We start from the raw sequence: 134,283 nt of genomic DNA, 5'->3' as shown, positions 1-134,283 counted from the left end.
AATAAATGCTTGGATTTAGGTGAATGGAATCTGAATTTTACTTGCACTGTTTGGAAACTGTCAGTCCGAAGCAATTAAAGATGCAAAAGTGGAATCCGCAAAAGACATGGTTTTAGTAAATTCATATGCATGATTGGGACCACTGGTATTAACTCTAATGAGGATTTGTCACTTCCAACCGGTTGCCCGCTTGGAATGTCATTTTAAGGCAGCATTTTGAATGTTGAAAGGTCATCGAGAATGGAACTTGAGCAGTTGGAAGCTCCATGGAAGTGGGAAGTCAGCCGATAGTTGGCAACTACCACCTCATTCTACCAACGGGAGCTCCAATTGTCTGGTAGGAGTAGCTAGTGCACGTCACCTTGTCTTGGGACGTTGCAGGTTCAAAACCCAATGGTATAGCTGTATAACTGGTAGGGGTCTGCCTAACCCCAGCCTGCCTTTCGAAAACAAAAAAAAAAAACTACCACCTCATTCAGGTGGTAGTTGAAATGAGGAACTGAAGTTGACAAATGCCACCCCAGTTCCCTTTTTCCCCATTTTTCTTTCCTTCCCAAACAGAAATGGTTCTGGGTATTCCGCAACTTCACTCCTGCTTCCTTCGATGGGCAGTTTCCAAACAGAGGATAAAGTGAAAAAGTGGATATCATCGGTTCTTGTAACTGGTCCAGATCTGCATAACCTCGACTTGCTAATCCGAAAACATAAAAGTGAAATTCTCGAATCCTAAAACCAGGATTCCAATTCCCACGAACCAAACATTCTATGAGATTTAGTGGCTCGGATGGATCAGAACATGGTGGCAGATACATCTCACAGATTGAAAATAATGTGATATTATCATTTAATTTTGACTTAAAGTTTTTCAAAATCTCACATTTTTAATGAATAATAATATTATCACGACTTTATCACAATAGATCGTCATCACAAAATTATCACAATATGTACATTTTAAGATTTTTTTGCAAGAAAAACAATTCATTTGATTTTAAAGGTGCAAGCAACTTTTCTTTATAGTCCTTTTTAATTTTCTAAATGTACTTGTTGTCCGAGGTGAATACATTTTGCAAAAAATGACCTGTAATGTATGGCTAATTTAATGTGTTTTCTTAAAAATCTTACAATCTTTTATATTCTCTATATGTCCAAAATCACAAATATCAAGATTTAAAAAAACCATTTTATCCTTTGCACATGCGAACTTCTTTTCAAATATGCGTTTGTTTTTTGCAGAGCAACCTTTATTTTTAGATTTGTATCTCTCCGATTTGACGTCGAAAACTTGTGTTTTTATAGTTATTGAAAGGGTGAAACACAATCCTATAACTTTTATGTAAGTCAGAACCCAAAAAGCCTTCTAAGGTTCCCATTTCTAAGTTCCAAACCCAAAATAGAAATATAGTTTGCATACTGGAATAACTAAGTAATGGGTGGTTTCATATGATTCTTCGACCTAGAAAATGAAAGATTTCATAAAAATTCAAAAAAATAAAGAAACTAGATAAAAATATGTTTTCAACAACACTTGATTTGCTGAAAAACAATGAAGGGACACTGAGATACAACCCTGACAACATTTTAAAAACTTGAAAAAGTCTACATAAAATATATGCGGACTTGAGAAAGTTTGCATAAAATATGTGCAAACTTCCTCATGTTTGCTTAAAATATATGCGGACTTGAGGAAGTTTGCATAAACTACATGCAAACTTTCTAGTTTGCATAAAATATATGTAGAGTTAAGGAAGTTTGCATAAAAATATATGCAGACTTAAGGAAGCCCGTATAAAATATGTGCAGACTTCTTTAAGTTTGCTTAAAATATTTGCAGATTTGAGGAAGTTTGCATATATTTTATGTAGGCTTGAGGAAGTTTACTTAAAATGTGTGAACTTCCTGGTATATATTCACATAAAATATATTCTAACATAAGGAAGTATGTATAAAATTATATACAGACTTGAAGAATTTCACATAAAATATGTGCAGTCAAGTGAGCATAAAATATGTATTGACTTCCTCAAGTCAACATAAAATATTTTTATACGGAGTTTCTTAAGTTCACATATATTTTATGTGAATTTTCTCAAGTTTTAAGAATACTATTGGGGTTGTATTTCAACGCCTCTTCATCATTTTTAAGCTAATCAAATGTCATTAAAAAGGTTTTTTTATCTAGTTTCTTTGGTTTTCTATGTTTTTTTGAAACTCTTTATTTTCTAGATTGAAACGCCCTCTGATACTACTTATCATTCGGTTATTCTAGTTTGGAGAGAATGCTTTTATTTCAGTTTTGGAATTCAAAAATAGGGACCTTAGAGAGGTTTTTGATTTTGACTCAAAACATGAAAGTTATAGAGATGAGTCTCAACTTTTCAATTATTATAAGAACACAAGTTTTTGACATCAAATCAAAGATATACAAATATCAGAAAAGAGATTGTTCTGCAAAAAAATATTCACACATTTAGGAAGAAGTCTATTGTGCGAAAGTGTAAAAAGGTCATTTTAGATCCAAATATTGGAGATTTTGGACATGGATTTTTTTTTTTAAATTATAGGATTTTTAAGAAAATGCATTAAATTAACCACATAGTACAACCATTTTCATACATTTTGGACCATAGAGAAAAAAGACGTTCACGGATCATAATGTTTGAACTTCCATTAGATTAGGAACTTTGAAGTTCATGAACTTATTCAAAAATCACGCCTAGGTCTCTACATTACTGCCCCATACCATGGACAAAATCTTCAAAAGAACCAAAGGTCCATCTAGGGTTGGGATTCTGAATGGTTTGGATTTGGTCCAAAACTAGGTATTCATGAAAATTTGGATTTGGGATCAGATTCTGTATCAGTTAGGAAGAACTATCACCATATCCAGACTTTAATTAGCAACTTTTTATGCTAATCACTTTTTATTTGTTAATTGGATCCAGTTTAATTGATTTTTCATTCAATCTGAGTAACCTATAACTGGTAGGTTAATACCGGACTGAGATCCAGGCAATTGACATTGCGTAGCATACCCAATTCAATAAGCATTAACATTCCTATACCAATTTGTCTCAAATTAAATCGGGTCGATTGTGTCCTTAAATACTGGATGGTGTAACAAATACATGTTGGATCTGCTTTGGCCAGTATAGACTCTGAATCTGATGCACCTAGATCCAACCCATATCCACCATATAATTGGTGGGTCTATCAAGTGGAGTTGGACCTCCTTTGGATCATCAACAATGCCAAGAGATAGTATATATGGATTCTGTCCTCATATGTAGGGTCTCTAACGGGCGGATTCAGGATGGGGCATTCGCAAATTTTGGCAGTTCCAGATCCGATCTGATCTGACTCTCTAATGTATTTTGTGATCTGAAATTCCAACAGTTTGCATTCCTATTCATATGTCTTGGGTGAGCCCATCCTGTTGAGCTTCAATTTGGAAATCCCCGAGGCCTATGGCGGGATCCATGTTCGAATGAAACAAGCGCCAGAAAAGATCCAAAGAAAGTCTCTTTTGGTTTCCTTCATAAAAAAAAGGCGGTATTTGCCAAATCCATTTAGGTAGCCTAAATTCTTAAAAGAATTTAATGAACCGCTTTTCAAAAAGCCTAAATTGATTCAAAATTGATTAATTTTGAATCAATCTATTTAAAAAATGTTTTTTAATTAAAAAAAGAATATATATATATATATATATATATATATATATATATATATATATATATATATATATATATATATATATATATATATATATATATATATATAGAGAGAGAGAGAGAGAGAGAGAGAGAGAGAGAGAGAGAGAGAGGTGGGGCAAATTCAGCCCCAATTTAGGCTGTATCGGGGTGATTTGGCTCAACACAGCCGAGAGGCTGAATAGGAGGCCCCTGCGGAACTGAAATAAGGCCGAATCAATTCAAATTTGCTGATTCAGACCGAACCCATTTGATGTTGATAACACTCATTGAAGGTGTTGTCAAGTGTCTAATTAGCAATATGGATTTCTTCAAGTCTTTCCAAATCCATTTCCACCATTTTCTTCTAAACTCATTTCCATCAAATCCGTTCAATTACCATATCTCAAACTGAGTAACTTTGAAAAAAAAATAACATTTAGATGACACCAAAACTAAATTTTAAATTGGGTTTTAGGCCCAAAACTCAGGTTTTGGTGTGTTCGGGTGACACACCAAAACCTGATTTGCAACCAACACCTCCATCATGTCAACACCTCCATCAAGTGGAGTTGGACCTCTCTCTCTCTCTCTCTCTCTCTCTATATATATATATATATATATATATATATATATACACACACACACAAATGTGAGAATCCAGCCATTTTTTAGCCTGCCACAAGCTGGAAAGTGGTCGGGGGTAGTACCAGTCCAGCCATTTTCCGGCCAGAAAATGGTTGGATTTCAACCCTTTTTCTTTTGTTTTTTATGAACATCGGCCATTTTCTAGCCACCCACCGGCTAAAAATGGATGGGATGGGCAGCACCATCATGGCCATTTTTGGATGGTGGGTGGCTGAAAAATGACCCAACATCATTTTTTTCTTTTTCTGTTTTTTTTTCTTTTAGCCATGTTCGACCATTTTCCACCAAGTGGGTGGCCAGAAAATAGTTGGATCTTTTTTTTAGTTTTTTTTGTTTCTAGTAATATTCGAGCCGTTTTCTAGCCTATGAGTAGCTAGAAAATGGTCATGCTTTATTTTTCTATATTTTTTGTTTTGTTTTTGGTGACCAAAATACCTTTATTCAAATAAATTTCAAAATCACAGCATAAATCATTAATTTAAAATCGATTAAACATTCTGGATGTACTTAAACACATCACATTCAACCATAAAGTAATTTAAATGGTTCACAATAAAAAATCAAAGGTTTAAACATCTAGTCTTAAATTTAAATAATTGAAATAATCAAAAGTATGTCCCCGGGATCCAAATGATTGGTTCACACAACACCTCCCACAACAACCCGCAACTACTCCATAATTACTCACTCATTACCTAGATTTATATTAAAGTAAGGGGTAAGACTTCATAAGTCTCACTAGGCAACACATTATCAAAGCATGTATACCCAATACCAAATATGAATACAACAATATTAATTCAAACAAGACCATGATAATCATAACAATTAAAAACTTAGGTAATACTTTATTAGGCACATCACCAATTGAACAATAACCACATTCAATGCGCGCTTTTAATAACTAATATAATATGAATGTAATTGCATAATTAAAAAGTGTTATTACTTAACTAATGCATTGTTTCTCTTGTTTACCAATTCTATCACGAAGGGTGTCACACAAAACAGACAAGACCACTCATGTATTTATTATACTGTGTTTTAATTTGTTTTGAGTGATTGATTGAATCGAACCCATTAGGAGTGGTCTCTGATCAAGAGAAGCTCTCCTAGTGGCTATAGCCAAATATGATCGATCCTAACTTATGCAAAAAATATGAACATGCCGCTTAGGACTAATATTGGTAGTTTGCCCCCCTAACTCCCCTGGACCTTGGGACCAATCGACTCATTGTCACTCAAAGCATTTTTAACAATTCATGAGTCTAGAGAGTTTATACTACCTACCCTCTTCAAGGTAGACTTGAGTCTTTCGATTTAGCATATTCTTACGAGGCATACTCAGAATCTCGAAATAGGGTTATCTTTATTAGACTATGGGTCACTGCAACTATCACAAAAATAACCCATTGTATCAAGTACATCCTTATTCTTATTTAGAACCCCAACTCAATATGTAATTATGAGCAACTATGTGCACACTTGTGGTTTTCACAGTCTAATGCACAAACACATATAAGCCATATTGTATTGGCATTGAAGTGCAAGTATTATAATATGATTATATTATGGCCACATGCTACACAATACAACACTATGTGCATTTATAACTCTGTATGCATATACGACCTCATACATATCTCATAAACACATGTTTAAATAACATTATCACACTGCATATCATAAACATTATTGAAAACACACTATACTCCCATAAGAAGTGTGTCCATCTAGTTTAGATATGGAACTAAGACATGTGTAATTGGTCTGCTTTTAGAACCAGGATACAAAAATCATAAGAGTTTCAATTCAGAACTGCATAGATAGAATTTATCAGCCAGTATAAATTCTACCATTGCCATAATGCAGTGATTAAAATTTTAAAACTTTTACAGTAGATGCACAAATTTGTTAGCTAACTAGATCCACAAACTTTGCCTCAATTAGGTTTTGAATCAGAGAGAAATAAATAATTTACCAAAACTAGTTTTCTATTCACTGAACATACTTATTCTGTTCAGTCCCTTTGAAGAAATATCAACCAACAAATTTACAGAAGGAGATTTTTTTTTTTAATTTTTACTCTCACTAGATAGATATATCTAAAAAAATCTCCCATAGAGATCAGGTTCAAACTCCATACTAACTATGAATTAAAATTCATGGACTACAACCTAGTCAAGTTCTTGGACAAGTTGTGTTCCAGAAATGTTCAGGCTTCAAAACTATTTTCCATGATTTTTAATTCAGAGATCGTAATGAATCTATGCATCAAAATTTTATTGAAAGTTTTTTAATATGCAATTTAACACATAAATTTTTTTGCCATAACTATGAAAATGGTTAGGAGAAATAAAATCCACAAGGCCATGCAGTCGTTTACAGAATTTCTGTCAAGACAAAAATTTTGTTCTGACTTATCAAGGTTGTATTTCTCAATCCAAACTTCAAAAAAAAAAATAGTTTTTTTGTAGACTTCTTTAATGTGTCTGAAACGTTCCTTTAAAATTTAGAAATTTATGGGCTCACCATTTTGGCATGTGATAAAGTTTTTAAAAGATGTTCTGGCCTATAATAACAGAACATCAAGCTTTTCACATAAATACCTCACTTAATTCATATTTTTTATAAAATAAATAATGTAAACATGCTTTTACATGGATTTATCCAACATACCTCAATCAATATCAATTTAAATGCAAAACATAATCAATTCATGTTGTATATAACATAATTCAATGTCATACACTGAATCATATTGGAATTGTTTCTCTAAAACAAGCACTCATACACCGAAGCCATATATCATAAAATTAGAGTTAATTTTCGAATATCATATCAATCATGCACATATATATATATATATCAAATCCAACATGAATATAAATAAATACAGACTAATCTTAAATTAATCTAATAGAAACCATAAATAAAACCATGTAAATTTTTTCTCCGAAAAAGGCTCCCACAAACCCTAATTAGCATGATCCACATAAATTTATTTATGAAAATAATTTCAACCATACATGACAAATCCTAGTTATGATAATAAATAATATTAAGATCATATTATACATGATTCACAACCCAAAATATAGCAATATAAACCCCTAAAAACCATTTTTCAAAAAGAGATCTTGAATCCCCAAAATTGATTTTCACAATTTAGTGTTTTATTTTATTTTATAATAATTTGATTATACACCATGAATATCAATTTCAATAGGGTTTATATATGCTGATCATGCTAAACAAACAACCTTCATGAATTTAGAAATATCAAACATGATTTTTTTCAAGCTACCAATATGAATCATAGAATTTACCAGAAATAATTTGTCATAAACCAATTCAGAGTCTCATAGACCTCCAAAACCATCGAATATCGGTCCAATCATGAAGATAGGGCTGATATCATATCAAAGTACACATATGAAATTTTATCCAGCATGCAAATGCACTATTGGTGCTACGCATACACACAAGCCAATGATTCCCTACATAAAAAATCGGCTAGGATGGAAAAATCACCAAAAAATCATTGAATGTTGGTGTATGGCTTCATCACCTCCTTCAAAGAGCACGTTATTGGTAACACCCTACACCTGAATTAAGCTTCTCCCTAGGGGAGTGAGTGAGGAGGAAGAAGAAAGCCAAACTCCAAAAAAATAAAGTAAGAAAAGAGAGAGATAAGAGAGAGATGAAAGGAACTTGTGATAGGGTCCTTATATAATCCCTCTCCCCCATCTCAAGTAGGAGACATCTCTCTCTATCCCTCTCCCAAAATTGTGTGATTAGAGGGAGGGGGTCCAAACTCCTTAAGGACTTTCATTTGAGTCCCAAATGAGACTCTCTTTCCAATAGGACTTCAAACTCTTTAGGAGAGTCCAAACTTTTATATTTTATTTGCCTTTCTTAATTTGATTAAATCACTTAATTATCAAGGAGGGAGGTGGGGGATATCCCACCCCCTTGGGGTCTTCTTATGGGTTGACTTCAGTCCATATGGACTCTTATAAGCTAAGAGGGGCCCATATAGGGGCGTCCCACTCTATGGTCCAATCTAATTGGATTAGATCCAATTAATCAATAACCCATGTTTACTCAAACTCTTAATTTCAAAGTCCAAATTCAATATATTAATTTAAACCCACAGTGGATCCAAACATTAAAATTTAAATCCATCTTTAGAGTATCCAAATTCATTTATTATATTATTCGGGATCCAGATAAAATTCTAATTTAAAAGTTCACACAAATATTGGACATAAAAAAATTTTCATATTTATTCGTTTAATATCAGGGAAAAATCTCAAGTGTTACATTCAAATTTTAAGGTATGATCGAGGTGGTGAATATACATCAAATAAATTTAAAGAATATTGTCAAGGACATGAAATTATTCAACATACTTCAATGCCTCTTACAACACAAAAAAAATGGTGTCTCTGAGAGATATAACATAACTCTCATGAACATGGTTCAATCTATGTTGTTTAATGCATCTTTGTCTAAAGTGTTTTGGGGAGAAGTTGCATGCACAACAATCTATATCGTAAATAGAATTCTCTACAAGGTTGTAATATGAAGTCCCTATGAACTTTGGTTTGGTAAAAAGCCAAACTTAAGCCATCTTTGAAGGTGGGGTTCTGCAATATTTGTGAAAATCCTTGATCAATCAAGACACAAGTTGAATACAAAGTCTATTAGATGTACATTCATTAGATATCCAACTAGATCAAAAGGCTACAAGTTTAATGATTTGAGTATCATTCTTATTGAAAGCAAATATGTTGACTTTGTTGACTTTCTAGAAAATCAAAATGCTAGTGGTAATGATCCCATGGATGTTGACAATGATCTTTATGATCTTATTGATATTGATGATCCTATTAAATAGTTAGATAATAAATCAACTAAGAAGGATCATTTTGACCATCCAAAAGGTGATGTACCTTCAGATACAACTCCTCCATCTTTGCATCAGACGTTAAGTAGTCATAAAAGATCAAGAGTTCCTCCATCTTCTTTAGATGAATACTATGTGTATTTAGCTTAGGAGCTATGCTACTAGGTAGATATAGATGAAATGATTGATAATTTAACATATAGTGGAGCAATTGTTTTACATGAATCATCGGGTTGGGTAAAACTTATGCATGAAGAAATTGAGTCCATTAAGAAAAACTATGAAGAAATAATCATATTTACCCAAGAGAAGAAAACCCATTGGATGTAATTGAGTTTTAAGAAAAAAATATAAGTGACAAAAACATTGATAAATTTAAAGCTCAACTAGAGGCAAAAGGTATTTTGCATAAAGGAGTAAATTATGGAGATACATATTCTTTAATTACAAAGTTTGCATCCAGCAGGATAATTTTGGCTATTGTAGCATATTATGATATAGATCTATATCAGATGGATGTCAAAATTGCATTCTTGAATGATGATATGAATGAAACTATTTTTATGATACAACCAGAAGGCTATGTTATTAATGGTCAATAAGATAAAGTATATAAGTTGAAAAAATCTTTATACAACCTTAAGCAGTCACCACGTCAATTATATTTAAAATTTTACAAAGCCATATATGATATTGGATATATGGCTAATGCTCTTGACTATTGTGTATATCTATGAAAAAGTGAGAGCAAATTTGCTATTTTATCTTTTTATGTAGATGATATACTCTTGATTGGAAATGAAAATGATATGATTGTCAGAACTAAGAGATGGTTAAATACTCAATTTGAAATTAAAGACATGGGTGAGGCATCCTATGTTCTTGGAATAAAAATCTCCCGAGACAGGAGTTTTAGACTTTTATGTTTAAGTCAGAAGAGATATATTGACCATATACTTAAAAAGTTTAAAATGCATGATCGTAAGTCAATTGGAACTCTTGTAGATAAATTTGTCAAGTTAAGCAAGAATGACTGTCCTAGCAAAGGACAAGAGAAATTGAATGTCATTTATGCTAAAGCTATTGGAAGCTTGATGCATGCTATGTTACGTACAAGACCATATATTAGCTTTGTTGTGTGTCTCGTAAGCCGATATCAAGGTAATCCTAGATGGTCTTATTGGCAAGCTATAAAAAGAACATTTAGATACTTGAAAGGGACTACAAACCTAAAATTGTATTATCAAGTAGATAATTTATAGCTAATCGGTTATTCTAATGCCGGTTTTATTGGAAGCATGTATGACAACAAATCTACTTCATGCTATATTTTTCTCTTTGAAGGTGGTGTTATTTTTTGGTCATGCAAGAAACAAGGTTGTGTAGCTCTGCATACCCAAGAAGCAGAGGCTGCTACTTTTGCCATCTAAATAAGCTACTTTATAAAAGATTTAAATTTGGAGATAGTCAACAAGCCAATACAGATATACTGTGACAATCTATTTGCTATTAGCCCAACAAGATTCTAGGACCGTGGTGTGCATAGTGTAAGGGAGAGAAAAACTGGAGTGAAGAGGGGAGTTTGGATTGGTGAACGAATTTCTTTAGGGGGGATGAAACACATATTTTTTTATGTTCTCACTACCTGCTAAACACATGGGTTGTGTATAATTAGCCTCTCTTGGGTAATCGTTTCCTAGCCATAACTGTTTCCTTGGATTCTGAAGCATGTTGAGAATCCAATGAGATGTGGGCCCAACATTATGTTTGTGACTCTTGGTGTTGGGTATCCTATGAGTTATGGGCTCCACCACACAGTTTGTAGTCCCTTGGGGTTACATATGTGAGACCCTATTGTCACACTTGATCCAGATCTTAGAGTGAATCTAGTTTTCATACTCAATCCAATTATTGACCCAACATCTCTCACTTGGCACTATGGGGCGAACACACATTATATCATATATCATATATGATACTTCATGATAAAACATGTCCCAAATAAACTTGCATATTTCCTTGGGTTATATTATTATTTAAATATAATATTTTTTTTCACATGTTATGGGTTATTTTTTATATAATTATGTGATTTTTTTCATCATTTAATCTTCAAGTACGAGGTTTTCATACATGCTATCGGTTATTTCCCACATGGTCATGTGGATCTTTACATCATTCATATTCAGGTATTAGTATGAGGTTTTCACATATGCTATGGGTTATTTCCCACATAGCTATGTGCACTTTTCTTCATTTTCAATTATGATATTTTTCACACATTCTATGAGTTATTTCTCACATAATTACGGAGTATTTTTATCATCATATGAGTCATGATTCTTTTCACATATGGTATGAGTTTACCCATGACATTGTCTTTGCATGCACCAATTTATATAACCATATAGGTTTCTCATCATGTCACAATTTAAATTATAACCCCTAATGTGCAATACCATATTCAAATCAAATGCATCATATTATAAGTCTCACTTTATTAGTTAGTCATAGGGTTCTTATGGTTCTTCCATGACCATACCATCGGGCATCATTATATCCACATGTGCACTAGTAGAGTACTATGAATTTTTATCAATTATGTATTCAGGATAAAATATGATTTGCCAAACATAGCATATACTTTCACTTTTCAAAATTTTACCATAGTCAATACTCTCAGTATCCATGTGCATCATCATTACATGCAACATGCTTAAATTCTCATCAGTTCAACCACTATCTAATCATTTTGGATCGATATACATCCATATCTAAATAATCATAAGCATTACTAAAAACTTGAATAATATCGTGTCACATACCATGTATAAGCTTTTAACACATGAAAACATCCCTTCATGCATCCCTAAAATAAATCATAAAGAGCATGACTTATGATGATTATTTATTAACATATGCAATTAAAATATATCTACATACATGTATAAAATTATAATTCAGCTCTCACTTTTCCAGCTCATTGTATTTAATCAATATGCACATTAAGTCATCACAAACTAGAAATAATATACACAAGAAGTAAAGCATAGCATAAGATTACATATCCAAATTGGGTATGTACTAGATCCATATCCAATGAGAGTTATCTCATTACTATTTGAATATGCCAAACATGATAAGCCAATTCCAAAGCTTTAATCATATGATAATAAACAACTTAAACAATAAGTATATTAACATACAAGTTCAGATCCATTGTCGAATCTACAAAAAAAAATTATATCCAAATCCATTGAATTTATATAAGTTCACATCCAAAAACCGACTTGAGATGTTATCATCAAGTCCAACATGATCCATAGTAAAAATGGATCACATGCAAGTTTAAATAACCCTTGCAAAATCATGCATCACAAGAGATTTGACCAATTTCCAAATCTATGTCCTTGAGTTGTAAATTCAAATGGATCTATATTATACATCCAATATTAAACATATTTGGATATATCTGGATTATATTATTAGGGTCAAATATCCAGATTGATACTATCCAGATTTATCATAAAACCTGGACCAAACCTAGATCCATACAATACATCTGTTAGTATATTTTTTAGATTCGTCTCTTGTTCAAATCTGGATCCAAACATCATATCCATCATTATACTAATTTGGAATCACAATAGATTCATAAAACCAAACACTCATATTCATAAGCACATGCAATGCAATCATATAAAACATTTGCATTTATCATATGGATCCAACTCACCTATATCATGTACAGATTTCATTCAAATCATAACTAGGTAGATGCCACACCACACATTTTGAGTCAAAATCAGTTCCAAATCTGGATCTCAATCCTTTAATACATGTTGAGTTATTTTACTCAACAACCAAAAATAACTTTAAAAACTTATTAAGATGACCCATTCAAGAACAATAATAGTGAAAGCATGTTCAATAATGTTTTCTAGATAAAAAAACATTCAACTAGATATACTCAGGTTCAATAGATCCAATATTGATCCATGCATTAGATCCAATGAATCCTAATCTAGTTAAACTTGATCCATAATAAAAAAATTAGATTAACACTAAGCCATATCGGATCCATATATTAATATGTTCCAAACATGAATAACTCAAAACTTATAAAAAAGTAATTTGCAATTATACACATCATTTCAGGATTTAATATAGATGCATGCTAAGAAAATCCCTCTCCCATACTTGGGTAAAGATCCAATTAAGATTATAATTGGATCCAAGAAAAGCAAACCAATTATGAGTTTTTGGATTGCAAAAATATAATATATCTAAATTTCATGGTTATTACTTTAATTAAATATTGATCGCATAAAAAGAATTCGTTATCCAAATAATAGATCCAAATCTGTTTGGATAGAATAATGAGAGGTTTTCAGCAAACCAGAGATGCTTTTCTAGAAAATCAAAAAAGTCAAAAGGCAATTCTAGGCAAAAAACAAAAAACCAAAACAATAAAAACAAACTATTTAGTACTTTTATGTTAAACAAAATTTTTTGAGTGCTTTCCAAAAATTTTGGAAAGTTTAGAAGCCTGTTTTGGGAAAAACACATTTTTCAACCTTGTCTCATATAATTTTCCAGAGAACAAACTTGTTTCTAGAATTTTCCAAAAACAGAGGCCTCTACTCTGTAAAATAGAGGGCACAACAGGAATATTCTAGACAATGCATGGACAATATGGTAATTTGGCTAAATAAGAACACAATGGGAATTAGCTAAAAAGCAAGAGGCTAGAAAGATAAATTTACGTTAAACATTGTATAAACGAAAGAGAAGGGTTCTCGAGGTTTCCAAACCCTAACCCATTTCTACTTGCCATTCCTATGCTTCTGCTACTGAGGGTTCTAGCAACCGCCCGATGAGCCGTAGGACTCGCTCAATCGGTAAAGGGGTCTCCACTGCCTCTGTCGCCCGCCTGACAACTTTATTGCCCTAATAATGAGCACCACCACTGTTGTTGCTTCCTCCTCTGAGAATGGCCACTGACAGTGACTTCGATACGACCACCTGACATTGACAACGACTCCAGCATGACTTGTAATGTCCCAAAATTTTAACCCTTTTAAAACTACTTGTAAATTTAAAACTTTTCTTTTATATTTAAACATGAGAGCAAAAACATTTAAAAATAGGGTTTAAAACCTCGGGTGAGTTACATTCTACTCAATAATTATTATATTGAATTAAGAATGCAGATAAGATGACACATACAAAGTACTTTCATTTCAACAGAGTATTGCAAAATCAACAATAATATCATATATCTGAATCCAGTCCTCAAGAAAGGAAAATAATTGGCTCGTGAACAACACTGCAGCACCCGATATCCATTCTGCATCATATTCTTTACCTGAAATCATTTGCCCATAAAAAAGAGCCAAACTTGTAAAAGCCTAGTACAGATCCATACCAATTCCAAGTAAAAACATGATATTTAACATTTGTAACATGATATTCACAATTGTAAAAGTTACAGTGAATTTAGATTATATATTTTAGAAAAATCAACATATATGTAGAAAACAACAAAAGAAACATGATTCTGGAATGTTAATACACTAAACAGTAAAGATAATTTCGATGCATGCATAGATTATTCAGAAGAAGGAACATGCTTTAAGTTCAATAACTCAATAATCAGTGTGAGCAAAAAAATCTTATGTCTCAATTTTTAACCCCCACCATGGTACTCACAGGGATAACTTCAAGTTGCTGCTGAGACCATATGGGGGTTTATTATGCTATGTATTTTAATATCCTACACGACTAACTGACTTGATAACTCTACAAAGAATGGTCCAATGATCACGAGAGAAGTCCACCCTACATAAAAAATAAGAATGCACCCTAACCTTTTGCAGGAGTATGAAAGCTATCAACCTATGATAGTAGATCATGTCCCTACCTCTGATGACCAGGGACATTAAGTCATTGTCCCTCGAGGAGCATATTTTATTAACAATAATGTCAATCAAAGTTGTACCACCTACTCTCTTCAAGGTAGGCAGAGACGTGGATGGGTGACGAAGAGTTTTTTTTCTTAACAAGCATTTTATTATTATATGTGTCTCTTATGGGCATTTTAGGGCATCAAGTGCTCTCATATCCCTTCTAGGTAACTAACATTTAATGTTTAAGTTATATGTTCACTCCCATTTAGTACTGCTTTGGCCCTTTTGGTGCTTACGAGCACATCACCTGTGAAGGTAGATCCCTTTGCTCGTATGAGCACTTCGCTTAAGAAGGTGAATCCCTTTAAATATGTGTGTATGCATGCATTATTTTATCTTTCTGAATTGCTCTGGCGTTATTAGCCTTTTATGAGCACTTCACCTATAAAGGTGGATCCAAGTATCACATAAATCATGCATACGAGTGAACATAATGAAATACATGTCACATGCCACACACAATATGGTATTCAATTTACATTATTGTAGTTCTTCTGAACCTTGGCTTTGTCTTAAGCAAGCTTATGTTTGCAAATCAAAATTTTTGGGTTTTACGTATATACATATATCTATATGACCCATAGGGTTTCACGAACCCTAGCACGATGGTTTGATAATAATAACTTATGTGAGCATAGAATAAAATGTGTGGAACTTGTAAATGATTGCATGCTAGCACAAAATATTACATGAAAATTCATGATTTTATGTAAGCTATTGCATTTGTGCTTGAAGTAAGACATATGAGTCATTATGTTTGATTCTTAGGAAAAGAACATGTTACATTAATATTTTCATTCACATGGAATATTAAAAAATGGAGTCAAATAGGTATGATTCGACTCTTACCAAATGTGAGTTGATTCCTACCAAATAAAGTCACTTGCCAAAGTTAAGAGTTGACCTTTGTAATGCAGGAGTTGACCTTGAGGTCACAGAAGTTGACCCTAATATGGCATGAGTCTATTTCATCATAAATAACTTAACTATCGCATGGGTCGACTCACTTGGCCAAGGGTTGACCCTTGCTATGCATTTGTTTGAGCAGGGGTCGACTAGTCTCTGCAAGAGTCAACCCTTGCAATATACAAATAGGTTGAGGGTCGACTCTTTTCTCTAAGAGTTGACCCTCTATAATACAGGGAATGCAGGGGTCAACTCCTTGCAGAGCATGAGTCGACCCACCAAAACATAAAAACTACAGGGATCAATTCTTTGCAGAGCATGAGTCGACCCTCTAGAATGCAAAAAATAGCAGGGGTCGACTCTCTACAGAGCATGAGTTAACACTGTCAGTTCATACAAGGAAAAATGCACGGGTTGACTCACTGATACAAGGGTCGACTCTTGTTGCAAACATTAGTCGACTCATTACATAGCATGAGTTGACCCTCGAGGAAGGCAAAGTCTAGTTATTTTTACAAAAATATAAATTTAAAATATAGTTTATAAAATAACATGCAAATTTACAAGCATTTGGTACAAGATCCAACGTAAAATATTGCATGCGAACACATATGAGCATGAATCCTACGTAAACCATTGTATGCGAGAATGAGTTCTACGTAAACTATTGCATGCGAACATGAATTCTATGTAAACTATTGCATGCGAACTCATATAAAGCACAAATCAGTGCATGCGAACACATAATATTACATATTTCCTTGAAATATCACATATGAAAAAATATTTTATTCAAAGATAACCATTTCTTTGTAAAATATTTATTTCCTTCTAAAATATTCATAAAATATCTATTTTCTTGTAAACTATCTATTTTCTCATAAAATATTTTATAAAAGATTCATTTTCTTATAAAATGTTTGTATATGTGCATTAATCAAATAAAATAACTGATCGTAAAGTCAAATATTATAATTTTATTAGCAATTGGTAGGAAGAGATCCTACCTTGGAATGTGTGTGAATACTTGAAGAGAAGCAAAAAATCTCCAAAATATCAAGAGGAATTTTCCTCTAAAATGAGATGACTCTCTGGTGAAAAAACTGAATGCGGGCAAGGGCTTGCGTTTATGCCTCAGGTCTCATGCCAAGGGCTCAAGTTCGTAAGCTGAGGTGGCGGCGACCCTGGCTCTGATGGTGGTGGAGGAGTAGCAAGTTTGATTGTAACACCTGTGATTTTGCTTTAGTTTTAACTTTTAAATTCAGGTTAAAATCAATTTTATATTTAGGTGAAATTTGAGAGTCTAAGTTGACTAAGTATTTTGGATTCAAACCAGGTTCCAGGAGAGGCTTAGAGGGGTTACGCCTAGCCCAGTGAGGGTGTCAGGTACAATCAATGTAGTCCACAAGGGTTCAGGAGACTTAGGGTTTTGTATCTTGGATGAGTTAGGTTCGAATCCAAACCTGAGTTTGGATCTAAAATGGATTTGGATATAATCTCATTGGATTGGACCCATAGGGTCAGATGCTCTGAATAACGTCATTATTGTTTTAACAAAAAATTTGGCTGATAGATGGCTTGCCTATTAGATCGGAGTTGACCTTGACATTTCTTATTTTGATGACATCAAAATCGACTATCTACATGCCCAAATTGGTGTTGATTTGAGCATTTTATCATCGATCAAAGTTTATGCCTAATTATAGGTCAAAAAGTTAACATTTTTAGACATCAACTAAATTTTCTTATTGATCCGTGTGCGTATGATTAAATCTAAGACCACCATAATGATATATGTTTCAAGGGTTATCAAATTGATTATTTAAACATCACTTTTCTTGAGTTTTTTTGTCTATAGGCCTCCCGAAAGCTTAACATGTCACTAGAACCCAAGCCAGGGTAAGAAGTTCCCACTTTTCTTTTATATCTTAAGAAATTTTGAAATCTAATGAACTATGACCCATAATTTATTTACTTATTTTATTAATTAATAAAATTAATAGATATTAACCTCTTATATTAGAGATGAGACTCTTGTCTAAACCCATCTATAAATATAGGCTCTCATGAAGAGGATTAATGAGGTTAGTTTTCTCTCCTTCTCCTCTTCTCATTGAAATTATCTATCTTCTTCTTTTTCATCTTATTCTTCTTTCTTAGAGCTTTTCCCAGCAGCCATTGAAGCTCCTCCAAGGCACCAGGATGAGAGACAAAGGTCTTGGTGGTTCTTAAAACATATTTTAGGTAGGATTCATCATACGCGTAACATAGATCAAATACAAACGCATAGACCATGCGTCTTGCCAATTCTATGGGCTGATCTACGGTGGATCATATATGAAATAGGTTAGAAAAATATTTTGAAAGTGTTTTTAATTCATTATTATGCTTTAAAACAGATTTACAAAATTGTTTTTAGTAAATCTTTGCCTGGACGGCTAAACCGGGAAATTGGGTAACCCGAAACACATAGTTTTGTATTCCAACGTAATTTTAGATGGTTAGATCCTTGTTTTCAGCATGAATGGATGTATATTTTCTTTCTTGCATGTGTTTACATTATGAATCATGACTCTGCAAATTTATTTTATGTGTTTCATGGTGTTTTCACATGCAAGCATCTTAAACTTGTTATTTTGTGCAAAAATTATGATTTATTTTGATAGTTTTGATTTCAAAGCATGTATAATGATCATCTGACATCTCTTTATGACTACAAATGATGCTTAGGTATTGTCCATGGGTTGATGCATGATTAAAAACCGATATTCTATGTTGATGCTTGAGTTTTCGTGTTTTTCTCATGATTTATATTATATTTTTCATGCTTTTTTAATTTTTTTGACTGATTCATCGTAGTAAAATAATTATACCGCTCAAATTGGATCACCAATGGCCAAATCCTTTCATGAAGACCTTTCAGACACCTAGGAGGTTTTAAAAAAATATTGGGCCTTATTGGTAGTACAAAAGTGAGGGTCATGGCTGCCGCAACTAAAGACAAAAATTCTATCGTGCATGCAAAGCGATTCTTGACAGTCGGTTTTGCAGAAAATCTAATAAATCATTGATTTTGAGTTAATAGCTGATTTTTTAATATGTCATTCATATCATATAAATAGATCTGAGAAAAATATATTTCATTTTCTATAAATCTTGAAGGCTCACATAAATCGTGAAAGATTCAAGATTTTGCAGAAACCTAGATCTGGAACGATCTCAGGTAGTGTTCGGTCCAGAAAACCTAAAAAATTCATATAATAGAGTTTTTTGACAAACTTAAATGATTTTGAAAGCTAACAAACATACCTTTGACTAAAAAATTTGAGAGAATGAAATCCCTCATAGATTGGGCCTGGTGACTATTTATTTGAGAAGTAAGATTCTGGTAGGTTCTGTCAAGAATAAAAAAACAGTTTCAAGTTCAAAAATTTTCACAGGCAAACAAAATTATTTTTTTGAGATTCACCAAATGAAATTGCATGATGGTGAATTTTTATAGATTTGTATCTGTTTGTTTTGATAGTTTGTCAGACCTGTGAACAACATGCAAATTCTAATATTATATAGTTATTGATTTTAGATAATATCTTGACCTGTGAAATTATGTTTCTAAAATCATGTGCTTTATTATGATATAAGATGTTAATCATGCATATGTTAATGTGAAATTTGTCATGAATATGCTATATGTATGCATATGAATTATTTGGGCATGATGACATATGAGACTGCATATTAAACATGAGAATTAAGCATGATAATTAGATCAAATGGTAGGCATGTTCATGCATGTATTTTTCTATGAAATTTATGGTTCATGGTAAATTGAAATGAGTCTCATGCATCATGGAGTATGATATGTGACATGAGATATGTTGTAAGTCATGTAAAGCATGCATACATGGGGCTTGAATGCAAGTCAGGTTCGATAGAACCCGTGGGGTGCTTATGAGTACCTGGTTTGACTTTGTTAAATATGCTCATATACAAACACACTCTAACTGAGCTATTGGGTACTCTTTAATGTGAGTACGTACCTTTAGATACTCTTAGGTACTTCTTAATGTGAGTATGTACCTTGAGATACTCTTGGGTACTCCTTAATGTGATTATGTACCTTGAGATACCCTTGAGTGCTCCTTAAGTTGATTACATACTTTGAGTTGGATTCAAATGAGTTATGTTAGGACACCTCAGTGACTGTAGGAGGTGTGAGTTTTTTCCTTGTGAGGTCGTGGTTTATTGAGCTATCCATAGTAGAGCGCTTGGGGTTGTTGAGTCTGGTGTTGAATGCACCTAGTGTTGTAGTTAGACCCAATATAAATAATACCTAATAGCTCATTTGTTGCAGTGGCCTACCTTGGAGAGGGTAGGAGGTACACTCGTCGATTGACATGTTTTGAGAGCATTGACACCTCATAGGCCCTTAGTCATCGGTATAGGGGGCGGGGGCTGTCAATTTATCCTAGGTAGACAGTTAGGCTCTGCAGAATAGGAATTGATTCTCTAGACCACTGTAAGTTTCTCTCTCGGTTAAAGACCGCTTCAGTGGATGTTTGGCCTGACTTTTCGAATCGATGGGTTAATTAAAATACATAGCATAATAAACCCCCATGTGATTGTTGAGTTAGGATTAAGTCTTGAGTGTGTACTCTTTAAGAAAGAAAAGAAAAACAATGCATTATATTAGATTCACCAGTGGTTAAATGATTCATTGAATATTGGCATAAAGTGTTATACATGTCTTATGGAATTTCTAGTTCCTGCGTACATTGGCATACATAAATCCTTTGATTAATGTTTTGATGACTAATGATTATGCAGGTACATCACTTTATGATAAGATTGAATTATTATGAAATCTTGCATGATTAAATTATTAGTGTTGTAATCATTAACTGTGCTAGGTTATATACTATGACATGCTATAATTTGAGTGTATTGAAAAAAATGTATGTTTTATGAATTTATATTCTTTTCATGCCTTTGTGCAGGTTGTTTTCTTACTGGAGGTATGACTAATGCTCCTATATTTTAATATTTCAGGTAATGAATAAGCTTGAAGGCGATGACATGAGGCTCGGGGTGGTGTCAAGAGAGTCATAGTCCTTTAAGCTTGTTGAAGGGACTAAATGAATTTGTTTATTTATTTATTTATTTTTACTCCTGTAAACTCTGATATTAGAAAGACTTGTATTTGATTTATTGCAATTTAATTAATGATTTGATTCAATTATTGTAGTCTTTCAAGTGTGTGTTGGTAATTGTAACCCAGCCAAGATTTGAACCAAATCCAAAAAGAGTTTATGTTGTATTTTTAAAAACCATGTAAAGGGATTAAAAAAAAATCCCTAAAATTTTCAGTTTAAAAAATTAGGGTGTTACATTGATTGCTGATGTATTGTAGCCAGTGGCTGAAACAGTGGCGACACCACTAGCGGTGGTGGTGGAGGCAAGCCAAGTGAGGGGCAATGTTGGGTGGAAGTTCGGCTCCACAACGGCTTGATTAGGGGTAAAGAGGGTGGTTGGAGGGCTGTGGGCTGAGTTGTAGATGTAGCACCACCATTGGTGGTAGTGCAACATGGTGGTATGCTAAGCACCACCAACAAGTGGTGGTGCTCAACTAGCCGGGTATAGGGAGAAACTAGTGGGAGAGGTTTTGGCCAGAACCGCATCGAGCTAGGCTCGATGGTGGGGTGCTGGGGCCGAAGGTCACCACCAATAGTGGTGGTGGCTGAGCACAAGAGTGCTGAAGGGTGGTGGTTGGGGTAAGCTGAGAATGGTGGAATGGTGGCGTCGGTTGGAGGAGGAGACAGGTGGAGTTTGGTCAAACCCAAACCGAGCTAGGCTGGGTTTCTGGTGGGTTGGGGCAGAGGGTGAAGCAACACCACCAAAACTGGTGGTGCTGGGGCTGGGACTAGCTGAGGAAAGGGGTGGGTGGCTGCAAAGGCACCACCACCACTATTGGTGGTAGAGAAGGGCTGAGAGGGAAGAAGAGGAGAGAACAAAATGAGTCAAAGAGAGAAGGAAGAGGAGGGCACTCGTATGAAGTGAATGGGAGTGAGGGTGTGGTAGGGTGTTGATAAGTGGGGTTTCCATTTAGCCAAGTGGAAATTCTTTTAAAACACATGGAGTTTAAAAGCTAGCACTTGGTGAAATCATGTAAAACTATGGAAGCAAAACCTTGTATGGTTTTGAGAGTGGCTTATGGGTCAGAATTGTATCCTGACTGGATCCAATCTAGATCCAAGCTGAAACTAGTTAAGTTATATTTAGAGGCTGGTTTCACTAACTAGGTAAACTCGGTTTTATAAGTTTTATTTATTTCAAAACAAGGTCTTTAAAAAAGAAAAGAAAATCTTAAAATAGTTTTTATAAAAATTAGAATTTACACATAAATGGTTGATTGTTGGTCAACATGGCGTTGGGATGACTATGACCCTTGGGTCATAAATATCCCTAAATCTATCCCAAAATTATCATTATCCCCCCTAGACTTGTTGGGAGCACTATGAACTCATCTTAACTTGGTTTTAAATGAAATCAAGATCATTCTTCTTAAAATTTTGATATGAATGCTATTACGTGTTCGAAACTCATAAAATAGACATTCAAAATTATGATTTTGTCCATGGTGTTGTCGAGCATGCTTTGAGCTTGTAAGAACTCTGATTTCAATGAAATCACTTTCATTCTCTTCGAATCTTCGATGCGAATACAATCATACTCTCGAATAATATAAATTAGATCTTTTAAAAATCTCTATAAGTTATGGTTTTGTTATTACTTTAAATTAGGTTTGATATGAACTTAAGTTAGCTTTTTAATTTAGATCTTCAGTTAAATAATAATTTAGTAGTTCCTTCAATCATCGGATTTTCCTTGAAATTTCCTACATAATAATAAAATAAATATTATTAACTATAAGTGCTATATATCCGAGATTCAACAATCCAATAAATACTAGAATATAAAATAATTTGATAATAACAACTAATGATAATTAATTTCATTAATTATGCCAAAATAGTTTATTTATAATCCCAAAAAAATTATGGTTGTTACACGAACACCCGACACCGGTTGTGGTGCCTCCCCTGACGCCAACACAGGCAATTTTCATTCACCTTCCTTGCTTCTCCGCTATCACCTGTGGTTCCACTGCCTTCTGGTGGCGTTCAACGTAGACACGATGTAGGCCTTGATTGTGTCGCCCTTGTTGGAGCCGATGGTACTAGGCATGAAGCCCACCCCCATCATCACCTCCTTCTCCGCCCGTGGCCCCAACGGCCAGATGTCGAAGATCCTCAAGCTGGACCTCAACATCATCGCCGCCTGGTCTGATGCCATCAGGCCTATTATACTCGAGTCTGTAATTCATCATACAGAGTTCAACATCCACTCCAACACCTCCATGGCTTGCACGCCAGAGGTGCTGCCACTCTGCTGAAGGGCCTCTACCAGGCTAGAGCCCCATCGAGATCTGATCCACTCTAATGACCACGACCCAAATCTATAATAACTGGTTGTAGTCTCTCACCGACGAGGCTGACAGGAAGGTTTCCACATCGTACAATTTTGGTGAGGGCCATGTGGACCTTAACAGGGCATTGGATTTAAGGTTGATCTACGACATCAAAGGCCTGGACTATCTGAGCTTCCTCTGCTATTGCTCGTCTCTGCAGCAGCACCCTGAGGACCGCAACTACCCATCCTCCATCTTCCTCGACGTCTTGAGTTCATCCAAATAGCTCCTCACACTGGCCTTCAAAAATGAGCCCCGCCCTCTTCCAGTCGATGGTGACCGATCACAGTTTTTTAGGTGGTGACTGAATCAACGTACACAATGGCTTCACTTCAGGTGGTAATTGAGTCACACACATGCTGTGATCCTAAGCGCACCTAGTAACCTTGCTCTGGTACCACTGTTGAGATTTTGGGACCATCGTGTGCGCAGTGTGAAGGAGAAGAGAAAAAGTAGAGTGAAAAAGGAAAGAGTTTGGATTGGTGAACAACCTTCTTCAAGGGGGATGAAACTCAGATTTTTTTGTGTTCTCACTTCTTACTAAACGTAGGGGCTATGTATAATTAACCTCCCTTGGGTATCTCTTTCTCAACCCTTGGATTCTCAAACATGTTGGGAATCAAATGAGATATAGGCCCACCACTATGCTTGTAGATCTTGGATTTCCAACTGTATTGGGTATCCTATGAGTTATGGGCTCCACCACACTATTTGTGATCTCTTGGAGTTTCATACATGAGACCCTATGGCCACATTGAATTTGGTTTTCATATTGGATCCAAGAATATATGGTTAAAAAAAATCTCTCTGAACCCTCCTGAAAGAAGCCATCAACCATTTATTCTTTTTCTCTCTCTCTCTCTCTCCCTCTCTCTGTGTTTTTCATCTGTTGCTATGATAACAACTCAAACAACAACTCTAACAGCATTGAAGTCCATGTAAGGATGAGGGCATTGCTCCCTCTATCTCACCACCTTTGTGTGGAGTTAGGTTTTCCTATTTTCATAATCTAAGGTGAAGTGACTGTAGCTTAAGTTGCTTGGTGAGCGACTTGAGTGAAAGGCACATAGCCTTAAATTGGGTGCGGAATAGGGAAATACCCAAGCCATCCGAGTCAACTCCCAAAGAAGGGCTAGTAGGTTCGTGTATCATTGCACAATATCACAAGACTCAAGATGATGGTAATGAAGATGTAGATATGTCAGAGGAGAAGAAGGGCCTAGCCAAATTAGGTTGGACAGAAAAGTGAGATAATCCTTGGGTGCTGTTGATCCAAAGCAAACATACTATATTTCAACTCCCTTTGATATAAATGGAGTTGTATTTTAGGATAGTAGGGATGTAAATCCATTAAATTTGGATTTCATATATGTTAGAAAATGTCATTTGGAGTCAGGCGTGATGTGTTTAGTGCAATAAATTGACCGTTGGATGGTCTAGAATTTTGAATGAAAGTGGGCAGAAGATCGATTCAAAAGATTTCATGTTTTAACAGATTTAAATATGTTTGGTTCTTAATGAATGTAATCTCATTCTTAAGTTTACAGAATTAGGAACTATGCGTTATGATAGATGTTGGAAGGACAAACCACCGTGTTCAGGGCCGGCTGGCCTCTTTGAGATTTTAGGCCACGCCTAGGGCCTCAAATGAAAAGAAAATACAACACTTATATTTCATATGCTGAGGGCCTCCAATGAAACATGGCACATGCTGAGGGCCTCCAATGAAAAAAAAATGGAGAAATATGGGCTTTCAATGTAAAAAAAATATGAAGAAATATGAGCTTCCAATCAAATATGCCTAGGGCCTCAACTTCTCTTGAGCTGCCCTATTCAACTGTAATCTGACTGAGATATGCTTAACTCTTGTCTTGTCAATAAAGAAAAAGGTAGATTATGCACCTTTTACATGTGTGAGCGCCGTTAAAAAGATCCCAAGATAAGACGAAACTACATAGTGATTTTTTTCAATAAAAGGGTTGATACATGAGAATTGTGGAAGACCGCACCTTTTAAAATAGTATGCATAATAAGATTCTATAACTACAAACCTTATGGAAGCACTATCTTGATAGTGCACCTTCTTAAGACTATACAACAATTTTCTTCTGCATACGCTAGTATTGAGATTCAAACAAATTCAAATTGTCCCGACATATCCTTCTAAATGTTGCGTAATTTGGAAAATGTGTGACAATAATTTTGTCACTACTTCCACGTTGGTCTTCACACGTTCAAACTCTTGAAATAGGCTCGGTAGGCCAAACACAAATAACGAGTGTTCCACTCACTAAGTCGCATTAAGTAATAAATATATTTTATGTCATAGAGTATAAATAGTTGAAGCATCTAGCAAGCAAACAATAAGTGTTAAATCCAAATGCTATTGCTTACAACTTTGAAACAATGTATTTATTTTGCGAAAAATGACCATGTTGTATGGTTAATTTGATGTAATTTCCTAAAAACTACATAATTTTTTATATTCTCTCGATGTCCAAAATTGCAAATATTTAACACCATTGGAACCTTTTATCTTTCATAATTGCAAATTTAGGCCTTTTTGCAATAAAATTGTACCACCCGTTGACTATCTTCAACACACACATAAATTCATAATCATAATTTTTATATATGAATTTAGACCTCACGAACTCGTATAAATTTATTTGTGAAATCTTGGTCAAAGTGAAACCATCAAAATCACACATATCATACTCTTTCGTATATAATACAAATTTTTGCATAAAAATATTTGTGAAAAACCTCTCGCAAATAACATATTGTTTTACATATATCCTAAAATTACATAAATTTATGTGTGAAACTCCACTTAAAGAGAACCAACAAAATCACAAATATGCTACTTACATATTTGAAAAAATTTTATTATATGCAAATTTTTTTAATAGTTATGATTTTGTCGAATTATATATACACTTGTTTTTGTTCTAGGGTTTCTTCTTCTCGTTTGTGCTTGCAAAGAACTTTCCTGCAAAACCCTTGTGACAATTCATGCATTTTGAGGAGGTTACAATATCATCCTTGTGATCAACTTTCATTTAGGGTCTACTATGTTCACTATTTTTTATAGAAATATATATTGTTGTAGATGATTTATGATTGTTTGCTTGTCTTTAGTTAATATTTGTTGTTCTTGTATTGATGTAAGGAGCTAGAGTTCACTGTGCACAAGTAATAAAATGGCTAAAGTATATTATCGTGGTTGTTATACACTACCGCAGGTCTGATTACACTAATTAAAAATTTATAGTGGTCTCCAAAAATATTACCTTTAATGAATTTACGGCTTTGAGCCTCTGATATAGTTATTCTCCGAACAATCAAGAAATGTAGATAGATGTTGAGGATGATGATGATGCAGAATCAATGTTATTTAGCAGTGATGTTTAATTGAAAAAATGCAAAGTTAATAAAGGAGCAGTTAAACAAGAAAAAATTAATAAACAGAATTATGCAAATCTCATAGAGATTGTGCATCTATCTTAGGCACCATCTATTGATATCAGTCTTTTGTGATTATCCAACTATCTCAAATATTGGACAATATTGATGTTGTATATGATCAACGAATCACCGCAAAGGATATGAAACCATATGAGCAAAGAAGTGCCAATGATCTTCATCGTAATAATTTGAATGAGATGCAACCTTCTCGAGCATACGACAATGTTAGGTACAAGTTCTAATTTTGATATAATTTATGGTTGAGATGTAGGTGTGATGATGAATGCGATATATTGACGGTTAACCTTAAATGTTGAAAATGCACAAATGATGCATGCAGGAAAGTAAATGAAGTGATAAATACAATGAATTTTGATGTAATTGGTGTAACCAAACCGTCAATTAGTGATAGCAATGATCATGTTGATAATGCAGAATTAGATGATATCGATGATGATGAGTATACCATGTCAATAGAAGATGATGAAGACATTGGACAAATAAGGGTAGTGAAAGCGATGCACTAATGGCATTACACTACAAGAAACCTGTGGATTAGCGACGACCTAAATCCGTCGCTAAGCCATCGCTAAACAGTTTAGCGACGACTTAGCGACGGATAGAGGCCATCGCGAATTTTTGCTCGCTAATTGGCGAAAAACTTATCTGTCGTTAATTCCGTCGCAAATTTGCGACAGATTAGCGACGAACATTATCCGTCGCTAATCTGTCGCTAAATTTAAAAAAAAAAAAAAAAATTGATTCCTGTCGAGCGGTATTCCGGCAACAATAAGCCGGACTTATACCGCACCCGACAGGCATTGCACAGACTTGTATCGTTCTCCGTGAACCGGTGCTCTCCGGCATCGCCGTCCTTCGTGAACCGGCGTCGCCGTCCTCCAACAACCGCTCAGCCTCGTCGCCATCCACCGTGAAACGGCGTCCTCCGAAGTCGTTGCCGTCCTCCGGCGTCGCCGTCCTCCATGAAACTGCGTCCTCCGAAGTCGTCGCCGTCCTCCATCGTCGCCGTCCTCCGTCGGCGTCGTCCTCCATCGTCGTCGTCCTCCGGCGTCGCCGTCCTCCGGCGTCGCCATCCTCTGTCGTCGCCGTCCTCCGGCGTCGTCGTCCGCCGGCGTCGCCGTCCTTCGTGAAACTGCCTCATCGGCGTCATGCTCTCCAGTGCGCTCTTCGACGGGGAGAGAGCGGTTTAAATCGTGCGCGGTCGATTTAAATTTTGAACGAGGAGAGAGGGAAAATTTCGCGCTCAGTTTAAATCGAAAATTAGCGAGGGATTTAACGAGGGATTTTTTCCGTCGATAATCCATCGCTAATTAGCGACGGATTAGCGACGAAAAAATTCCCTCGCTAAATCCCTCGCTAAAATGGTTTTCTTGTATTGAGAATTAGCGACAAAAAATTATTGTCGTTAATCTATCGCTAATTAGCGACGGATTCATGAAGAAAGTTTTCTCTAGCTAATTTGTCGCTAATTTGCGACGGAAAAAATCCGTCGCAAATTTTCGTCGCTAATTAACAATTTTCTTGTAGTGTTAGAGAATGCAAACCCTTGGTTATCTTTCTATAAGTTATCATACAATGAAGAACAATTGAAAATCACTGAAGCGAAGACATCTGATTTGTATAAACAATTTCAATGGCTATCAACACACTCAAATGATCGAGACCTTGCTTTGGGCAGAAGGTTTAATGATCTCCAACCCTGTCGCGAGTTTTTAAAAGATCATGTGATCAAGAATAATTATAAAGCAAAATTCTTAAAGATCTGCAATAATAGAGTCAGTGTCATATGCACGAGAAAAAATGTTCATATGACAGTTGATTGCTCCTCAAAGATCCATTGCACAGAAGTACGCAAAGCAGGTTTCTTTCAAGTGAAGAGGTATGATAGCGAGCATACATGTGATGGATCACTGAGCAACCTTGTAGTGAAAAAGTGTCTTCCAAGTGAATTTCAAGTGTTATTCATAAACGCATATATAACAACTCAAAGATAATTTCAAGAAAAATCATGAATGATATTAGTCGCAATGAAGGTGTGGAGGTTACTTACAAACAAATATGTCGTGGACAAGAACACACTAAGGCTGTATTATATGGTTCATTTGAATAGTCTTTGAAGATGCTCCCCTCCTATTTGGATCATCTGATGAATGTTAATTAAGGATCACTAGCATATATTAAGACCGATCAGAAAAATCAATTTAGGTACATATTTTTATCCTTCTAGCTAAATATAGATGGGTTTTTTAAAGGATGCCCTTCAGTTCTTATGGTAGATGACGCATTCCTAAAAAGAAGATACATGAGTATATTATTATCGACCTATAGTATTAATCCTTATGGTGAGATATTTTCGGTAGCATTTGTAGTTGTTGATAAGGAGTCCAAATATTCACGAGCATGATTTTTAGAGGTATTAAAGAACATTTTTTTATACTTTGATGATGTTAGAAAGAGAGGAGCGTTGATAGTTATCTTAGATATACATCTAGGTTTAAAATATGTTGTGCCCCATATATGACCTAATGTCATATTAGATTTTGCATGAAATATTTGACGAAGAACTTTTCAAAGAAATTTGGTTCACCACTCAGTGCACTTTAGTGGATTGTAGCTTAAGCAACGATGAAATAATAATGCAATTATTCTTTTAACAAAGTTAAGTAACAAAGCTAAGTAACAAAGCACAAAAGCATACAATTATATTGTCATTGACAAGGATCCAAAACACTGAGCTAACTATCACTTCCAAGTGAAAAGATATGGCTGCTTAATATCTAATGTAGTGAAAAGCTTCAATTCATGGATTTTTGCCATAAGTAACAAACCCCTAATTTCACTTATTAAAAAGCTTCATCTCATATTGATGAAACTTTTTGAGAAAAGAAAGATTGTGGGGGCAGCGTTAGATAGACGTTGTGATGCAAAAGGTCAAAGAAAAGCTAGATGAACTAAAGAAAAAAGTACAATAAATACGTGTGCAAGTAGTGCATTGCCAACGACAATGGTATGAAGCCCACGACTGATCTCACAGTTACAGTGTTGATCTTCAGAGACACTTATGCTCTTGCGAAAAGTAGCAGGTTAGTGAGATTCTTTGTGAATATGCGATCACATGAATTTTGTACGAGGGAAACTTACCAAAGGATTATTGCAACAAGTGATTCAAAGTTAAATCGTATTGTGCTGCATATAATTAATATTCATTCTTTTTAATGGTGGATAATGTCTCACACATTGCTCCACCTACTCTTATAGTTGTCTATCTAACAAAAGTGGTTCACAAAGCAAGATGACCTAAGGTTAATAGACGAAGAACAAAACACAGGGATGTCGTGCCATACAAGTATAGTGTATGTGGTGAGGCCATAACAAGTGGCACCATGAATAACCATATATATATATATCGAATGTTGTTTAAAGAATTGCTTCTTTATGTGGATATCAAGTGTTTTTTAATTAATTACTTCTTTGTATGTATATCCAATATTTTTTGATTAATTATGCTTTATATGTATATCTAGGTAGTTCGAGATGCATGTCCATATACATTCTTACAAAAGAAAGAGATTCAAAGAGGTTCAAGTTTGAAAGAGCAAGGAACAACCGGTCTACGTGAGGTATAAGCAATATCCTGAATTATGTATGTATATTTGATATTAATTATATATAATTTATTTGGTTGTTAAGAATAGGTTAATGAGAAAAAAAAACTATAAAAAAGAATACCCCAAAGCCGAAAGAATACGAGTTTGGCAAAGAAACTCTCTTGACAAGTGACGTAAGTGTTAGTTTTGCATGTTAATTTGTTTCTTTTTTGTTACATTTGCATGTAATTTTGTTTGTGCTTTTGTTACCACACTAGATTTACTTTATAACATCTAGCAAGATTTATAGAAAGACTCCAAGTGGCTAACAACGAGGATAGAAAAATAAACAACTTGCCGAAGACCCTTTACCTTACCATGTATTTCTCTGAGTTATAAAAGCGATGATTATATTATTTTACTATCGATTAATAAAAATTAACTAGTGAACCTTGCATGTTCACAATAAATGGTCGCAACTAAAGGGCAGCAGTGGTGTAACTGAATGCCTGGAGAGCAACGACTTGCCATATCATTTCCTTGATGCTGACAAGGTATGTTTTTACACAACTTTGCATATTTACAAATAATTTTTTGCATAATCTAGATTTATGTTGTAGCTCTTAATTCCTTTCAACTAGGGCAACAAGCACCGAGTTCTTTGGAAAATGAACATGAAAGAAAAGAACTTTAGGTTGTACGATTCCACGTCAAACACATATTTAACAAATAGAAATCTCAAACAAAAATGATAACATAACTTAATAATGTGCTTTTTTGTGTATGTTTGTTATCTTCTTTTTGTGCATGTGTTACATGTTTATTTTTTAGCGTAATATAGGTTTGACTGTTACAAAGATTGGATGAGGCAGAGGATGGAGGGTATTCCTCAACAAGAGAACGAGTAATTACTTTGCATTTATTTGTCACTCATTTCGTACATGCACATATTTTTTACTTGGTATTTTCTCATTTTACAAGTATGACTGCGGTATATTTGTTGTACAATATATGCAGTACTTGGGCAGAAATTGGAGATTGAACTTTATGCATGTATGTGTTTATATATTATTTTTTCACTAGTTTGAGGTGTTCGTTATAGTTAGTTATTGCTAATAAAGGGTTATTTTCAGCAATATGTCATAGATATAAAAAATCGTATGATCAAGTTCTACGAGCACATGAAGAAAAGGGCAAGGATGCGAAAAACAATGAAAAGGTAGAGACGTCGATTAGAGACGTGCTGAAAAAGTATGTCCAGCCAGATGAGCCGTGAACAATTATGCACTTTTGTGATAGATCAAGTTAATCTTATATTTGTAATTGGATGGATCAAGTTAAACTTTGTAATTGAATGAATCAGATTAAACTTTGACTGTAACTTTGAAATGAAGCCCATGAATTGAATGTAACTTTGTAATTGTTATATGATTCTATACGAATCAACTGTATTTAATTCTATGTTAATCACATTGACTTGTCTATTTTGCAAAAATAAGCAGGTTGAGGACTACAACAGGTTAATATATGATTCAAGAAATAAAAAAAAATAAAAAATATCGCATATTTATCATGATTTCATAAATATTTAAGATATTTGCAATAACTAAACATTCACAAATAACTTCATGCAAGAGTGCAATATATGCAAAAATGTCAACTATTTATGAAATTAGTAGAAAGTATTTCACACAAATTTATGTGACTTTAGGATATATATGAAACAATATATCATTTGCGAAAACCTCTCGAAAATAACTTCATCTAAGAAGTGTTTCACAAATATTTTTATGCAATTTTTTTTATTATATACAAAAGAATAAGATATTTGCAATTTTGGAGGTTTACGTTTCAAAAAGATTTCACAAATAAATTTATGCAAGTTCATGAAGTCTAAATTTACATAAAAAAACCTATGATTTTGAATTTAAGTATTGAACATATTCTACAGTACAATTTTATAGTAAAAAAGAATAAATTCGCAGTTAGATAAAAGTGTCCTACCGATGTGAGATATTTGCAATTTTAAACATCAAAAGAATATTAAAAATTATAAGGCCTTTAAGAAAGCGCTTCAAATTAACCGTACAGTATGATCATTTTTTGTTTATTTTGTATACAAGCTAGTTTGAGTATGGCCCATGGGTGTTTAATGTTCAAAACCTATTATTTTCAATCTTGAAAAATGCATTTTTCACAAACGGGCCAGCTTAAATTTAACTCATTTAACTCTGCCATGCCATGAGCTTAGTTCTGACGCCACAAGAATGAGCCGAGCTTGAACACATTTTGCTCAGTTCATTCGACAAATTTTCAGCCCTAGACATCTCTCTCTCTGAGGTGAAGCATAATGCTGATGCTAGCGACCGCAGCAGTGGAGGTGATGATAGCAAGCACATGACAATCTGGTTTAGCAGCAGATGCTAGAGGACCAAACGGTTAGATACGAAGGTGGTGGTGGATCATATGGATGATGATTAAAGACAATGTCTTGGATGTAAAAGTACTAACGTATAACCACAGGTGATTGTGATGGTGATGATAAATAGAAATGACAAATCACGGTGTCACTGTAAACATCCAAAACCAGCAAACCAGAGGGTAACAAACAAATCTACAACAATCGAGAAGCCTTAAAATTTATTTTTTCCCATATTCACTGATGCAATATTAAAATGCACCAAATGACCACACGAACATTTAAACCGGATGCATTATGAGAAGCAGAGCAGCCGCCAATGAATACACCAGTTAACAACGTTTGCCTGGTCTTGTTTCAAACATCAGCCCCCTGACGGCAGTGCATGTGTAACTTCAAGTGAGTATTTTGCTTCAGTCAGTGATTGTCCTTGTTGATTTTCACCATCAACCAACTAGACCTACACTGCCCAAGCACATCACATGTCCAAGATTACAAAAACAAGCAGCACACACAACTTTTTTTTAATAGTAATGAAGGAAACCATACATGGCGGTTGAGGATGGATTCATGGGCAATGGCCCCTCAGGGACCTTAACCATCCTTTCATTAAACCATCCCTGATAGATGTTAAACCTCCAGGTGTCCCACCCTGCTCACTGGGAGCATCTTTCATTTGCTTTAGCAAGCGATGCACACCCCGCATATTGAACTCATGATGTGCTACAACTAGGAGGGCCTTAAGCAGACCCACCTAGCCAAGTGCGTGGAGCCCTCATGGGGACCACAAGCAACTTAATATAGTGAATACAAGTCAGATGAAAAGGGAGCATTCATAATCTTGTAGAAGAACGTGCCTTTGCATGTGCATGAGAGAGAGAGAGAGAGAGAGAGAGAGAGAGAGATGCCGTGTTGGTGAATGAAGGTTGAGCAGCAGATGCGAGTATGGACCAGTAGGATGCACACAAACCGAGTTTGGGCTGGCTCGGCTCGGCTCGGCAAGAAGAAGTGGCTGATCAAGCTCGGCTCGAGCTCGAGACGAACTTGAACAGCCTATGTCTGGGTTCGGCTTGAGCTGAACACATTTATAAACAAATTTTAAAGTTTTTTTTCAAAATCTGTATCAAAATTTCTTTTTGAAAGAACCGTATATGGTGGAATTTGAACCCAGGTCACTTTTCAAAGAGTCAAAAATACTTACCCACTAAGCAACCAAATATACATATATAAATTTTAATTTCTTTATATAACTATGTGAACCGAGCCTAACAGAGCTGGACTATCTGTTCAAGCTCGGTTTGTTTACGTGTATCGAGCCTAAACCTTCGTTCAAGTTTGGCTCATTTATTTTTCAAACGAGCTTGAGCCGAGATTAAACGGGTCGAGCCCAAGCTAGCTCGGCTTGTTGTGCATGCCTATGGACCAGTACAAACCATATAGGTTTTTGATATTTCATTGCATGTTTCATATATCAAAGTATCAATCTTTACAAATATGATTTCTACAGTTTATTTAGTAGAAAACATAAATTAAATTAGATATCTCTTATGTTTAAATAAGCTTAAAGAACCTAATAATCAATGGCATGTATCGCACCAAAACATTGCAATAACAAAAACTTTTTTTTTTATCCAAAAGATGTCTTCTAGTAAATAAGTAATAAAACATCTGTGAATTCAGATCAAGTTAAAAGGTCTGCAGCTATGACTTTTTGAAGTGGTTTATACCAGTGCATGCTCAAATTCAGCAGGTCAAACCAATTATGTTTTTCAAAATGGAGAAATTTTGAAATATCATGGTAGTTTGCATTTAACATGGTTTTCTGTATGAATCATGAAAATATAGTAATATTTAGAAAAACCCAATATCTGAATATGAGAAAGGGATAGAGAGAGTACCAATCAAGAAGGCTTAGTCTTGCGACCTGTTTGAGATATACGCTTTAGGTCTTGGACACTTTTCCGCATCTCTCTGAAAATACCGAATAAATTAGCAAACAAATATATATATATATATATATATATATATATAGAGAGAGAGAGAGAGAGAGGATCGTGGTAGAGTTCCACCTTCGGTACAGATAGAAAATAATATAGAATATGGTTATCAGCATCAGACTCAATATTGAAAAAGCCAAGTAGACCACACTTGTTCGCCTCTGCACGTAAAAAGATGGTCTTACAACATTTGATAGCTACTGAGTCAAAGCACACATGCAATGCATCCATAAGATTCATCTATAACAGAATATCCACAGAATATCAGATGGTTAAAAAGCTGTTACCCTGCTCCCTCTAGAGAAAGGTTTCCGTTGCCTGGTGCATGTGTGAGCATCACAGAATTGCCGTAGAAAAAATTCTGCACGTAGTGCAGTTATAAGTAAAAAGTGGAAACAATCACTCAAAACAAGCATATAGCAACTCAGTGAAGTACCATGAAGCCGACTTGCTGAGCGATCCTCACTTACAGGAAAACAGTTATTAGCTAGGCTCTGCAATATGGGATAAAAGGTTAATAGCACAGTAATGTTGCTTCCCATAAATGAAAAAAGTGTAGCTCAAAACCTCACAAAGATGCCGTTTTTTTGCAGCAGCAGCAGGATTACATTTAGTCTTTTGTAGCTTGGACTCACCCACCAGGTCACAGTGCAGTGCCCCACATAAATCTGCCAAGCAACGACCCTGGCTCTGAATTTTGAAGAGCAATCACTTTTAATTGTTTATAAGGACCATTCCCACCACAAAAGTAGTATTAAATGAAAGTTTAGAGAAATAATATGTCAATCAGTACTCTCAAGTTCTGGTCGATTGTCATATTGACATAAAGTCAAAATATTTAGCATCAGCACATACTTCTCTTGTAACTAAAGTAAAAGCAGATCAACAACTCCCATCCCATCCCGCTGCTCCCATGAAAAGAAACGATCAAGTAGCTTAATAAATTGTTTCCAAAAAGCACGAGGTTTATCTCCACAGGATATAATGCACTAGAAAATATTGTACTTAATGGTGACTTTGCTTTTTAGAAACTGAATTCCTGCAGTATAAAAGGCGACTAACAATAAGTTGTCAATCATGATAAGATATCTGCACGTTTATTATTCAATTGAGTTGTAGTCATCAAGTGATGGTTCATAAAATATTGTAAGATCAACATCAGATTAGTATCCTTGTAAAGTGCTTACAACTTCACAGAATACGGCAAAACAAAATTATGAAATGAGCCACATCGTTTGGTGCTCTAAGCTACCTGAACATGAATACATCTTAGTCATTCCAAGATATGCTTTCAACTTTTGAGAAGTAGATGTATGAATAATGAATCCATACAAGTGCATGCACACAAGCACACACAGTTCAAAAAATCACAGCCACAAATATCATTGAGGGTGTGTTTGATTACCTCGGATATCTGAGGAAAACTGAGGTTTAGTGGATCGAGGCATGGGTCCGACACAGAGTTACCGGAAGCGCCTAGGCAAAAGGGGAAGCGCGCTTCGGAAGCGCAAAACGTCGCGCTTCCGAAGCGTGAGGGGAAGCGTCCCCCTTTTTTGGGAAGCGCGCTTCCCTTTTATGGGAAGCGCGTCCCCCTTTTATGGGAAACGTGCTTCCCATAAATGGGAAGCGCGCTTCCCCCACGCTTCCCCCTCGCTTCCCCATTTTTTTCAATTTTTTTCGCTTCCCCTCGCTTCCGGTTCGCTTCCTAGGTCGCTTCCAGTTCGCTTCCTAGGTCGTTTCCGAGACGGTTCAGAATTTTCTTCTAAGTGGTCCCACGCTTCCCCCGCTTCCTAAATTTTTGAAAGTGCCTCGCTTCCCGCTCCCGCTTCCCGCTCCCGCTTCCTCGACTGGTAACTCTGGTCCGACACCTTGATCCAACCTCCTTACAAATGGAGGATCTAAAAACCGATATTTTGAGATGCTCAATTTAGGCCAAACCACACCCCCTCCCAAAACCAAGGTTTTCAAGTCCGATGGGGGAGGATCTGACTAGAGAACTTCGGATTAGAGACCCAAGGATCTCTACAATAACTTTCTTGGGAAATTTTCTTTTTTAAAAAGTGTTTTTTCTAGGGAAAATCTCGGATGCTTTAAATAATTTAAAAATGCCAAAAAAATAAAAAGAATAAGAAATGATATGTTTTATCAGTAAACATAAAAGAAACAATTACAAAAAAAAACTTTTTAAAATAAAATAAACAGAAAATCAGGAAACTATATATTTTTTAAGAATATAAAGTAAAAGTTATTATTGCGATAATTTTGTTATAGCTCATAGCTTGAAAATATCGCAACACATATCCTTTAATATCGGCTGAGCTGTATTTATCATAAATATGACAATATTCTTGATGAAATTTGTGGCTATGCAAAAAACAATTGCAGGACAAAAATTTATACCCATATAAGTGGCCACAGCTCCCATGACCCATGTCAACCAGAGAAAAACCTTTTTGTTTTGACCCTCTTCTCAAAAGATAACTTTTCCATAACCTTTTGGTTAGAGGAAGACATGTGCAGAAGCACCATTGAAGTCAATTCCTACACAGGAATGCAAATGGATCGGATCTAGGATGGTGTTTTGGATCTGGTCGGATCCGACACACCCATGTATTTAGCTGTTCTGAATCCGAACCAATTGCATCCCTATTCCTAGATGGGCACACAAAGACCCTGACTCAGTTCTAGCTTAATCCAACCTATGATATCTAAGCATTAGAAGCTTTGGTTATTAACTTTACTTCTGGTAACCATGTGATCTGTTCAAGAGAATAAAAAATGATAAGTTATTGAAGGAGTAGGAGTTGTAACAACTAAAGGGATATTCAACGGCCAATTGTGAGACCCAATTCTGGCAAGTGTTTACCAGCTTCCCAAAGGCTTAAGAAATATATGGGGTTCATGTCTTCTGAAGAGCTTTTTGTGTTCTTTAGAAGGAAGAGAAAGTAATGAATAATAGAAAAAGACTGGAAATGACTTGTTTTTCTTGGGTAATCCAAGGAACACCCCCTCCCTAAAAAAAAAAAATCACCAACCGCACATTGGCTGGTCACCAGTTAGTAAAACCCTTGAGGCCCCGCCCACCGGGGAGTACGCCCAACTTTGTCCTTGCGGCAAAGGAATGACTTGTTGAATTCTTAAGGCAAGATGTTCTATGTGGGAAGAACCATACACTTACAATCTTGATAATATAGTTGTATGCAAAAAAAGGAAAAAGAAAAAGAAAAATCAAGATTGTATAAAATTGAATTAAATGAATTCAATTTGAAAAAGATTTGCACCCACATGCATAATTGACCCAAAGACTTGCATAAAGTTATGAATGCAAGTGATAAAAATATATACAAATTTTTAATTAAGGCTAACTTGGAACACATGCAAGTTGTGCTAAGATAAACATTTTATCCCCTTGTACTTACGTGAAACAATCTTTTAAACTTGCACGTGCAAATTATAATAAAAATAAGTTTTTTACTATGACTTGCTTGGTGCAGGTTCTAAAATTCACCCTTACTTGCACAATCTTGCAAGTTGTGGTAAACATTAAAAGCTTGTGTTTTAATCATGACTTGTACTATGCAAGTTTCAAGTCTCACATTAGCTTGCACGACGTGCAAGTTGGGGTAAAAAAAGAAAATAATTTTAACTGAACACTATGCAAGTTGGGTAAAAAATAAAAGGGTATTTTTTTACCGTGCTTGAATTACAAGGAAATTAACTTGCATGTTCTATGCAGTGCAAGCCCCAAAACTACTCATCACCCACCCATGTTCAAGCAGATTCCAAGATACATGGAGTATGAAAATTTTCTTTTTTGGGGGGTGGGTGGGTGGGTGGGTACATGGTCACATCATAGCCCTCCAACCAAATTAGCACCATGATGGAAGTTATTCCATCATAGGGTGCTAAACTTAGGGAATAAGCCTCCTACAACTGTATAAATATAGAAGCTACAGAATCATCAAATCAAGTGCAAAGTAAAGGAAGAAGTGGAGAATCTACTCAAGTGGTGTTTGTGCAGGGAGTTGAAGATACAAGTATTCAACCTATCCTCTTGCCTTCTTCTTGTCCCCTTCTCTCTCTCTCTCTCTCTCTCTCTCTCTCTCTCTCTATGTCTCTTCCTTTTCTTCTTCCTATGTAAGTTCAAGCTCTCTAAGAATCGGAGACCATTGTAAAGACGAGTGTTCCATAAATCAAAGTTCAAGTTTTCCCACATCTCTTTCTTTGTGTGTAAAAAAAAAATCAACAATAGTGCAGAAGAATATACAACATTCTTCATGCTTAGATTCAATTATCTACAAAACAACCACCTGCCATGTTCTCCCATAATATCTGCATTAGAGAATCAATTTGAGAATTCCTAGGCCAAAAATAAAAGCTATATGTTGCCTTGAAAGTTTGATCTATTTTGAGCTAAGCTCTACTAATCATAAGTTTCCAAAGTCTGGTAACCTTCAAGACCATTAGAGGCTAGGTTCTCCATTACCGAAAAGGAAAAAAGAAAGGGAAATGATGCACATGGTCTTGGCGAAGGTCAAGCAGCCACGATTCAAGGAAGACAACAAGAACAAAAAATATGCAATAGGATTAATGAAGAAAAGGACTCAACGATTATAGATATTCTTAGGTTAGAAGATAAAGCTTACTTCAAGAATCAAATGAATATAAAGGAGTTATGGAATAATTTGAAGAATCTACATGATGGTAGCACTCTTTCATATATATCCCATTTCTCTAAAAATAATTCTGTACAAAGTAAAAATTGAAAGAAGTAGCTCAATTACAAAATGACTAAATGCATTTGATATGAGTTAAAATTCATATAAAAATACTAAAATTTTCTTTTGTTGATGCCAGCAATTTGGGCAATTATAAATCAAATGGTAGGACCGTTGTTACCATAAATATGGTCATGGGTGCATTGCTTATTAATGAACCTGAGGAAGAACCAGCCAGAGATCAAGTGATGCCTTGATGATAGAGTCCAATCCAATAAAATAAAAAAGGGACAAGATCTAAGTTGAAAGGGGAAAAAGATTTAAGTGCATGAATCATAAGATCAGACTTACTCACGTAGGAGATTCAATTTGTAAAACACCAAAATAAGAAACTAAAACTCAAATTCCATGTTTAGACAGTGCTTCTCAATATAAATGAAAAAGCTTCCTTGACAATAGTTATCTGTTTGATACATGGATTTAAAGTTTTTACTTCATTCCACATGAGACTTTACATATACTTATATGTGGCAATCAGAGCAATGAACTTTATTGAGATGGGTCACGCTAATATGCGTAAAATAGTAGGAGTTAAGTTAGTCTTCAACACTATGCATGATTTCATTACATGTAGTACTACTATTGTCTTACACAATTAGACTGATACAGAGATTTTCTATCAGTTAGAAACTTGATGAAGATGGTCATAAAAAAGAAATCCAGCAAAATGGTTTAAAGAATCATGGTGTTAGCAAAAAGAATCACATTGAAGAACCACTATCAACTTATTGGATACCTTAATTTGGAAAGGCATCTTTGCAGATATTGTCATATGAGTTCATTCCAATTTAGTTCATTCTAATATTTTAAAATCTCATGCAAAGCATTTTTCTTAATATTTACCTTTGTTTACCAATGATTTCTCTAGAAAATAATGGTTGCACATGCTTAAGGATATCTGATACTCTAGTTCTTGGATACATAATGAATATCCCTGTTCTCTGCATATGGCCCTTTTATCTCAAAGTCACTTACAGTGTATGCTATAATGACTGCTTCATGTACATATGAAATCATTATAATTTTCCAAGATATCATTATATGCAAAATCTACTTGATACTCATTCAATTTATCCATTATGTAACAATTCCAGTATCACGAATTGCACATATCCATTTTTGCTAAAATTTTTTTTTTTGGGTGCAGCCTCTAGGTTTAGTTTTCTTCTTTCACTTGGTTTGAAGTAGTTATACATGTGTCTGTTAAAATATATATATATATATATATATATATATATATATATACATATACTTATATATATATATACATTCGTATATATATAAGTATATATATACATATTCTTTTTAGTGAAATACCCGATAGGGGTATTCTTGTAAAACTGCAAATGTACTTTTTATTTTTTTACTTTTTCTTTTTTCTTTTTCCTTTTTTACCTTTTTCTTTTTTTCATTTTTACTTTTGTTTGAACCACAAGGGGCCCCACTCTTGTAGTCGTTGGGGCCCCAACGGTCAGATTTCTGACAGTTGGGGGCTCCCAACGACTACAAGGGAGCCCCCTTGTGGTCCCTTCTTAGTGCCCTCCTCCTCTATAAATAGAGGAGGTGCTCCTCTCTTGTAAGCATGGGTTTTTACACCCTTCTCTCCCTTTCTTCAATAAATCCAACTTATGACTTTAAGTCATTTTCTATATTTGAGAGTTTTGTGTGTGCACATTTGGTGTTTGTGTTCTTGGCTCTAGTAGTCACTCTTAAAGAGTGACTTTTTGCTCTATTGGTGCTTCCGCCTTTTTTCATTTCATGGTATCAGAGCGAGGTTGGTTATTGGGCTTTTCCTTTGTCATCTTCGAACGCGTGCCTCTCAAAGTTTTGAAGAAAGGAAGTATATTTGGTGCTGATGGAACGTGACTCTAAAGTGGAGCTTTCTTTCAAGCTAAATGGGTCCAACTACCTCATGTGGGCCTCCGCTATGGAAAATCATCTAAGAGGTAAGAAACTTTGGGGCTTTGTTATGGGAACTACTCCCGAACCCTCTCTTGTTCTTACCAAAATTGAAAATGAATTCGAAAAAGCTTTAGATGGCAATGAGCGCATCAAAGCCATTAATGAACATCAATCCAAATTTGAGGATTGGGAAGGTAACCATGCCAAAATTTTGGCATGGTTTATGAACTATGTCACAGGGACTCGGCAAAACAGATGCCGCACCCGCGTCGACGCGACGCGGGATCGCGTGCGGCACCGGGTGCGGTCAACGCACCCAGGGTCATTTTTGTCCACAATTTTGGGCAAAAAAAAAATTCCCCCCGATGAAAAGGAGGAGGATTAGGGCAAATTTTTTTTTTTGCCCTAATCTCTCCTCTCTCTCCCCCTGAGCTCGAGCTCTCCCATCGCCGCCCCCAGCTCCTCCTCCCAGGCTCCTCCTCTCGGCTCATCCTCTCGGCTCCTCCTCTCCTTTCGCAGGTATGTCTCTCACTCTCTTCTTGGGTCGGCTGGGGAGGGGTCGAGCACCCCCCCCCCCTCTCTCGATCTCTTGTTGGGTCGGCAGGGGAGGGGCTGAGCCTCCCCTGCTCCCTCGTTTTTCGGCACAGGAGGGGCCGAGCCCCTCCCCCATCTAGCTCTTTTTTTGGGTCGACAGGGGAGGGGCCGAGCCCCTCCCTTTTATGTTTTTCTTTTTTGGGTCGACAGGGGAGGGACCGAGCCCCTCCCCTTTATGTTTTTCTTTTTTGGGACGACAGGGGAGGGGCCGAGCCCCTCCCCTTTATGTTTTTCGTTTTTGGGTCGACAGGGGAGGGGCCGAGCCCCTCCCCTTTATGTTTTTCTTTTCTTTGGGTCGACAAGGGAGGGGCCGAGCCCCTCCCCTTTATGTTTTTCTTTTTTGGGTCGACAGGAGATGGGCCGAGCCCCTCCCCTATATGTTTTTCGTTTTTGGGTCGACAGGGGAGGGGCCGAGCCCCTCCCCCATCTGTTTTTTTTTTTGGGTCGACAGGGGAGGGGCCGAGCCCCTCCCCCATCTGTTTGTTTTTTTCTTTGGGTCGACAGGGGAGGGGCCGAGCCCCTCCCCCATCTATTTTTTTTTGGGTCGACAGGGGAGGGGCCGAGCCCCATCTGTTTTTTTTCTTTGGGTCGACAGGGGGCACCTCCCCCATCTGTTTTTTTTTTTTGGGGTCGATAGGGGAGGGGCCGAGCCCCCCTCGCTCTCGCTCTCTTGTTGGGTTGGCAGGGGAGGGGCTGAGGCCCCCCTTCTCCCTGTGTTTTCGAATTGATTTGAAAATTGTAATGTATTTTTTTTTTGTGTTTTCAGAATAAAAATGACGGATAAAGGGAAAGGACTTGCGTCATCCTCATCCCAACATGTGAGTTCTGCTGCTAGTTTTGCTGATAGTTGCAGTGGGATTGATGATGTGGGGCCACTATGGATACATGTAGATAAACTTGCAAAAACTGGAGAAGGAGGTGGTGGAAACAAAAGATTTTGATGCAAGCTCTGCGAAAAAGATTTTGTTGAGTCTTACACAAGAGTGAAGGCTCATTTGTTGAAGATACCAGGACATGGCATTTCAGCTTGCAGAAAAGTTGATGAGGCAATGCGAAGACAATACAAGAAAATACAAGAAGAATATGAGAAGAGAAAGGCAATGGCCGATTCTTCTGCAGTCAGTGTGCCATTTGCAAGCCACCAAGAAGATGCTGAAAAAAAAGAAAAGTCAATCTAGGAGGTAGAGGAACGATACAAGCAGCATTTAATACATATGGAAGAGAAGAATTGGATAGAAAAGTTGGGAGGTATTTTTATTCTGGTTCACTCCCATTTAATGCGGCTAGAAATCCTTATTGGAAGGATTTAGTAACATCCTTGGCAAATTGTAATTTGAGTGGTTATGTGCCTCCAAGTTCAGAAAAAATACGAACCACACTTCTTGCAGAAGAGAAGGCAAACGTGGAGAGGTTGCTAGAAATTAAAAAATATTCATGGGAGCAAAATGGAGTTTCCATTGTGTCTGATGGATGGACAGGTATTCAAAGGCGTCCATTAATCAATTTCATTGCTTGTTCGCTTAGTGGCCCAATATTCTTGAAAGCAGTTGATGCATCTGGGAATATAAAAATGCAGAGTATTTGAAGGGATTGTTTATAGAAGTGATAAAAGAAGTGGGTGATCAGAAAGTGGTACAAATCATTACAAACAATGCTCCGGTTTGTAAAAGTGCAGCGTTGAGTTTGGAGAGTGAGTACCCTCATATTTTTTGGACTCCCTGTGTAGCACACAGCTTAAATCTAGCCCTAAAGAGCATATACAACCCCAAAGAAGAAGAAAATTCACAAGCATATGCTTTATGTTCATGGATTGAAGATTTAAAAAGAAATGTCAAAAGCATTAGGAATTTTGTTGTTAACCACCATCGTGCTAATGCTATATTTAATAGGCATTCTGATTTGAAATTGTTGAAGGTCGCTGAAACACGTTTTGCGTCCATCATTGTGATGATGAAGAAGATTAAAAGAGTGAAGAATGCTTTGATTAACATGGTGACTGATGAAAATTGAACATTCTATCGTGTTGATGATGATATGAAGGCTCAAGAAATTAAGAAATTCATTCTTGATGATGAGTTTTGGGACAAAGTGGTATACTTCCTTCAATTTACGCAACCTATTTGGAAAATATTAAGAGAAGTTGATAAAGATGAGCCCATGCTTTACAGAGTTTATGAAATGTGGGATAATATGATTGAAAAAATGCAAACTATAGTTTTCATGCATGAAGAAAAAAATCCTGCATTGGATGATTCAGATTTTTTTAATCATATTCATTCAATTTTAGTCAGAAGATGGGATAAGAGCAACACTCCTTTGCATTGCATGGCACATTCTCTTAATCCAAAATATTATGCAAATAAGTGGCGGGCTGGTGGTATTGGTCGTGTCCCTCTAAATTTAGACCCAGAGCTATCAAGACATAGAAATATGTGTATGACAAGACTTTTTCCAGAAGCATATCTTCTACATCAAGTCACACAAGAGTTTGGAAAATTTTCATCTTCGAGATTATATGCACCGACATTATTCGTGAGAGAAGAAGATAATATAGATCTTATCACATGATGGTCAACATTTGGATCAGAAACACCTCTTCTGCAACGTCTTGCATTAAGATTGCTATCGCAGCTTGCTAGTTCATCTTGTTGTGAAAGAAATTGGAGCACATATTCTCAAATCCACAACATGAAGAGAAATAAACTCACCAGCAAGCGTGCAGAGGATTTAGTATATGTTCATTCAAATCTTCGATTACTTTCGCGAAGCAATGATGAATACAGGTACTAATTTGCTCTCTTAGTTATTTGATTATTTCTTAGTTTTCATTTAAATATACTTGTATTGTATTTATTCATTTTCAAATTGGGTTTATAATGCAGACAAGGAACATCCAAGGATATACTTTGGTATGCAATTTAGTTCTTTTATGCAATACTTATTTGATTGATATTTAGGTCGATTTATGTAATTGCTTTACTTATTTGATTGATAATTTGATATTTAGGTTGATATACTGCATGCATGATGAATCATATTATGAGTTTATGACAATGTTTACTGTTAAATGTTAAACTGTTAAAACTTCAAAATTATATATATATATATATATAAATTTTTTTTCATATTTTTGCCCATGCCGCACCCCCGCACCCGGGTTTTTTGGAAGTGCCGAATCCCCGCACCCGCACCCGCACCCGCTCCCGCACCCGCACCCATGTGACATAGTTTATGAACAATGTAGACCTTAAAAATTGTGCTAATATTGCCAAATTTAGAAGGGCCAATGAGGCTTGGTTTTTCCTTAAGGGTATGTATACCCAAAAGGATCTTGCTCGGCAATTTTTTTGTCAAGAAAAAATTTGTTCCACCAAACAAATGGATATGAGTGTCCGGGACTATTTTAGCTCTCTAACCCCTCTTTGGGATGAGCTTGCCCTTCTTGAGCCTAAATGGGTTGCTCCACAAGATATTGAACTAAGAAGGGAACAAATTGAAAAGGAGCACTTTTTTCAATTCCTTCATGGACTTCGCCCGAAATTTGAACAAGTGAGGGCATCTCTTCTCCATAGAAGCAAAGCCCTACCTATTGAAGATGCCCTTGCCGAGATATGTCAAGAAGAAACTCGACTTGGCTTGAGCATTAGGAGTGATGAAGTTTTGGCCGTTAATAGGCCCGGATCGAATGTTAAAGCATATAGACCTCCCCACTTTAACAAAAATAGCAATGGGCCTAGAAAGGGAATTATATGCCACTATTGTAATGAACCGGGGCACATTAGACCGGTTTGTCCAAAGCTTAAAGGAAAGGTTGTCGCGGTTGGAGAAAGTTCTCCAAAGAAAGAAGAAAGTACCAAAGAAGGAGATATCAAAGAAACTCTTAATCATATCTCCGAAGTTCTCCAACACCTTCTCAAGTCTTCTCCTTCAACATCCGGAGCCGCCATCGCCTACTCTTCATCACCTCCAGGTATGTGGATACTAGACTCTGGTGCTTCTTTTCATATGACATCTCATAAAAACTCTCTTTCAAATGTTTTTCCAAACCCATGTCCTCCTATGTTTCAACGGCCGATGAAACGTCATTAAAAATTGAAAGTATTGGAACACTTGACTTCAAAAATTCTCAAAACTTTTTCGTTCCTAAAGTAAGAGTCGTTCCAAAAATTAATTTAAATCTCTTTTCCGTTTCCCAAATCACCGACCATGGATGCCGAGTCTTTTTCTCACCTAAAGATTGCACCGTGCAGGATCTCTAGTCAGGGAAGCTGATTGGGCAAGGCCATAGAAGGGGTGATCTCTATTTTATGGACTTTTTGACGCTTCCATCTAAATCTTCTTGCAATCTTGTTAAAGACAAAAGTATTGGAATTTGGCATGAGAGACTTGGTCATCCACATTTTGTAAAAATGTCTCTTTTCCCTTTTTTGAACAATACTTGTAAAGACAATCACATGACTTGTAAAGATTGCATTTTTGGGAAATCTAAAGCTACTCTGTTTCCTCAAAGAAGTTACTTTACCACTCGGCCATTTGAACTTGTTCATTCCGATGTGTGGGGACCCTCTCCAATTTTGTCTAAAGGATGTTTTTCGTATTATGTGGTCTTTATTGATGACTTCACTAGATTTACGTGGATATACTTCCTAAGTCGCAAATCCGAAGTCTTCTCCTTCTTTAAAGAATTTCATGCAATGGTTAAAAATCAATTTTTGGGAAATCTATCTATTCTTAGGTCCGATTCGGGAGGTGAATATATGTCTAATGATTTTCAAAGTTACTTAAAAGAAAATGAAATTTGTCATCAACGTTCTTGTCCCAACACTCCGCAACAAAATGGTCTTGCGGAAAGAAAGCATAGGCACATAATAGAAACTACAAGAACATTATTGATTTAAAAAAATATCCCAAAATCCTTTTGGGCCGAAGCGGTTCTAACCTAACATATCTCATCAATAGAATCCCTTCATCCTCTTTGAAAAATCTTTCTCCATTTGAAAAACTTTACAATATGTCTCCCGATTATAAAAGATTAAGAATGTTTGGATGTAAATGCTTTGTTTTAACTCGCAAAAATGATAAACTTTCTCCTAGGGCTATTGAATGTATTTTCTTGGGATATGGCGAAAAACAAAAAGGATATCGATGTTTTGACATACTTAAGAATAAACTTTATATCTCAAAAGATGTCACATTCCTCGAAGAAGAAAATGGTTTTTCGCATCAACCAAATGAAAATATTGACTATTCCTTTTTATTTGACTTGTTACCTCAAGAAAACATCATAGATGATCATGTTGATCCTAGTGAACCTCTTAATGAAGATCTTGTTGAACATCCAAATAATGATCAAAAACTTAGAAGAAAATACTTCAAGACAAATACAAGTCTACTCTAGAAGAAATGAAAGAAATCCTCCTTGTGCCCTTGAAAGATTTTCTCAAAGTGAGTCGATAGAAGAAACCTCTCAAAGAAGATCAAATCGCATTCCCAAGATACCAAATAGATTTGTTTCTTATGACTCTTTTTCTCCTAATTATCGAGCATGTCTTCTTGCTCTTCACTCCTTTCATGAACCATCTCATTACAATGATGCTAAACAATATGCTCATTGGAATGAAGCTATGGAACTTGAACTTAATGCCCTTAAAAGGGCGCAAACTTGGGAAATCATTGATCCTCCCAATGGCAAGAAACCCATTGGATGTAGATGAGTGTTTAAAGTAAAAACTAAGAGTGATGGTTCATTAGAAAGATATAAGGCTAGGTTGGTAGCCAAAGGATATGCCCAAGAGTATGGGGTAGACTATTATGAAACTTTTGCCCCAGTTGCTCGAATGACTAGTGTTCGAGCCCTTATTGCTATAGCTTCTGTTAAAAAATGGCCAATCTTTTAACTTGATGTTAAAAATGTCTTCTTAAATGGTAATTTAAATGAAGAAGTTTATATGGAACCACCTCCAGGTATGAATTTAAATGGAAAAGTTTTAAAATTAAAAAAGGCTTTATATGGTCTTAAGCAAGCTCCTAAAGCTTGGTATGACAGGTTTAGTAATGTATTAATCAATTTAGGTTTTTCTTCTTGCTATACTGACACTGCTCTTTTTGTTAAAAGGACAGGTGACTCCATTATTATGCTTCTGCTGTATGTTGATGATATGATCATCACTGGGAATGACAAAAAGGGAGTAAATGATGTTAAGTTTATGCTAAAAGATACTTTTGATATGTCTGACCTTGGTTATTTGAGATATTTTTTAGGAATTGAAGTGGCTTATTCCGCACGAGGATACATCTTATCTCAAATGAAGTTAGCTGCAGAAATTTGTACCAAGTCAGGAATATCTGATGAAAAGAAAGTTGAGACTCCCGAAGTTATCAATGCGAAACTAAGACTTGAAGATGGTGTTCTTCTTGAAGATCCAACTCCCTACCGTCAATTAATTGGATCCCTCACCTATTTATCCATCACCCGTCCTGACATAGCTCATGCGGTTCATGCAGCAAGCCAGTTTCAGCACGCACCTACCACGGTTCATATGGCGGCCGTAATGAGAATTGTGCGATATATCAAGAATACCATCTCCAAGGGACTCTTCTTATCCTCTTCCTCATCTCTTGAATTGACTGCTTTTACTGATGCTGACTGGAGAGGAAATCCCAATGATCGTATCTCAATTACGGGTCTTTGTATTTTTTTATGTGAATCTCTCATCTCGTGGATCCATCATTCAAAAGTATGGAGAAATTGATGGAGATGTAAATCATAGGATAAAGGTTGGGTGGATGAAATGGAAAAGTGCTACTGGAGTGTTGTGCGATCGTAGAATGCCATTGCGGTTGAAGGGAAAGTTTTATAGGACGACTATTAGACCCGCTTTACTTTATGGTACGGAATGTTGGGCTGCCAAGAGACATCATATTCAAAAAATGAGTGTAGCTGAGATGCGGATGCTTAGATGGATGTGTGGAAATACAATAAAAGATAAGATTCGGAACGAAGAGATACGTAAGAAGGTAGGTGTTGCACCCATTGAAAATAAGATGCGAGAGAATCGTTTACGGTGGTTTGGACATATTCGGCGAAGGCCTAATGATGCTCCAGTTAGAAGGTTGGAGAAATGGGAAAATATATTAGTTAAAAGAGGTCGGGGTAGGCCTAGGAAGACTTGGATGGAGATGATAGGAAAGGATATGAATGCTTTGAACCTCACCGAGGACATGGCGTTGGATAGAAATGATTGGAGGAAAAGGATTCATGTGGAAGACCCAAAATGAATTTCTTTTTTGGTTCATATCGCTGACCCCAATTGTTTTGGGATGAAGGCGTAGTTGTTGTAATCTCTCATCTCGTGGAGATGCAAAAAGCAGCAGAAGGTCTCCTTATCATCTACTGAAGCTGAATATCGGGCTATGGCGATGACAACTATGGAAATCGTATGGCTCAGAAGTCTCCTTGCTGACATGGGTGTCCTCATTTCCACTCCTACCAAGCTCTGCTGTGATAACAAAAGTGCGATATACATTGCCAGCAATCACACCTTTCATGAGCGAACAAAGCATATCGAAATGTATTGCCATTATGTTCGAGACGCATACCTCAAAGGGACTATCTCATTACCATATGTTACTTCAGAGTATCAACTAGCTGACTTCTTCACCAAAGCGCTCCCAACTCCACGATTTATGTTTCTCCTTAGCAAACTTTCGGTCTTCTCCCCGTAAAGTTTGAGGGGGCGTGTTAATATATATATATATATATATATATATATACATATACTTATATATATATACATTCGTATATATATAAGTATATATATATACATATATGTATATATATACATATTCTTTTTAGTGAAATACCCGATAGGGGTATTCTTGTAAAACTGCAAATGTACTTTTTATTTTTTTACTTTTTCTTTTTTCTTTTTCCTTTTTTACCTTTTTCTTTTTTTCATTTTTACTTTTGTTTGAACCACAAGGGGCCCCACTCTTGTAGTCGTTGGGGCCCCAACGGTCAGATTTCTGACCGTTGGGGGCTCCCAACGACTACAAGGGAGCCCCCTTGTGGTCCCTTCTTAGTGCCCTCCTCCTCTATAAATAGAGGAGGTGCTCCTCTCTTGTAAGCATGGGTTTTTACACCCTTCTCTCCCTTTCTTCAATAAATCCAACTTATGACTTTAAGTCATTTTCTATATTTGAGAGTTTTGTGTGTGCACATTTGGTGTTTGTGTTCTTGGCTCTAGTAGTCACTCTTAAAGAGTGGCTTTTTGCTCTATTGGTGCTTCTGCCTTTTTTCATTTCAGTGTCTGATGTACATTCTAACACTCCCCCTCAAATTCTCTATATGACAAAGGTTTTAAGTTTCTGCTCCTATTAAAAAGTGTATTACATATGCCACATTTGCAAATTATTCTAAGGATTTTTTTATTTTTATAAATCCATGGAGGCTATGGCATAGGAGAAAGAAACGAAAGTGGAGAAAGGATTTTAGATTTTGGTTTGTCCTATGATATGATCTTAGCAAACACTTGGTTTAGGAAGAGGAAGTCTCACCTATTAACATTTAAAAGTGGGGTTAATACGAGTCAGATAGATTTTTTCCTACTTAGAAAGAGAGATAGGAGTTGTTGCATCGATTGTAAGGTTATACCGGGAGAAAGTGTAGCTACACAACATAGAGTCTTAATTTTAGATCTTAGAATTAGAAAATGCCGCAAAAGGGATAGACATAGGATAAATCCTAGAATTAAGTGGTGGACACTGAAATGAGATAAACAATGAATGTTTGTAGAGCAGGTAGTTAAGGAAGCTGATTGGTGTCTCGAGGAGGATTCAGAATCAATGTGGAATAAGATAGCGGGTGGCACGAGAAAGGTGGCTAAGGAGATATTGGGTGAGTCTAAAGGCGGTGCACCGCTAGGTAAGGATCAGTGTTGTGAAAAGCGTTGAGGCATAGCGAGGCGCTCCACCAAAATCTGAGGCGAGGCGTAAGCCTCAAAGCGCAAAGCGTAAGCCTCAAAAAAAAATTTTAAACTTAAAAAAACTACAAAAATTATTTCAAATTATAAATAAATAAGAAATGCTTTATTGATGAAGCACCAACCAACACGAAATAAAAATTCTCAAATAAATACGGAAAAATATGAGATTAACATGTAAAAGTAACATTAATGTAAGTAATGAAAATGTATTTAATTCTAATATCTTTCATGTAGAAAAGCGCCACTGACTGGCCTGAAGTAAGGTCATTCAAAATGTGGCCACTGAACCACCAACTCAATAAGGGTGTACCCACAAACGAAAGAGTTTGAGATGGGAGTTTGTAAAATTTTTGAAACATAGCACATGAGAACAATTTTTTTGACTTTTTAATCAATACACAAGAATAATTTTATGATATTTTACTGCATCTTTTATACATTTCTATTGAAATAATTCAAAATATATATTAAAAGCTACTTTTTGTATTCTTACGCAGAGAAACCGTCCCCAAACTTTTGCTCCCCAACATTTCCTATGGAAAAAAAAGATTAGTGCAACTTTACCATCCAGCTATCTCATTCACCCCGCTGTTAGGGATTGTAAGCGAACAGAGCAGCTCACTGCTCGGCTCAGTTGGCTCGCACAAAGCTCATTCAGACTTGAGCTCAGTGAGCTGAGCAATAAGCAAAAAGCAGTTCGTGCAATATAAGTGAAACGAGCACGATTAGGTTTATCATATGCCAACAAACATAAGAGTAAATGAACTGGTTATGCAGATATGATAAAAACAATGAGGTCACTAGTTCATTTTTGTTGTGGCTTCTTGTAAAAAAAAAACTATTTCTGCTTAACGAGCCAACTCAGTTTTGGCTAACTCAAGCTTGTGCAAGCTCATGTTCAGCTAGGCTGTAATCAAACCGAGCCCGAACAAGCCTTTCAGTTTGGTTCGTTTACCCACTGCTCTTCTCTATAAACATTGGTACAACGCCACTGACTAACCTTGGTCTCAAGGTCTACGAAGGGGGTCGGGCCTGCCGAAATAAGTCGCACGACAGGGGTCGTGCCCCTGCCTGCTACAGATTCAAGAGAGGGAGGCAGACACGAAGGAAAAATAATGAAGGGGGTCGGGTTACCTGGGGTATGGCTGCTTCCGGCGTCACATCTGCTTTCGGTGTCGCAGCAGCTTCCGGCGTCGCAGCGGCTTCCGGCGAGAAGGAGGAGGCCGATAAGGGAGAGACGCTAGAGAGGGACTGCGAGAGACTGTGAGAGAGAAGAAGAGGGGCTGTGAGAAAGAAAGAGAGGGAGAGATTGTGAGAGACGAGAAAGAGAGGGGTTGCGAGACATTAGGGCCCCTGACCCTCGTTAGGGTCGGGGGCAAGAATTTAATTATGGTCAAATGAGGACTTTGACACTCATTTGACCATAATCACGAGGCGTGAGTGCCTCGCCTCGAGGCGTACGCCTCTAAGTATTTGCGCTTCAAGCCTGCGCCTCAAGGCACAAAGGCCCTCGCCTTGAGGCGAGGCGCGCTTTTTGCGCCTTGAGGCGCGTTTTTAATAACACTGGTAAAGATACATCATGGTGGAACGAGGATGTCAAATTAGCTATTAAGGTTAAAAGAGTGTATTATAGAAATCTAAGTAAGAGTCGTGATAATGAGAATTTGGAGAAGTATAAGATAGCAAAGAAGGAAGCTAAAAAAATAGTTCAAAACGCAAGGGATAAGGTATATAAGGAGGTTTATGACAAGTTGGATACCAAAGAGGGCAAGAAGAATATTTATAGGCTTGCAAAGATGAGAGATAGGAAATCGAGGGATCTGGGTATGGTTAGATGTACCAAAGATGAAATGCAAAAGGTTTTAGTCAAAGATGAGGAGATTAAGGAGAGATGGAAAGATTATTTTGATAAGCTATTTAATGGAAGTCATGCTCAGGATCTTGGAGACTTCTTCATTCCTTTTCATGAGATGAATTGTGATTTCATGCGCAAGATTCAAAAGAAAGAAATTGTAGAGGTTTTAAAGAAAATGAAATCAAGAAGGGCAGTTGGCCCAGATGGTATACCTATCGAGGCTTGAAAATGCTTGGGTGAGAAAGGTTTAGAATGGTTGACAAATCTTTTTAACAAGATTTGGCGGACAAATAAGATGCCTAATGAGTGGAGGAAGAGTACTTTGATGCCTCTATATAAGAATAAGGGGGATATACAAGATTGCACAAACTATCGTGGTATAAAACTCATGAGTCATACTATGAAACTTTTGGGAGAGAGTGATTGAGTATAGGTTGACGAAGATTGTCATGATATCGAAGAATCAATTTAGTTTTATGCCTGGAAGACCAACTATGAAAGCTATACATCTTCATAGACAACTTATTGAGAGATATAGAGAGAAGAACAAAGATTTGCATATGGTTTTTATTGATTTAGAGAAGGCGTACGATATATGAACTCCGCCTGTGTAGTTATACACTGCCGGTCCCAAGCCCGGATAAAGGAGGAGGGTTGCGGTAGGCCTGTGACAGCCAGCATAAAAACTTTGTCATATCCTATGAAAATGAACCAATATGAGAATTTCGTTGGGGCGTTCCCTACTGAGCGACACGCTGTACTCTCTAGGCCCGGAGGCAGTGATAAATGTGCAAGGGTTGCTAGGTCGTCGCCCAGAAGCGACGCGTCACACCGACGCCCGGGTGTGGTGTCAAATAGGCAAGGGTTCCCTCACTTTGTTGGACGGGTGGGGGTAAAGAAGTTAGTCCAAGACCATAAAATTAGGTTAGCCACTTGGAACATAGGGTCTTTAACTGGTAAGTTGGTAGAGTTAGTAGATGTTATGTGTAGGAGAAAGATTGATATTTTATGTCTTCAAGAGACCAAATGGGTAGGTGAGAAAGCTAAAGTGATAGAACCTTGGGGATATAAGATTTGGTATACAGGAATAAATAGGAATAGGAATGGAGTAGGGATTGTTATGAGTCGTCAGTTTATAGATAATGTAGTTGAGGTCCGTAGGAAGGCGGTGCACCACTAGGTAAGGATACATCATGGTGGAACGAGGATGTCAAATTAGCTATTAAGGTTAAAAGAGAGTGTTATAGAAATCTAAGTAAGAGTCGTGATAATGAGAATTTGGAGAAGTATATGATAGCAAAGAAGGAAGCTAAAAAAGTTGTTCGAAACGCGAGGGCTAAGGTATATAAGGAGGTTTATGACAAGTTGGATACCAAAGAAGGCGAGAAGGATATTTATAGGCTTGCAAAGATGAGAGATAGGAAATCGAAGGATTTGGGTATGGTTAGATGTATCAAAGATGAAACGAAAAGGGTTTTAGTCAAAGATGAGGAGATTAAGGAGAGATGGAAAGATTATTTTGATAAGCTATTTAATGATAGTCATGCTCAAGATCTTGGAGACTTCTCCATTCCTTTTCATGAGATAAATCGTGACTTCATGCGCAAGATTCAAAAGAAAGAAATTGCAGAGGCTTTGAAGAAAATGAAATCAAGAAGGGCAGTTGGCCCAGATGGTATACCTATCGAGGCTTGGAAATGCTTGGGAGAGAAAGGTTTAGAATGGTTGACAAATCTTTTTAACTTGATTTGGCGAACAAATAAGATGCCTAATGAGTGGAGGAAGAGTACTTTGGTGCCTTTATATAAGAATAAGGGTGATATACAAGATTGCACAAACTATCGTGGTATAAAACTCATGAGTCATACTATGAAACTTTGGGAGAGGGTGATTGAGTCTAGGTTGAGGAAGGTTGTCATGATATCGGAGAATCAATTTGGTTTTATGCCTGGAAGATCAACTATGGAAGCTATACATCTTCTTAGACAACTTATTGAAAGATATAGAGAGAGGAACAAAGATTTGCATATGGTTTTTATTGATTTAGAGAAGGCATACGATAGAGTACCTAGGGACGTTCTCTGGTGGACAATGATGAAGAAAGGTGTTTCTCTCAAGTACATTAGTATAATTAAAGATATGTATGAAGGAGTAGTAACCAATGTCCGCACTTGTGGAGGGGTGACAACCAATTTTCCGATAACGGTTGGGTTACATCAAGGATCTGCTTTAAGCCCTTTCCTATTTGCGATAGTGATGGATGAGCTTACGAGATCAATTCAAGAAAATGTACCGTGGTGTATGTTGTTTGCTGATGATATTGTTTTGATTGATGAGTCTAGAGCTGGGGTTAATGCTAAGTTAGAATTATGGAGACAGACATTGGAAGCTAGAGGTTTTAAGTTGAGTAAGAGTAAGACTGAATATATGGAATGTCGGTTTAGTAAGCAACGAAGTAGTGATGGGAGTGTAGTGAAGCTTGGTGAACAAGATATACCGGTGAATGATTATTTCAAATATTTGGGATCCATCATTCAAAAGTATGGAGAAATTGATGGAGATGTAAATCATAGGATAAAGGTTGGGTGGATGAAATGGAAAAGTGCTACTGGAGTGCTGTGCGATCGTAGAATGCCATTGCGGTTGAAGGGAAAGTTTTATAGGACGACTGTTAGACCCGCTTTACTATATGGTACGGAATGTTGGGCTGCCAAGAGACATCATATTCAAAAAATGAGTGTAGCTGAGATGCGGATGCTTAGATGGATGTGTGGAAATACAATAAAAGATAAGATTCGGAACGAAGAGATACGTAAGAAGGTAGGTGTTGCACCCATTGAAAATAAGATGCGAGAGAATCGTTTACGGTGGTTTGGACATATTCGGCGAAGGCCTAATGATGCTCCAGTTAGAAGGTTGGAGAAATGGGAAAATATATTAGTTAAAAGAGGTCGGGGTAGGCCTAGGAAGACTTGGATGGAGATGATAGGAAAGGATATGAATGCTTTGAACCTCACCGAGGACATGGCGTTGGATAGAAATGATTGGAGGAAAAGGATTCATGTGGAAGACCCAAAATGAATTTCTTTTTGGTTCATATCGCTGACCCCAATTGTTTTGGGATGAAGGCGTAGTTGTTGTTGTTGTAGAGAAGGCGTACGATAGAGTACCTAGGGATGTTCTCTGGTGGACAATGATGAAGAAAGGTGTCTCTCAAGTACATTAGTATAATTAAAGATATGTACGAAGGATTAGTAACCAATGTCCGCACTTGTGGAGGGCTGACAACCAATTTTCCTATAATGGTTGAGTTATATCAAGGATCTGCATTAAGCTCTTTCCTATTTGCTATAGTGATGGATGAGCTTACGAGATCAATTCAAGAAAATGTGTCTGTTGATGATATTGTTTTGATTGATGAGTCTAGAGTTGGGGTTAATGCTAAGTTAGAATTATGGAGACAGACATTGGAAGCAAGAGGTTTTAAGTTGAGTAAGAGTAAGACATAATATATAGAATGTCGGTTTAGTAAGCAACGTAGTGATGGGAGTGTAGTGAAGCTTGGTGAGCAATAAATATCGGTGGATGACTGTTTCAAATATTTGGGATCTATCATTCAAAAGTATGGAGAAATTGATGGAGATGTAAATCATAGGATGAAGGTTGGGTGGATGAAATGGAAAAGTGCAACTGGAGTGTTGTGCGATCGTAGAATGCCATTGCGGTTGAAGAGAAAGTTTTATAGGACGACAATTAGGCCCGCTTTACTATATGGTACGGAATGTTGGGCTGCCAAGAGACATCATATTAAAAAAATGAGTATAGCTGAGATGCGTATGCTTAGATGGATGTGTGAAAATACAATAAAAGATAAGATTCGAAACGAGGAGATATGTAAGAAGGTAGGCGTTGCATCCATTAAAAATAAGATGAGAGAGAATCCTTTACGGTGGTTTGGACAAATTCGGCGAAGGCCTAATGATGCTCCAGTTAGAAGGATGGAGAAATGGGAAAATATATTAGTTAAAAGAGGTCGGGGTAGGCCTAAGAAGACTTGGATGGAGATGATAGGAAAGGATATGAATGCTTTGAACCTCACCGAGAACATGGCATTGGATAGAAATGATTGGAGGAAAAGGATTCATGTGGAAGACCCAGAATGATTTTCTTTTTTGGTTCATATCGCCCACCCCAATTGTTTTGGGATGAAGGCGTAGTTGTTGTTGTTGTTGTATGTTATAACAACCTAACTTTCCAATATGTAAATCTATGAAGGATGTTTGGTCTTAGGGTTCTTTTTCATAGGGTGCAGCCTTTTCACTCAGCATAAGATAGTATAAACCACAGGAACTGTATAACCTCCAAAAAAGAGGCTACAACCTCATAAGTAAATATCTGATGTCATCATGTGCAAACCTGAGATGAAGAGATTGAGCCAAACTGTAGTACGTTTTCATCCTATCTACCAAGATTGGTGTTTTCTATATTCTATCTATCTAGCATCATAGATGGCAAAGAAAAGGGAAAAGGCATGTAGGACATATAGAACTGGTGAATCAAAAACTGCATATTGGCATATTTGGATCAAGAGAATTTGAAATAAATTTAAGTCTCATATCAAGCAGACATGCCTCCTCAAGGGTGTGAAATAGAAATCGATTTAAAGTGGCATTTCTGTAATTTGTGTAATTTCTATTGCATTTTGCATATATTTCCTATATTTGCAATTTACAGCATGTAGCAGGGATATAATCATATGCCCCTTGAAGTTGAATGTCTCAAGATGAATGAGGTTGTGACTTTCACAAACCAAGGTGAGATTTATCTTCTTTTCCCTCTTCTTTCTTTTCTTTCCTGTTTATTGCTCTGCAGCATGTACAACATAATAACACAAAATTCTTGCAATTGAGAAAACATTTTTGACATTATATTAGAGTGGGAGATTCTTAAAGCAAGGTACTAGCAAAACAAAATCTTCTTTCCTCAATAATCACATTTTCCACATTTCTTTTGTTTTTCTTGTTTTTAAACTTTTTCTTTCATCTTTTGAATTTTCTTTCTACCTCTTCATTTTCTTTTCCTTCTTACTCTCCTCTTCATTGTCTTCTTTAACTTACTTTAATAATTATTTTTTTTAAACTCTGCAAGCAATTCTTGGTCATCATCATATCTAAATCCGAACTTGTTCCAGATCGGATCATAGTACCATTCTCCAAAGAAGAGAGAGAGAGAGAGAGAGAGAGAGAGAGAGAGAGAGAGAGAGAGAGTATACATAATTCAGCATATTGAAGTATCTGTTATCACTCATAGCTCACAAAAGGAAAGCCTTCAGTTTTATCAGTTTCTACCATGTGATGAACACGTTCAATAAATTTTTTTTAAATAAGCAACAAAATCATGAATAGCAAAAGAAGGATGAAGTAGCAAAGGCACATACATCATTCAGCAGATTGAAGTGCCTGTTATCAAAATGCAGGTCAAGGTATCCTTCTGTAAGAAATCTTTTCTTACAGTAACCACAACGCCACTCATTTACATCAACATGAACTTTATGTTGCTCCTGATCTCTGAACATGTCATTGTCAGGATGAAGCCTGCAATTAGTTGATATATGGTACTTCTCTTGCTCCACAAAGGGCATCAAATACTGAACCAACCAAATATACAGTTTTAGACATTTAACTAATGACGAGGATTTATCACCAGTAGACTTTCCAATGGATCAAAATTCAAAACCAACTCTAATATATGTACAACAAACAGAGAGCACCTCATCAATTATGTTCCTTGCAGCCCTGCTCCTTTCTCTAGAGCAATGTACTTCATGGTGCTGTACAGTCTCTTGATTAAGTGGTCTGAAAAAAAATCCATTTGGAACTTTCATACACCAAATAGGTAGAACCAAGTTTAAGTCAAATTAGTAATACAAAAAAATTAATTATATTAATATCGATCTCTTTCACATGAATCATGCAATAATACCAAGGGTTCTGGTGACCACCATACCTGGCAATGGTAGTTTCACTCTCCTGATAAATACAGAACCAATAAAAAACAAAAATATTAGGATCTTCGGACGAGAAGGATATACAATCCCAAATATCAAGCTACATCTGAAAATCGGCCGCAAAATAAAAAACGAAAATTTTAATGAAGCTAGTGCACCAGTGAAACCAATTAACATCACGGGCATGAAGTTTTTTTTTAGGATTTCCAGCAACGCCATCTTTCTCGATTTAGTTATTCCAAAAACCACAAGCACAAAATCGAATGTACAAAAAACGAAATCTCCCAAGGTTCAAGGTGAGAAGAGGAATCGAAATTTTGTCACTCCATGCAACCCATACAAATAGCACCGCTTCAAATGTTTGAAATTCAGTGATAAAGAAGAAAACCCACTTGAAAATCTTCCATGGACAAGCTGAAACCAGTTTCGTTTCATAGGTATCCCTCATATTTGATGGGCATACAGAGAAACAAATAGGAGACCCAAGAATTCCAGAGCTCAATAGGATCAACCACAATCATAAACACTACCAACTATCAAGAAACAGAAGCGATGATGAAAAAGATACCTGGTGATCGTGGGAATGGAAAGATTGTCCTTCCCCAAAAGATTTATCAAGAAGAACAAGAAGGAAGAAGATCGATGTTTGGAACATCCCCATGTTCCAAAATAAATGTGGGGTGAAAGGGCCTCAAAGCCAAGCCCCTCTTGTATATCAGTGCTGCTCTGATCAATGCACAAGGCCCAACAAATCTTCCCTACTAGAACTGGGGAGGGCGAGGCTCGCAAGATCTTGGCAGTCTTTTAGGAAGGCCGAGTTGGTTCTGTCAACGGGTCGGACCCCCGACGGGTCCAGGTACGCCATGGTACGGATCCTTAGATCCGGGTAGTGTAGGCATTTTTACCAAACTCTACCTATGACATTACTTTCGATATGGAGATGGATTTAGATTTGAATAAAAAAAGCCATGAAGGCTCATGATCGAATCCCGCTGGTGCATGAGGGGTCCCCTTGAGCATGTAAGACTGGATAGTCGTGTCCTCAACCGAGAGTTTTACCGTGCAGAATGGCAGGCCCATTAAGTGACCTGGTTTTCGTTGAGGGTTTTCCTTGGTTATAAAAAACAAAAAGAGAAAAGCCACTAAAATAACTAGTATAATACAATTTTTACTGGTATTGCTTACTTGAAGAAAAGATACTTTTAGTCCTAGCCATAGATCTATAGTTGTCAAATAGAAGTATATGTACGAATACAATTATAGAGATATTAGTATGGGCTTAAAAAGTTTTAAGTACATGTTTATTTGAAATAGAGTGATGCATTATGTTAAAGAGGAGAGAGAAAAAAAGTGTTCCTTCTAAAATTAGGGTTCAAGAAGAATAAAAATGAATTAATTCACTAATTTTATTTATAATTAATCCAGAATAATAACACATATTTATACAATCTACATCACAAAAGAAGTACAAATAGAAAATGAGTTCTTTCAGTCCCTGTCAGACTGGGTCCCTTAAGGGAATCTAAAACCAAAATAGCTTCATGGAATCGGATTTTGAACTGTTCATAACAGAATCAAGTCATACACAATTCAATGCAAATAATGACAAGTTTCATGGATTTGAACCTAAGTTCAAAATAATAATAACACTCAACCCAACAATCACAACCTTCTATTAATAACTGTTTCGTCTGTAGCAAGCTAAGACATTTTAAGGTGAACTATCCAAGATGTGGGAATGATGATAAGAAGATCAATGGGTGGTTATAGAATGTCTTTTTGCTGATAAGAAGATCAATGGGTGGTGGATCAATTCTGGGGCTACACGACACATTGTAACATTCAAAAAGAGGCAGCAAGAAACATGGTATACTACAAGCTTGATAGTGCATAAGCTGGACGATGACGTTGTTGCAGTCACCATCACTCTACTCGAATCACGTTTATGAGTTAAGGCTAAAGTTATGATTTTTTTCATGATTGAGAATTCCATACATTGTATCAACCTTTGAAAAGTCCATTTACATCAGGAAATCTTGATCTAAAGGTTTTTACTAAACCAAACATTTAGATCACATCAAGAGGATCTGATATAGAAAAAAATAAAAAATAAAAAATTACAGTTTTTTTCATAAGAATGTTTCTTACCCACGAGAGTAGCCAACATTTCCCTAAAAGAAAGGAATGCAGTTTCAACTTTATAATGTCATATATCATGACTTTAATGCGACGAAAACAATTTTATTGGAAAATTCTCATGAAGAAAGCCATTAATTGTTTTTTATTAATCTGTAATGGTTTTATTGTTTATTTTTTACTTTTTAAAATCTTGGTGATTTGTGCCAAACAAATTTGATAAAAACGAGAAATAAGAATATTAAAATTCTCGTATGCGAAAATGCTCATTTAATATTCTTGTCACTATGGAATTCAGATGAAACAGGAGGTCATGTTTAATTGGCCACAACTTTGAGAAGACACTGCACAAAGTGTAATTTTTTTTAGGCGAAATCACCTTTATGGTCCAGACATCCCTTACTATATAGAAGCAGTCTTTTTGGGAGGGAAGTTCAGGTACAATGTGATTGTATAACTTTAGTGTGCGGCTGCACCTGATCGCCCACCATCTTTGAGATAACTGTGGAGCCCAACAGCAGATGGTGGGTGATCAGGTACAACAGCACACTTAAGTGAGCAATCACATTGCACCTGATCTCAATTCCCTTTTTGGTGTCCAGTGTAAAACTCCTTTGGGCACCTCCTCAGCCCCTCTTAAGTCCAGACCGGATCAGGTGAAATCACATTGCACAAATGCAATGTACCATTGAACCTGATCACCTTCCATCTATGTCACAGGGACACTTCAACATGCTTTTGTGTAGTGTCCCCCTTACTCGCGTCCCTTTAGATGTCTTTTTGACATAGCCCTTCATCTTCTGTTGTACAGCTTGGCACAGTGGGGCCCAACAACAGATGGATGGTGATCAGGTGCAGCAGCACATTGCAAATGTACAATGTGATTGTATCTGATCCGAACGCTCCTGAGTCTCCCCATTGCTCCAGCCATATGACAAGGGAGGCACGTTATCGTGGATAGAATGTGCTTGAAGCATACCATAAATTTCAACAAAATGAATAGAGAGAGAGAGTTCGTCAAGTCCACCATGTAATCTAAAACTTTACAAGCTTTCAAGCTACCACAGACATTGAAGCAGTCACCATAAGCTCACAAAGATCAACACGACGGTACTAGCACAAGAAGCATATTCCAAATTACACCTCTATTCGTTTCAGAGTTTAAGCCACTTTGGCTTCACAGGTTTCTTGACAACAGACCGAACATCTGTAACCTCCACTGGGGCTTCTGGAACTACTGGTTCTGGTGAGGGCTGGGGAGTTTCAGCTTGTTGATTAACCGTACTGAGACCAGCCAAAGACATGATATCATTCAGAAGGAATGGTGCTGAATTTGTTGCATCCTTGCTTTCTTCATCTGCAAGAAGAGAAAACGATGAGGCAACAATTAAATAGCAAAATCACCAAGAGCGATATGATTTAGAATGTTACGTGAACTACTGCACTAAAAAGAATTGAGCACATCACTTCCAGAGAATCAACTTATGGTCTCTTTTCTTCTTCCCTTTTCCTTCTCTTTCCATTTGTTTTTTCTCTTTTGCAAGCATGGGGATAATCCCGCAATAGGATTTGGACCTAAAGCTAGCGGTGGACATCAGGCCAGGAACCTGACGGGTTGTTGAGTACCTATCCGGCCTATAATTGGTTGTGCTCGGTCTGCATTTTGCAGTACGAACCCAGCCCAGCCCAATTAACTTAGTCTGGCCGAGCCTAATTACAACTGAGTGGTGCCATGCTCGGGACTGCCCGATGTACACCCTTACCTATAGCTATCACATTTGACCCTTCATTTTATCAAAGGGTAAAGCAAGTACAACTGGAGGTCTATTTCATTCAACTTCAATTGCTGACCCATCATGACTACAACACCGCCTAATGCATATGACCAAATCTAAAATTAAAAGATGTGTTGGAACAAAGAAGGTGCCTCCTCAAAAATTGCATAATCTTTGCATGCCATACACACACAAATATTTACTTTCTCCTAAGACAAAAGTTAATTAACCTCATTGGAAGAAAGGCAATCTAGATAACACAGACTCCCACATCTTGGTGGTAAGAAATAATAGGCTTATAGTAAGGAGGACAGACCATTTGAAAGGTTTCATTTCCAAACTGAAGAACCCTGGTAAGGAGTTAATTGAGGCAGCTTCTTCCTCAACGATATAACAGAAACATGAAAGTGAACTATTAAGTTTTCACTAATATATCTGTGGTCTTCTTTCAAGACATAAAGCCAAAACTCCCATGAACCAATACTTCTAAGAAAGAGAGGCTGCTAACCTCCAAAGTATCCTAAAGCTCATCTCCTTCTAGGTAGAAAAAAAGGATGAATCCATACATTTGTGATGTTTTCAGGATCTAGTGCAAACCATGAGTTTCTTGTTCCTATATCTCTTTTTCTTGATGATTTTTTTCTACTTTTGTGATGGAAAAATGAATGGTACCAACTGCTTCCAGGACAAGAACTCAAGGCAACAAGCATTAGATATTGCAATCACAGGAGATAGAAGTATATTACCAGTGATATTCTTACAAAGGTATGTTCCATTTGACCTCTTCTGCTTTGACATATGCATGGCATTTCATCACTTGAAGGTAAATACCCTTAATTAGCTAAGCCTTTTATTGCTGTCCATTCAATTTCCATGGTGTGAGACATATATATATGTTGTAATAGGTAACGGCCAATAGGGGCATTTTAGTCTTTTTATTTTTTATAATTAGGTCTGTTTTTTAACTTATTTTTTTATTTGTGTATTTCTCTTTTGTTTTTGGGGCTCTATGGTCATTAACTATAGAGTCGTTGGGAGCTCCCAACGACTCTATGAGAGCTCCCAAGGCTTCTTTCCTTTAGTAAGTAAAAACATGGACTCCTTGTCCCCATTCATTTTATGATTTTTGCTAAGCATATTATCCATAAAGACCTTTTTTTTATGTTTATTGCCTTGTATTAAGCTCTTGTTGACTTTTTGTAATGTCTCTAGTGTACTTGTGATTGTGCATATTGTGTTTGTGCTTTTATATGCCCTTAGTGACTCTTGTTTGTATCTTCCGCTTGTTTCATTACATGGTATCAGAGCCATGGTGTTCATAGACTTGTGGAGAGTGACCATCACGTGTTTGTGTTAGTGAGAAAGCATCCAAAAAATGTTCATGGTGCTTGCGGAGACTCAAGTGGACGCGTTCTTCCACATTTATCTCTCTCTCTCTCTCGCTCAAAGACACACATTCAACATGAAGCATAATTCCAAGATAGATTTCTCTTTCAAGCTCAATAGTACCAACTACATGACGTAGGCCTCTGCTATATACAATAATCTCAAGGGAAAAAAGCTTTATGGATATGTGATGAACACCATTCTCGAGCCTCAACTCAAACTCACCAAATTATGAGGTCAAGAAAAGACACTAAAAGGAGAAGCTCGAACCAAAGATATTGAAGATCATCAATCAAAAGTAGAAGATTGGGAGAATAAGTATGCTAAGATTCTTGCATGGTTTATGGTTTATGAATAATGTTGAAATTAAAATTTGTGTCCATATTGCAAAATTTAAAAAGGCAAATGAAATTTGGTTGTTCATGAAAGACATTAATACTCAAAAAGATCTTGCAAAAAAAAATTAGAACCAAGCAAATGAACATGAGTGTTTGCAACTTTTTTAGTGCTTTATCCCCTCTATGGAATGAATTAGCATTTTTGGAGCCTAAATGGGTTGTCACCGAAGATGTGAACCTTAAGCGTGAATAAATAGAAAGAGCAATTTTTTCAATTTTTGTATGGATTACGTCCGAAATTCAAACAAGATCATCTCTCCTTCATAAAATATCTTCACTCCCTTTAGAAGATGATGTTGCCGAAGTATGCCAAGAAGAAACACGTCTTGATATGGCTAAAAGATAAGATGAAGTGTTGGTAGTGTCTAAGAACATATAAGCTTCCACACTTTGGGAGGCAAAATGGCTCATGGAACAACAATTATGGAGGATCAAGAAAGATTGTTTTTCACTTTTGTAACAAGCTAGGTCATATTAAACCGGCTTGTCCAAAGCTTAGAAACAAGGTGGCTTTTATAAAAGAATCCACACCAAAGGAGGAGGATGAAAGTAAAAGTGGAGGCGAACTTAAAGACACTATTTGTTAACTAACGGTGGTACTTCAACAAATCCTCAAATCTTCATCTTCTACATCGGGTGTCATCATTGCTTCCTCTTCTTATCCAGGTATGTACTCATGGATTCTTAACTCAGAAGCTTCCTTTCATATGACTTCTCATGAGAATGCCTTATCCGATATATGCAATAACTCAAATTTATCTTGTGCTTCTATTGTCGATGGAACATTTTTTAAAATTAAAAGTATTGGAACATCAAACTCTAAAAATTCTCAAAACTTTTTTGTTTCAAAAGAGTTGTTCCTAAGTTAAATTTAAACATTTTTTTCGTTTCTCAAATTTTTGAACATGGATTGAAATCTCCTTCTCATCTACAGGTTGCTTCGTGCAAGATCTCAGGTCCGGAAAACGGATTGGGCAAGGTCATAGGAGGAGATATCTTTATTTCATAAACTCTTTATCTCTTCCTTTGAATTTTTTTTTTAATTATGCCTAAGATAATGATATTGAAACTTGTCATAAAAGACTTGGACATCCAAGTTATTCTAAGATGTATTTTTTCTCTTTTAAGATTTTTTTTTAATAAAAAAGATATTATGTGCAAAGATTTTATCCTTTAAAAAATGAAATCTATTTCATTTCCAAATAGAATTTTTATTTCTAAAAGACCTTTTGAGTTAGTGCATTCAGATGTTTAAGGCCCTTCTATGATCATAATGAAAGAGGGTTATTTGTATTATGTTACATTTATTGATGATTTTACTATATATGTATGGGTCTACTTTCTCAAGTTTAAATTGGATGTTTTTTCTTTCTTTAAAGAATTTCACATGATAGTAAAAAATCAATTCAAAGTAACACTTTCGTACTTAGATCTGATTCGGGTGGAGAATACTTATCCAATGAATTTCAAAATTATTTAAAACAAAATGAAATTTGCCATCAAAGATCTTGTCCTAGAACTAGTCAACAAAATGGGCTAGCGAAAAGAAAACATATAAACATATTATGAAAACCGCTAGGACCCTTCTTATTTCTAGAGATATTCCAAAGTTTTTTGGGCCGAAGTCATTCTAACTTCAACTTATTTGATAAATAGAATGCCTTCATCATCTTTACAAAATATTTCTCCTTGTGAAAATTATTTAAAATAACACCCAACTTCAAACAATTATGAACTTTTTGTTGTACTTTTATACAAAAGAGATTAGCTATCTCCAAAAGCCATTGAATGTATTTTCATTGGATACAGAGAAAATATAAGGGCTATAGATATTTTGATATAAAAAATAACAAACTTTATGTTTCTAAAGATGTGACTTTCTTAGAAAATGAAAATGGTTTTGATAAAGATAATAGAAAAAAGGAAGTAGACTATATTTTTTTATTTGATTTCTCTCCAAGAAAAGATGATTCTAGTTGTAATAAGTCTTTGAATGATAAGTGATGATCATCTTAACGATGAAAGTATAGAACTTAGTGGTAGTTTTACAAAAGATAGTGATGAAGTAGTTGAAAAATCTACTAAAGATATAAGTGTTTATACCCGATGTGAGCAAAGAAATCCTCAAAATGCATTAGAAAAATACTCTTTTCCCGAAGAAGAGACCTTAGTTGGTGATCAAGAGATTGATCATGACTCCCCTATAGAAGAATCCTCTCTTAGAAGATTAAGCCGTGCTTCTATTCCACTCAATATGTTTGTGTCTTATGAGTCCTTGTCACCAAACTATAGAGCTTGCTTGATAGCACTACATTCCTTTCATAAATAATCACATTACAATGAAACTAAAAAAATTTGCACTGAATCGAAGCAATGAATATAGAATTAGATGCCCTTAATGTAAAACCCGCAATTTAAAAAAAAAAAATTGTTTTGGACCCGGGTCGGGTCGGGTCCGGACCCGACCCGAGCCCCTTTTCTTTAGGGTTTTAGGTAACCCGAGCATTTCCGAGCGCCGCACCTCCTCCCCTTCGCTTGCGGGCAGATTAGGGAAACCCACCAAGGGTTTCCCCATTCGTTGCACCCTATGCCTTTAAGAGAGGCGTTGGAGGGCGAGGGGAGTCACACCTCCCTCTCACAGCCCTCGCCCCCCCCCCCCCCCCATCGCGCCGGTCTCCTCCCTCGCTGCGCACGCCACCGACGCCGGCCACCGTCTCCCAGGTACGCCGTCTTCCCTCTTCTCCTCCCTCTTCTCTTCCTCACCCCCCTCTCTGTCACCTCGCCGGCAGGCGGCTCACAGCCCCCGTCGCGGCCTCCCACCACCCCCCTGTGCCATCGGGGTCCCGACAGGTGGCCTACGCGGCCCCTGTCGTTCCCTTCTCCCTCTGGGGATTCGCCGGAGTGTCGGCAGGGGACCGAGGCCCCTGCGACCCCCCCCCCCTCTCTGTCACCTCGTCGGGAGGTCGGCAGGCGGCTCACAGCCCCCGTCGCAGCCTCCCACCACCCCCCTGTGCCATCGGGGCCCCGACAGGTGGCCTACGTGGCCCCTGTCGTTCCCTTCTCCCTCTGGGGATTCGCCGGAGTGTCAGCAGGGGACCGAGGCCCCTGCGACCCCCCCCCCCCCCCCACCCTCACCCCTGTGGGTGATGGGGAAACCGACAGGAGGTCGGTTGCTCTCCCTGTCACCCCCGTCCCGAGCCCTCTCTCTCTCTGGCAGGGGTTGGTCCCCCTTGCCATCTCTCGATCACAGGTAGGCAGGGGCAATGCCCCTGCCGCTGCATGTTTCCCGGCAAGCGGGGGCTCGCCCCGCTGCCTCTGGGGTTTTGGCGCGCAGCGGTAGTGCCCCTACTGCCTGTCTCGGCTGGCAGGGGCAATGCCCCTGTCACCCTTTTTGTTTTGCTGGGCTGGCAGGGGCTCACCCCCTGCTGCCTCTTGGCTTCTGGGTGAGCAGGGATTTTCCCCCCTTCTACCCTTGATTCTCGGCACGCAGGGGGCCGGAGACCCCCTGCGACTCCGTGATTTTGCCAGGCAGGGGTCGAGGCCCCTGCCATTTGTAGGTGCTTCTGGCAGGGGCCGAGGCCCCTGCCGTCCCTTAATTCGTCAGGCAGGGGTTGGGGCCCCTGCCGTCCCTTAATTCGTCAGGCAGGGGCTGGGGCCCCTGCCATTTCCCCATTTTCCTCAGGTAAGGGCCAAGGCCCTTACCATTCTTTTTGTGTCAGGCAGGAGCCGAGACCCCTGCCATTTCTTATTCGTCGTGCAGGGGGGCGAGGCCCTGCCACTTTATGTTGCCGGCAGGGGCTCAGCCCCTGACACTTCGTTGTTGCCGGCAGGGGCTCAGCCCCTGCCGCTTCGTTGTGTTCGGCAGGGGCTGACCCCCCCCCCCCCCCCCCCTGCCGCCTCGGTGTTTTTGACAGAGGGCTCAGCCTGTATCACCCCGCGGCTGTCTGCAGGCAAGGGCTCGCCCCGTGTCATTTTTCTGATTTCGGCCAGCAGGAGCACGCCCCTGCTGCCTCTCTCTTTTTCTATCGGCAGACCTGTTTTTCTATTTCTCCGCATGATAAATAGAGTAGCGCTGAATACTTACACTTTTGCAGACTTCGTATCGAACCCCGCTCTGGCTCCGCGGCCTGAGCCACGTATCATCTACACGCGTAGACGCACGCAGCTGCGCGACATCCCGAGGTAGGGGAAAGTCGCACGAAGAGTTTGTATGAACAAAATAAAATAAGACTTCTGAGATTAAATAGTTATTTTGCATACAAGATTATCTGAAGAAGTATTTGCTGGTCAGAGTTTTACTCTTTTTGATTCTTTTGAAATTGCACGCTCAATGGTAGACTCATTTTAGAAAGAATCAAGTAGTTAATTGGCTTACCTGTTACCTGTAGGATTACTTAACTCGTGATTGTCTGTTCTGCATGCTTATTCTGTTGGAACTGCATACTTAAGGTAGACTTTATGAATAGACTCATTTATGGAGAGAAAACCACTGAAATTGCTATTGTAACCGAACCTTAAGGCATGTACGATATGAATTTTATGTGAGGTCATGGAGTATCTTGACGTAGGAATCAACACTTTATTGTTTTGATGTGATATTATCGGCCTCCACAGGCCAATTGCTCAAAAGAGTAATACATGTCATGTATGAACCAAAAGAATCATAAAACATTAAATGTTGCCTCTCATCGTAGTTATACCTCTAGGGAGGTACAACCGTACTTTTGGACAAGTACGTCCCATGTGGGTTACGATGGTTGGAGGATGAGGTTATAGCAACCTCGATGAGTGCAATTAGCACAATGCTGAGATCACATAAATGGTGACCATTCGCCTTCACAGGCAAGATGCTCGAGTGGGTCTAATAGACCAGAGCATGTAGGATGGGGCGGCGGTTAAGAAACCCCCATCGTACCCATCCGATCTTCACGGTTCATCAAGGGAGAGGATGGATGGTACAAAGACTCCGATGGACAGGTTGTTAACAACCACCCCACGGGCAACAGACTCGGTTTCCCCAGTCATCAGAGTTAAGGGAATTGGGATTACCATAAATTATCCTAGGTGGTAACTCCCAGGCACTTCTGCAGAAGTTGGATGCATCCATGGGCCACGAATGCCTTTGGGGATTTACTCTCTTGGTCACTGACCGTCCCCTTAGGAGCGGACTCAGTAAGCCATCCGGGTTAATGAAAACACCTGACATAATAAACCCCCGGATCGGTCTCGGCTGTTTCTACGTTTCGCGTCTGTGCGTACCCACAAGCCAGTTAATATCAGAACTTAAAGAATATCTTAATGAATAGTTGTAGATGATTGAGACTTACACTGCTTGAAATGATTCAACTAACAACTCTTTGCACCTATTACACTTGTTAGAATAGATTACAATTGTATTGATTGCTTAAATATCATAACTGTTTATCTCATAAATGTCATGTTTTATTTTCATTCTACTTATTTGTTCGTGCATCTAGTGGTTTGTTATGAAACTGACCCATTTCATGGGCAGGTGAGGAGTAGGACTTCACTGGCGGCCGATGGCGTGGTGCAATATGCATCAAGATTTATCTTCTTTCTGTTGGCGGCTTGGCTCTGGGTCTTTTTGGAGTTTTCTTTAGATTTATTGAACTTTGGAACAAAATGCTCATTTTGTAATAAACTGCAGATTTTTAATCTATTGCCTTATTTCTTCAATTTCTTTAAGTGGTTGTACATGTGAATGATGGTTTTTCAGCTAACGTACCCAGGATTGTTGACTTGTGTTCCTTTCTAAATGTCTTCCGCTGTCATTTTTAAAAGTTAAAACTTTAAATCTTTGAAAGGTTTTTCGATAAGGTTTTCGAAATCACAAGTCGAAATTTTGGGGCGTTACACTTAACATAGCCAAGACCCAAGAAATAGTTACCTTACCTTTAGAGAAGAAAATCATAGGTTATAGATGGGTATTTGAGGTAAAAACCAAGAGTAATGAAACTCTAGAGAGATATAAGGCAAGGTTAGTAGCCAAAGGATATTCCTAAGAATACAGAATTGACTATGAAGAAACATTTGCACCCGTAGCTAGGATAACTAGTGTGAGGACCCTCGTAGCGGTTGTATCTATTAAAAAATGATCCATCTATCAACTAGATATCAATAATGCATTTTTGAATGGAGAATTAAATAAGTTTATATGGATAAAGGAAAAATCCTTAGACTTAGGCCTTAGATGGACTTAAATAGGATCTTAAAGCTAGGTATGATAGATTCAACAATGTTATGACTCATATGAGTTTGCATTTTTATTACATTATTACTGTTATTTTTGTTTGGGTCTGTAAGCCTCACAGAAGGTTACCATGTCACTAGATCCCAAGTCAAGGTAAGAAGTCTCTATTTTTCTTCTCTAGCTTAATTAATTTTGAAATCTAATGAATCAGGATTCATAATTTATTTACTTATTTTATTAATAAAAGAAATTAATAGATATTGACCTCTTATATTAGATATGAGACTCTTGCCTAAGCCCATTTATAAATAAAGACCCTCACGAGGAGGATTAACAAGGATAGTTCTTCCTCATTCTCCCATTCTCATTAGAATTCTCTATCTTCTTTTTTCGTCTTCTTCTTCTTCTTTCTTAGAGTTTTCCCAACAGCCATTGAAGCTGCTCCAAGTTGCTAAGACGGGAGACGGAGGTGTTGGTACATTATTCTTCAACTATATGTGCATGACATGATAATAACAGAGAATGACGAATAGGGAGTTAATGAAATTAAAAATGTTTTGAAAGAAAATTTTGATATGTCTTATTTGGGTTTGTTAAGATATTTTTTAGATATTGAAGTTGCTTATTCTCCCAGAGAATACATTCTTTCTCAAATGAAGCATGTTGTTGATATTTGTGCTAAGTATGAGATTTTACGTGACAAGAAAATGAAGACTCCCGAAGTAGTCAATGCAAAATTTAGACTTGAAGATGAGACACTTTTCTTGAAGATCCTACACCTTATAGACAATTGATTGAGTCACTCACTTATTTGACTATCACCAGACCAGACATAGCTCATGTTGTTCACTCTACTAGTCAGTTTCAGTTCTGGCATGCCTCAACCACCGTGCACATGAGTGTTACATTAAGGATTGTAACATATAAAAAGAACTCCATAAATAAATGGCTTTTCTTATCAACATCTTCATCCTTATATTTACTTTCTTATACTGATACAGATTGAGGAGAAAATCTCAATGATAGAGTCTCAACCACTGTTTTTGTATTTTTCTAAAAGACTTACTGATTTCTTTGAGGTATAAGAAACAACAGAAAGTTTCACGATCATCTACTGAAGCTGAATATAGAGCAATGGTTACGACAACCATGAAACTCATATGGCTAAGGAATCTTCTCAGAGATATGAGGATAATTATCTCCAAACCTTCAAAGATGTGTTGCGACAACAAAAATGCAATTTTCATTGCTAGCAATCACACCTTCCATGAGTGTACAAAGTACATTGAGATGGATTGCCATTATGTACGTAATGAATACCTGAAAGAAATTATCGAGTTACTATATGTTACACCAGAGTACCATCTTGCAAATTTCTTCACTAAAGCTCTTCCTGCAGCTCGTTTTATTATTCTCCTTAACAAACTTTTGGTATTTACACCGTAAGTTTGAGGAGGGGTATTAAAGCATATATATATATATACAATGTGTGTGTGTTGTAATAGGTAATGCCCAACAAGGGCATTTTAGTTTTTTTACCTTTTGTAATTAGGTCTGTCCTACAGGGACAATTTTGCACTTATTTTTTGTTTTTTATACTTTTGTATTTCTCCTTAGTTTTAGGGGCTCTATGGTCATTAACTATAGAGTCATTGGGATTGCACCCAATGGCTATAATTATAGTGGGAGCTCCCAAGGCTTATTGCCTTTAGTCGCTGTGTATAAATAGGGACTCCTTGTCCCCATTCGTTTTATGCTTTTTGCTAAGCATATTATCAATAGACTATTTTTTTATGCTTGTTGCCTTGTATTAAGCTCTTGTTGGCTCTTTGTATTGTCCCTAGTGGACTCGTGATTGTCCACATTGTGTTTGTGCTTTTGTATACCCTTAGTGGTTCTTATTTGTATCTTTCGCTTGTTTCATTACAAACGTGATTGGCAAAAGACCTATAATCCGATACTACCATAGCTAGACATATTTGTAACAGATTTTCTGCTATGGGGGAGATCCTACAAAGTGGCCCTCTTTCAGCAAAGATGTGTGGCTGCATATTATCCAAGCATATTTGCCTTTTAGTTAACCCTCTGCATATGATCAATGCACAGATACAGCGTGCTAGATCAGGCTCCTTGCACAACCATAATAACATGTTTAAGAGCTGTCATGAACTGAGCTGTTGAGTCAAGTGTGGGTTAGTTAGGCAATGAGTTGGGTTGGATGAGTAAGGAAATATAGAGTCGCGTAAATGAGTCTTGCATCGGGAGTTAGTATTTGCTAGTCTGATCCATGTGGTCCAGTTGCCCTGTTTATGGTTAACACCGGGGCAGAAAATGACATAAGAGCAATTTGTAGAAAGAATTAAATGGCTTAGTAGAGGTTCTCTTCTCCTTTCAAGCAGAAGAGCATGCACTTCACCGTCCACCCCCATTCTCAAGCTCATCACAAATCTCTTCCCCTCCAGAACTGCTGCTTTCTGAGGGAATTTAGAATCAGATAGGGATTTATTACCTTGTTTTGCTGTGACAGAATAGGGCACCCTCATCTCATCAACACAAGGCAACCAATTGGCAATTTGGGCTAGAATTCAAGGAGGTTGACGATTAACTTCGTCATTCACCTTCAAACTGCAAATCCTCTTGTTGACGACCCACCAGAAAGCATTGAGATCCAAGTAGATATTTACATGGCCTATATGAAAGCAGGTCAAATAGTGATAAGACAGACCTAGAAGTATGATCTTTCAACCTCATGCAGCAAAATGAATCAAAATTGTGAATTTGTCACTTTACAAATTGGATATTAAAAATTTTGATGGAAGGGACCAGCATGCAGAACTAGCTTCTTGCAAATATAACAGATGGTTCCCTCCCAATTTGCAGGTTTAAAGCTTCAACCAAGACCTCTCCACACACCTCCAACAAGAGGCCAATACAAACTCCACTAAGAGGGCAAAGCACAATAGCCACTTAGGGGCTTAACAAACACACAATATAAAAATTATATTTATTCACTTGAAATGCACAAAATGCATTAACTTACAAGGGGCTCAAGGCCCATATTTATATACAAAAGTAGGAGTAAGAAGCTCCAAGGAAATAGCTGTTGGGGGCTCTCCAAAAGCTAGAAATCTAGCCATTGAGAGCTCCCAACAGCTATATGACTGTTGTATTGTCAAGGGACAAATGTGTCCTTGACAATACAACAATGTATATTAAATACAAAATAAAAAGCACAAAGAAGTACCCCAAGGAGTGACACCTATTACAATGGTCAAAAGACCAAAATACCCCTAGAATGTACATACAAAAGTATATATATATATATATAACAACTATATTCTAACAACCCCTCTCAAACTCACAGAACGACAACTGAGAGTTTGCCAAGAAGAAAGTGAAATCTGGGAGATGGTAGTGCCTTAATGAAGAAGTTTGTCAATTGATACTCATATGACGCATATGGTAAAATGGCCTTCTTGAGGAACTCTGCACGGACATAATGACAATTCATTTCGATATGCTTTGTTCGCTCATGAAATGTATAATTGCTTGTGATATAGACGACACTCTTGTTATCACAGCATAACTTTGAGGGTGCAGATAGGAAAACCCACAAATCTTCAAGTAATTGTCTCAACCACACCAATTTAGAAGTTATAGTGGTCATGGCACGATATTCGGCTTCTGTGGAATACAGAGACACCTTCTGTTGTTTTTTGCACCTCCAAGATATCAAGGAATCACCCACAAAAACACAAAAAACAGTGGCTAAGCGACGATCATTTATATCTCATCCCCAATCAAAGTCAGTATATGAAATAACATCTAAAGAGGATGACAAAAATAAACCATGATTAATAGTATTTTTAATATATCTAATTGTTTTTATTACAACACTCATATGTATTATAGTAAGAAAATGTTGGAATTGACTAACAACATTAATAGCATGGACAATATCAAGACGAGTAATAGAAATGTAGGATATAACATCAATAATTTGGTGATATGGAGTGAGATCTTTCAGAGGTTCTCCATCATCCATCCTCATTTTTGCGTTGATGACCTCTAGTGTGTCCACTCTCTTTTCATCTGTAAGGCTTGACCTTTCAACTATCTTGACTGCATACTTAGTCTGAGACAAAAAATACCCTCAGGGTGAGTAAGCAACTTATATCCTAAAAAACTATCGAAGAAAACCAAGATTTGTCATATCAAAGTTCTTCTTGAGAACATCTTTGATACGACTAACTCCTTGTTTATCACCTCCTGTGATGGTCATATCGTCCACATAGAGGAGTAAGATAACTATAACTGCATCAGAGGACTTAACAAACAAGGCAGTATCAGTATAACAAGATCTAAATCCTAGTTGAACCATCACATCACTAAAGTGATCATACAAAGCCTTAGGAGCTTGTTTTAAGTCATACAAAGTTTTTCGTAATCAAACTTTTCTATGTGCCAAACCTAACCCAGGTGAAGGTTCTATATAGACTTCTTCATTAAGGGTTTCATTTAAAAAAATATTTTTAACGTCCATTTGAAAGATAGGTCATTTTTTAACAAATGCTATAGTGACGAGAGTTCGAACTGTGGCCATCCTAGCCACTGGAACAAAGGTTTCCTCATAATCTATTTCATATTCTTGACTATACCCTTTAGCAACTAGTCTAGTTTTGTATCTTTCTAATGTTTCATCACTTTTGGTTTTAACTTTATAGACCCATCTGCATCCTATGTTTTATTTCCTATAGGTAATGATTGAATATCTAAGTTTTGACTTTTTGCAAGGCTTCTAATTCATTATTAATGGCCTCAATTCATTCAAGGTAAAATTTGGCCTCATTATAGGAAGAGGGTTCTACGTAAGAATGTAAAGCCATAAGGCAAGCTCTATAGTGGGGTTTAAACGACTCAAAAGATACAAACCTCCTAGGTGTTCGGGATATCCTAGTAGTTCTTCTAAGACTAGAGTGATCTATGTCTTGACTTTGGATATACCTTTCTAATGCACATGGTGGTTGGCCTTGTGTACGACAAGAATATGTTTGAAGTTCATTGTTTGGTTCAACAATAAGCATATCACCTTCATGATCATCATGAGTGTTACAATCGAGACTCTCATGCATATCATGAATATCACTACTTTCACTTATATCAACATTATTATTTTCTTCAATATTATGCTCATTCATTAGATCAAACAAAAAAGAGTACTCACATGGTTTCTTAGGCTCAATTTTTCCAAAACCATTTTCATTTTCAAGAAAAGTTACATTTCTTAAGACATAAACCTTGTATTTTTCAATATCATAACACTTAAATCATTTTTGGTTTTTGGCATAGCCTAGGAAAACACAAGGAATGACCTTAGCAGAAAGTTTATCATTTTTGTTAGAAAAAAAATATTTACAACCAAAGATTCTTAATCTTGAATAATCGAGAGAAATTTTAAACAGTCTTCGATAGAACCATTTTCAAGAATAGTGAAAGGCATTCTATTGATTAAGTAAACCGTCATAAAGACGGCTTCGGTCCAAAACCTTTTTGGAACATTTTTGGATATTAGAAGTCCTAGTGGTTTCAATAATGTGCCGATGATTTCCTTCGACCAACCCATTTTGTTGTAGGGTATAAGGACAAGATTTTTTATGGGTAATCCCTTGTTTACCAAGAAAGCTTTTAAAATCTTTTGATAAAAATTCTCCTCCGAAATAGGATTTAAATATTTCAATAGATGTTTTGAATTGATTTTTAACATAACTACGAAATTTTTGAAAACATTTAAATACTTTAGATTTGAGTTTAAGAAAGTAGATCTATGTGTGTCTACTATAGTCATCCACAAAAATTACATAATAAGAAACTCTTCCTTTAGACATAACCGGTGCTAGTCCCTATACATCCGAATGTATTAACTCAAAAGGTTTTTTAGATACAAATTGGTTATTTCCAAAAGGTAGAGATTTCATTTTTCCAAGTATGCAATCTTCACAAGTCAACTCTTTTTCATTACAATTTTTAAGAAAAAGAAAAAAATACATTTTTGACATACTTGGATGTCCTAATCTCTTATGCCAATGTTCAATACTTTTCTTTTCAACAAAACTACAAAAATTTTGATTTGATAGTTCCAAAGTGTCCATGTAGTAGAGGTCTCCTCTTCTAGAAACTCACCCAATCAGCTTCTTGGATTAGAGATCCTATACCAAGTAATCATTAGATGAAAATGTGACCTCACACTCATGGTCGGTAATTTGAGAAACAAATAAGAGGTTTAGGTTAAGTTTGAGTAATACTCTAATGTTTGGGACATAAATTTTTTTATTATTTTTAGAAAAATTTTCAAAGTACCTAAGCTTTTAATTTTCAAAGATGTTCAATCGGCAATTGAAACATAAGAATCATTTGAGTTAATTAAACATTTGGATAGTATGGACTCTTTTAGAGTTATATGAAAAGAGGCACCAGAATTAAGAATCCAAGAGTTCTTACCGAGGTCCACGCATGTTGATACGAACGCACTGAAGAGAGAGAAAGATTGACCCTTGATTAATGGTTGAAGGATTTTCATAAGTTGGGCAAAGGAGATGTTATTGGATCCTTCATCTACGTCACTCTTTTCGTTTGATGATCCCATAGAGGCCATCTTCTTTTTATTTCTCCTTTTTTAGCAAAATGGCTTGATGTGTCTGGTTCTTTGCAAAAGTGTCATATCATCTTACCACTTATCTTGTACTCATAGTCACTAAAGTTTCTTTTATAGTCATTTGAGCTCTTCCCATAATCACATGAGCTCTTTCCATAGTCATTTTGGCCTCTCTCAAAGTGGGGAAGCCTATATGCTTTTGTATGATTCTCGGGTCTTGACATAACAAGCATCGATTCCTCATCTTTGGTAGAGGAGGTTTCCTTCAATCTATTTTTTTCCCTAGTTAGTTCCTCTAAAGTTTCTACTATAGAAGGAACACCTCATCTATGAAGAAGGGCAGATTTGGTTCCTTCAAATTTGGGCCTAAGCTCATTTATGAAAGGATAAAAATGCTCTGAGTTGATTTGCTTTTCTCGGAGTTCAATGTCAAGTGGGCAATGCCACTTAGGCTTCAAGAGAGTCAATTCACCCCAAATGAGTGACAAAGCATTCTAATATTCTATTATGCACGCATCTCCTTGGGTCGTGGTTCTTTCTTTCTTTCTTTTGGAGGTTATATATATGAGCTACATCTCTTAAATAATATATATTTTGGAGATATTTCCAAGCATCACTAGCAAATTCAAACTTTGCTAAGCTAGAACATTTATTTATTTCAACACTATTAATGAGTCATCCCATGATTTTGAAATGACCCATCTTTTAATCCTTCCACTTTTGTACATAGTCGGCAATGGCTTTATTCATCCCATCTCCTTTAAGCACAATTTCTTTGTTGTTTTCATTCTTGGTGAGCACGAGCTTTGGTTCCTTCACAGATCCATCCACCAAGCCCCATAAGCTCTTTTCCCAAATTTTGTGCTTCACTATGGATTCCCGCATCATATAGTTTGTGTCATTGAGCCTCACAGGCATGGTGGTGATCACTTCTTGTTCATCCTCCATAAGTACAAAAAGAGAAAGATAGAGAGATAGAGAGGAAGAAAAAAAAATGAAGGCAGAATTCTTTTGGGCACCACGAGTCCATGATCATACAATCCACAACCTTACGTCCAGACGAGCACACTTTTACCACGAACAAAATAGCAATGGCTCTGATACCATGCAATGAAACCAAGAGCTCCCAATACACCTCAAACAAGAGGCCAATACAAACTTCACAAAGAGGGCAAAGCACAATAGCCACTTAGGGGCTTAACAAACACACAATATAAAAATTATATTTATTCATTTAAAATGCACAAAAAATGCATTAAGTTACAAGGGGTTCAAGGCCAAAATTTATATACAAAAGTAGGAGTGAGAAGTGGAAATAGCTTTTGGGGGCTCCCCAACGGCTAGAAATCTAGCCGTTAGGAGCTCCCAACAGCTATATGACTGTTGTATTGTCAAGGGACAAAAGTGCCCTTGACAATACAACAATGTACATAAAATAAAAAACAAAAAGTACAAAAAAGTCCCCCAAGGGGCTACACCTATTACAATGGTCAAAAGACAAAAATACCCCTGGAATGTGCTATGTGTGTATGTACATACAAAAGTATATATATGCATATAAAGTTATGAACATATATATATAATAAATATATATATGTAGATGAACATATATATATATATATATATATATACATATAACAACTATCTTCTAACAAACAGTAACACTGATCCTCTAGAAAATATGACAAATTTGTTATTTGAAAATTTGGAGGGTTTCCTAGGACAATATTATCAAGAGGAAAAACAAAGACATGCATCTAGGTTTGAAGTCAGAATGAAGTGATCACCAAAGTTCAATTAAAGGAATGAACTCTTCTAGCTTAAAGCTGGGAGAAGATAGATAACAAGGGTGGAGTTTCTGTGACAATGTATTGATAAATAATTATCTAGTCAAATTTCTATTCCTGAAATTTTCAAGATCGTGAATATTTTAATGATCATTGTACCACTAAATGCAGCACCAGATCTATTAATTCCGTGACAGAATAGTTACCAACAAGACACCTCCTTAAAAGTTTTAGAAGCCATCATATAGAACTTTTTGACTGTTGATGGTGAAAAAATCCTCACAAAGTGTACTGCATTGCAGAAATAAATTCAATTGCATTTCAGAGGAATAGTTACCTTTTGGCAGATCATAAGCAAAATAAACAATGGCACCAGGAACAAATCCAGCAGAAAAGAAATCTTTTGACATGTCTTTAAGTCGTTGCTTTGGAGGAGTGGTATCTGAAAAAATATGGAGAAAAAAATTGAAATGCATTCAAGTGGGCTGCCTTCAGACTACAGAAAGCAGGCAAAAGTAACTCACGTAGCACAGCTCAAAAAAATGCTAACAAAGCTAAAAGAAGCATTTTAGTAGTTCATCTACAATTTATGGAAATGATGGAAATAAGAGAAATCTAAAAGCAATTGCATTTACGTGTGTAAGACAAATATGGGGGTCGAATGAGATAGCTGGACGGTTAGGTCACATTATCATAACCGAGTGGTCCTAGGTTCAAATTCCACGGGGTTATCCCCCATCTTGCCTATCAGAAAAGGAAAAACAACTCTATGAAAAGAGTTAAGAACATAAGAGGTTGAGACAACTTTGAAGCAAGAAAGAAAGGATAACAGCCCTGAGAAGTTGAAGATGAGAAATAAAGAAAAAATAATGCAACACTTCAATAACTTTGAAACAAGAAAGAAAGGACAACAGCCCTAAGAAGTTGAAGATGACAAATACAGAAAAGATAATAGGGCAAACTGAATCAATTTGAGTGGCCCTCATGTCTTCTAGAAGAAAAAGAAAAAAATGGAAGAAATATGAAACAAAGGAGAGAGAAAATCAGAAGAAGGCCAATAACTAAATACACAATCTATTTGTAAAATACTAGAACAAAAGTTTTTCGAGGATCACAAAGAGAATGGAAAGAAAGAGGTGATAGTAATAGAATGTCAGACAACAAAAAATAGGAAATATCCTAAAATACCAAGTAGAAAAAGTTTTTTTAATAATATGAAATATCAGACAAATTTTAAATTGCACAAAAAAAGTTGGTGAGATACATCCCTGGATTATGTCAGTCACACGTCGCATAACAAGGCATATCATGAGAACTGAGTAGAACCATAATCATAGAGGTGAGGCATGACTTTTTATTGTCCATCAATCTCTAAAACAAGTAGCCAATCACTGACTTGTCCAGGACTTCACACATCCCAGGAATTCAAGCATTTCTTTCTCTCTCAGCGGCATGCCCTCACATACGCAACAAGGAGAACTACTGAAGAAAGGCACCCCACAATTGAAATCCCTCTCACGGATTTTCCTGTTACAGATTTACTAGATGCCTACTGGAATTACCCATCACAAAGAAAAGATAACAGCCAAAAATATCCCATTTGTACATGCTTGCATGTCTGTGTCCTGTATCCTCAGTTTATTGAACCTATATATTGCATCTTCAGGAACAGATGTTAAAATTTGTATGTCTCAATCATCATCTCTCAAAAGCACATTTGTGAATGAAATCAGGGAAAAGACAATAATAGCCCAATAAGTAAGCAACTACAACAGATTCTACTGAAAATGCAAGCAGTCAGAGATTACACAGAAAACAAGTTTGTATTATAGCAGAATCTTAACATAGATAAGAGCCTGCCTCCGTAAACTAAACCTGTATATATTTTAAATGCAAACACTACTCACAGAGATAAAAGGGAACATCAGGTTCAGCAATGATTTTTTTCACAAAATCTATAAGATTTGCAATGGTCTCTGTTGGATAAAATTTTGCTTCCACAATGTAGCCATCTGGGAAACGAATCCGAATTATAGCCTGCAGAATATTGGAGAAAGTAAATGACCAAGATAGTATGAAAACAACAAATTTTAAGGTGGATGGAAAAGAATGGACAATATGATGTTTTTTTACTTTGTTTTGAAACTTTTGGACAAGATTATCACCTTCCAAGACGATATGAATGTGTTGCATGCAACAGGCTTGTTATTCAGGCATCAGCTTTGAATACATACCTTAGTAAATCTTGATCTACGAGCAGCCTCTTCCTCTTCTCGGATTTTGCGGGTCTTTAGGAATTTATCTGGGGCCAACCACTGAAGGATCTCAAAGAGTGCAAGATATAGTACAGAAAAAATGTGTACCTCTATATAAACATACCACACATGTTTGAAAGAATTGTAAATGAATTTGCATAACAATGCCCAATTCTTGGCCTGAGCCTAATGTTGCATGACTAAGTCAACTAAGGCAAGCTACCCAAGTCTCAAATGAGCATGCATGTTTCAGTTGATACCAACACAGCCTCAACACTCAGCAACTTTAAGGATGAACTATAGAGGAAGAGGCTTACATTACCTTCCTTCCTACTTGACAATATTCTGTAATAATCCTCTGCAGTGAATTCATAGAAATCATCTTCCTCTGTCAGGAATATCAACACTCTACATAAGCATATGGTTGTACACTGAATTGAGAAATAAAACTTAAATATCCCAAATTTGACATATTCACTGCTGGATTGTGGTTAAAAGTATATTCCATCACATCAAAGGTATAGTGTAGCTCCAAATCAAACATAGAACCATGGGTCCATACCACTATGGGACACTGACACAGGAGAAACTACATCAGAAGATGTAATGCTAGCTGAGTTCATAAATACATGAATATCTCGCCCAAGTTCTTCTGCCACAGCAGCAAGTTTGGCCTAAAGAGTCAAAGCAAAAACAAATAAATTTAGCATCTTTCTTTGTGAAGTACAAATAACTATCATAGTGTACTGAAAAATTATCCACTGGACTTGGAAAACTAACTGCATGTATGTCACATCACTAATTGCAAACTGAAGAAAAAGGAGAAGAAAACGCTTAATGAACCTTGTAAAGACCATTTACCATGTAAGCATGCATGAATAAGATGCCAGATTTTGTGCTTCTAGGAATGTGTACCTAATTCTAGGTGTGATTACATAATTCTTACATAAGCATGTTATGTATAGTAAAATGGCACAAAATCATGAGTCTCTCTATCTATGGATGCATTTCATCTGTGTCAAAATACATTTTTCTTAATTGAGGTGGTGAAAAAATAGGACAAAAAAGAAAAAGAAAAAGAGTTAGAAACAAGAGAAAGAAGGGAGGCGACTATTTAGGAGAGACCATCTAAATGCGGGCAGCTATAATCCAAGCCCACCCTCTTTGCTTAAAAGCACAAAAAGATTTTGTTCCCATCATCACAATCTGAGGGTTCTGTAAATATGGCCATCGAGGAAGAGAGACAGTCTAGTCTCGGTCGTTTGGACAGTTTCAAAAGTCAACTTTTGTGTTCTAGAAATCAGAGAAACATGCACTATTTTGCTTCATTCTAATGGAAATTAGGTTAAAAACTCTCCATACTAATACATTTATGAGATTCAAATACACGTAACCTATGTCACAGGGATTCGGCTAGGAGGGTGCCGCACCCGCGTCGACGCGACTCGACGTGGGTGCGGGTGCGGGTGCGGGTGCGGGTGCCGCACCGGGTGCGGGTGCGGGTGCCGCACCGGGTGCGGTCAACTCGATCCTGGGTGCGTTGACCGCACCCAGGATCATTAATGTCCATTTTTAAAAAAAAAAATTGCCCAAATGGGCTTCGAATTTTTTTTAAAAAAACTTTATGCTAGTCTGTCAGCTGCTGACAGACTAGCATAAAGTAAGTTTTTCAGTTTTCACGCACAGCTGCTGACAGCAGCTGTCAGCACAGCTGCAGCAGCTGTCTGTCAGCTGCTGTCAGCAGCTGCCTGTCAGCTGCTGACAGCAGCTGCCTGACAGCTGCAAAGTTTAAAAAAAAAACCCCGCCTATTCCCCAACCCCCTTTTTAAAAAAAAACCCCGCCTATTCCCCAACCCCCTTTATATATATATATATATATATATATATATATATATATATATATATATATATATATATTACTTATTACATTTTTGCCCCTGCCGCACCCCCGCACCCGGGTTTTTTGGAAGTGCCGAATCCCCGCACCCGCACCCGCACCCGCACCCGCGCCCGCACCCGCACCCGCACCCGCACCTGCACCCATGTGACATAGCACGTAACTATAACAGCAAATCCTTATACTAGACCACCTGACTGTTACTTTCATATAAATACTATTCATGACTACTCTAGTCTAGTGTTACAACAGCTACACCTTCATACATTGTACGTGCAAGTCAGATAGACACTTTACTCTTTGGCCTCATTCTATATAGTCAAAGGTTTTAGGATAAGGTCTGCCGCATAAGATCTATCACTAATATTCAGGAAGGGTAGTATGTGAACCTGTGTTGGTGCTTGATTGTTACTATTCAAGTCGTTCATTTACCATATTCTAGGTGGTTTTCATACAGTTCATGCATAGGTTGCTTTTTCTATTTATCATATGCATACTATAACATATATCTTGTAATGGCTAACCAAGGGATAAAATGATGAACTATGAGGAGAAAAGTTAGCTTCCACATGGTATTGTAGTTTGGCTTAGTTAATGCATGCCTATCTCATGAAGTTTCCACATGGAACAGCAAAGAGAAGTTTAGGGTTTTCGTAGGAAAGGCAAATGAAATGGATGAAGAATAGGATCCAAACAACAATAATTACTATGTTAACTAATCACCAAAACAGAGAAACCAGGTTTTCAAGGTTATCAAAGATGGAATTTTTTGCACCAAGTTTTCTCATTACCAGTTTATAAAATAACTAGGTTTTTTCTATGCATCATTTAAATCAAGGTTGTATCATACCGTTACCCGTATCAGTCGGGTCCAAAATAAGATATGTATCGTATTGTATCATAATTTTAAAAAAGAAATCCAAAAAAATCTAAAAAAATGATTACACATAAAACAAACCATGCAACTGATAACTGAGAATGTAAATAAAAGAAATTACATAATTTAAACACAATTAAAGCTTTAACAGTATTAAATTCACATTCAAGTCATACTAAAATGTTATAAATCATAATTAAACTATTGAGAGTTCATGATAACTAAAAACATTACATGTAACTAATGTCTTATTTGTTAATCTTTATTTCTAAAGTCTAAACTATAAAGATCCTATTTTTTTAGGCCAAGAATTAGGATAGAAAATCCTCATTGTTGCATCCAACTGCCGCACCATGACCTCTTCATACTCACGTTTTTTTTGGCAAGTAGGTCATCACCATCATCTTTAAAATCTTGAACAATGGTTGGAAGTCCTTCTTTGCATCTTTGCAATCTTCTTATTCTTTCAATTGCTTATAGTTCAACAATAACATTAGCACAAAAAGTGGCAAGAATAGATGGAGAATCACATAGACGTATTTTTTTATGAAGACTTGCTGTCACGGGCCTATTTCCTTCAATGGGCCAGCGCGGCGCGACGGTCCTTCCTTACCGCCGCAAGCCTACTCGTCAGCTCGCTTGCCGGTCGCGGAAGCTTATGATCAGAGTGCAAGAGAGCAAGAGAGAATAGAGGGAGAGAAGTTGCAATCACAAGAAGAAATCACAACGAGGGTGAACAAAAGAAAGCTCAACGCATTTAATTCATTCACAATTTTGCCTGCAGGCTATTACAGTTCAAGTATACGGGCTGCCCCTTCGGGGTATTGATTCACCTGAACCGGGCAGCTTACATCAGACTCAACAAAAGCAAAACAGACTCTAGCGCAACTGTACACTGTAAGTCGCAAGGGAACATGCTCCCCCCTTCAAATCATGCGCCGTCCTCGGCGCCATCTGTTTCGTGATAAGCCCTGACTTCAGCCGGGTAGCGGCTGTTCATTCGAAATGCAGGCTCCCACGTTGGTTCCGCTGTTTCCTCCCACTGCACCAAGTATTTCTTCGCTTGCCCCAAGTAGTTGACCTTGTGGCGAAGGATCTGACTGAGGTGCTTCTCGGCCCGTTGTGCTGCCGGGGCCCTCTGCATGATGGGAGCGCGTTGCGGCACATTGCGTTCCGGGTCTCCATCATCTGGATGGAACTGTTTGAGGTTGCACACGTGGAACACCGGGTGCACCTTGAAGTCTGGGGGCAACTCCAGCTTATATGCCAGCTTGCCCACCTTCTTTGTGATGGTGAAGGGTCCCTCATACTTTCTGAGTAGTCCGCGGTGCCGCCCGCGGAAGATGCCTGTTCGACCAGGATATAATTTCACCAACACTTGGTCCCCAACCTGGAACCCTGCGGGCCGACGGTGTTTGTCCGCCCACTTCTTCATTCTCTTCGCCGCTTTGTGTAAGAATGCTTTCGCCAACTCATTCTGCTCGTGCCAGTCGCGAACAAACTGATAGGCGAAGGATGGCCTTCCCTTTTCTTGTGCGACAAGAGTGTGCGGGGTCAGTGGCTACTGCCCCGTGGCTATCTCAAACGGGTTGTGGCCTGAAGATTCGCTCTTCTGCAGATTATAACAAAACTGTGCCACATCAAGGAGCTTCACCCAATTTTTCTGATTGGCACTAACAAAGTGCCTAAGGTACTGCTCCAGTATCCCGTTGATGCGCTCTGTCTGCCCATCTGTCTGCGGATGGAAGCTTGTTGAAAACAACAAATCAGAGCCAAGTAACCGAAATACTTCACGCCAGAACTTGCCCGTGAAGCGAGCATCGTGATCGCTCACAATGCTCTTTGGTATGCCCCAGTGCTTCACCACATGCTTTACGAACAACTCTGCAGGGCACTCCTTGGAAGCTGAGATGAAGGTGGCATACTTTGAGAAACGATCCACCACGACTAAAATATAACTGAGGCCCTCTACCTTTGGCAGACTAACAATAAAGTCCATAGAGATGCTTTCCCAAGGACGTTCTGGAATTGGTAGAGGCTCAAGGAGACCGGCAGCCTTCTGGTTTGTCCCCTTATCTTGCTGGCAGATGAGGCATGTCCGCACATACCCCTCAACATCGTCTCTCATCTGCGGCCAATAGTAGCCGCGCTCAAGGAGTGCTAAGGTCCGCTCCTGACCAGGATGGCCGGCCCATAGTGTATCATGGCACTCCTTGAGTAGCTCTCGACGAAGGCTTCCCCACCGTGGTACAAAGATGCGTCCCCCTTTTGTTACAAGTAGGCCATCCTGTAGCCAAAATCGCCGAGTCTTCCCTGCCTGCGCCAGAGAAACAAGGTGTTGTGCGGTCGGATCCTGCTGTGTACCCTCACGGATGCGGCTCAGCAATGCACCCTCCAAATGCACTTCAGAAGGCTCTGTGCGCGCAGCAGCTAATTCAGCCCTACGGCTCAGGGCATCCGCCACAACATTGGTTTTTCCAACCTTGTACTCTAAGGCAAAGTCGAACTCAGCCAAAAACATCTGCCATCGAGCTTGCTTGGGCGTCAACTTCTTTTGCGTCTGAAAATAGCTCGTGGCCACATTGTCCGTCTTGACGACGAACTCGGCACCCAAAAGGTAGTGCCGCCAGGTCCTGAGGCAATACACAATGGCGGTCATCTCACGTTCGTGCACTGTGTACCGCCTCTCTGCATCCTTCAGCTTACGACTCTCATATGCGATCGGATGCCCGTCTTGCATAATAACTCCGCCAATGGCAAAGTCTGAGGCATCGGTGTGGACTTCGAAGGGTCTCGAATGATCAGGCAGTCGCAGCACTGGCTCTCTCACTAAGGCTTTCTTCAAGCCCTCGAAGGCATCTTGGCACGCTCCTGTCCAGAGCCATACCCGATTCTTCTTCAACAAATCTGTGAGGGGCGTAGCAATGAGGGAATAACCTTCGATGAAACGCCGATAATAATTTGCCAAGCCGAGGAATGACCGCAATTCTGGCACTTTGCTTGGCGGAACCCATTCCTGGATGGCCTTTATCTTTTGCCCATCCATACGCAGCACACCACGCCCCACAACGTGGCCAAGGAAGCTGATCTCCTCCTGCCCGAAGAGACACTTCTCTCGTTTAACACAGAGGTCATTCTCCTTCAGCACCTGAAACACTGTTCGCAAGTGCCCGACATGTTCCTCCATGTTACTGTTGTAGATCACGATATCATCCAGGTAGACTACCACAAACTTGTCTAAGTAAGGGTAGAAAATTTGATTCATTAAAGTCGTGAACGTGGCTGGAGCATTTGTCAACCCGAATGGCATTACTAGAAATTCGTAAGCACCATAGCGGGTGACACAAGTTGTTTTCGGCTCATCACCTTCGGCAATCCTCACCTGCCAGTAACCCGATCGCAGATCTAGCTTGGAAAAGATACGGGCACTGCCTAGCTGATCGAACAAGTCTGCTATCAATGGCAATGGGTACTTGTTCTTTACCGTGACCTTGTTCAAGGCCCGATAATCCACACATAACCGTTTAGAGCCATCATGTTTCATCTGAAAAAGGACCGGGGCACCAAATGGGGCTTTTGATGGACGAACAATGCCTGCGTCCAACATCTCGTCTAGCTGCCTGCGCAGCTCCTTCAACTCTGCTGGCCCCATACGGTATGGAACCATTGCGGGAGGCTTTGCTCCCGGGGTCAACTCAATCTTGTGGTCGACCTCGCGTCTTGGCGGAAGACGCTTTGGCAATTCCGGAGGCATCACCCCCCGAAACTCCTCCAATAGAGGGGCTAGGGTCGGCGGCACTACTGCTTCTACCTTCCCTTCATCTGCACGCACTGCAACTAAGAATGTCTGCTCCCCATGCTTGACACCCTTCTTCAGTTGCATTGCTGATAACACTGAAGACTTGCCTTTCTGCGTAAGGCACTGCACTGTGTGGGACAGGTCTGATCCCATGATCGTCAACGTGTTAAACTTTGGCAGCATCATCACATTCTGGCTTCGCAGAAACTTCATACCCAGAATCACCTTGAAATCGTCCAGGGGCACCACAGAGAAGTTGGCTTTGCCGACCCAACTCCCCACTTGAGTAGCCACATCTCTTGCTTCACCAAGAATGGGCTTGGCCTCAGAGTTTACTGTTTTGATAGTCCTCTGCTTTGGCCCTGTTTTCAAGCCCAACCGCTCTGCCTCTTCCCGCGAGACAAAGTTGTGTGTGGCCCCGGAGTCTACCATTGCCGAAGTAGACTTTCCATTCATAATGACTTCTACGTACATAAGTTCCTTACTGACCTGCATGTTCTTAGCTGCGCAACTTCTAGCTGCGTTAATCGATCGCATGGCGCCCATCCTCGGTTGCATGGTCTCAGTGTCACTGCCTTCAGTATCGCTGCATTCTTCCTGTGCAGCATTGGCTTGCCCGTCGTCCTTTACAAGGCGCTTTGGGCATTGCCGGGCGATATGTCTATCACCACAGAACCAACATGTCACAACCGCACCCTTGTTGCTGTTGTTATGCTTTGTGTAGTTCTGTTTCTTTTCGGATTGATGGCGTGTCGACGCCTCACCTTTATCGTTGCGCTTCTCATCTTTCTTACCTTCGTGGTCAGGCTTCTTCCCAACTTTGGTTGATGGGGTGAAAGGTTTGCGCTGAGTATCAACTAAGCGCTCAGCCGCCACATATGCATCTTCCAAAATACGGGGGTTGCTCCTTTCCACTTCGGACTGTGCCCATGGTTGAAGTCCCACAATGAACCAGTTGAGCATGTCGTCTTCTGGCATGTTAGGTATCTCCAGCATAAGCTTCTGGAACGTTCGGACATAGTCTTGCAACGAACCAGTATGTTTGAGTTCACGAACCATCCGGTAAGCCTGTCTCTGCGCATTTCTTGGCATGAAGTAGTTGCGCAACTCTACTTTGAAGTCGTCAAAGGTGTCTATCACACATTGACCCCTCTCCATATCATTGCGCTTCCGCCTCCACCAAGCGATAGCATCACCATCAAGTAAGGCCGTTGCAGCCTTGATCCTCAGATCTTCAAGGGTCACATTTTGGATATCCAAGTAGTCTTCTACTTGGAACAAGAAGTTCTCAATGGCCTTGCTGTCACGAGAACCATTGAATTTTGCGGGTCTAGGTACATCAATCCTTGATGGTCTCTCACCATTTCCGCCATTCAGGGTCACCGTCCGCTGCAACGTACGGTTCCTCAACTCAAGATCGGTCACTGTAGTCGTCAACGAAGTGACCTGCCCCATTAGTAAGTTCACATGCTCTTGCAGGCTCGCCACCACATCATTCAATCCATTGAATGATTCACATGCGCGTGAAATCGCTTCATCATGCGAAGTCACATCTTCCACCAACTTGTTAACAGTTGCAGCCAACTCTTCTTGGCCCCGAGGTGAACCCATCTCCTCAGCTTCGGCAACTGCCTTGCCTCTGGTGTTGCGCAAGTGTTGATAAGGCGCCACGATGTCTTGCTCACAAATCGCAGCCTGTCGGCGTGTCTGTCGACACCGACTCCGGAGTCCCTTCCCCAGCACGAGAACGGGCTCTGGTACCACTTGTCACGGGCCTATTTCCTTCAATGGGCCAGCGCGGCGCGACGGTCCTTCCTTACCGCCGCAAGCCTACTCGTCAGCTCGCTTGCCGGTCGCGGAAGCTTATGATCAGAGTGCAAGAGAGCAAGAGAGAATAGAGGGAGAGAAGTTGCAATCACAAGAAGAAATCACAACGAGGGTGAACAAAAGAAAGCTCAACGCATTTAATTCATTCACAATTTTGCCCGCAGGCTATTACAGTTCAAGTATACGGGCTGCCCCTTCGGGGTATTGATTCACCTGAACCGGGCAGCTTACATCAGACTCAACAAAAGCAAAACAGACTCTAGCGCAACTGTACAATGTAAGTCGCAAGGGAACACTTGCAATATATTGCTTAAATCTATGCAGCCCACCTCTAATAATAGCACCATAAAACACATCTCAATAATGACCCTTGTTGTGGTACATCACCCATGTTTCTGCAGTATCGTCATATAGGATCATCTCTATGACATGATCGTGAAGACGACATCGAAGGATCTAAAATAAAACATAACCGATTAACCACCAAATAAAAATATAGGCATACATACAAATATTCAACAACAAGTTTAACACACATAACAAACTTAAGTCCTAGTAGTACGAATGTTGACAACCGCAACATTTATCTAATCGACCAAATGTTGAGGAGTCATAGCAGTACGAATGTCACATTGCGCCCCAAGGGCAGTCCTAAGAGAGAAAAAGCTCCTAATAGAGCCTCTAACTCTACCTCTTCTCGAAGAACTTCATTCTCCTCCTCCGCTTCTTTTTGTGCCCGCGACAACACTACTACTAACACCAGCCACACATTACCTCAAAAAAACTCAATAAGAAGCAAAGAATAAGAATTTTTTACCTTAACCCACTTGAGTGGAAAAATGGTGAAAATGCACTCTTACTTGACAAAATCACAAAAGTCCTCTCCCTTGCGCAAGAATCGGCCCCCGAATCGCTCTTACGGCTCCTAGGGTGTGTGGGTTCCCGTCTAATGGTCTCTACACAAATGAGGGAGTTGACCCTTAAGAGGTCTTTAAAACCCAAAATTGTAAAATTACGATTCAGAATATTTTTAAGTGTGTTGAACCCATTGTGAAAATATCTCAAAAGAGATAATGTGCAAAATAAACACCACCTCCACAAAGGGATATGTGCACAAAGGCACTAGAACACTTAGAACAAAATGTACACGAGGTACAAATGGAGAACACAAATGCCAAAATATAAAGAATTTTATTGAACAATTGGGTCACCCCTATTTATACTAAAGAGGGACCCTTGGAGGGGCTCCCACTAGACCTTGGAGCCCCTCCAACGGTTAGAAATCTAACTATTGGAGTTGGAGGGGTCCAACATCTAGTGTTGGACCCCCTCCAAGAGTTGACTAAGTCAACAAGAAGGAAAAGAAAAAAGAAAAGAAAGAAAAAGGAAAAAGAGAAAAAGTTTACAAACATATTCACAAATGTGAATATGTGCAAAAAGGGAAAATACTGAAATACCCTTGGGGTTATATGATGTGAAATATATATATATATATATATATATATATATATATATAAATACAAAAAATACAAAGATAGAGGCACAATTTAACACCCGCTTTCAAACTTAAGGCGTAATGACCGAGAGTTTGCCGAGAAGAAAATTGAATCTTGGAGAGCAGAGCGCTTTGGTGAAGAAGTCGGCCAACTGATACTCTAAGGTCACGTAAGGAAGATCTATAATTTTTTGCAAATATGCTTCGCTAACGTGGTGGCAGTCCATCTCAATATGCCTTGTGCGTTCATGGAACGTGTGTTTTTTAGCAATATAGATTGCACTCTTATTATCACAACATAACTTTGTGGGTCCATGAACCTGAATCCCCATGTCTTGTAGCAGATGATGAATCCACACAATTTTCATGGTTGTAAAAGCCATGGCTCGATATTCTGCTTCAATGGATGATAGAGACACCTTCTATTGTTTCTTACATCTCCATGAGATTAGGGATTCACCTAAAAAAATGCAAAAACCTATAGTGGAGTGACGATTATTTGGGTCACCTCCCCAATCAGAGTCAATATATGCAATTAAATTTATCTCAGAAGATGAGGAAAGAAAAACTCCCTTGTTTAAAGTTTCCCTTATGTATCTGACAATTCGGAGAACGGCACCCATGTGGACGAATGTAGAAGCATGATGGCTTGCAGTGTGCACGGCATGCGAGATATCTGGCCTTGTGATGCTAAGATACATTAGAGACCCCATAAGTTGCCGGTAAGGAGTAGGATCCTCCAAGAGAATCCCATCATTGATCTTCATTTTTTATCCCACAATTTCAGGAGTCTCACAGATTTTATCGTCAGAAATACCTGATCTATCAAGAATCTCGCACGCAAGTTTAATTTGAGACAGGAAATAGCCTTTATGAGAGTAGGCTACCTCTATACCAAGAAAGTATGTCAAATACCCCAAGTTTGACATTTCAAACTTTTCTTTTAAAGTGGTTTTAATACTTTTGATTCCCTTTATGTCACTACCTGTTATCAACATGTCATCAACATACAGCAGTAAAATCACAATTCCTGCATTAGACCTTTTGAAGAATAGAGCAGTGTCAGTGTAACATGAAGTAAAACCATCTTGAATCATAATTTCATTAAATCGATCATACCAAGCCTTAGGCGCTTGTTTTAAACCATAGAGCGCTTTTTGCAAATGAAGGACTTTTTCTTTTGGTACGTCCATGCCAGGAGGAGCATCCATGTAAACTTCTTCATTAAGATCCCCATTTAAAAAAACATTTTTAACATCCATTTGGTAAATATTCTATTTTAAATAGATGCAATAGTGATCAAACATCTTACGGTGACCATTCGAGCAACAGGGGCAAAGGTTTTTTCGTAATCAATGTCGTATTTTTTACTATATCCTTTTGCGACAAGGCGGGCTTTATATCTTTTGTTTTGACTTTAAAAACCCATCTACATCCTATTGATTTCTTTCCTTTTGAAAGGTATTGAAAGATCCAAGTTTTGGCTTTATTGAGGGCTCTAAGTTCGTTATCCATGGTGTCCCTCCATTCTATCATTTTCTTAGCTTCTTCAAAATTCTTAGGCTCTTGGTATGAGTGAATGGCACTAAGACATGCCCTATGTTTTAGAGAAAAAACTCATAGGATATAAATCTAGAAGGATTTCTCCAAGATCTTTCGGTTCTTCGAGAGTGGTTGGAAGGTTCACTAGGGTCACTATACTTCTCTATTGCACACTTCTAAAGGTACTTTTATTTCTATGTGTATAGGTAATTGGTTCAACCATCATTTCTTCTTCACGTTGGATGGGTTGTGGAATACTTTCACTTATGTTCTCATTCTCATTTAATTCATCATCACTAAAAAAATCCTCATTTCTAGATAATAACTCAAACACAAAAGAGTAATCGGCATTATCTTCATGAGTTTTGTGTTCTTCAAAACCACTCATATTTTCTAAAAATGTTACATTTCTTGAAACATATAGTTTGTCATTTTTAATATCATAACACCTAAATCCTTTTTGTGTTTTCGAGTATCCCAAAAACGCACAAGGAATAGCTTTGGGAGATAGTTCATCATTCTTGTCAGTGAGGACCAAACATTTACAAAAAAAAAAATTTAGTCTATTGTAGTCGGGTTCCTTTTTATACAAGGTTTCAAAGGGGGATATTTGATTCAAATTTTTGGATGGAAGTCGATTTATGAGGTAAACCGATGCAAGAGCCGCTTCGGCCCAAAATCTTTTTAGAATTTTTTGAAAAATGAGTAAGGTCCTTGTAAAACCCGCAATTAAAAAAAATGTATTGGACCCGGGTCGGGTCGGGTCGGGTCCGGACCCGACCCGAGCCCCTTTTCATTAGGGTTTTAGTAACCCAACTCCCGAGCGCCGCACTCACACCCCCCCCCCCACCCCCCCACCTGCGATATTGGGCGAATTAGGGAAACCCATCCAGGGTTTCCCCATTCATCGCCCCCCTGTGGCCTTTAAAAACTGTGCAGGTGGGCAAGGGGAGGCACACAACCCTTCGCCCCCCATCGCACTGAATTCCTTCTTCCCTGCGCACGCCACCAGCGCCGCCCTCGATCCCCTCGCGACGACCCCCCTCTCTGCTGCGCACGCCGCCAACGCCGGCCACCGCCTCCCAGGTATGTCGTTCTCCTCCCTCTTCTCTTCCTCACACCCCCCTCTCTGTCACCTCGTCGGGAGGCCGACAGGCGGCTCACAACCCCTGCCGCGGCCTCCCACCTCCCCTGTGCCCATCGGGGGCCCGACAGGTGGCCTATGAGGCCCCTGTCGTTCCCTTTTCCCTCTGGGAATTCGCCGGAGTGCCGGCAGGGGACTGAGGCCCCTGCGACACCCCCCCTCACCCCTGTGGGTGATAGGGAAACCGACGGGAGGTCGGTTGCCCTCCCTGTCACCCCCCGTCCCGATCTCTTTCTCTTTGTCGGCAGGGGTTGGCCCCCTGCCGCCTCTCGGTTGTCGGCAGGGGCGGGCCCCTGCCACCTTATTGCCGTCGTCAGGGGCTGGACCCCTGCCGTCTCGTGTCTGTTGGCAGGGGCTAGCCCCTGCCGCCTTATCGCCATCGGCAGGGGCTAGACCCCTGCCGTCTCGTGTCTGTCGACAGGGGCTCAGCCCCTGCCGATTTGATGTTGCCGGCAGGGGCTCAGCCCCTGTCACTTTGATGTTGCTGGCAGGGGCTCAGCCCCTGCCACTTTGATGTTGCTGGCAGGGGCTCAGCCCCTGTCACTTTGATGTTGCTGGCAGGGGCTCAGCCCCTGCCACTTTGATGTTGCTGGCAGGGGCTCAGCTCCTGCCACTTTGATGTTGCCGGCAGGGGCTCAGCCCCTGCCACTTTGTTGTTGCCGGCAGAGGATCAGCCCCTGCCACTTTGTTGTTGTCGGCAGGGGCTCAGCCCCTGTCGCTTCGTTGCTTTCGGCAAGGGCTGGCCCTCTGTCGTCTCGAGGCTGTCGGCAGGGGCTGACCCCCTGCCGCCTCGGTGTTTTCGACAGAGGGCTCAGCCCCTATCGCCCCGCTGTTGTCAGCAGGCAGGGGCTCGCCCCCTGTCGCTTTTCTGATTTCGGCCAGCAGTGGCACACTCCTGCTGCCTCTCTCTTTTTCGATTGACAGGCCTGACTTTCTATTCTTCGCATGATAATTAACATAGCGCTGAATACTCACACTTTTGCAGACTTCGCATCGAACCCCGCTCTGGCTCCGCGGCCTGGGCCTCGTATCATCTACACTCGTAGACGCACGCAGCTGCACGACATCCCGAGGTAGAGGAAAGTCGCACGAGGATTTTGGATGAATAAAATAAAATAAGACTCCTGAGATAGAATAGTTATTTTACATACATGCTTATCTGAAGAAGTATTTAATTTATGAATTGCTAGTCAGTGTTTTACTCGTTATGATTCTTTTGAAACTACATGCTTAGAGTAAACTCTATAGGTAGACTCATTCTAGAGAGAATCGAGTAGTTTAATTGGTATACCTGCTTACCCGTAGGATTACTTAACTTGTGATTGTCTGTTCTGCATGCTTATTCTTTTGAAATTTCATACGTAATGTAAACTTTGAGAATAGACTCATTTCTGGAGAGAAACCCACTGAAATTGCTATTGTAACCGAACCTCAAGGCAGGTATGGTATAAATTTGACGAGAGGTCATGGAGTACCTTGAAGTGGGAAATCAAGACTTTATTGATATAGATGAGATAATGTCGGCCTCCACAGGCCAATTGCTCAAAGAGCAATACATGTCATGTATGAACCAAAAGAATTATAAAACATTATATTGTTACCCTCTCATCGTAGTCGTACCTCTAGAAAGGTACGATCGGACTTTGGACAAGTACGTCCCATGTGTGTTACGATGATTGGATGAGGAGGTTGTAGCAACCTCGATACGTGCATTTAGCACAACGCTGAGATCACATAAATGGTGACAACTCGCCTTCACATGCAAGATGCTCGAGTGGGTCTAATAGACCAGAGCATGTAGGATGGGGCGGCGGTTAAGAAACCCCCGGCGTACCCATTCGACCTTCACGGTTCATCAAGGGAGAGGATGGATGGTACAAAAACTCCGATGGACAGGTTGTTAACAACCACCCTACGGGCAAAAGACTTGGCTTCCCCAGTCATCGGAGTTAGGGGAATTGGGATTATCATAAATTATCCTAGGTGGTAACTCTCAGGCACTTCTGCAGAAGTTGGATGCATCCATGGGCCACGAATGCCTTTGGGGATTTACTCTCTTGGTCACTGACCGTCCCCTTAGGAGCGGACTCAGTAAGCCATCCGGGTTAATGAAAACACCTGACATAATAAACCCCCGGATCGGTCTCGGCTGTTTCTACGTTTCGCGTCTGTGCGTACCCACAGGCCAGTTAATATCAGAACTTAAAGAATATCTTTTTGAGTAGTTGTAGTTGATTGAGACTTACACTGCTTGAACTACTTCGAACAATAGCTCTTTGCACATATTACACTTGATTACAATTGTATTGATTGTTTTAATATCATAACTGCTTATCTCATGAATGTCCTGTTTTATTTTCATTCTACTTATCTATTCGTGCACCTACTGGTTTGTTATGAAACTGACCCATTTCATGGGCAGGTGAGAAGTAGGACTTCACTGGCGACCGATGACGTGGTGCAATATGGATCAAGATTTATCTTCTTTCTGCTGGCGGCTTGGCTCTGGGTCTTTTTGGAGTTTTCTTTAGATTTATTGAACTTTGGAACAAAATGCTCATTTTGTAATAAACTGCAGATTTTTAATCTATTGCCTTATTTCTTCAATTTCTTTAAGTGGTTGTACATGTGAATGATGGTTTTTCAGCTAACGTACCAAGGATTGTTGACTTGTGTTCCTTTCTAAATGTCTTCCGATGTCGTTTTTAAAAGTAAAATCTTTAAATCTTTGAAAGGTTTTTCGATAATGTTTTCGAAATCACAAGTCGAAATTTTGGGGCGTTACAGTCCTTGTAGTTTCTATTATATGTCTATGTTTTCGTTCGGCTAATCCATTTTGTTGAGGTGTTTTTGGACAAGACCTTTGATGAACAATCCCATTATTTTCAATATAACTTTTGAAATCATTCGAAAGATATTCTCCTCCGGAATCGGTTCTAAAAATTTGTAGTTTACTATTGAATTGATTTTGTATCATCATATGAAAAAACCTTAAAAGTAGATAAAACCTCATGTTTATGTTTGAGGAAGTAAATTCAACTATATCTTGAGAAATCATCAACATAAATAACATAATATGAAAAACCTCCCTTAGACACTACGGGTGCCGGTCCCCATACATCCGAATGCACAATTTCAAACGTCTTAGATGAAAACATAGTTCTTTGTGCAAAAGGTAAACTTCTCATTTTACCAAGAATACAATCATTATAATTGAAGTTGTATTTACATAAAGTTTTAGCAAAATGTAAATATGAAAGCCTAGCAATATTTGGATGCCCAAGGCGTTTATGCCAAACATTTACATTCTTGATGCAATAACTCGATGTGGACTCGGTACGTACCGATCTAAGATCCAAATGGACCTTGACACACGCGAAAGCTTATACAATAATGAGTCTGAATAGGACTCTGGAAAAATGGAATTTCGAGACCCGTGCACTCTGTTTCGACAGATGTGGTCCAACTAAAAGTTGTGCGCGACTCGCACAGCTTTCCAACGAATCCGTAAACACTGGATTCGGATCAGCGGTGTGCGTTGTACGGACTCGAAACAGGGACTGACAAACAAGGTTATGACAGACTTCCGGATTCTGCGGACAGACTGTTCGACAGGGTTTTTGACCCCGCAAACAGCGGAGTTTGCGAAAACTCCCAACTGAGAAATCGAAGGTCAGATCCAGACCTTTCCAACAAACTAAAATTCGGAATTTTCTGAGTTTTCTACAAGGCTCTACGGATTTTTGAATTCTGAAAAATGGTATGAGCTATTAATAAAGAACTAAAATTTTCACTATTCAACAGCAGCAAAGATTAATATTTTTTAGGCACTTAAACGAAAAATCAATTAAAACTCAAAACATGAAAATTGTAGATCTGGATTCTAAATTTCCACAGAATCAAACAAAACGAATTTTCATGCAGGGAATCTCCAGATAACAAAAAAATACCGAACACCACTAGGAGTGTTCTGAAACAAACAAGAGACAGTGGATTCCTCTCAGTCCGAGACTTTGACAGTACTTTTCAGGGACTCAAACGACTGATTCTCGAAATAGCCTCAACTACAAAGTTGTAGGAAAATGTTTTAGCTTTCCGGAAAGCTAAAGAACGCAAGAATCCGACCAGTATCGAGGCTGATACAGGCAATTCTTCAAAGTCATTCTAAACAACTCGGGGACAATTACCTCGTTTCTTAATAGAAAACGAGTTAAACAATATTACAACGAACGGAATATTTTGTGAGCAGCAGAGACATTCAATAACATCAATACCTCAGAAATTTCATACCAACAACAGCAAAAGATTTACTTAAGCCTACAAACAGCAAACAACAAGAAATGTAGAAAATAACAATGGTATGAAAACAATGAACCAACGATTTTTTTCAGAAGATGATTGCAAAGGGATGTCGCCGGGAAGCAGCCGACACCAAATGGATATTCTCGGCAATAGGTTGAACACCCTTCTTTGAAGACCAGCAATCACGAACCAAAGGCTTTCTCAAGGTCGATTTTTCTCACAAATCACCTTCACTCCAAAACAAGCTTGAATCTTCTCTCACTCAAAACGTTTTCCCCTCAAGAACCAGCCACCAAAATAGAATTTTCCCTCTCTCTAGAACCAGCCACACACCAAAAACGAAAATGAAGAAGCTCCTCCCCCCCTTGGTCGACCTCCACACATTAAAAGGCTTGGGGCTTGGGAAAGGGCCACATTAAAGAGCCAAATGGCCTTCCCAAGCCATGCTCCAAAATTGAGCTTGACTAACCTATTTTTGGCCATGAGCATTAAAAAAATCCAACAACTATTTTTGACTTGGAATAGTCAAAGCTGATTTTGAACAAGGCCCAAATTGGTCCACCCCAAAGTGGCGCCAACTAGGGCTCCACTGAGATGGATCTAGTATAAGAAATCGAGATATAGGTTTACTTCACGGCTCAGCCTGCACAGAAAACAGAGAGAAAGAGAGAAAAGGAGAAACACAAAAGTTGGGGCTGTAACGCCCCAAATTTCAAACTTGCGAACCTTTTCAGAAAAACAGGCAAGAGACTAGAAATACCTCTTTCCTTCAGAGTTGATTTATGAAATCAGCGGAAGATTTTTCTTCGATAAATCATAAGGCAAGCTGACAACTCTGGGCACGTTAGCTAAAAGAACCAAAACGCACAAAAATTCGGATATCCTAAGGGAAATCCGATACAAACCCAAGCGTCCAGGATGCGAGCTAAGAGCAGGAAGAAGAAGTCTTGAAGCCATCTTGCAATCGCGCCATCGCCCGTAGAGTACCTAAACATCACCTGTACCCATAGAATGGGTTAGTTTCGCGAAAAACTAGTAGGTGCACAAGAGAGACTAACAGGAAACTGAATTAAGTACATTTAATTCAGTAGGCTACGCAGTTTAAAGCAGATATGCAGTTAAACAGGTAAGCAATGCAAGCAGGTGAATAGTGCAAACACGTAAGCAGTACAAGCAAATAAGGCGTGCGAGCGAGTAAGTAGTGCAAGCGAGTAAGCAGTGCAAATGCGTAAGTAGTGCAAACAGTAAGCAGTTGAACGCAAGTAAGCAGTTCAACTGACCAACGCAGCATACGATCCATTTGATCATAAGTTGTGAACTACTACGCAACAAGCTTGTCCTCGTTCCTAGAACGAGGTCTCTGCATCTAATCACCACCAGGACATAGTTTGTCACTCGCTACTTCTAACCAACGCTTTGTCCTGAACGACCTTAATCTATCATCATCTCTCAAAGTCTTACGCGGCTAACCGTCATCGGTTATGACGCACTAAGGCGTCATACCTTCTCAGAAAAACTCACCCTTCCGTAGAAGGTCCAAAACATGATCACTAACTCAAATCGCTAACGATCTGATTCTCACACCTGAGTCAAGAAAGTAATCATGCTTAAACAGAAAGTCGAAACTATGAATTCATAGTTGGCTATCACAAACAATCTCAGAAGATCGTCACAGCTCACCATAACTTTTTATGGTAAGCAAAAACACAAGATCCACGTCAGATCATTTGATCCAAGAGATATACGACCGGACAAGGAATTACCGCCCTAGAGGGTATACCTGATCTTGGACCATACACTTCCTCACAGGAGTTCACCGTCTTTGCGGCTACCCGTTCGTGGACAGTGTACATCCTCACAGAGATCTCCCACTCTAGCCGGGTCACCTGATCTGGGAAAAGTATAACCTCACAGCGAAACCTTTGGGAGATCAGTCCCTAACAAATACCATATCCAATGAAAATCATTGCGATACACGAATCCACACAAATAACCGCTCTCAGGGTCGATAGCCACTAATACAAACAACAAGATCAACGCCCGGATCACCTGGTCTGGGACATGTATAACCTCACAAGGAATTCCGCCCTAGATGGTATACCTGGTCTTGGACCATACACTTCCTCACTGGAGTTCACCGTCTTTGCGGCTACCCGTTCGTGGACAGTGTACATCCTCACAGAGAATCTACCACTCTAGTCGGGTACCTGGTCTTGATCATACACGCCCTCGCAGATAATCCTTTGGAGATCAGGTGCTCGACAGACACCCCACTCAGTGATGCATGCATCAATAATCGATTGCTCTAAACCATTGACCGCCTCGGGGTCGGTAGCCACAATATGGGCACAAGCATGCATATCAGCAATGTGCATCGTATCACTTCACATAGAAGCATAAAACCCTACGCATCGTGTTATTGCCACAAGGAATATTGCAATCCTCAAATAGGCCCTCAAAGCATGTGTAAACGACACATGAGAACGCGCAAATATGGCAATTCAGTTGATTCTATGGGCGAAGGGTAACTAACTCTACCCGTCAACCAAACAAAACAACTGAATAAGACAAGCACTCATAACAATGCTCGTAAAACATATAATTACCATAAAATGGCTCAGTCCATGAACAAGTAATTAAATTAATCGTAAGGCATAAACCATTACATCACAAGTCATTCATAAGCAATCATACGGCAACAGTTATATCACAATATGTAAGCAGCTTATAAGACAAGCGGCCACATCAATCCTAGTTGCCACCAGTTCGTAGATTACGAGCTATATGCAATCACATCAATCATAAGAGATGCAAGCCAACATGTGCTACGCTACAATAAGCACCAAACAGTTCGACCAAGGGATAAAGCAAGTCACATGCTAATATGTAGCAACTGGTATAATGCTATTATTATAAGCATTTAACTAGTATGAGAAACTCTTTATTACTCCGCAAAGAACTGCGTAAGCAGTTTAACCAACTAGAGTAACGCCTTGACAGTCATGCACAGCTCAACGAGTAGCATACTGAACTATCGAGCAAGCAAACGGATTAGTAGTGCAGGCGAAGCAGTAGTGCAAGCGAATCAGTAGTGCAAGAGAAGCAGTAGTGCAAGCGAAGCAGTAGTGCAAGCGAATCTCACGACTCAACGACTAGTGTGAACAGATCTTATGTTTCGATAATTACGAACCTGCGGGTACGCGCAGGCAAAACGTAGAACCAACTGAAACTAGTTCGGGCGTCTGTTATTCTATGTATTTTCAATAACCCGAATAGCTAGTTGAGTTCGCTCCAAAGGGACGACTTTAGCCGAGAGAGGATTCCCCAAAGGAGGCTGTGCCACGGACGCATCCAACTTCTGCAGAAGTGTTGAGCTAACTAATGTAGCCCCTTTCCCCTAAATGTAGCCCCTTTCCCCTAACTCCAATGACTGGGGAGGCCGGATCGTTGCCCGTAGGGTGGTTGTTAACAACCTGTCCATTGGAGTTTGTACCGCTCTGTCCTCTCCCTTGACAGACAAGCAGAAGCGAATAGGTACGTTAGGGGTTGCTTAACTAACGACCCATTCTATGCTGTGGTATTTAAACCACTCGAGTATCTTGCCTGTGAAGGCGAATGTGAGGTCATTTATGTGATTACAACATTTTGCATTTAGCGTTGTTCGAGGTCGCACGACCGTCTCATCCGATCATCGCAGTACTAGACGTGTCGTGCACGACTACAAGTACTCTAGGATGAAAAGGGTATAGCTCCTCAATAGAAGTCTCAACAGGAGTGTTTCACAAAGATGTAAAGTTTATCAACTTTACTTTATCTTTTGAAATAGCAGTACCTTATGCCAACATTATGCATGTGATTTTCTCGAATCACATCCGCTATCGGGGTATCTACATGCCTCGCATGACTCGACACCGGCCTCGATAGACGGGATACGGGTTTCTCAACAGGATACCCGCTAAGAAGTTCGCTCGAACCCCCAAATCGGGATCACCCGAGATATGCCAAAAAGGCGAGCAGAACCAGCCAGTCACATCCTTTCAAATGCTTCGATTTGGAGCAGTCTTTGATGCTTTTGCGCAGCTCCCTGAAACCTCAAGTCGACTCTACAGGACTGCACGCACGAAGAGCCAGGATCCTTGCGAGGTATCCCTCTCCTTAGACAAGGATGTGTCACTCGCTCCCGACTGAACTCTTGTCGCAAGAGGGAGAAGGGTAAATGCCCCTTGCATCCTTCACGAGGATGCCTTTAAAGCATACGCAAAGAGCAAGGACCTGCACCTCTGCAATAGCAAGGCAATACCAACACATATGCAAAAGCAAGAGCCTAGCGCAAAGTAAAGACTGTAAACAAAAGTGCAACGCATATCCTTCGCGCGATGCGCGACGGCAAGGTAAAGGACAAGGATCGCGAAACCGCGTCCTTGAGTTAAATGTGTACTCGTATAAATATATATATATATATATATATATATTTAATGGTCCCTTTTTAGTTAATTGAACTTAATTCAATTGTCCAAGTCTTCTGTGCAATCTTCCCCTACCTTTGAGAGTTGCAAGCTTGCTGTCGTCCGCGGATGTACGCGATTGGCGGCTCGGGTTGCGGAGCGCGAGCTGGACCCGTCGTACGAGCTGCAAAAGTAACGATCTTAGCAAGCTAATACCAAATTAGAAAGTCAGGGGCACTAACGTCGTCCTGACGTAAAGGAAGCAGAGGCAGGGACATCGTGCACATGCGCACCAGCTATAAGCACAAGAAGCAGGGGCAAGGGCTGCGAGCCCCTGCTGACTTGCTGTGAGCGGACTCCGAGGAGGCAGGGGGGTTGCACCCCTGCCCTCATAAAGCGAGGGCAGGCAGGGTTGCGCCCCTACCTGACAAAGCAGAAGAGAGGCAGGGTCAAAGCCCCTACCTGTCAACCACGAACGGAGGCCTGCCTGATGCCAGGGAAAAGCGAAGCGAGGGGGCTTGCCCCGTCCCACCGAAAAACAACGAAGAGGCACAGGGAGAGCCCGACCCCCTCCCCTGCCGCAACAAGGAGCAGGGAGGGGCTCGACCCCCTCCCCCGTCAAAACAACGAGCAGGGAGGGGGCTCAGCCCCTCCCCTGCCAACACAAAGAGCAGGGAGGGGGCTCAGCCCCTCCCCTGTCATAACACGAAGCAGGGAGGGGGCTCAACCCCTCCCCTGCCATGATAGGGAACAAGGAGCAGGGAGGAGGGGCTCGACCCCTCCCCTGCCGTAACAGAAGCAAGGAGGGGTCATGCCCCTCCCCTGCCATAACAGAAGCAAAGAGGGGTCGTGCCCCTCCCCTGCCAAACAGAGGGAACAGAGAAGAAGGGGGCGAGCCCCTCCTCTGCCGTAACAAGAGGCAGGGAGGAGGGCTCGGCCCCTCCCCTACCTTGACAGAGGAAAAACAGAGAAGAGGGGAGGCGAGCCCCTCCTCTGCCGAAAGAACTACGAAGAGGCACAAAAAGGCAAGGGGCAGAAGCCCCTGCCAAAAGGGTGGGCCGACACAGGGAGCTTCGCTCCCTGTCGGCAAAACAAGAGGGACAGGGGGAGCGGATCCCCGTGCCGACGCAGCAAGTGACAGGGGGCGGAGCCCCTTGCCGACACAGTGAGTGACAGGGGGCGGAGCCCCCTGCCGACACAGTGAGTGACAAGGGGCGGAGCCCCCTGCCGGCGAATGGCGACGGCAGGGGGTTCTGCCCCCCTGTCAATCGACCCAAAGAGAGAGAGGCTGGGGGTAGTCCCCCTGCCGACGACAGGGAGCTCAGCTCCTCCCCCCCCCCGTCGGCCGATCTTGAGATAGGCAGGGGGTAACCCCCTGCCGATGAGAGGCGACGGCAGGGGGCGCTGCCCCCCTGTCGGTCGACCCCACACCGAGAAGAAGAAGTGGAAGAGGAGGCGGAAGGAAGAGAAAAGAGGGGAGGTGGAAGCGTACCTGGGGTCGCCGGAGCCTTCGCAGCACAGAGAGGGAAGGAGATGGCCAGCAGCAACGGCGCCGGAGGGAGGTCGCAGGTGGCGGCGGCGTCGAAGGGAGAAGGGAAGAGAGAACGAGAGATAGTGAGGGAGAGAGAGTCGGGAGGTAGACAGCGAGCGGGGGATTTCGTGACCCTCCCTCACCTCCCTTGCCTCGACCTTAAAAGGCACGGGAGAGGCGGTCGGGGTGCCAGACCACCCGTCCCCCCTTTGGATCCGGGTCGGGTCCAGATCTGGATCCGACCCGATCCAAACAAAAAAAAATCCGACCTTTACAGGGGCGGCTTAACACGCACGACCTCCAAGCCCTAATCCTTATAAATAGAAGCAAGTATACAATAGGACGATATTGCAGAAATATTCCAGAAATGCCATTAAAAAAACATCATTGTGCGTGTTTTATTTAACGTGCGTATGGATCTAGATCCAGATCCATACGCATACTATATTTTAACACCCTCCCTCAAGTTGTACGTGGTTTTGGAGCATGTACAATTTGCTCTTCAATAGCCAAAATTGACGTCCTATTAACCCCTTGGTAAACAAGTCTGCCACTTGATCTTCTGTTCGAACATGACGTAGTTCTATCTCCTTCATCTCGACTTTCTGTCGCATAAAATGTTGATCAATCTCAATATGCTTCATTCTGCTATGCTGAATAGGATTACACGCAATGTTTATTTTGCTTTGATTGTCACATAGAAGAAATGATCGAATAATTGTCTCCCCAAGGTCACTCAATAAGTGTCTAATCCATGTAGCTTCTGTCGTGCTTGCAGCCATCGACCTGTATTCAGCCTCTGTACTTGATCGTGCCACTGCCTTTTGTTTTCTGCTGCTCCAGGACACTAAATTGTGTCCAATATATACACAATATCCAGAGACAGATCGTCTCTCATCTGGATCCCCTGCCCAATCTGCTTCTGTATAAGTGATGAGTTCATGCCCTTTATGTAGGTTATCGTTCTTGCGATAAACAAGTCTGTCTCATATAGTTCCTTTTAAATAGCGTAGAATGTGCTTCACAGCTTCCAGATGACCTTCCGTTGGAGCATGCATAAATTGGGATACCTGATTGATAGCATAAACTATATCAGGTCTGGTAAAGGTCAAATACTGCAGCATCCCCACGAGGTTTCTATACATTGTAGGGTTGACACAAAGATGGCCATCTTCAGAGCTCAGCCTTTGATGTAATACACTCGGAGTGCTGACTGGTTTGCAAATCGTCATCCCAGCTCTTTCCAGAAGATCAAGAGTGTATTTTTGTTGCATGAGTGTCAATGTGTCTTGTTGTCTGTCAACTTCCACACCAAGGAAGTACCTCAACTCCCCTAAATCTTTCATCTTGAAAGTTTTCATTAAAAAACGCTTCTCGTCTTGCACATGGTTATCTGAACTCCCAGTGATCACAATGCCATCAACATATATAAAAAGTATAACGATGTTTGTCTTTTGGTAAATAAAGAGCGAGTGATCCAGAGAGCATCTTCTAAAACCATAGCCTTGAATTTGCATAGAGAAACTTTCAAACCAAGAACGGGACACCTGTTTCAACCTATACAGAGATTTCCTTAGTTTGCACACCCAAGCAGTAGGATCCTTCTCGGCATACCCAGGTGGTTGCTCCATATATACTTCCTCCTTTAAAGTTCTATGTAAGAATGCATTTATAACATCCATCTGGCTAAGCCTTCATCCTCGGACAACCGCTAGGGATATAATGACACGAATTGTACCTATTTTGACTACCGGACTAAAAGTTTCATCGTAATCTTCACCATATTGTTGTGTGAATCTCCGAGCAACAAGTCGCGCCTTATATCTGTCAATACTTCATTCGGGCTTATACTTTGTTTTATAAACCCATTTTGAGCCAACTACATTCTTTCCTTCCGGCCGAGGTACTATTTCCCAAGTCTGGCACTCATGAAGTGCTTCCATTTCTTCATTCATAGCTTCAGTCCAATGACGGGATTGAAGGGCTTGATTAAAACAAGCGGGTTCCTCCTGTTTTGTGAGCTGAGACATGAACAACTGGAAGTCAAGAGAAAATGTCTCATAACTCACCCATAGTTGAATAGGATGCCTAATGCGTGATGACCTTTGAGCCGGATCATTAAAAATGCTTTCCACATTCCTCGGCCCTGTATTTTTGTCCCTTCTAGTGTATATCTGTCCAGAGAAGCGTTCTACTGGAGGTGGCTCAACTGGAGATGGTTCAACATGTAACCGTGAGTCATCCAACTCTCTACTCAAGCCGAAGGAAGGACAATTCGCCTGACATGTTTCTCCTGTATGAGCAAAAAGATCTACGCTCATCCACGGATCATATACCTCTACTTCTCGAGATGGCAGCTCTTCGGAGTCATTGATTTAAAAATTGTGTTCATCAAAAACAATATTCCTGGAAGTCCTAATACGTTTTGTAGTAGGGTCATAACAGCGATAGCCTTTGTATTCATCCGCATACCCAACAAATCTGCACTTAGCGGCCTTGTCTTGAAACTTATTTCGCAGAGATGAATCAATATGTACATAACATTCACAACCAAAAACACGTAGCTCATCATAAGAGGGTTGTTGCCCAAATAAAGTATAATAGGGAGATTTTCGATCCAGAAGTATCATAGGAAGACGATTTATGACATGAACAGATGTGTGAAAACTTTTGTCTGGAGACTAACGGGCACATTGCTATCATGTAACATGCCCATCGCACTCTCGACAATATGCATGTGTTTCCTCTCCGCAACCTTATTTTGTTGAGGGGTATGAGGGCAAGAAACCTGTCGACTTATTCCTTTATCCCAAAGAAAGGCAATAAACTTGTTCGATGAGTACTCTCCACCACCGTCACATTGTAAATGCACAATATCACAGGAAAACTTGGTTTTGACCATCGAATGGAATTCCAGAAATATTTGGAAAACTCCATGCTTATGTTTCAAGAAATATATTCAAGTATAACGGGAATAAGAATCAATAAAGATAACATAGTAACGACTGCCAGAAAGAGAAGGAATAGGTGCAAGTCCCCAAACATCGGAACAAATAATCTCAAATGGCCTTGAAGCTCTTTTATTAATGATATGAAACGGAAGAACATGACTTTTGCAGAGTTCACATGAGGAACATTTATTACTTTCTAAAAATGAACATAAACTAAACTCTGAAAGAAGACCATCAGATACAAGATTTTCAACGAAGCCCCGACTACAATGTCCCAAGCGACTGTGCCAAATATCTGGCTTATTACAATGAGATGAATTAAAAACTTTCAATAAAGGAAAAAACAAAGACTCTGAAGGCGAAGACACTGAAGAATGCTTGGACGACTTCAACTGGAGAACTGGGACTGAAGGCGAAGACACTGAGGGAATCTCCTTGAAGACGTACATGTTTCCTTGTCGCTCCCCCTTAGCGAACGTCTCCTTCGTTCGTAGATCCTTAACATAAACAGAAGAGGGAGTAAATTCGACGAAAGAATTCATATCGTCAACAAGTTTAGCTACAGAGACAATGTTCTTTTTAATATTAGGGGCAAGAAGGACATTGGACAAGTGAAGTGAGGACTTTGACATAGGGATATGTGCACTGCCAGTATGACTAATGGAGTGATAAGTTCCATCTCCCGTAACTATACTACCTTTTTCAAAATAAGGCAATAAGTGAGATAACTTACCCGCATTACCCGTGACATGAGTGGCAGCACCAGAATCAACGTACCACTCGCCTTGCTCATTTTGCTTGATCGTCATCTATGACAATAACAAAAGTTGTTGCACATCTGTAGATGGCGCTTTTGTGTCCACAGTAGAAGCTTTATTTTCAAATTTGTTTATTTTTCCTCTATTCTGCAGATTAAACCAGCAATCGGCTTTCCCATGTCCTCTTTTGTTACATAAGAAACAAGTGGGCACTCTCCTCTGATTCCCTGCATTAAAAACACCCGAAATATTAGGTGTAGGTAAGATACCACGTCCTCCCTATCCAAAACGGCTTCGGCCTCTGCCTCCTTGATGCCCTGCATTCCTTCGTCCAAAACCTACAGAAGTCTCCATAGCCAAAACTGAATGGGAACGAGCTGATTCATTTTCTTCTACCCTTTGTTTCATAATCATCTCATGCTGAAGAAGTTTCGCTTGAAGATCGTCAAAATTGGGCAAGTGAAGAAGACATGTCAAAGCTTTGGTAAACATGTCAAAATCAAAGCCCAACCCATTAAGGAGTTGTACTTTGTCTTTATCTGAAATAGCACTTCCAATAACAGCCAATTGGTCAGTAATACTCTTCAAGCGGCCTATATATTCCATAACTGTCATGGAGCCTTTCTTTAAACTTTGAAACTCATTCTTTAAATACATAACTCGGGCTTCTGATATATGAGAGTATGTCTGAGAGAGCTTACTCCATAAATTTGCCGCAGTGCAATCATCTGAAAGAGTAGCCAACACTTCTTGGGAGAGTGTTGACGTAATATATGCAACCAAAGATTGATCTCGCTTTCTCCAAGCTGTATACTCTGGATTCTTAATAGATTTGGTAATTGCATCACCCCTTTCATCATTGGTTTCCTGCAAAATAAGTCGTAGTGGTACAAGAATGGAACCATCCAGATGTTCATCGAGATCCTGACTCTGTATAAACGGAAGTATTTGTCTCTTCCATGTTAAGAAATTAGAAAGTAAGTTTTTCTGTAACAAGTTGATTTAAGAAACTTGCAGAGGGACTAGATGACGAGTATGAATCCATATCAATGAAAAGAACGAATATGCGAACAAAACAGATTGAAGAAAACAAATCAATCAGTAGAGCTTCAATAAAACATGTACTTGTGCACCAAATACCTTGAAAGAAAATTCCTTTTTTTCTTTTTTTTTAAGCAAGAATGTAATATGTTACAGTCTATGTCACAGGGACTCGGCAAAACAGATGCCGCACCCGCGTCGACGCGACGCGGGTGCGGGTGCGGGTGCGGCACCGGGTGCAGCACCGGGTGCGGTCAACACGACCCTGGGTGTGGTCAACGCACCTAGGGTCATTTTTGTCCATAATTTGGGCGTAAAAAAAAATTTCCCTCGATGAAAAGGAGGATTAGGGCAAAAAAAAAAATTTGCCCTAATCTCTCCCCTCTCTCCCCCTGAGCTCGAGCTCTCCCATCGCCGCCCCCAGCTCCGCCTCCCAGGCTCCTCCTCTCCTTTCGCAGGTATGTCTCTCACTCTCTTCTTGGGTCGACTGGGGAAGGGCCGAGCACCCCCCCCCCCCCCCCCCCCCGCTCTCTCGGTCTCTTGTTGGGTCGGCATGGGAGGGGCTGAGCCCCCCCTGCTCTCTCATTTTTTGGCACAGGAGGGGTCGAGCCCCTCCCCCATCTAGCTCTTTTTTTGGGTCGACAGGGGAGGGGCCGAGCCCCTCCCCCATCTGTTTTTCTTTTTTGGGTCGACAAGGGAGGGGCCGAGCCCCTTCCCCATCTTTTTTTTTTTTGGTCGACAGGGGAGGGGTCGAGCCCCTCCCCCATCTGTTCTTTGGGTCGACAGGGGAGGGGCCAAGCCCCTCCCCCATCTGTTTGTTTTTTTCTTTGGGTCGACAGGGGATGGGCCGAGCCCCTCCCCCATCTGTTTTTTTTTTTTTGGGTCGACAGGGGAGGGGCCAAGCCCCCCCCCCCCATCTGTTTTTTTTTTTTGGGTCGACAGGGGAAGGGTCGAGCCCCTCCCCCATCGGGCTCTTTTTTTGGGTCGACAGGAGCCCCTCCCCCATCTGAATTTTTTTTGGGGTCGACAGGGGAGGAGTCGAGCCCCTCCCCCATCTGGCTCTCTCTGTTTTCAGCAGGAGAGGGCCCGAGCCCCCCTCGCTCTCGCTCTTTTGTTGGGTTGGCAGGGTAGGGGCTGAGCCCCCCCTTCTCCCTGTGTTTTCAAATTGATTTGAAAATTTTAATGTATTTTTTTTTTTGTGTTTTCAGGATAAAAATGATGGATAAAGGGAAAGGACTTGCGTCATCCTCATCCCAACATGTGAGTTTTGTTGCTAGTTTTGCTGATAGTTGCAGTGGGATTGATGATGTGGGGCCATTATGGGTACATGTAGATAAACTTGCAAAAACTGGAGAAGGAGGTGGTGGAAACAAGAGATTTCGATGCAAGCTCTGCGAAAGAGATTTTGTTGGATCTTACACAAGAGTGAAGGCTCATTTGTTGAAGATACCAGGACATGGCATTTCAGCTTGCAGAAAAGTTGATGAGGCAATGCAAAGACAATACAAGAAAATACAAGAAGAATATGAGAAGAGAAAGGCAATGGCCGATTCTTCTGCAGTCAGTGTGCCATTTGCAAGCCACCAAGAAGATGCTGAAAAAAAAAGAAAAGTCAATGTAGGAGGTAGAGGAACGATACAAGCAGCATTCAATACATATGGAAGAGAAAAATTAGATAGAAAAGTTGGGAGGTATTTTTATTCTGGTTCACTCCCATTTAATGCGGCTAGAAATCCTTATTGGAAGGATTTAGTAACATCCTTGGCAAATTGTAATTTGAGTGGCTATGTGCCTCCAAGTTCAGAAAAAATACGAACCACACTTCTTGCAGAAGAGAGGGCAAATGTGGAGAGGTTGCTAGAGATTAAAAAATATTCATGGGAGCAAAATGGAGTTTCTATTGTGTCTGATGGATGGACAGATATTCAAAGGCGTCCATTAATCAATTTCATTGTTTGTTCGCTTAGTGGCCCAATATTCTTGAAAGCAGTTGATGCATCTGGGGAATACAAAAATACAGAGTATTTGAAGGGATTGTTTATAGAAGTGATAAAAGAAGTGGGTGATCAGAAAGTGGTACAAATCATTACAAACAATGCTCCGGTTTGTAAAAGTGCAGCGTTGAGTTTGGAGAGTGAGTACCCTCATATTTTTTGGACTCCCTGTGTAGCACACAGCTTAAATCTAGCCCTAAAGAGCATATACAACCCCAAAGAAGAAGAAAATTCACAAGCATATGCTTTATGTTCATGGATTGAAGATTTAAAAAGAAATGTCAAAAGCATTAGGAATTTTGTTGTTAACCACCATCGTGCTAATGCTATATTTAATAGGCATTCTGATTTGAAATTGTTGAAGGTCGCTAAAACACGTTTTGCGTCCATCATTGTGATTATGAAGAGGATTAAAAGAGTGAAGAATGCTTTGATTAACATGGTGACTGATAAAAATTGGACATTCTATCGTGATGATGATATCAAGGCTCAAGAAATTAAGAAATTCATTCTTGATGATGAGTTTTGGGACAGATTGGTATACTTCATTCAATTTACGCAACCTATTTGGGAAATGTTAAGAGAAGTTGATAAGGATGAGCCCATGCTTCACAGAGTTTATGAAATGTGGGATAATATGATTGAAAAAATACAAGCTATAGTTTTCATGCATGAAGAAAAAAATCCTACATTGGATGATTCAGATTTTTTTAATCATATTCATTCAATTTTAGTCAGAAAATGGGATAAAAGCAACACTCATTTGCATTGCATGACACATTCTATTAATCCAAAATATTATGCAAATAAGTGGCGGGCGGGTGGTATTGGTCGTGTCCCTCCAAATTTAGACCCAGAGCTATCAAGACATAGAAATATGTGTATGACAAGACTTTTTCCAGAAGAATATCTTCTACATCAAGTCACACAAGAGTTTGGAAAATTTTCATCTTCGAGATTATATGCACCGGCATTATTCGCGAGAGAATAAGATAATATAGATCATATCACATGGTGGTCAACATTTGGATCAGAAACACCTCTTCTGCAACGTCTTGCATTAAGATTGCTATCGCAGCCTGCTAGTTCATCTTGTTGTGAAAGAAATTAGAGCACATATTCTCAAATCCACAACACGAAGAGAAACAAACTCACCAGCAAGCGTGCAGAGGATTTAGTATATGTTCATTCAAATCTTCGATTACTTTCGCGAAGCAATGATGAATACAGGTACTAATTTGCTCTCTTAGTTATTTGATTATTTCTTAGTTTTCATTTAAATATACTTGTATTGTATTTATCATTTTCAAATTGGATTTATAACGCAGAATAGGAACATCCAAATTTTGGGATGTAAACCCAGAAGAGTGTGACTTCGAGGGAGAACATGAATTCAACGTAACAAACATGGATTTAGCTGAGCACAGTATTCCTTCTAATGATGCATTTGATGATGAAGAAGAAAATTATTAACATCCATTACTTCATCAGGATATACTTTGGTATGTAATTTAGTTCTTTTATACAATACTTATTTGATTGATATTTAGGTCGATTTATGTAATTGCTTTACTTATTTGATTGATAATTTGATATTTAGGTTGATATACTGCATGCATGATGAATCATATTATGAGTTTATGACAATGTTTACTGTTAAATGTTAAACTGTTAAAACTTCAAAATTTTATATATATATATATATATTTTTTACATTTTTGCCCCTGCCGCACCCCCGCACCCGGGTTTTTTGGAAGTGTCGCATCCCCGCACCCGCACCCATGTGACATAGGTTACAATTTGCCTATAGACGTTGCACAGAAAACTCTGATTTCACTGCTGATTGAAAAAGATGGAGAACAGCAAAAAACAAATTCGAGAAAATCTGATACGATGGTGAATGCTAGACTATGACAATAATATTTCGAACAAAATGATATGAATCGTCCAGCAGTACAAGGAGTATTCACAGCACAGACTTAGGAAAATATTAAATTCATAAAGTAGAACACAAAAGTGCAGTTGTAGACAAAAGAAGGGTGATATCGAAGGAGATACAGTCAAAGGAGAAATCGCAAGCGCAGACGATGATGTTGAAGATGTTGACAGACGATATTGACAGACGATGTTATGATACCAGATGTTGAAGAAGAAGGAGATGTTGCCGAAGCAGTGAGGAAGAAGATGGAGTCTTCACGGCTGGTGAGGATGACAGCCGATGTTGAAGAAGATGTTGACAAACAATATTGACATACGATGTTGAAGAAGAGATGTAGCCGAAGAACAGGATGAAGAAGTCTTCATAGTTGCCTTTTCAGATCTCATTGAACGTGTCGCTGGTAGGGTTCCATAGTCGTGGCTCTGATACCATATAAGAAATCGAGAGATAGGTTTACTTCACGGCTTAGCCTGCACAGGAAATAGAGAGAAAGGGAGAAGCACAAAAGTTGGGGCGGCTTAACACGCCCGACCTCCAAGCCCTAATCCTTATAAATAGAAGCAAGTATACAATAGGATGATATTACAGAAATGCCATTAATGAAACATTATTGTGCGTGTTTTATTTAACGTACGTATGGATCCAGATCCATACACATACTATATTTTAACATCTAGATCCAGATCCAGATCATGCAACGAATTGGATCCTGCACCAAAAACACATTAAAAAAATGCAAAAATAAAAAACTACCTACGTTCCCCATACACCCTCTAGTACCACAAAACAATCTTACAGGGTACCAGAACTATCTGGATCCGTAGAATCCGGGTCCTAAAAAAATATAAAATAAAAATTACATGAAATAAATATTGTTGATACCAAATCCAAAAATACGATTCCACGAAGACGCAATGGAATCGAAACAACAAAAAAAGGAGTACGTCAAGCATCGACTAAATGGAAGATCCACTAGGACAAGGAACGTCCTGCAAGCGTGTGGATCGCCTTGGGTAGCGATGCCCGGATCGAGTCTGGAGAGTTGGATTGGGATCCAACTCCGCTTCTGAACTCTGAACTCTGAACTCTGAATCTCTGGATGCTTTGCATCATCCCCCTTAGGTTGAAAAGGCTTTGTCCTCGAAGTCGACTTATCTCCTTCAGCATCACCACGGTACCGCTCCAAGTGTTGAACGTTGAATACGTTCGAAGTTGTGAATTGAGGTGGTAACTGAACCCTGTAAGCATTAGAATTAATGATGTCAGTAACTGCTCAAGGACCAATGCGCTTAGACGCCAACTTACCATGTAATTCAGGAGGTAAATGTTCTTTAGTAAGAGTAACTCATACCAGATCTCCAAGTTCAAACAATACATGTTGATGCTTCTTATCATAGCTTGCTTTATACTTACTGATGTTGTCTTGAAGATTTGGATGTACCTGTTCATGAATATCTTGCAACAAAGAAAACGATCTTGAACAGAATTTAAAATAGGACCAACAACAGGAATAGGAGCTAAGTCAACAGGAGAACACGGATTAAATCCATACAAAACAGTAAAAGGGCTAAATCCAGTAGAACGATTCACAGATTTATTGAAAGCAAATTTAGCTTGTGCAATTATTTGAGACCATGACATTGGTTTATCATTAATTAAAGCTCGCAACAAGTTTCCTAAAGATCGATTAACAACTTCAGTTTGACCATCGATCTGAGGATGATGCATAGTGCTAAATTGTAGATTGATTCCTAACTTCTTCCACAATTGTCGCCAAAAATGTCCTACAAATTTAACATCTCTATCTGAAGTGATAGTTTTCGGAATACCATGCAATTTATAAATTTTCTTGAAAAACAAATCCGCAATATGAGATGCATCCATGGTTTTTCTACACGGAATAAATCAGGTTATTTTTGTGTATCGATCGACGACCACAAAGATAGAATCAAGATCATGAGAGGTCTTAGGCAACCCTAAAACGAAATCCATAGTTATATCTTGCCACGGTTTCTCAAGAATGTGCAAAGGCAAATATAATCCAGCATTAGTGACGTTTCATTTTGCGATATGACATGTATGACATTTCTCCACGAATCTATTCACATCCTTTCGCATGTGAGGCCAGAAATATGTTGAAGACACCAAATGCATAATCTTGTCTCGACCAAAGTGTCCTTCATTATGTATCTCAGAAATCAAACGTTGTCTCATGGAACAGTCTGGGATACAAAGCAAATTGCCCTTAAATAAAAATCTATCAACTACGGAGAAATTGTCATGAGGTTGGCTATGCACTTCATTAATAACTTTCGAGAAATAACTATCCAACTCATATAATGATGTGAATTCCTCAAAACCCCAAACGGATAACTTCATAGAAGACAGAAGAATGGTTTTTCTGCTTAAAGCATCAGCAACAACATTATCATTTTTTGCCTTATGTTTTAGAACGAATATGAATTCTTGCAGGTACTCTACCTATTTGGCTCTACGGGCATTTAACTTATGCTGACCGTTGATGTATTTGAGAGCCTCATGGTTAGTATGGAGGATAAATTCTCGATGCACCAAATAATGTCTCCAGTGCATTAATGCTCTAACGATAGCATAGAATTCTTTATCATAAGTGTTATATTTCAGTTTGGCTTCATTCAGCTTCTCACTAAAGTAAGCAACAGGCTTACCTTCCTGACTCAACACAACACCGATTCCAACTCCAGATGCGTCACATGACAATTCGAAAGCAAGTTCAAAATTGGGTAAAACTAACACAGATGTTGAATAGAGATAGGACTTCAAACGCTCAAATGATTGTTGAGCTTCGGGATTCCATTGAAATGTCTTTCCTTTGATACAATCAGTCAATGGAGCAGCGATACTGCTAAAATACGGAATGAATCTCCTATAGAAGGAAGCTAACCCATGAAAACTACGAACAACAATAATGGAGTTTGGCACAGGCCAATCTCGAATTGACTCGACCTTTGAAGGATCAACGGATATACCCGTCGTCAAGACCACATAACCGAAGAACAAAACTTCAGTGGCGCAGAAGACACACTTATCTATAGAAGCATAAAATTATTCCTTTTTTAGGATATCAAACGCTAAACATAAGTGTTCAAGATGCTCAGGCTCAGTTCGACTATATATGAGAATGTCATCAAAATAAACGACCAGGAATTTGCCGATGTAAGGTCAAAAAAATTGATTCATGATTCTCATGAAGGTAGATGGAGCATTGGATAGACCAAATGGCATTACAAGCCATTCATAGAGACCATCACGAGTTTTGAATGCAGTTTTTCATTCATCGTCAGGCTTAACTCGTATCTAATGATATCCGCTACGCAGATCTAACTTGGAAAAAAAAAATTGAACCAGTCAGTTGGTCCAACAGATCGTCCAATCTTGGAATGGAGAACCTATACTTGATGGTTATTTTATTGATAGCTCGGTTATCAATGCACATCCGCCATGTTCCATTCTTCTTGGGCACGAGAAGAGCAGAAACCACACATGGGCTAAGGCTTTAACGAATGTGACCCTTAGTCAGCAATTCTTCAACCTGTCTACGAAGTTCTTCATACTCCGTAGGACTCATGCGATAATATGGGGCACGTGGCAATACCGCACCAGGTTATAAATCGATATGATGTTGGACTTCCCCCAGAGGGGGTAATCTATCTGATAATTCGTCGAGAAAGACTTCAATAAACTCCTCTAATAGGGGGTCTGACTCTAGATTCCAGGGTGTTAGACTTTGACTCACCATGCGATGAATCAGAATCAACCGAGAATAGGAAATAACACATATTAGATTGACTTAGAGCCTCTTGAAGCTCATGTCTGGCAATAAAAGCACTCGAAAGCTTGACTTTCGAAGGAGCAGGTTTGGATGAAGTGGGGTGGGAAACTTGAGTGGTAGAAGGAGTACGAGATGATGAAGCAGATAAAGATGACGAAGACAAAGATGGTAAATCCTTGGAAAACTTCAAATGAATCTTCCGTCCTTCAAATGTGAAGGAATATGAGTTAGATCGACTATTATGGATAACAGAACGATTATACTGCCATGGTCTTCCGAGAATGATATGACTCGCATCCATGAAAAGCACATCGCACTAAACTTGATCGAAATAAATGTTTTCAATGAAGAATTTAACCAAGCATTGCCAGTCGACACAGACATCAACGCTCTTTTGGAGCCAAGACATCTGATAAGGACGGAGATGAGTCTTACAACTCAAACCTAACTTGGTCATGGCTTCGACCGAAATCACGTTCTCGCAACAACCAGAGTCTATGATGAATTTGCATACTTTCTCATTAATGGTACAAGCAGACTCAAATATGTGAGTTCTTAGCCAACGATCATTCGTTTCTTGTCTTGAGGCTAAACAAATCCACCTAGTGATGAGTGCTTCGCCTCTATCAGGCAGCAACATATCCTCATCCACGAATTCCTCTTCTACTAATTCTTCAAAGGATTCAATCTCTGGATCATAAACGGGGTCAAACTCGAGATTGAATTGAAGATCCTCTTCTTCGTGAATTCCTCCAACGAATAAGGCTTTGCCACGACATTCAGTGGACTTCTGACCAGGTTTTCCACAAGTATAGCACTTGATTGGGGTACTCGAGCTAGACGTCCTTGCTTGATTTCCTATCGGACCATTTTGGCTCATAACCCTAGGTGGATTTGACGCATTAAGGTGACGGTAGGGTGGGTTAGCTTTCGCAATAGGGACCGTTGGGACCCACGTTGCTGGTCTAGTCACAGGACCAGGCCTAGCTAAGGTCTTCCTCTGGGTAGACCTTTCTCATTGACGTGCCTTTTGATGTGCTTCAGATAGATTCCAGCACTCCACAAAGTTGAGCATATCTTGTAATTGGAAGTTCAGTCCTCCAATGTACTTTGATATAAGTTGTTCTTCACTTTCACGAATGTCGTTCCGTGCAACGAGATCATGAAATTCTTCGGTGTATTAGTCCACCGAACGAGTTCCTTGCTTAACGCTTTGGTATTTCTAATAAAGTTCTCGGTGATAGTTCAAAGGAAGGCATTGAGCACGGAGTTTCTGTTCTATGTGCTCCCAACGCTCAATCGGGCACGACCCTGATGTCTGCGCGTTTGCTTGAGTTGTCGCCACCAGGCTACAGCTCGACCCTTCAATTTGAAAGAAATTAATCCCACACGTCGATCCTCAGGGACTTCCTTAAATTCGAGGATTTCGCAGACTTCGCTAATCCAATCTAGGAATTCTTCAGGAGTTTTAGTTTTCTTAAATTCTGAGATATCAAAACGCAAGCCCGAATCCCAATGAGATCTCCTAGGCTGTAAGTTATCTATCCTCTCTGGACTTCGTCGGTGTGATTCGAAGTCATCATCAGAATCATACGAATGAGTCTCACGTGTTTCTCGAGAACTGTGTGGACTCTGCTCAGCTTGTCGTTCATTAACTCTAGCATTTTCGGCCATTTGATGAGTTAAATCTTCAACTCGGCGATTAGCCTCGACGAGTTGTCTTTGCAAATCTCGCACCTCATATCGATGATCATGTTCATCGTTTCCTCTATTAAAATTACTTTGACCTCGACCACCCATTCGACCTGCCATGGTGAATGGTTCCTAAAAAAAATTTTAAACCCCCCACAACATTGAGAATCGTGTCAAATTGAAAAATTCGGCAACTCTCGCTCTGATACCAAAATGATGCAATAACTCAATGTGGACTCGGTACGTACCGATCCACGATCTAAGATCCAAATGGATCTTGACACGCGCGACAGCTTATACGATAAAGAGTCTGAACAGCAATCTGGGAAAATAGAATTTCGGGACTCGTGCACTCTGTTTCGACATATGCGGTTCAAATAAAAGTTGTGTGTGACTCGCACAGCTTTCCAATGAATCCGTAAACACTAGATTCGGATCAGCGGTGTCCATTATACAGACTCGAAATTGGGACTGACGAACAAGGTTATGACAAACTTCTGGATTCTGCGGACAGACTGTTCGACAGGGTTTTTGACCCCGCAAACAGCGAAGTTTGCGAAAACTCCCAACTGAGAAATCAAAGGTCAGATCCAGACCTTTCCAACAAACTAAAATTCGGAATTTTCTGAGTTTTCTACAAGGCTCTACGGATTTTTGAATTCTGAAAAATGGTATGAGCTATAATAAATAACTAAATTTTTCACTATTCAACAACAGCAAGGATTAATATTTTTGAGGCACTTAAACGAAAAATCAATTAAAACTCAAAACATGAAAATTGTAGATCTAGATTCTAGCTTTCCACAGAATCAAACAAAATGAATTTTCATGCAGAGAATCTCCAGATAACGAAAAAATACCGAACACCACTAGGAGTGTTCTGAAACAAACAAGAGACAGTGGATTCCTCTCAGTCTGAGACTTTGACAGTACTTTTGAGGGACTCAAACGACTGATTCTCGAAATAGCCTCAACTACAAAGTTGTAGGAAAATGTTTTAGCTGTCCGGAAAGCTAAAGAACGCAAGAATCCGACCAGTATCGAGGCCAAAACAGGCAATTCTTCAGAGTCATTCTAAACAACTCGGGGACAATTACCTCGTTTCTTAATAGAAAACGAGTTAAACAATATTACAATGAACGGAATATTTTGTGAGCAGCAGAGACATTCAATAACATCAATACCTCAGAAATTTCATACCAACAACAGCGAAAGATTTACTTGAAGCCTACAAACAGCAAACAACAAGAAATGTAGAAAATAACAATGGTATGAAAACAATGAACCAACGATTTTTTTCAGAAGATGATTGCAAAGGGATGTCGCCGGGAAGCAGCCGACACCAAATGGATATTCTCGGCAATAGGTTGAACACCCTTCTTCGAAGACCAGCAATCACGAACCAAAGGCTTTCTCAAGGTCTCAAGGTCGATTTTTCTCACAAATCACCTTCACTTCAAAACAAACTTGAATCATTTCTCACTCAAAACGTTTTTCCCTCAAGAACCAGCCACCAAAACAGAATTTTCCCTCTCTAGAACCAACCACACACCAAAAACGAAAATGAAGAAGCTCTTCCCCCCTTGGTCGACCTCCACACATTAAAAGGCTTGGGGCTTGGGAAAGGGCCACATTAAAGAGCCAAATGGCCTTCCCAAGCCATGCTCCAAAATCGAGCTTGACTAGCTTATTTTTTACCATGAGCATTAAAAAAATCCAACAGCTATTTTTGACTTGAAATAGTCAAAGATGATTTTGAACAAGGCCCAAATTGGTCCACCCCAAAGTGGCACCAGCTAGGGCTCCACTGAGATGGATCGAGATCCAAATCTGGATCGTGCAGCGAATTGGATCCTGCACCAAAAACACATTTAAAAAATGCAAATGCGAAAAATAAAAAAACGGCTCACGTTCCCCATACACCCTCTAGTACCACAAAACAATCCTACAGGGTACCAGAACTATCCGGATCCGTAGAATCCGGCTCCTAAAAAAATAAAAATAAAAAGATTACATGAAATAAATATTGCCGATACAAAATCCAAAAATATGATTTCACGAAGACGCAATGGAATCGAAACAACAAAGAAGGAGAACGTCGAGCATCGACTAAATGGAAGATCCACTAGGACAAGGAATGTCCTGCAAGCGTGTGGATCGCCTTGGGTAGCGATGCCCAGATCAGGTCTGGAGAGTTGGATTGGGATCCAACTTCGCTTCTGAACTCTGAATCCCTGGATGCTCTGCATCATCTCCCTTCCTAGAGCCTTCCCCAATCAACTTCCCGGACCGACGATCCTATATCCAACATTTATTGAATGAGAACTTGATATCACACCCATGATCCAATAGTTGAGAGACGGAAAGCAAATTTAAATTTAGTTTTGGGATAAATCTAACTTTAGGGATAAAAAATTCTTGTCTTTCAAAATCTTCAATTCCTTTTATTTCAAGAGAAGCCCCATCCGCGATAGAGACAAAAGAAGGTGAAGAGTTTTTTGAGTATTTAGAAAGTACAAAAACATTTAAAGTCATATGAAAGGATGCACCCGAGTCTAAGAGCCAAAGAGTCTTACCGAGAAGAGAGAAGGTGGTCATGGCGGCTCCGGAAACAGATCCCTTGAGGAGAGGTTGAAGAGCTTCCATGATTTGATTTAGAGACAAAGTAGCATTGTTGGAAGTTGAAGGACCTTCCTCCTTGGTTGGTTGGAAAGTTGTATACATAGCCACCATCTTTTTTCATTTAGGACATACCGGTTTAATGTGTCCTGGTTCTTTACAAAGGTGGCATATGATCTTACTATAATATCTTCTTCCATAATGCCCACCATTTTCTCTTCCTCCTTGATTTTTGTTGAAGTGGGGGATTTATATGCTTTGACATTATTCCCCGGTCTTGAGACGGCATAAGCACCCTCATCCTCATCCTTAGAAGGAACGGCCAACACATTTAGATTGGTTTTATTTATCCTCAATCTTGTTTCTTCTCCACTTAGTTTGGTAAGCAGATCTTATAACGGAGGAGAAGAGAAAGAAGACAAAAGAGAGGACCTAGTTTGTTCGAACTCGGGTCTAAGTCCATTTAAAAAGTTGAAGAAGTGATCATCCTCTAATTGTTTGGCTCTCAATTCAATTGCCTCTCCACTCCATTTTGGTTCTTGGAGAGCAAGTTCATCCCAAATCGTGGATAACTCAGCAAAATATTCTCTAACAGTCATTTCCCCTTGTTGAAGGGTTAACGCCTTCTTTTGAAGATAATATTTATGGGACAAATCTCTTGAAGTATACATTCTTTCAAGATATTCTCATACTAAAAGCTTTATTGAACTTCAAAATATTGACATTTATTTTTGTTTCAACAGAAGAAAAAAATCATAAAAGAATTTTGTAGTTTTTCATCTCCCATTCTTCATGCCTTTTGTTGTATTCTTCAAAGGCTTTTTCTCTTTCTTCACCATCAAGAACTTTTATTTCACCTCTCTCAATAATGGTGATCTTGGGTTCGGGTTCGGGTTCAGGTTCGGGTTCGGGTTCGGAAATGGTTATTTTGACGTATCCCCAAAGGCTTTTCCCTTTAATATGAGCCTCCATATTACCAGCCCAAACATGGTAGTTGGAGCCATTTAACTTGAAACCAAGTGAAAAATGAGACTCTTTTTCACCCATTAGAGAAGAAAGAGTGGAGAAAAAACACGTACCACAAGAGGACTTTTAAATCTTACTTGACGTAAAATCCTTCTAAAATAATGAGGAAAGAGAGGTCCCCATGCCTTTTACCAAGAATCCAAAGGCACGCTTTTCGAGGCACTTGCAAATACGAAAAATCACACGATCTTCAATCTTCAACCTTGCTCTGATACCATGTGAAAATATCTCAAAAGAGATAATGTGCAAAATAAGCACCACCTCCACAGAGGGATATGTGCACAAAGGCACTAGAACACTTAGAACAAAATGTACACGAGGTACAAATAGAGAACACAAATGTCAAAATATAAAGAATTTTATTGAACAATTGGAGAACAATGCTCCAAGCATTGAATACATTTATGAGGGGGGTTCACCCCTATTTATACTAAAGAGGGACGCTTGGAGGGGCTCCCACTAGACATTGGAGCCCCTCCAACGGTTAGAAATCTAACCGTTGGAGGGGTCTAACGTCTAGTGTTGGACCCCCTCCAAGAGTTGACTAAGTCAACAAGAAGGAAAAGAAAAAGAAGAAAGAAAAAAGAAAATAAAGAAAAGGGAAAAAGGAAAAAAGTTTACAAACATATCCACAAATGTGAATATGCGCAAAAAAGGGAAAATACCGAAATACCCTTGGGGGTTACATGATGTGAAAAATATATATTTATATATATAACGATAGATACATATACATATATGTATCATACATATATGTATATATATATATATATCATTATATATATGTATACAAATGGGTAGGTGAGAAAGCTAAAGTGATAGAACCTTGGGGATATAAGATTTGGTATACAGGAATAAATAGGAATAGGAATGAAGTAGGGATTGTTATGAGTCGTCAGTTTATAGATAATGTAGTTGAGGTCCGTAGGAAGGGTGATAGAATTTTACTTATTAAATTAGTATTAGGTACGGATATTATTAATATTATTAGTGTTTATGCACCTCAAGTAGGTTTAGATGATTCCATTAAGCATCAATTTTGGGAAGATTTAGATGGAGTAGTACAAGAGACATCTTATGGAGAAAAGCTTTTCATCGGCGGTGACCTTAATGGACATGTAGGCATTAGTAGGGATGGATTTGAGAATATCCATGGAGGCTATGGTATAGGAGAAAGAAATGAAAGTGGAGAAAGGATTTTAGATTTTTGTTTGTCCTATGATATGATCTTAGCAAACACTTGGTTTAGGAAGAGGGAGTCTCACCTAGTAACATTTAAAAGTGGGGTTAATACGAGTCAGATAGATTTTTTCCTACTTAGAAAGAGAGATAGGGGTTGTTGCATCGATTGTAAGGTTATACCAGGAGAAAGTGTAGCTACACAACATAGAGTCTTAATTTTAGATCTTAGAATTAGACAATGCCGCAAAAGGGATAGACATAGGATAGATCCTAGAATTAAGTGGTGGGCACTGAAAGGAGCTAAACAAGGAATGTTTGTAGAGCAGGTAGTTAAGGAAGTTGATTGGTGTCTCGAGGAGGATTCAGAATCAATGTGGAATAAGATAGCGGGTGGTATGAGAAAAGTAGCTAAGGAGGTATTGGGTGAGTCTAAAGGCGGTGCACCACTAGGTAAGGATACATCATGGTGGAACGAGGATGTCAAATTAGCTATTAAGGTTAAAAGAGAGTGTTATAGAAATCTAAGTAAGAGTCGTGATAATGAGAATTTGGAGAAGTATATGATAGCAAAGAAGGAAGCTAAAAAAGTTGTTCGAAACGCGAGGGCTAAGGTATATAAGGAGGTTTATGACAAGTTGGATACCAAAGAAGGCGAGAAGGATATTTATAGGCTTGCAAAGATGAGAGATAGGAAATCGAAGGATTTGGGTATGGTTAGATGTATCAAAGATGAAACGCAAAGGGTTTTAGTCAAAGATGAGGAGATTAAGGAGAGATGGAAAGATTATTTTGATAAGCTATTTAATGATAGTCATGCTCAAGATCTTGGAGACTTCTCCATTCCTTTTCATGAGATAAATCGTGACTTCATGCGCAAGATTCAAAAGAAAGAAATTGCAGAGGCTTTGAAGAAAATGAAATCAAGAAGGGCAGTTGGCCCAGATGGTATACCTATCGAGGCTTGGAAATGCTTGGGAGAGAAAGGTTTAGAATGGTTGACAAATCTTTTTAACTTGATTTGGCGAACAAATAAGATGCCTAATGAGTGGAGGAAGAGTACTTTGGTGCCTTTATATAAGAATAAGGGTGATATACAAGATTGCACAAACTATCGTGGTATAAAACTCATGAGTCATACTATGAAACTTTGGGAGAGGGTGATTGAGTCTAGGTTAAGGAAGGTTGTCATGATATCGGAGAATCAATTTGGTTTTATGCCTGGAAGATCAACTATGGAAGCTATACATCTTCTTAGACAACTTATTGAAAGATATAGAGAGAGGAACAAAGATTTGCATATGGTTTTTATTGATTTAGAGAAGGCATACGATAGAGTACCTAGGGACGTTCTATGGTGGACAATGATGAAGAAAGGTGTTTCTCTCAAGTACATTAGTATAATTAAAGATATGTATGAAGGAGTAGTAACCAATGTCCGCACTTGTGGAGGGGTGACAACCAATTTCCCGATAACGGTTGGGTTACATCAAGGATCTGCTTTAAGCCCTTTCCTATTTGCGATAGTGATGGATGAGCTTACGAGATCAATTCAAGAAAATGTACCGTGGTGTATATTGTTTGCTGATGATATTGTTTTGATTGATGAGTCTAGAGCTGGGGTTAATGCTAAGTTAGAATTATGGAGACAGACATTGGAAGCTAGAGGTTTTAAGTTGAGTAAGAGTAAGACTGAATATATGGAATGTCGGTTTAGTAAGCAACGAAGTAGTGATGGGAGTGTAGTGAAGCTTGGTGAGCAAGATATACCGGTGAATGATTATTTCAAATATTTGGGATCCATCATTCAAAAGTATGGAGAAATTGATGAAGATGTAAATCATAGGATAAAGGTTGGGTGGATGAAATGGAAAAGTGCTACTGGAGTGCTGTGCGATCGTAGAATGCCATTGCGGTTGAAGGGAAAGTTTTATAGGACGACTATTAGACCCGCTTTACTATATGGTACGGAATGTTGGGCTGCCAAGAGACATCATATTCAAAAAATGAGTGTAGCTGAGATGCGGATGCTTAGATGGATGTGTGGAAATACAATAAAAGATAAGATTCGGAACGAAGAGATACGTAAGAAGGTAGGTGTTGCACCCATTGAAAATAAGATGCGAGAGAATCGTTTACGGTGGTTTGGACATATTCGGCGAAGGCCTAATGATGCTCCAGTTAGAAGGTTGGAGAAATGGGAAAATATATTAGTTAAAAGAGGTCGGGGTAGGCCTAGGAAGACTTGGATGGAGATGATAGGAAAGGATATGAATGCTTTGAACCTCACCGAGGACATGGCGTTGGATAGAAATGATTGGAGGAAAAGGATTCATGTGGAAGACCCAAAATGAATTTCTTTTTTGGTTCATATCGCTGACCCCAATTGTTTTGGGATGAAGGCGTAGTTGTTGTTGTTGTTGTTGTTGTATACAAAAAATACAAAGATAGAGACACAATTTAACACCCATATCATATGATACAGGTCGTATTGTACAATGTGGGCCTGTATCGTACAATACATACAATATGCACTCGTATCATGATATGTATCATACCATATCCTACGATACGGTACAATACAGACAACCTTGATACAAATGCCCTCTAAAGCATTAGAAAACATAAAATGGGAATTAAGTCTCCTTTCCTGATAGAGGTAAAGGAAGGTGAATGCTTAAGAATCAATGGTTGCAAATAAAATCAAAATTGATTTGCGGCTAAACAAAACCAATTCATTCTCTTCTCAAGATGGATAACTGAAAACCTATAACTTTCCAAAACCCTTTTGTGAAGGAAAGGATGATCCTGTGTCCAAGTCATTGACTTACATGGGATCAAATCCACAATATCAAGTTTGAGGTCACCATGACTAATCATAACAACTTGAATGTTGCAGCACAAGGATCCAGATACCATGTTTGATAACAAGAGTGAACTGTTCATTTTGTTTCTTTTCTGTATAAAAAGTCAAAGAAATGAAAAGAAAATTGTGCTGGATTTTGGACCAAGAAGAAGAACTGCAAGCTTAGGTGTAATTGCGATATTGATTTGTCAATCCTACTGATGATCATGACTGAACTTATGGTTAGGGTACATCACACTATACCCATTCAGTAAGATACTTATAAAAAATGTGGTTAGTTTTTCCATGCAAGACAAAAAGGAACCAGTTCCACATGTTCTCTTGCCATGCTGACATTCTGTTGTAGCACCTAAATTTGGATTTGCCGTACAGGACAGAGCAGAATGGAAGAACAGTGATAAGAAAAGAATCAGGGAAAAAAAATAGCATGAGCGCTTTTTGAAACACAGTTAAGAGTTTCAGGACATTGAAAGTGCAAAAGCACACAAGGAAACAGGAGCATATATATAGTCAAGGAATACCAGTCAAAATCAGAGGAAGTTTAAAATATATTAGCCAGGAGGACCTAAGTTTACTAAATATACACAGGTGAAATTTTCATCTAGACTGATAGGAGACTTGAGCTTGAAACACCAATAAAGTATAAAGTTTCACAACCAAAAGTCTCTCTCATCTTGTTCAATGGTAGTAATGAAGAATACAGGTACCTAGTTTTATCACCAGTACACCTATTAGTTTTACTCACACCTGCATTAGACAAATATCATTTCAAATAGGCATTCAACATTCTTACTTGCCAGATATATTTCTAAGCTACCACATTTCATGGTATGTTGTGCTCTTCACATAAACTACAACATTCTCATATTCATTTGTTTCAAGCGGGTCATCTGTACAAGCACCCAACAAGCGGGTCATCTGTACAAGCACTCAATAAAGATCAAATTTAGCATATCCAGGTGAAGCATTTTTTTAGAAGATGATCTTTTGCATGTATGCCAGTTGCACTTTGTTTGTGTGACGGTGTCCCAATTAAATAGGTAGCCAAGTGCCTGATTAGATACATCCCCTCAACATTAAAAGTGTTGGTTGACACCCTTGGGCATACATGTTTGGGAACCAATCTGATAAAAAATTGAAGGTGACGTACAACATACGCCAACAAGAAGTAACCTCGAGACTGTGTCACATAGATACGAGTATAGATACAGTGATATGGCCAACTGTATGAAGTTTTGCAATATGACCAGTATATAAGGGGATACATTATGGGAGCAGTAATGGAATAACTGTGAACACATCTTTCAAATGCTTGTATTGTTTTCTGCATGCCTTTATCCTGGTTGCACCTAGTTCATGTGCCTGCTTCCAGGTTAAATAGGTAAGTAGGTAAGTGTCTAATTAGAAGCATCCCAACCATTAATTGGCTGGCTGCCCTTTAACACATCAAGTTACAATATATGAATAGAACAAACATACAAATTGAAGCTTTTGTATAAGATACACCAACTAGAACTCACCTTATAAGAATACAGGGTCACAGACAGGTTCCATAAATGAACAACATACCTAGGCTATAACACACAATATAAGAATAATCTCAATAGCCTGCTTTTAAGAGTTTGAAATCACATCAATGTGCACAGATACAGGTCTAATTTCTGATAGCCTTACTCAAGGTGACAGCTAGTTGCCTTCTTTATTTTCCCTTTAATCATATCATCTAATAATTCAATTATTCATGAAATCAATCTTGAAGATCAATTACAAGGGTCTACCCACAAGATATTCAAACCTCAGAACGCAGACTGAATCTGAGCCATGTAAATGTGCTTGAAGTAAATACTAAGTTACAGAAAATTTGACAGGTACTTGCTTGCCCTTCACAAATACTCAAAGTCAAGCACATTCGAAAACACACCAATAGCAGCATACCAAGTTATCACCAGATTGAGGCATCCCAATCCTCCCAAACAAACCGAAACTGTAACATGCAATCCATTCTATATGAAGAGCATGATTTTTGAAAAAATCCTCTCATAAGAAAAATCAAAATGCAGTTTGAAACCTTGTATCAATAGCACACACCAAAAGGGGAAATTCTCCAATACAACCTTCTTTATATTTGAATCAAAACCTAATAAGTATCCTCCAATTGGGCTTGTTGGATTCATTTCTGGAACCAGAAACCCATCAGCCATATGAAAAGAGCAAAGAATCTCATCATTTTAACTAAAACCCAATCGAAATCATCACAATTGGATCATTCTCTATCCGAAGCCAAATCCAAATACACATCTAATCGAGCACAAAAATCTTGTTAAGAAGCGACCAGCAAACACCTATGGATCGAAGGGGAATCCAAACCTTGAATTGAGATTCGAAAAACCCAACTAGAAATTTCCAAAGAGAAGATAAGAAACACATCGACTTGATCTAATTCCAATACAGAATTGAAAACGAAATAAACCCAGCAAGAAATGACTAAAGAAAGCAGTGTCCTGGGCAATCCTCAAGTTGAGAGACAAATACAGAAAATAACATCTTAATGGGAAAAAAAAGAAAGAAGACCTGAGACTTCTCGTCAGATTCCATGGGATCGAAGGACCAGCAGAAGCGTTTCCTCTCCCTCAAGTATTCCTCCCTCATTGTGCAAGCTTCGGAAATTCTCGTTCTTTTAATATGGGTGTGTCAGGGGAACATTTTTACACCGAAGTCCCTCCGTAACTACTAGTATTCCAGGAATCCTAATCTCACGATAAATTCAAACATTTTGATTTTCTCTAAAAAAAAAACTGTATAAAATATCGGTATATTTATATTTAAAAATATATACAAATTATAATATAAGGTCATTTTTTAAGCATGGTGTCTAGAATGCAGCAGCTCCCTTAGGGGTGCACACGAGCAGCTCCCCTTTGGGATGGCAGTAGACCGGGTCGGGTCTCCACCCCTGCCCCGTCTCAAAATTCTGTCCTCCATTCTCACTTTTTCTCTACACGGGTTTTGATTTTAACTTTCATCCCCACCATTCAGTGATGCCGCATATAATGTGAAGTCTTATAATATATTTAAAAAAATATGTAAAACAAAATATCATTGAGTTATTTCAGCCATCCAGCCATGGCTTTCACAGTCCTCCAATAGAGCTCAGTTGTTGCTCTACTTACCCTTGTCTTCACCGTGATCTTATTAATTTCTCATTAATCTTAAAGATAATACCTTATTAAACTCAATAACTCTCTCTGTAACAACTAGTTATGTTATACATGCAGCCATTAACATAAATTTAATCATAGAGTTGAAACCTCCATTCCACATAATGGGCCCACCATTTGTGTTTCTTGGATTTCTATTTGTGAGATTATATGACCACATTGGATCTGGTTACTTGGATCCAACATTTTTCACTTAGTCATATTTTTCAAGATTCAGTCCACTTCAAAAAACACTTGCATAGACCCTTCACATGGGCTGTTTTGACTCACCATAAGAGCTACCTCTCTCTCTCTATTTTTTTTTTTATTTTTTATTAAATACCTTTCTTCTTTTTTAATTAACCAAGAAAAGTCCTTTCCTTTCTTTTATTGTCTTTTAAAAAAAAACAGGAATCGAGAGACCTTCCTCTCTCGTTCAAAAGGTCGAAAACCCTAACCTTCTTTGCCCTCTTTTCTTTTCCAGTGTCTAAAACTTGATCGTCTGATGGTGGCGCAATGAAGTGGTCTAGTCTATGTCCTAATAAACCATTGCCTTAGGGTATGATAGGGGTCTCGTCGATGTCAAAGACCCAAGCATCTTTCTCGTCATCGACAAGCTTAACGAACCAATTGAATCGGGTCACCTCGAACGTCTCTACCGTCGACTTGAACGCATTTTGGTCCCCTGCCATGTAATGCATCATGAACCCAACACACCTCTCAAGAACCCTTTCCCTGACCATGGCTCCTCTACTCATTTTGCCTCCTTAGACACCATAACCTCCTATGTGTTCAGGTGGAGATATGACACCAGCGTCGATTGGCAGATCTGGTCTATCTTATGTTGATCTCTGTCTGAAACAAAAGATGCCACCCACTTGCATGACCAAGATCTTTGGATGACACTATCTACGACTCTTGGTGTGCTTCTGGTTTGAGTGATGGGGTTATGCTTTCTTTTGGAAGATTGGCTATGACTCGAATAGTGGGTTCATGCTGGCTTGGGGTGGCAACCACTACAGAAAATCCAAGGAAGATGAGCCTTGGTGGCGCTTGGCTCTCATGGCAACCCCAAAGATGGTTAAGTGCAAGGATGGTTGCGTTGCTGGCACTAAGAGGTTCTATGTTGCCTCCCCGACATGATATTTCTTCTTCTTCGATGGCAACATTATCGGCTTCGAGGAAGCAACTTGATCGAGAGAGAAAGAGACAACTTTTTTTTTAGCTACAAAGGCTTTGGTTTGGGTGTCGAGTGGCTCGGTTCAATGGATTAATGACTAGGTACTCTGATACCAATGTTGGAACTCAATGGTTCCTAAACTCGATATAAATGGGATTACTGAATTAAATGGGAGATGTGCCTTAGAAAGAGGGGTTGAATATTCGATCTTGTGAAAAAACACATGCTCTATCATTGAGTTATTTCAGCCATTTTCAATTATGGGCTTTCACAATCCTCTATTAGAGCTCTGATATTTCTCTACTTACCCTCGCTTTTATTGTAACGACCCCAATTTATAGCCTAATTTTTTTGTGATTTTTTTAACTCAGTGAAATATAAAAATCAGGATTATCACAATTGCTATATTAAATCATACACTAACTAAAATGCAGAAATCAGAGTACATCAATATAAATTGAATTGAATTAAATAAAGTTCAAATTATTCACAATCGTCCAGTTACAAAACCATTCCCAAACTCAATGCCAAAGCCAAAACCAAACCCTTTAAATACGAGGAACCAAAACCACCACTTCAATAGGTAGTGTGCAATGTCCAAGAATAGTTGAACAGTGTGGGATTACTCGGCCTCCTCAGAACCTAAAAAAATTACAAGGAATCAGACAACCCGACTCTGAGTAAGCAATAACATACTTGCATAATGCATGATATCAGAATACACTCAAACACAACTTTATATATCAATCATGTAATATACATCTTAGCAGACAATAACATAAAATCATGCTAGTAACAAAATAGCAAGTTAATTTAATGCACATCTATTCATGCTAAGATTTACAACAATACAATAAATTATGCATATGCATGAACATTTACAAAATGCATGAACATATATAAGATGCATGAACCTACCATTTTATGACGTGAGTCCTTCATGTATAAGTAAGTTCTTATTTTCAATTATTTTTTTTATATGATGCATGCAATGGTCTATCTACATGAAATTCACATTCTTGTTTCACTTATATATATATATATATATATATATATATATATATATATATATATATATATATATATATAATACAAACACTCCTAGTATGGAGGTATGACCCACGTTTGTATTTTTAAGCAATTGTCTTATTAACTTACATGATGCCCCAACTGCAATTACTTTGAAGAGAAAAATATAATTTTTAAAGAGAGATTTCAACCTTCTATAACCTGATATATCAGATTTTTCTCGTGAGTCTTACCTCTTATACCGCAGATAAATTATGGTAGTTCCTTCGGTTACGAGCTCTGTGGATGGGGGTCAAAACAACCTTTCATGATAAAACAATATCGCCACATAATCATTAGTACCATGCTTATTCTCTCAATAAGCTACAAAAGAATTAACTTCATTTTGATTTCTTAATTAACTCTTTTGTTAATCGTGTCAATTCAAACATGCAATTATATCCAAAGTTCATATGCAATAATATTTATGACACTTTATGCATACTTTCGATTAGTCTTTATCATAAAATTTATACAATAATGCAATCATTATGCATTTACACAGTCACGGTAAACTAATCATTCATATTTATGCATGCACAATTCAATCATGGCAGGTATTCACAATACACTTTATGTATGCACTTATGCAATTTCAGATCATACTATCATGCAAGCATATCATATATCAATTTGTGTATACATTCAAACATAAGCATATCAATTGCAATTTTTTTATGCAATTATATATGGCACAAATATATTAAGACATTACCAATTTCATTGTCTTATTAGGGTTGCTGTAAAATTAGTTTACTTGCATTAAATATCACAATTCATGCTTCATGTATTGCTAAACAAGAATTATCAATTGAACATGACGTGTGCATAAGCATAAACAATTGAGGTAGATTTGAATTTTTGTTTGCCTGTTTTTGTAAAATCAAACAGAAATCACAGAAAACAAATTTGACTTCTATATTTTTATTGAGTATGCCTTAGTATGTTGGAAAAACAACTCAAGAAACAGATCTTGAAAATCAATTATACAAAAAAGTTTAAAATTAAGTAACCGCATACTATTTTGAAAAATGGCATATCAGTTTCGGTAATCTACAGAAATTTTTCTCACTTGAGAATTTTTCATGGATTTATTGGTAACTCTTTTTGAAAAATTATTTTTACAATATCTCCTACTATATGTTAGATCTATCATAATTTTTCATGATTTTATCTGATCTATTTTGAATAGGTTTTCAAGACTTTCAAAATAACTGGTTAAAACAACCTTGTAACCAGAGCGAGAAAACTATGCTCTATTACAACATATGTATCCCCTTAAAACAGATCCAAATCAAACAAAATAACATGCTATAATCCAGCTTCGGATGTGTAGAACATTAAAGTATTTATATTTAATTTTTTTCGTATTTCATGGGAAACAGATTTATTTCAAAAACTGGTTGGGTCACAAACGGAAACGACAGTCCAATTTTATCAGAACTCTTGATAAAAGCATAAACCATAGACTACATGTGGTATGAACACAAGATTCAACACCATGAATGATATTCTAACATGAATACAATAAATACACATCAATATTTAGCCTTCTTTCATGCTCACCTACCATTAAAATTCATAGATCGCATTGGTAAATCATAAAACAACATGAATCTAATCTTTAATTCTTATTTAACACTAATCACATGATGAATCAATTAAAACATGATATCCCAGATTATTGCAGAAAAGATAATATCAATATTATCTTTTTTAACGTGATATAATCCATTAAGATGCTCACAACAATTTGAATCAACCAAGAAAAACAATCTTCAAAAATCAATTTTGCCTTTTCTAATTTACTAAACAATTTTTTGCATATTTTTAACCAAAATCTAGGCAAAAGCCAAATTTACAATATCAAGATCTATAGAGAAACACTAAAAAACATCCTTCTATATTCATTATACATGCTAAACAAACCAATAAAATACATATTTAAATATTTACACGATTTTTGCTTTTTAGGGTTTTAAAACTAGTCTTTTTCAAAATTGTTTTCTCAAAACCGATCTTCCAAAACACCATTCTGGGTTTTCAATAATCTTTTTCATGTAGATCTAATAGCCATGGAAGTTCTAGTAGATCCAAACTCTAGATCAAAGAGAGGGTACGCTAATGCATCACAAAATCGAACACCATGAAAGTAGAGATTCCCTACCGAAAACATATTTCTCGCAATGATACCGTCACTTTTTTCTCCATGCGCGCCTCATTTTGGGGTGGTTTAAAC

The 134,283-nt window shown here is 38.7% G+C and overlaps 3 protein-coding genes across 5 annotated transcripts; 1 reads left to right on the top strand and 2 right to left on the bottom strand.

Annotated features, from left to right (window-relative positions):
• Window positions 1–23,355: 23,355 nt before the first annotated feature.
• On the top strand, window positions 23,356–23,878 carry LOC149829797 (subtilisin-like protease SBT1.6). The gene is made up of 2 exons (XM_090015297.1): window positions 23,356–23,559; window positions 23,660–23,878. The coding sequence occupies exons 1-2, from the start codon at window positions 23,356–23,358 to the stop codon at window positions 23,876–23,878; spliced, it is 423 nt and encodes a 140-aa protein (XP_089871423.1).
• Window positions 23,879–33,230: 9,352 nt separating this feature from the next.
• LOC149829796 (uncharacterized) lies at window positions 33,231–60,043 on the bottom strand. Of its 3 annotated transcripts, none has more exons than XM_090016092.1 (10): window positions 59,833–60,043; window positions 59,264–59,286; window positions 59,028–59,112; window positions 58,695–58,904; window positions 35,712–35,834; window positions 35,581–35,638; window positions 35,432–35,505; window positions 35,217–35,305; window positions 35,046–35,118; window positions 33,231–33,612 (listed from the first exon to the last, which is right to left on the bottom strand). In XM_090016092.1, the coding sequence occupies exons 1-9, from the start codon at window positions 59,923–59,925 to the stop codon at window positions 35,049–35,051; spliced, it is 825 nt and encodes a 274-aa protein (XP_089872218.1). In that variant the 5' UTR covers window positions 59,926–60,043; the 3' UTR covers window positions 33,231–33,612; window positions 35,046–35,048. The 3 variants fall into 3 exon arrangements, with proteins under 3 accessions (XP_089872218.1, XP_089872219.1, XP_089872220.1); XM_090016093.1 differs by having other exon boundaries at window positions 33,231–33,607; XM_090016094.1 differs by lacking the exon at window positions 35,217–35,305 and having other exon boundaries at window positions 59,833–60,042.
• A 2,374-nt stretch (window positions 60,044–62,417) lies between these two features.
• PUX1 (plant UBX domain-containing protein 1) lies at window positions 62,418–129,261 on the bottom strand. Its single transcript, XM_090016091.1, has 7 exons — window positions 129,171–129,261; window positions 82,427–82,538; window positions 82,187–82,252; window positions 81,844–81,911; window positions 81,517–81,646; window positions 79,947–80,051; window positions 62,418–62,757 (listed from the first exon to the last, which is right to left on the bottom strand). The coding sequence occupies exons 1-7, from the start codon at window positions 129,246–129,248 to the stop codon at window positions 62,555–62,557; spliced, it is 762 nt and encodes a 253-aa protein (XP_089872217.1). The 5' UTR covers window positions 129,249–129,261; the 3' UTR covers window positions 62,418–62,554.
• Between the last annotated feature and the right edge of the window lie 5,022 nt (window positions 129,262–134,283).

This window comes from Nuphar pumila, chromosome 8 (assembly GCF_984573655.1).
Source record: "Nuphar pumila chromosome 8, dmNupPumi1.hap1.1, whole genome shotgun sequence".
Classification (NCBI taxonomy): Eukaryota; Viridiplantae; Streptophyta; class Magnoliopsida; order Nymphaeales; family Nymphaeaceae; genus Nuphar; species Nuphar pumila.
This window is presented reverse-complemented; position numbering and strand designations above follow the sequence as displayed.

Excerpts from the sequence above, each read along its gene's own strand:
- LOC149829797 (XM_090015297.1), top strand. The coding sequence starts at position 23,356 with ATGGTACTAGGCATGAAGCCCACCCCCATCATCACCTCCTTCTCCGCC. Across the intron at positions 23,560-23,659 it reads CCATGGCTTGCACGCCAGAG|TCTCTCACCGACGAGGCTGA; the intron begins GTGCTGCCACTC and ends AACTGGTTGTAG.
- LOC149829796 (XM_090016092.1), bottom strand. The coding sequence starts at position 59,925 with ATGGGGATGTTCCAAACATCGATCTTCTTCCTTCTTGTTCTTCTTGAT. Across the intron at positions 59,113-59,263 it reads AGTGAAACTACCATTGCCAG|ACCACTTAATCAAGAGACTG; the intron begins GTATGGTGGTCA and ends ATTTTTTTTCAG. Across the intron at positions 35,639-35,711 it reads AAAAACGGCATCTTTGTGAG|AGCCTAGCTAATAACTGTTT; the intron begins GTTTTGAGCTAC and ends CCCATATTGCAG.
- PUX1 (XM_090016091.1), bottom strand. The coding sequence starts at position 129,248 with ATGAGGGAGGAATACTTGAGGGAGAGGAAACGCTTCTGCTGGTCCTTC. Across the intron at positions 82,253-82,426 it reads TGTGTCAGTGTCCCATAGTG|AGGAAGATGATTTCTATGAA; the intron begins GTATGGACCCAT and ends TATTCCTGACAG. Across the intron at positions 62,758-79,946 it reads TGCTTATGATCTGCCAAAAG|ATGAAGAAAGCAAGGATGCA; the intron begins GTAACTATTCCT and ends CTCTTCTTGCAG.